We start from the raw sequence: 107,577 nt of genomic DNA on the forward strand, positions 1-107,577 counted from the left end.
GCACGAACGCCGAGTGCAGAGCTTTGCAGCAGTCGTTTTGTTCCAGAGAGAAGCAACAGGAGGGCGTGCTTAGAGGCTCCAAAAAGCTTTGGAAGAATCAGCTCCTGTCAAGCTACAGAGTGGTCATATCACACTCCTCCGGCGGCCTCAGAGTTGGCCGGGCATGTTTCTGGAAGATACTGCACCGAGAAACATTGGCTGCTGTCCAGAATATTAAAAACGTCCATAATAAAATGTAAATATGCTCTCCTTCCCTGCTGTTTTTGATTTGTGTCTATCAAGGGAAATCAGCGCCCCTGTTGTTTCAGTTCAGATGTACTCCTAAGGTCGGCACACCCCAAACCCTGACGGGGACACTAAATCATTAATGACCTAGGTTTTCATCACCCGACTTTGTGCCGACCGGTCATAGCTCTTCATTACATCTGTGCTGTCATCAGGAGGGCTGGTGACAACAAGGGCAGCGAGGTCACGCAATACATGTCCAAGGGAAGGGCCTTCCGGCCCTAACACCCTGATATTTGCTAGCTGAGTCTCACAAAACTGGGAATTTCAGGGCAAAAGAGGGGAACCAGCAGCTCACAAAAGGAGCTGGCTGTTACCTATTTTGCCAGGGGACCCCACATGTTTGGGGTCAACTGCATCTCCCCCAGCATCCTTCCGAGCTCATCAGGGTCCAGGAGCCAGGACCCGCAGTCCTTCAGAGGCCACAAACAGAATTTGCCCAGATAATGGGGAAAGTTAAACCCAAAAATGCCAGCCTCGTTTGGCTTTCTCTAAACCCAAAACAAAAGGCGTGTAAATATCATCAGCTGGAAAAAAGATGGTGTGCTAACATTGCTGATGACTGAATGTTGTTTGTCATTAAAAGCAGAAAACAAATGGAGTGCAATCAAAAGAACCTAGACTTAGAGAGACTGAGTCACTTTTATGCTAATACATCTTCATCAGGCCTCCCCGGTGGATCTGTAAAATGGTCTATTTATTGTAACTGAAGCTTATGATAAAAGTGCTATCATGTTCTCCAGCTCTCATAAAGGTACGTACGCAGCTATTTAGAAAAACTTATTTTTCTCTCTTTTTCAGTCCTCCATAAATTCTCCCTGCCTTTTTTCTTTGGAAAGTGCTGCTTTCAAGCAAGGTGAACACAAATCATCTGCTCAGCTGTACAAGGGCAGGGATCAACTCACCTGGGTACCACCTTCATCTTCCTTGTCCCTGCTCGAGCCCAGCCCTGAGAAACAATATCATTAGTGTTATTATCTCGTTAACAATGGGCTGCACTTCTGCAATGCTTTGAGCTGGCTCCAGACCTGTGGGCCACTCCTGACTCACAAATATTGCTCCTTCCATCAGCTGTCTCATTTCTGCGGGCTCCAGCATCACAGCCACCTTGGCTATTCCCTCCTCACCTGGGATTTGGGATGCCAGAGTTTAGTTTCCCATTATTTGCCTCTCCCTGAAGTGACAATCTGACACAAGCGGTGCTCAGCTTCATTCCCCCTGTTCCTCTCCATCTCTTTATCCTCCTCCTTAATGACGCTGAGCTAAGAAGAAGAAAATCGTTGCAATTACTGAAAGGCTGTTGCTCTGATCTCAAATAGTTGTACTTCAATAAAGGCCCCAAATGTGGCTTTTAACCACAAAATGCCCTGATCTAGGGTGGTAAAATCAATTCTAAAGGAAATAAATATAAATCTTTGAGTTACCCTGATCTGCTGGGAGGGTTGCCAACAAGCAGTCCCCTATTAAAGCCCGCTGATCCTGCAGCTGATCCCTCCTTACGCAGTGCACCTCACGGTCCTTCTGAACAAGGAGTGCTACAAATCACATCAGCATCTCTCTTTCTCTACCCCCTTTAAAAATCTTGATTGTGGTCAGAATACCATAAAATAAATAAATAAATAAATAAAAATCGAAAACCTCCTCCCTCCCAAACCCCCTTGACCTGCAAGCAATTTAACTCTCACCTCCACCACAAGGACACCTGCTCCAGCTACCATATGCCCAACAAACCCACACTAATTACCCGCAAAGCATCATTACCTACAAGAATAACACTCAGAGCCCTCTTTTCACTGTATCCCATACAACCCATGTTGTCCTACGGGGCAGATGTGGCACTGAAGGCCCTGCTGGATACCTGACCTGGCACGGGCAACACAAAAACCCACCAGATTGAGCCAAACTCACCCAGTGGGTTGAGTTCCCTCCCAATTACATTACAGAACACACTTGATTACATCATAATTAACATTTTGGTCACACACGAGGCCAAATTCATGGGTGAGGAAAGGTAAATAATCATAAATGGACAAAACTGAGACAGGAGCAGACCTACCAGTAAGTGCCTGCGTAAAAAAAGAGCCTGCAAAGTGTCTGTTTGCCCCTCTCCAAATGGCTCAAAATGTGCAGGGAAGCTGTCAAATTTGTCATATGGTTGCTGCTACCGGGGCTTTGACTTTCTGGAAAAGGGCCAGCGTTTATGACGAAGCATCTAAAAAAAGCTCATTTGGTCAAAGCAAACCCGGAGAGCCGGGGAGGTGCCGCCACCGACGTGCACCCGGTGTTTTGGGGTGGCAGGCACAGAATTTGTATTTTCAACCTGCAGAAGAGCAAGTCCCAACACATCCGTGGTCTTCTGACTCACGTGGCATGAAACAGCCTGTATTATTTCACATGTTTTTCCAAAATTGCCCCTAATTTGTGCTGTAAATGATACAAATGCTGTTCAGTCTCTCCCTGTGACTCAAGTTTCTCTAGGTCCTGGATCCCAGTCACGACCGCCTGCATGACTTTGGCATTAATTTTTTGAAGACTACACATTGATTTTTATATGAAGGCGCTATCAGTATTAGTCAGCATCCCACTATTTATAAATCTCGGTGTTTTGTTTGCTTTCCTGACTGCAATTATAGAGTGAAAAGAGGTTTGTATTGAACCGTCTGTCCTGGTACAGAGGTGTCACTCTCAGGCGGGCACAGATTATCTGAGAATCCTGTCCAGAGCAGGATTTGCTCAATTTTTTCTCTTCTCTTCTGCATTATCTTGCATTTTATCAGTGCTTAATTTCCTCTGCTATGTTGTTGCTAATTCCCTTGGCTTGTTTCAGCATCTCTGAAGCTCTTCCTTGCTTTTGATTGCCTAAATTAGTTCTGTGCCATCAGCGGATTCATCTGCCTCTATTTCCAAGCCATGTAGCAGCCCATTAACCAGCACAGCACTAAGCACCAGACTGTGACCTCTGGCCATAACTGACAATGTAATCCCTTTGCTTTCTCCTAGGACAGCTGTAGGACCACAACAAGAGTTCCCCACTCATCCTGTAGCCCCATAGCTCCTTCAGGAGGTTTTTTTTTCTCCATGAGCTGTTGGGTCCTTGCTCTCCCGTTGTAAGCTATCTCCTTGACATGTCATTATCCTGCTTATAAACATCATTTCAAACTAATTTCCCCAGGACAATTGTAAAGAAGGGTGACCTGTAATTCCCCTAGTCATATCTTAAGGCTTTTTGGATATAAATGAAGCCTTCCCTATATACCAATCCTTCTGTCTTTTCCTTAGTGAGTCTTTCACCTCATATCTAAATTGCTTCCAAATGGCCAGATGCTCTGGACTCCCAGGGAAGGCCTCCTGAGACAAGGCAAGGGACATTCAAGGTTCATGGCAAGGTTTTTTTCCAGCAATCTACAGGCAAGCCTATAGGGACAGGGGGCTGTCATGCCTACCCCATCTACATTTTACCCCAAAATCAAAATTGCAAGGTCTACGAGGGAGGGAGACCCTAGTGGAAGGCAGCTTGTGTCTGAAAACCATGTTGAAATATTAGCATGGGGCAGCACTTCGGCTGATATTGCCTCCGGGGGAGGTTAGAAAAGGACTGCAGGCACCATTTTGAGAGTTGTTTTCCTTCTCATCCCACTCACACACCAACACATAAACATTTTTAAGGCATCCATGCTCTCCAATTCCTTTTCTCAGTTGCCTCAGAGGGACCCCCAGCATGGGAGGAACCTCTCAGTTTATATATGTGTTTGATGTGCTTATATTCATATTTTATATGTTCCACCTTCCATACCGAAACAGGATCAAGAGCTTTATTGTGAGCTTCTGTAATGAAACCATTCCTGTATCTGGGGCTCAGCTTTAAATACTCCCTATAAATAATTCATCTTCTACGTCCTTGTGTCAATAGGGTCTTTGCCCAGCAAATATGAAGGGCTAGATAAAGCAGTAGGAACATTTTATATGAAGCTGTATGGAACGTATGTAAAAAATCAGAATCTTCTGGACTGAGATGGAAATAGTGCCTTATTACAGGAGGCAGATAATCACTAAATTAGCTCCTACGTGTCTACATGATGCAGAGCAATTGGCAACCAGCTACCTCCAATAACTTGACGTCATCATGAGTCTTCTTTTCTCATTAATGGGCTTTGGATGAAGTCCCAGACTCTTTGCTTTGTGTCCCAGTGCAAAACATCAACATTTTCCTGCTCGTTTGTTTGTTTGTTTGTTTGTTTTTCTTAAAGCTATTAAAACCTCAGTGTTTTACCCATTTCCAGGCACGTTGTGGTGTCAGTGAATGCATCCCTACGAGTGTGTCCACAACACTCAAACAGTCCCTCTGGGCAACACCCGGGGAAAGCCGATGGAGTTCGGTGTAATTTGATGGTTCCACGCTGATTTACACAAATCTGACAAACTGCGTAGCTGGCAGTGAGTTTATCTTTAATTCTTCTTTTCTTGGTTTTGCTTCCAAAGAGATTTTAAACAACAGCAACCTATGAACTGTGATCATGCAAATCTTTCCCCAGCACACCAAGGAGAAGCCAAAGCCAAGACGGATGTCTGAAACCATTTGCGAGGGCAGAAAAAGCAATGTGTCACCGCTTGCTTTGACCCAAGCAAAGCAATGTCCAAGCCTCTCAGCCAGCCAGGCTCGTCTGGACACTGCAGAAATTGAGGGCGTTCGTATCTCATCCAGCTGACACGAATTCTCCAGCCCAGGAGACAAAACATCCCATTTGCACGTACTTTTGAGGGCACTGCAGGAGCAAAGCTGTAGCTTGTGCCATAGCCATGAAACACGGTGCCACTGCGCTACCATTTAACCTTCCTTCTGCCTCCCACCTTCTCTACCCAGATTTAACAACCGGGGTTAACCTAAAATTACTGGCAGGGCTCTCTTAGACATTCAAAATCTGGCTGCTCATGACGTTGAAAAACCTGGAGAGCTTCAGCAGCCACCTGGACATGGGGCTGGGCACCCTGCTCGGGGTGCTACCAGTCCCGACCAACTCTGCTCAATGGTACCAGTTTGCCGGTCGACTTCCCAAATCCCATAATATTTCACTACTGTTTCTAAGCAGTCCCTGCCCTGTTCCTGTCCCCAATTTCATGTCCTGCCATTCCTCACCTGCCTACAGATGTGCTCCTGGCCCATCATGGGGCCACTTTGACTCTGGGCAGAGCTGGGGAGGGAGAAGGCTCCAGGGGAAGGAGCTGCTGGGAACCTCTTAAAACCCGTCCACCCTCCACCAAAAATAAATAAATAAATAAATAAATAAATAAATAAATAAATAAATAAATTTAATTTCAGCAGATCTTGTCGCTGAGGTTTTTCACCTAATACTGGGCTCTTGTTCTCACCTCTGTCTCTTCTCCTCCTGCAGCCCCACTTGGACTTTCCCTCTCTCCAGATAGGCCAAAGCAACCCACCTCCAACTGAGGGGTTGGGGGCAAGATCGCAGTGGTGGTGGGCATGGGGAGGGGGCAGAAGGGAGCAGGGAAAGCAGGGTTTTGTGCCCTGGTGTTGTGCAGCCACCTGCCGTGCCACAAGGTGCTGGTCCCAAAGGGAACTGTATCAAGTCCTGAAAAATAGTGGAGAAATTTCAGCCAAGGAGAAAAGAAGAGAGCCCTGCTGAACCCATGTTTACCTTGCTTACATTGTACTGGGGCCTGATTAAATACTATTTTATTTTTATTTTTAACCAAAATAACAAAGTAGCTTTAGGTATCTCCCCCCACCCCACTTTTTGACAAAATACTTCCTCCGCACACCGATCTTCCCAAGCAAAAAGGCTCCATACGTCCAACAGTGGGTCAGGAACATGTTGCAGAAGAAAACTCTTCAGAGCAGAAGACACAGCCAGCTACCTTCAGGTGAAGAGAAAAGGCTGAGCATTTCTCACGGAAGTGCAGTGACCCATCAAGCATTTCCAGGGGCACAAAAATTTGCATTAATTCCTGGTGTCATTTACATCCCACAACCAGCATGCTCAGCCTTATCTTCAGAGCATCTCTCTCTTGGAGATCCCTCTCCCAGCATCACGTCCTTGCCCCAGCTCTACCTTATTACTCTCTCTTTCTCCTTACCCAGAGAAAAACTCTTCTTGGTGCCCCCAGGACTGGCTGCATCCACCCTGACCCACGTCTTCCAGCACCCTGCCCCATCCCAAGGAGGGACGGAGATGGGTCACTTTGGGTCCCGAAGAACACATCCCAGCTGTCCTCAGAGCAGGGGTAAGCAGCAAGGAGCCTGGCTTGGCTCTGTAAGGCTCCTTCCCTCACTCTCCTGCATTTCCCAGTGGAAATCTTTGTCCTGGAGCTGCAGGCGTGGCTGCGGTGACGCCAGCGCATAGCAAGGACATGACACTGCGAAGGGCCGAGGGGACGGGAAGGAGGGTGGAGAGTGCACGGCCGGAGAGCTTCGGGAAGGGATCTGGGTGGGAAAGGAGCTCAGAGCCAGGCTGATTAGCTCGGGGTCGTGTGGCTGCTCTGCAGAGCCAACTGCATCGGCAGCATCTGCCTAGGAGATCCCTAGGAGGAAGAGTCATGTAATTCTCTCCCTAAATGTATATATAAAGAGCGTGCTCACCAGAAGTGTGTGTGCATATATATTTGTGTGTATATACACCAAGAGTTTTCAATTCAAGCAAACAAAACTCAGCTGCAGTGAGTTTATCCCGCTCCAAATAATTTAAGGGCTGTTTTATCCAAACCCACCCCGTGCACCCATCGTTACCCATCCCGGCTCTCTCCCTACCCCACTGCTTCCCATTTCTGCACAGATTAGCCAAGAGCTGTGACGGTGGGCATGCCTCGGCACTTCTTTCCATGAAGTTTGGGAAGGATACACATTATTTCAAACCCAGCTTTTCCATCTGCAAATGCGAGGTGCAGGGCAGAAGATGGATTTAGGAGGGGACCATACACAATACGCCAACCGTGTTGTCTGGAGGGGTGATCCAGGCAGCCTAAAATTAATCCTCGACTGAAAAGGCATTAAAGGAAAAAGCTCCATCCTGATTGTGCTGAAAGCCTGGCCCATTTAGAGCCGATTGTGTCAGCAGGCAGCTTGATATTCCCATTCTTCGGGGATGGCAAAGTTGTGCTCTTTAAAAGTCAGAGCAGGAAGGTTTCCTTGGGCTTGGCATCATGAAACAGCCAAGAAAAATCACCCAGCAGTCCCATCAGAAGTTGGTATTTTAATTGAACATTAATTGAAAGGGTGGCAGGAATTAAGAGGGCTGGACCAAACCTCAGTTTGTTGCCAGGGGGCATTTTTAGGATACAGAGGGGATGCTGTGCTTGGGGTGCAGGTGACAGTGCACCCCCTGTGCCACTTGCATATGGATGATGATGTCCAGAGCTGTGCTGCAAGATACGAGGAAATATTTTAGTGAAATGAGACCAAAAGGGCTTGCTGGTAAGAAGGAAACCGGTGTGTTTTATTCTGGGAAACCCAGGAAACTGCAGGGTGGAATAAGCAATGATTTCTGGGCATATTTATGAGCACGAGCAAATGCAGGTATTATCCAGAGGGGCTGAACATCCCCAGGTCAGGGAGAATGCAGTGGTTTGGACTTTGAAGCTCACTTGCCTTTACACAAGCACATCCACACAAGAATAAGCAAGGACTGTGAAAGAGATTTTTGCACCGATTCCCCCAAACCGAAGTTTTCCTGGAGATTTATGGCCCTCAGCTGGTGGCTTTTAGCAGAGCACCGCCGATGCCTGGCACGTCCCCGTTGCGTGCCCACTCCCCTGTCCCTATCATCACCCCCTGCACCCCCGGTGCCACCCTCGAGGGCCACAAACCCTTCCCCACCCTCGCCCTCCTGGCAGCCCACCAGCTCGGCTCCCCGGCCGCCCAGTCAAGCGATGCGCAGCCGGCTCTGCTAATTTATTTATTCCGCGATCTCTGCCCCTGTAAATCAATTCCTCCAGCCCCTGAATCGCTCCCTGCGATGCTGCTTTTCCATTAGGCCCAGCTCGTTTGCCAAATGCTTCGCAAATTGCCCCTTGGAAGCCGCCCTGGCTGGGGCCACGCTGCCCGCGAGAAAGGCAACACAAAATCATTCGTTTTATTGCTGCTCTGGCACTCACATCACTTTTTGATTAGTTCTACAAGGGGCACCTGAAGCTCCCCCATGGGTGGAGGTCTGTGTGCCAGCTGCCACAGCGATGCCTTGATGCTGAGCAGGGTCTGTGCCAGGCAGATCCCGGCTGCCCTCACCCAAAACACCCCGAAACCGGCACCTGGTCCCCAGGGGACCCACAGCACGGCCCAAAATCTCACACAGATGGGATTTGAGAGCCTAAAAATGAGCCAGCTTATTCCACCCACCTCCACAGCTCCTGCCTGGTACAGGGAATCTCAGTACCCCTGGATATCTCGGGCTGGGGAGCCCTTCAGCTGCACGGACCAGGAGCAGAGCTCACCGAGAAGCGACCTCCTCCTTCACCCAGACCTGCGTTTCCTCCCATTTAACATCACTCACACCTATGTGCACGTATATATATAAAATCTTTACACCAAGTAATTTTTAATACGGCTCGAGAAGTCTTTCTGGGCCACAAGATGGCAGCATAAAACCACATTTCACCAGTTTGCCCTCCTGTTGCAGGAGGCATCCCTTACTGGTGCCAAGAACCCAGAGGTCTGACCCCAGGGATGGCCACAGGAGGAAAAAAATCCAGCCCCAGGGTGCAGAGCCTGGGGAGCCTTGGTCACCTCCAAGACATTTGCAATTCACCATCCACCCCTTACACATGCTTCTGGTTTGCTGAATTTGTCCAGTTTTCGGGTAATAACTCCAAGGTGACCTCCAAGCCTGGCTTGGACACCCGGCTTCTCCCCCACTTCACTATTTCTTCTTGTCCACTCCCCTAATTCCTGCTTCTTATCCTTCATATCTCCCCTGGGGTTCATCGTCCCCTTTCCCTGAGAGGTTTTGGGTCTGTGTTTGCTGGTGCAAACCAGCACCAGGGTGGTTTCCTGGTCCCCAAACTCCGCTGTTTGCATTATTGCACCACTAACCCCCCAGGGACACTACACAGGTTGCGCACTCACTCGCCGCACATCGGGACTTGCAAGGGGGATGATGCTAAGCCCCAAAGCAGGAGCTGGCCCATAACACCACCCTTCTGGTGTGAGGGAAGCTTTTAGGACTCATTTCATCTTTTCCAGCCATTCTCAAGCTAAAACATTTCTTGCTACCGAGGGCAAGGCTCAGCCAGGACGTGGGCACCCAGGGACGGGCGTGCACATCCCCGTGGCACCATCAGCCAGGGTGGGGTGCTGAGACACCTCTCCAAGCACCCTGCCTTCCCCACCCACTTCCCCAACCAAAACGAGCATTTTTTTAATTATTTCTAGGAAATCAGGAGGCTCTCACCATTGTGGCACCCATATCCTCTTTCCACCAACCTTCTTCCTACTGATGGGCGTTTTGGGGATGCCGCAGGAGCCAGGATGCTGCAGGGGCTGGAGAAGGGAGAGCAGAGCACGGGGTCCTACCCGCGGTCCCAGGGCCCCGTGGTGATACCAGGGTCACTTCTCCTCGCCACGTCCACAGGGCAGCCTTTGCTGCTGCAGAGGCTGCTAATTTTAAGCAGCTCTTGATAAACAGTTGCTAAATTTAGGGTCTCGGGGAGAAACACGAGCCGAAGTGGGCTCGCCCTGCTAGGTTTTCCTGAAGACGTGGATTAGAAGCTCTAATTTTCATTAGAGCATGAAAAGCACCTCGCTGGGAGGTGCAAAGCTTCATCCCTCATCCTTCATCCCTCATCCTTCATCCCTCATCTTTCATCGACCTGCCCACACACGTTTCCAGTGAACCCCGAGCACCAGACCCCAGAGCTAAGTGGCACACGGTCCTGGGAGAAACAAAGTATGGAGAGAAAAATCTTCATTAAAATCCAGGGTCCTGGGACACTTCTTCTGAACATGGCTTGCAACCCATCACTGTTTCCTATTTATGTGCCTATTTAGCAAGATCAGACACCGTCATCGTGGTGCCTGCACACGGAAGGGAGCTTTGAAACCCCGATTACCAGCATCGCAGCTTTTCTTGGATATCCCAGGATGAAGAAGCCACGGGAGAAAGCGACAGTCCTGAGGGTTTTCTGGTGTCTTAGCCCAAAGGACTCCGTTTTCTGCTCTGCTGCCACTGTGCTGGGGCTGCTGGAACCCAGCTCTGGGTCCTCGAGGATAACCCTTAGCAAAAGCCGAGTGACTGAAGCAGGACAGACTTTCCATCTTTCCAATCCAAAAGCACTGCTCACCCTTCCTACAGCACAACTCCTGCAACTCAGAAACATCACAGAAAGAGTTTTGCTCCTGTGATAAAAAGGGACAAGCATCCCAAAGCCTGCTGTGACCCTCCCCAACTTTGGCACAGCCAGGAAAGCATCCCTGAGGCTGGAGGGGACAGGCAGGGGTTGCGCCTCCTCTCCAGACAACTGTCTCTTGGGATGAGCTGGCTTACCCTCTTAACGAGTTGTGGTTTTCTTTTCTTTCCCTCTTTTTCCCTCTTTTTGCTGACTGTAGAAGGAGCCCCCGTAACTCATTTATCAACTGGACGTCCCACTCCTAAATAGCTGCAGTTGAGCAACGTGACTCCCACCCCAGATGCTTGGTAGGAAACCACAAGGAGACTCCGCGTGCTTCTCCTGGGGCAACAGATGCCAAAACAGACGCATTCATCACTTCGCTCCTCGCTCGAGCCCTTGGCCAGTGGCCAGACAGATGGATAATGCGAGGAGATAAGGCAACAGCTAAACACGTGTCCTCTTCATCCTGCAAACTTTTTTTATTTTGGAGGAAAAAAACACACTGTTTAGACATTGTAAAACTATGCTGGTGTCTACATTTTGCTCAGCTGACTTTAAGAAGAAAAGGATTTATATCCTTGAGAATATATATATATATTCCAGAAGGCATTTTTTTATAAAGTCAGGACAAAACCTTGCTGGTTTCGATGCACATTTCCGCAGTTCAGGGGCTGCTTGGACTGGGGATGAGTGCTCACGCTAAGCCTGAGGACATGCAATTAAAACAAAGGGGCTCATTAACAAAGGGACTCGTTGTATACAAGGCCTTGAACCTGTTACCCCTGGGGGAGAGCAGAGCCAAACGTCACTGGGGTGAAACACCGACCCGTGCAGCCCTTTGCCTGGCACGAGGCTCCGAAAGCAGAAACCTGAGCCTCCAGCCCTCCTGCCACGAAGCCTCCCAGCGTGAAAACGCCCCCGAGGATTTAGGTGTCACTGGGACACCGAAGGACAAAATGGGACTCTCAGAGCAAGCTGCTGCCCTACCGTAAATCCTAACATCCCCTCAGAGCCAGCACGAGCTGTCCAAAGCCTCCCCTCCAAACCCACGCATTTCGGGGGATCCCAAGAGCCGCAGCCCCCGACGAGCTGCAAGTTCCCTGCCTCTGCACCCACCTCCTCTGCAGGACACGCCGCAATTCAGCTCCGCTGCCCCATGGCTTAGGGGGTTAACAAAAAAACACATCCCAGCTATTCCTTGCCCACGCGGTCAGAGATCCCTTCGAGGGAAACAAAACACGAACACACACACCCACGTATGCCTCGGTGACTAAAGCGAGAACCTGTTTGAGAAATAAACAGCAAGTTTCTTTTCAGGAAGCCTATTTAGGTCAAAGGCGAATCCTCCTGCTAAGCTGGCTGAGGGGTGGCTTGGACGCAGCACGCAGATGGTTTCTCGTTTATCACCGGCCCGTTAACTCTGCACTAAGCTCTCCTCTTTGGTCCAGATTGTGTCGTTGCAGTAGGAAAACCCCAGCTCGGAGCGATTCTTCCATGCTGGGTGCATTACACCGCCTGTGTAAAGCACTTCTGACACCCTCAGGATTGTTTGTCTCCGTTAGGATCGCTACAGGTGATTATTTTAAGGCTCCAGGGGGGAGCAGTTTTATTACCCAGAAGGTAATTTCACCCTGGTTGTCTCCCCAGAGTGGTGCACATCAGGACAAGCTTGTCGTAAGTCGCTCACGCCAAGTAAATTTTCAGAGCGTTTTCTCCTTCAATTCCCCTTTTTGCTCAGCTTTATTTCCAGCCGTTGTCCTCAAGCACATCTGAGTGTATTTCCAAGCAGTTTGACTTGCTCGGTGCAAGTGCGGCCGCTGCCTGAGGTGCTCTTCAGATAAGATGTGCTCTCCAGATCACCCAAAGGAAAGCTGGCAGGCTCAAAACCAGCCCTTGCCAGGCATTCCTTATCCTTGGCACTGGTGTTTAAGTCTTCTCATGGTTCAGCAGGATCTCTGCTCGAAACAGGGAGCACATTTACACAGAGCTGGGCGCAGTCTGAACAAAAAGGGAGGCCCGCAGGGATACTCAGGGTGTATCAGAGGTGCTGGGGTGCCACCTACTCTTGGACAGAGTAAAAACCATCGACGTGAGAGATGCGGCATCCCTGCAGGGAAAGTTAAGCTTCCCCATCTTGAAGAGAGGCTGTGTCCTAAGGTCTTAACTCTGCAGGCATATTTATCCAGATATAACATGTCTGAGCCATGCTTTCACATCCCTTCACAATTCCCTGCTAGTGGGCATGGCTTTGACCTCCCTGAGGGAGCTCTTCGTATCAGTGGTGTCATTCAGACTTTGGGACCCTCTTTTCTGGAGGCAGGGGGTGGAAACCTCACCTGTTTGGGGCACTGCTGTCCAACAAAACATGGAGTTTAAATGCATAGATAGTTCAAGAATGCATCTTCTCATCCTCCTCCTTGTTCCCCACACTCCCACACCAGTTTGTGTGGTGTCTCCCACCTGGACAAGTTACCATTACAGCTGTAGGTTATACTCCAGCTGTATCTGCATTACCGAGGTCGTTTGGGGCTTTCACTTGGCTCTTCTGAATGTGGTTCAAGAATTTGTGAAGGACAAGTAACAGGTTAGACCCCCCTCAGGTTCCCCCACAAAATTATAGGAAGGTTTGCTGAAGCACAAGGGCCTGCAGCAGCTGATGGGCAGGTGGCACACAATTAAATACACAGTGATGAGGCGGGATTTCAGCACTAATCTGGACAAGGCAAATGATTATGTCCCTCAGGCACAATTCCTCGAACACACCGTGAGTAAGATGAATGAGTACAGACAGCATCCAGATCTACCTGAAGATCCTCCTACTCCAAATTTCATAGAAAGGAAGAAAACCCCTATTTTTTATAACATATAAAACAGATGAGCATATCAAAAAAGAGTAATAACTTACTGAGCGGAGTCTCCAGGAATTACCAAAGCACCCAGTCTTTTTATTACAACATTTATTTTAGTATAGAAGGCACTTACAATACAGAAAGGAAAAAAAAAAAATGATAGGCACCGAAAGTGCAGTTAGAATTAAAATGACAAAGAAACAGTTTACCAGACGAAAAGAGCACCCTTCCCTGTTAACAATACAGCACATGGAAATGAAGCTATTGATGACTAGGTTTTTAAACAGTTAGGGCTTTTTTTTTTTTTTTAATAGAAAAGATAAAGGCTGTTCTACTGTGAACTGAAATAATAAAAATAAAAAAAAAAAGAACCCCCTCCACACACCTGTAAAAGGAATCGGGAGTTGGTGGTGTTTGCAAACACGGGGCCTTTTAGCTCCGGCACTGGAGGAGGTCCTGGTACATCTCAATGAGGTGAGCAGCCTCTCTCTGCCCAGAAAGCACAGCACCGTGGGTAGTGGAATAATACTTCCTGTGAGTGGCCTCCCCTGAAAACATCACCTGCATGGGCTGGAGAGGATAAGAAAAGTGGGAAAGCTCAGCAGCGCTTACTGGAAAGCACACGTGAGGCAAAAAGGAGACAAAACTTTCTGTGCCCTCCCACATCCCCGCGAGATGACACCGGTGGTCACAGGAGTGCTGGTTCTCGAAATCCCGGTGTGGTGAACCTCAGGGAAGGCACGGCACGTCTGCCAATGTCAAGCTCACCCTTGGTACGCCTGCACAGAGCTCTTGGCAGGGCTGCGGCACCATCCGAGCTCCAATAACCTCAAACTCATCTGCATGAGGCACTGAGCACCTAACTCTCTGCTTTTCTTTCTCTTTGCTCCTCCAAATCATACATTATTAGCCTTAATTAGCATTAAGGATTTATTTTTCAGGACTGGAACCTCAGGAGCCAAGACAGAACCCCAGGGGGTGAGACGGTGTCTTAGCTCTTACATCAGTAGTTAGGTGCTTGATGAAATTGTTCCCGACTCACTTCTGAGGCAGGGATTTCAGATCTTCCCTGAGAACTTGAGAGAGATTCCTAAAGCTCCTGCTATCCTTTTTAACAGATTTCCATGCTGAACAAAATTGCACGGTGGCTCTGGGTGGAGGAAACGGACTGAACAGCTGCTTGAAGGCTGTATATTCGTCCACCACATCCTATGCCAAGGACTGGATCTCCCTCAGCCTCTACTGCCAACACAGCAGGATTTCCTGATATGCATCTCCAAAATGTTCAGACCTAGCCATAACCAGGGGTCATGTATTTAATGCTGAATATTCAGTGTATGCTTTAAATCAGAATAAACTGTGCTTTCCTAAGGAATTTTGACTGGCCAGTAAGTCAACATACATTAAACACAGGGATCATGATTCCAAAAGCCACGTGGATGCCCAGCTCCTGATACTTTCGGAGAGAGAGGTGGGAATCCCTGAGGTGTTGGGATTCCTTAGTGACCTCCAGTCACTAAGGAGGTAAAATTCTCTATACATCATTTGTCCAAAGGGGTACGGATAAAAAAAAAAATGGGAAAACAAGCTATGGGAGGCCCCTCAAGAGATCGTCTCTTTCAACCTGCCTCACAGAAAACCCAGTGCCCAGTGTCATGTTAGTCTTCTTGCCACAGAGCTGATTTGGGCCATACTTACAGTAGTTTTGGAGCTCTCAGCATAAGGCAGTGGCTTAGCGAGTTTCTCTACATCGGCCCCGCTAGACCCAACTTGGGTATAGGAGTAGGATCCACGGAAGTTGGGATTGCTGCCCCAGGAGGACCGCAGGATCCGGCGAGGTTTCGGAATGTTTGGATTCCCTGGGTGGAAAGCAAAAGGAGATTAAAAGTGAGACCATGTCCAAAGAAACATCAATGCAAGTTGTGGAGTGGCACGTTGGAAATTATTGGAAATAAATCCTGGCAGAGCCTGCAGGCTACAGGGAAGAGGCCCTAAACCAGATCTCCTTTCTGTCGTTGAGCTCCAGGTATCTAAATATCAGAAGGAGAATCCCTTTCAGTTCCAGTCATCTCACCTGCAGCCTTCCATTTTGGGAAAGACCCTTAAAACACAGATGTCCCTGCAAGACTGGAGAGCTTCAGGAAAGCTTGGACACATTCTGGGTGAAAATACAAAGCGTTTCCTCATCTCATTTACCTTGGCAAGCCTGATGGTGACTGCGTGATTCACCTCACCCAATTTTAGGTAGCTAACTGGGTGCCCAGTCTAACCAGGATGTTAAGATAGTCCGGTAAGAGGTGCACCTCCAAAGAGGTGCAGAAATAAGGTAGAAGGCAAATCCTCAATATGCAGGGCCATAGGAAAACCTGTCAGGAGGTGAGGGGCACTTGAGAAAACCAATGATAGTGGCATCATAAGCAACTGTCCCCATCCCAAATGTACAGGAGAACGTGAGATCCAAGAGTTACAGCAGAAGTGCAATGAAGAGAAATTCTGTACGTAGGAGAGCTGAGACTCTTATAATGATTTATAATGAAATCAGTTATAGTTATTAGTTTATAATGAATTAGTTGTGCCTGTCATTCCTTCAAATCAGGAGCAGGTTATTTCCCTGGTCCAGCTACTGCTTTTAGGAGCACGGTGAGTCTAGGAGGGCTAAGAAATATAACACTGGAAACAGCAGAGGCACCTGGATGGCTTGCTGGAGCACACTGGGAACACTTTCCAACCACTAAGCCACAGATCAAAATATGGCAGGGACTAGCAAATAAATACACCCTACAAACAAAACACATCTTACAAAACACATCTTACAAATGGATGTTGTTTCAGGAGTAAGACCTTAGCATAACAAAGCCTCTAAAAAGAAGCTCCTCCAAGAGCGATCAAAGCAGGAATGCCTGGGATGGAAGTGAAAAGCCCAGGGGAGTCAGAGAACAGGGAGCTCTCAGACACGTCAAGGAAATAAGTAACTGCGTTTGATTTTGAAGGGCTGTGGGAAAGCCCAGGAGAACACACCATGAATGCACAGGGCCAAAAGCAGTCATCCATCACGTTGCGCTACAAAAAAACAAACCACACGCTGTATTTTCAAATAAAAGGAGTCTCTGCAGTGGGCTGTTGATGCCTCTTCTGCAGCTAGCACGTGTTCTCATGTTCCCCTGCCAAGATACCTGGGAGATTTTTGCTACAGGAGTCAACGTGTAAGGTGCTGATATAAAGATCATTAGTGGTAGGAACACGCAGTGTTACAAGCAGTGAGACAACGGCTTGACAAATAAGGAGATCTAAAAGACTGAAATTTGTTAACAGAAGCATTTGTGGGGTCGGCAGCCCAACCAACAACTGTACAAATCCATCAATATTTAATATAGGAGTCGTTCAGACTGGTAAAACCAACAGCTTTGCACCTCTCTAGCATTTCCTATGGATGTCCACGTACCGTGTATACACGGAGACCAACAGCAGCATCCCACCAGGGAGTTATTCCTAACACAGCCACTTCATGCCAGCAGAAGCAGAGCAACACAGAGCATGGTCAGAGGAGCCTGGGTGCATTATAACCCAGCCGTACAGCTCCCAGAGGTGAAGTCAGCCTCCTTCCCTGGCACCACGCTGCGTGGGGCACACGTACCAGCTCTTCTGGGCACCCTAAAGGCTCTCCCGTGAGGTTTTCCAGCACATCAGAGCACACGAGCATGATGCAAGTGTCTCCTGGGCAACTGCCACGCTCGTGCCCTTCTGAATTTATGCACTTTTTTCGGTGAGGAACACATTACTTTTGGGGTGGAAAGCTCGAGGAACACCAGTTAAATGATCTGGTCGTGTTTGACCATGGCCATAACACTGGCCACGTTCTCATCCGGCTGCTTCTAAGACGAAAAAAATTAAGAGACTTTCCATTTCAGGTGCACCCAGCTAGGAAGACCTTGGTCAAAGGTCCCACAGGAGCACACAACATAAGCTCTGGTTGTGAATGTGTTTGCAAGACACGAACCACAAAGACCGGCAGGGCCAGACTCTTTCAAGGAACATCATTAATTGGACTTTCTCAATCTGCTGTTAAATGGATGGGTAAACATGTGCCTATCGTTAGAAGCAACAATCGATATAGATGTGGAAACCTGTAAGAACTGAGCACACGTTCACTGTCCAAATGGAGATAAAAAGCCTAAAAAAGGACCTCAGCCTTCACTAAAATAGGAGGACAGGTATTATCATGCTGCTGACTCCCTCTTGTGAAGCTACGGCAGATAAATCCAGGAGCCTCAACTAAGCCCCTCTTCATTCAGCTCTGGGAGATGTGGCTATATAAATTATGATTATGATAAACTGGATTATCATAAAATCAGCTTATATTGATCGTTTAAGACTCCCAGATTTAGATGTCTACCTGAGAGCAGGGTGTTTAAACTCCCACCGAGGCCAACAGAGATCTAGGCTGCTACCCACATCTTAGTGTCTACAGGCACAGAGAGACATGAGGATACCCCAGGCATCCACGCGGGGCTGGAGGTATGACCCAGACCTTAAAAGACCTCCTCAGGGCGTCTCCAGCCTCAGCTTGACAGATCAGGGAGTCCTTCAGAGGGAGCAGGGCTGCAATTACTGCCTTCTGGCTTCTCACGCTCGGAGCTCAGCCAACGAAGAAACCAGAGCAAGACTTCTAATTGTCTGAAGGCATCCCGTTTAATCAGATTTACAGGGATGCTGGGCTTTTCAGCCACCCAGTTGTGAAGAGCTGTAATTGTCGATGGTTCTTAGGCTAGAACAATCCCGAGAGCTTTTCACAGCAGAGCCAGATAAGCCCCAGCACTAACCTGCGAGTGAAATTTGAGGTCACAGAGGTATATCACCTCCTCTTACAGAGAAATCCTCACAATAAAGTAAAAACCAGTCTAAAAGAATGGATAGGTTCATACAACCTGCTTTCATTGCTGAGCAGAAGGCTCTCTCTGTAGTCAGTCTTCTCCAGAAGATGTCCCAGAGCTCCAGGTTAGGAGTGGGAGCCCTGAATGACCTCATGGAAGAGGCTCTCCTTCCATCAAGCTTGGGATCCTCAGGAGACAAGTCTCCCAACTGAGCTAGCTGACTAAATGTGGCTTTGGGTGATGGGAAGCACTTTAAAAGCTGGGTTTGGTGGGGCTATGTGGACCAGAGGGGCCCGGTCATTTTCAGGAATGACCACAGTTGGATCACAGATAAAAGGTTGCTTTATTCCCCTCTCCAAACAAAACTGCTGGAAAAAAAGCTGCTGCCGATGGCAGTTCTGAGGACTTCAAAACATGATCATTTGCTAAGAAGAGGAGCTCCCTGCTGTACAGACACCTGTGTTATTTCAGGCTGCCTGGCACCTGGCCCACATCAGCCTCGAGGTACTGCTTCTTCTGCAAAGCCCCTAAGAAAAACAGGGGAGCAAGGGTAAGGGGTAAACCCTGCTACCTTAGCAAGGCCATCCTGGAAGTCAGGTGAAAAGGTTTTCCACAAAGCAACAAGTTTATTTTCCAGCAGAAAGTGGAACAGGTCACACTGTGCAACGGGTGCTCCAAGGACAGGCTTTCTTCCTGCGGTTTCGAGCAGCTGAGGGGATCTCCCAGCTCGTGAACGAAATGTTCATTGCACTTTTCAGCCTGAATTTCTCCAGGGTTAGATAACCCGGGATCAGCAGAAGGTTGAGAGAGAGCTCACACCGCTGAAGAGCCTGATGGACAGTGACCAGGTGCAGCATCAGCTGGAACAGCAAGTGCAGCACGTATTGGTGAGCCAGTGCCAGCATATTTCCATCCCAGGAGGAAGAAATCCCAGGACATCCAACGCATGCAAACAATAACAACAGCAAAGGAGCACGAGAAGGAAGAGGGAGAGTATACTCCCATCTGCCAAGCTGAGACAGACCCCAAAAAACAAAGTTTCTTGAGTAAACTGAAGTGTTGTTCTGTTTTGTTTTTAAAAAAAGGGGGTTAAGCAATAAAAGCTGCCACAGAATGAGGTTGTTTGTACTCTGTGGGAGATGTCAGCACTAGAAATACTTGGCCCTAAAGAGAAGGGCCTCCTGCCATGCCTCTGTGGGGCAGCAGCTGACCTGCTGGGGCCAGGAGGAACGAATTTGTGTATGTTGTGCTACCGCAGCGTAACGTAGGGATAACTCACGCTGCTGAAAACACAGAGCTCAGGAAGCAGGAGCTGCCCAGAGCCCAGCACACACCGATTCATCGTGCTTCACCGCAGGCTGCGGGGGAGCCACAAGGTTCAGCATCCTCCACAAATGCACCACTGAGCAGACGAGACAAGGATTCCCTTTTGGTCCCTGCAAGAGGGTTTTGGAACATGCAGGCCAGCCTATGATTTCTAAAAAGAGTAATAAAAGGCAAAACCTCTCCTGGCAGTAGTCAATTAGGTGAGTAGTCCTCAGCTTCCAGGTCCCTTGCTCTAGATCCCTACATTGTCAGCAGCAAATGGTCTGTAAGCACAGGGGAAAGCTACACTTGTGGAGGAAAATTTCTTTGATGAAACGGAGGTCACTGGACAAGAGGCAAGGCTGGAAACTCACTGGGTGTTGAGATTTGGCTTACACGAGTAACAGGCAGATATAAATAGGTTCATCACGGGACCCGTCCCTAGAATAGCATAAAATGCATCTAATCTGGAGGACACTCCTCTTACAATTGCGTATAATTTGTGATTAAATAAAGCAGAGGATGTGGGATCCTCAAGCACTTCAGCCCACCACTTCCTGAGCTGGTTATCAGCTCCTCTGTATAAATAGCCTCCAGGCACACCCAAGCAGGAGGGATGCTGGAAGCACTTGCCCGGCCCATTCACAGGGACATAACATGCCAAAGAACTACAAATTCCTCCAGCAAACTTCCTTCCTAATGGTTATTCAACACCCAAGCCCCATGCTCCCTCTCTTCCTCCACTCACCAAGTGAACCAGAGCATGGCTGACCTGTAAATTTCCGTAGCATTTCGGTGCAGGTTTCCGCCACAGTTTCATCGTCACACTTCTCCATGATCAAAGCCTCTTCTCCACAGATCCAGCCGCTCAGCACGTGGCCGTACCGCTCCGGCGGGTAGAGTACATCGAAGCTGCAGATCTTCTTGTACCACATGTCCTCGGGATAAGTCAAGCTCTCGCTCTCCGCCTCGTCTTCCCAGACAAACTGGATGCTGTTGCATTCAGAACTCCAGAAAGGCTCTTCAAACTCCAGGAAAATCTTGTCGGTCGTGTTGATTCCTAGCTTCTCGATGGCCATCACTTTCTCCTCGGGCAAGCGGGGGTGAAAGAGGCTCTCGTGGCGTTTCTTCAAGACTCCCAGGGACACAGTCACAATGACATGGTCGGCTGGGATGAACTCACAGTCCTCGCACTCTACGAAGACATCGGAGCCCTTGTCCTCCTCGGGGAGGTCACTGTTGTGGTCGGCCACCCTCTCGATCTCCTTGCTGACCGACTGGTTCCAGTGGATGCACTTGACCGGCTTGCGGAGCTGAATGACGGACTCGGGAATGGAGCGGGCCAAAATCTCCACAATTTTTATGAAACCGCAAGGAATGATGTGGTGAGCCCCGGGGATTTCGGTCCATTCCCCAAATTCGCTGAGCGAGACTTCATCCATGCTGTGGGAGCTGCTCTCGCAGCTCTCTACCTAAGGAAAAGCAAGACAGAAGCGACATTGCCACACAGCAACCCACGGGGTCATTCTGCCACAGCTCAACACTGCAAGGGCAAAAAGAGAGGACACACAAGCTGGGAATCCTGAATCCCCCTTTTAAACCACATTATTGTTGTTAGCAAAGAAGTGTTTCGCAAGACCTGATGAAATCTATCCCTCAGCCTTGCTTCTAATCAGAGAAACCACTTTGTTATGGTCACATGCTGCATCAGCCTTGGCTGTACTGGTCATGGTTCCTTCAGCCACTTTTTGGAGATGATGTGTCTGCTCCTGAGGGTAGGGGGTTAGTTCTGACTGATTCCTAGCATCTAAAAAGCCAGAGCCCTGGCCAGGGACTTGCTGCTTGGTGCTCCTACAACAGCAGCTGGAGCTGTGATAATCGGATGCTCTTCCCAATGTCAATAAATGTTCCCGTGAGGAGCCATGAAAAACTTTTGGCAGCAATTTTTATGCTGCCTGCAGCTTTCAACATGCTGTCAGACAGCAATCAGCAAGCTAACGATCTGCAGGAGGTGGCAGCACCCAACACAGAAGGAACCGAAGGAGACAGGAAAGGGAAATGCCAAGATGTGAGACACCTGCATTTGATTCACTTGGTGTGATTATCCAAACTTTAGATCCAGGCCCTGTAGGTTAATGTTAACGAGAGCATTAGGCATAGAAGCAGCTGGCACCAATCCCTGGAACAAAGGCAGAAAGTTTGGTCTGTCTCATGGCAAGTTTTTTAATGACAATACTGATACATGAGACATAATGATGTTAAAATCTTCAGGTCACAATGATTCTCGCACTGTAATTCTTTAAACATTTTAGGCAAAGGGAACATTATAGTCCCATGCCTTACTCTTTGGCCAATTTTCCAGGCCTTTTCATGTTTTCATGGTAGTATTTGGAAGCATGGCAAGCCCAGACCCTCAGTGTGTGAAAAAAATCTCCGTGCAGGGCTAAGACATCATGCAAAGAAGTCAGGCTGCTTTTTAGGAACAGGTCAAAGTTGTACAAAGTAGTTCAAAGGCTGCTCCTGACAGCTAGAGGGTTATTTCAACCATGAAGAAAAACTGCAAACCAGTTAAGAGGGAGAAAAACACGCAACTACCAAACCTGTAATTCAACAAAAGGTACCAATTAATCCCCTCTCTCTCAGCTGCTACTCTGATCTGATAGCCTTAAGTATCAGCAGCTTTGTTGCTCTCAGGTATTTACACATGAGAAGGGATTTGCAGGAGTTGCAGAAAGTCTCTGGCTGTAGCAACCTGTAGCCACCACAGAAATAACCACCAGAAAAAAAACAGAGGCATATCAAATGGCTAACATCATCTGCATGGGGATAACACAAGAAATAATCAGCCCCTGTGTAGCAGCTCTGGAGATGCCCTGGCAGACAAGCTCTTGGGTTAGGATTCTGGGAGATCAGAACAGTCTCAGGATGCCTGGGCTCAAATCCCAGTTTTATCACAGACCTCCTGCAAGAGACTCTTTAGGTCTTTATCTGTGTTTCAGCTTCCCTCGTACCACACACCATGTCACAGAGTGCCACTCAGCTCCCCTGCCTCATTTCATAAGCCTTTAAGTCATTATAATTGAAATAGGAAGGACTGTTACACTTTACTTGTGGAGTGCTTGATGCAGCATTAAGTCCTCATCCCACAGAGATCTCATTTAGGCCAAGGCATCAAGGAGATAAAAAGAACTAGGGAAGCCATGAGGAAAGATGATTAGGACAGGGGTTTATACAAGCTACCTTTGGCTTTATTGCTTTACCTTCAAAATGCTTTCCAGGGATTTCTTCAACAAATTACTAGTGTTGAAGCTATGTTTTTTTTTCTGGTGTCTAAGATATGGACAGAGGCAGAAGAGGGTAAAAGATACTCAGGCAGGATCAAGTCCCAGGTGTAAGGCACAAGACTCTGCATTGCTAGAACAAGCTGACAGTAGAGTAGCTTCAGTTGATAAGAAAACCTTAAATCACACTAGAAAATTTAACAGGGCCTAGGAAATCCCCTTCTAATTAGAAAACTGGAAGTTTAAGATAAGAAAAAAACAGCAAATGCATGATTCCTACAGCCCCCAGTCTTAGCACATGCCTCAAGAGGAGAAGTTGTCGACACAAACAGGAACTGCCCCAGCAGCAAGAGCCCCCAGAAAGCAATTCCTGAGTGACAGGCAAGGCTTTGCCAGGTGTCTGAGGTTGAAGATTTGTCTGCCCTTAGTAAAACCAAATAAGCCACGACGTGCACACACACCTTAAGGTACTGCTGGATCATGGCTAGTTTCAGCCTCTTGACGGCCTCTGTGTCATCCGGATCGGCCTTGACACGCTTGCGGACCACGTCCCGTGTAAAGACGCCCACGCTATTCTGGCTCTCAGCATTGACTGGTTTACCTCGTTGGAAGAACTCCTGAGTCAGGTTATAGACCTGCAAGAGACAGGACAGGAGGTGGACAACGTGAATCACAGCAGAAGGCAAGCCCCAAGCAGGATGTTTTTTCCTCCATCCCAAACCAGCAAGTTCAGGTCACTTTCCTTTGCCAGCCTCAGAGATCAGCTTTGGCAGCTTCTTGTGCCCTCTGCTCCAACACCATGTCCTGCTGCATCCACAGCTATGCTGGTCAGAAGGAAGAAAACAAAACTTCCCTCCAGGCAAAGATAATCACCCTCACTCACCTCTGCAACAGTCTAGTCACCATTAAGTCATTATATAAGCTGCTATTAAGTTTGTATTAATTTAAGGGTGTCCGTTCTATCACTTGCAGAAGACCAGCTGAGGCAGTCCTGCTATTTTCCGTAGCAAAAGCCTGTTATTCAGCCAGCTGTTTAGATGTTACAACTGGAACAGCAAGCCAGGCAAGGGTAGGCTGCTGAGCAGCTCTACAAAGACAGCTTGGATTTGCTAGGTGTTATTTCTAACCTTTATAACCTATCTGCTTCATGATGATGCTCAAGAATCCACCAGGTTGGGGGAAACCAGTTTCATATTTAGCTTTCTGCTGTCCCCCCAAAACTAGGAAATAGGTAACACACACTCAAAAAATGAATTTTGTATGCTAAATCATTTTACTTGATGAGCACAAGATAAGCACAGATCCATGGGAAACAAAAACTTCCTCGGTAGCCCCCACCCAGAGTCAGCCTGAGCAGGACCTGCAAAAAGATCCCTTCCTGACAATGTTCTTTGAAGGAGATCCTGACTTTTTTAAGCCCCTGTTTTCCACCACATCGGCTATTTAAAAGCAAGCAAGCAGCTATCCACCTTGGCCATCTGCTTGTGGCTGTCTGGAGTAATCAGTGCTTGAGCCTGCAGGATTCCCAGCAGAGCCTGCAGTTGAATCATGGCCCTTCATTTCCATGTAAAAACTCCAAGGAATCTTTTAACAGAGCAAAGCTTTTAAAAGGTGGCTCCCAGAAGTACAACTCATCCCATTAATAACTTGTTTGCCCAAAATGAGTCACCTTCTCCTCGGTATCATGGCACAGGGGTGCACAGTTCTCTTACAAGTACAAAGGCAAGATCCCTGCTGAATGAGTTTTTCCTGTCAAAGATGGTTTGACTAAAATTTATGATCTTTTTTTTTGTTGGAGACAGATAATTTGGGCATGCTGAGGACTTCAGCTTGAATATAAATGTCTGGTAGGAAGCTAGCTCTCCTTCAAAGTCTCCCAGAGCGTCTCATTTTCTTTCGACATGGCTTATGAACCGTGTTCTCATTTACTCCCATCACAATGCTCCCCATAAGCTTGATTTTCTCTGGGGTTTTATAAGTAAAGTGAATTTGAGGAGGTAGACTGGAAGGATGATGAGGAAGGGAAGGTACTGAAAGAAAACACACAGGAGCTGTGGGAGCAGGAGAGAGCAGGTCTGTGAGTGAATGGAGGAAAGAGAGTAGATGAGGGGAAGCAAGGGACACAAAGAAAAAGGAAGAAGAAAATAAGTGAAAAGGGGACAAAAGGGAAAAATAAACTGAAAGAGCAGAGGAGAAAAAATCACAAGAAGAATGAGTGGAACTGCTGAAGACATACGAGACTTGCAGACTTGGACATGAAGCCTTTCCAAGGAGGTTTCCAGGTAAGAAAGGTGGAGACCAGTTCCCTTTATGAAATTAAGGCTTCCAGCAAAGGAAAGGAAATGATGTCTTCTCTACTTCACAATGCCAAAAGCAATTTGGCAGTTTCAGCATCCCATGGCTCTCAAGTCTTCTGATTTCCAAGGCCCAGACCACTTCCAGCAAGCACGAGCTGCACAGACCTTGCATCAGCACAACACAGCTCAGCTTCCCTAAGCCGATTGCACACTCTAAGCAGATAAGGCATTCACAAGACAAGCAAAGCTGTGTTAAAGCCCAGCTTCCACTTGGCCAGAAGGATAAGCGAGCCATGGGTATGTTTTTATTTACCACTGGATTCTCCATTGCCCTACAGAGAAAAGAGCAGAGCGACCCCGATCCCTGTGCTGTGAACACCAAGCCTTTGCTATCATCCCATCAGTCAGAAGCTAGGTAATCATGATTTAAAGCCAATTAAAAGGTTATAATCCTAAAATGGATCCCCTTTGGCTTTTCTGTCTTCCTTCTGACCAGCTTTGGGTCGTCCACAACACGGGTCTGTGAAGAGAAGGTGGGCTCCCCCAAGATGTCCTCCCCATTACCTACAGGCTTCCACCTCCACGTGTTTACCACCTACGTGCTCCTCTACCACAGGAAGAGGCAGTCCCTTAGGAAGCACAAATCTAAATAAAGAAGCTTCTCCGAACCGAAGGAGGTCAGGAAAGCACATCCCAGGCCACGCTCCTTCCTGGCAGCGCCGGTGACGAGCCGCAGCATTGTCTTTTTCTCGTTTGGCTTAAAAACTCGAGTGATTTAATCCCCGGTCAGTAAAAAAAAACCTTGATGGAGATAGGTCTGTGCTGTTACCAAGCCAGACATCTGTCGGTGCAATAGAAGGGCAGGGAGGGACCGGTGACCTCCTTTGGGCCTGCTTCCCCCGTACGGCAAGGCCAGGCTTTAATCGGGGATGGCACGAAGCCCAGCATGGGGTGGGGAGAGCAGAAGGGGGGAAATCTTTGTGGTTCCTCGGCTGCAGCCCTCCCCCAGAAACCCTGCAGCACACAGGAGAAAGCTGACAGATAACGAGGACATTAATTAGCCAATTGTTAAAGGGAGGGTTCCTGTAAAGCAGGCCTTTAGGGACCATGGCCTTACTGAAAAGCCTTAAAGAGGCACAGTTCCTAAACCAGGCTGGTTGGTACACTGTGAAACCCTTGGGAGCAGCGATTTTTCACCTGTATTTAACAGCCAAACTCACCACCCCTCAGAAGTATCTGGGAGTTGGCCAGAAATACCTGTTTGCAGAGGAAAATGAGGACTTAGCAGTGACAGAAGGGCAACTCTGAGATGGGCTGGCCCCATTTACATTTCCCAGCTGTGGACACGGCCCTCAGCGGCCACGTTCCTGTCCCTTTTCTTTGTGGGTCATACAGACATGATAGTTAGCAGAGTCCTAAATCCCTCCCAGCCCCAGGATCCACAAATTATCCTAGCAGGAGTGGAGAGAAAAGTGGGGAGATTATAAACACGTGGCATGGACATCACCCCCACCCCGGGGAACCACCTTCCACAGCTTTTGCCCCTTTGAGGTGTGACCAAATGGACTGAGGATGACCTTAAGCAGTGCCAGCCCTGCACAACACAAGGTCTCTGAAGGATAATCTCAAAACAACAGTGTCTGGAGAACTGTTCTGCCAACAGCAGGCTTGATGCCTTTTCTCCCAGTGGTTGGAAATCCAGGGAGCTGCTTTGTGGGATTGGAGGCCTTCCCCCAGCTCGTTTTTGCTCTCATGTTGGAGGATTCAGGTCAGCGCGGTCACAAGCTGATGATAGATCTTGACTGCCCTCAATTCAGTGCAACGGCTTCTCACTCAAGGCAGCCTCTCGTAGGGAGCTTTCTGCTACAGAAATGAAGCCTGCTCAGCTTCCTCGTAACCAAATAAAGGCTTCTGTGAGGCATCCCCACGGCTATTAGAAATCCAGGCTACTGCAAACAAAAAGAAGCAAAACTCGGAGAGAAGCAGAAGCCAGCCAAAAAAAAAAAAAAAAAAAAAAAGATTGGATAAGTGCCAGGAAAAGAGTAAGGACTCTCCAAATGAACTGGTGAGGCGTAGCTGAGTGGTAACGGGGTGCTCGGCCTTTCACAGCAGGGGAATTCAGCATACAGAGGGCCAGACTTCACCTTGGCAGGCTCCAGCCTCAGTGACTCCACATACGCAAGTGAAACGCTCAAGGGAGATGATCTGCACTTCGAATGCCCTGAATCGGGTGTCCAAATGACAAGATAACTGGGACTAGGGAAATGCAGGTGCAGAAGCAGAGCTGGAGGCATGCACTAGGGTCCAAGCACACGGCAGCAGCTGCAGCGAGAGGAGAGCAGTGAGTGCCTGGGAAGCGAGCCGGCTGTGCAGGGGAAGGCAGGCACTTGAACCTGTGACAAATTTAGCCCCTGTTCATTCAGGACTACATTTTCCACTGGTAATGCCAGTCCCTGATTAGGCTTCACATACATCATGTGTTTGGTGCTTTTTTTTTTTTTCCTCTCTTTTCAAGTCAGGGCTGTTTGTGTCACAGCCTGTGCTATCTAAGCCTCTTGCACAGGAGACACAGGCTGAGAGATGACACAAGATGACGTTGGGACTGCTAGCAGCAGGCTGCCCAAAGCTCTGAGAAGGGGCTGGGAGCTCCTAACGCAGCAGAGCAGGAGCCTGACCTCAGGGCCCGGTGATCTGTAAAATGGCTGTTTATGCTGGACAGCTTTGTGATGTCGTAACACCAAAAATCCCACCTCAAAAATGCAGAGAGACAGAACTGAAGACCAGATTTCTACCAATAATAACAAGAATGGAATGGAAATGGACTCTAAAGAAAAAAAGGAAAAAAAAAAAAAAAAGATGGGGGGGATGAAAAAAATAGAAATGCACCAGGCTGACTCAGCACATGTAAACAGAAACATTCTTTGCAATTTATGCCAGAGGGAAAGGTTCCCAAAGCTGCATGCCTGCTGCACATGTTTCTGTCTTCCAGCCCACTGCGGCACTTGCACTTCATACGGTCTTTTTAATTGGTGTTTTTCAGGAGATCGCATAGACCACCTTAATTCCCACTTTTCCTAAACAGAGGAGGGAAGAACAAACAGTCTACTGTCTTAAATCACTAAAGATTGGCCAATCTGACACCCCAAAGAGGCTGGGACAAGAAGCTAAACAAAACTGTAAGCTGCCCCACAAGAAATTCCAGCACACTTTGACGGATTACAGAGAAAGCACCTCCCCAGCAACAGCAATTAGAGGCTGGCTGATGTCCTCTTCTTGGCTTAAGCTGTCCCCTACATATTATTATTTTTTATTTTTTTTTTATTGCAGAGTAGCTGTAGACATTTTTACAATCCATAAATGTGAAATCCTTTTCTGTCTCCTAGCGATAAAGATATCCTGCGGCAACGATAAGCTAATTACGTGTTGCGTAAAGAAGATTAACTTTTAATGTGTTGTTCTCTCATGTCACTGGCTGTCCCCTTTCTCTTGCTTTAAAAGGAAGGGTAGATTTACCAAATTAATCATTTTTAAAACACTGGCACCTTATTACAGCCTTTATCTTATCGGCTGCATCTCAAAGCTAAGTAGCTCTCATCTTTGTATTCTCTTCTATCAGAGCCTGCCTGCCTCTGACACCCGCCCTTTGCTGGAGGTTTTCTTATCATCTTTAAGTCAGGATGATCACTGAGCACTGCATTAAGTTGGTGGTGTTCCATTTACATAAGTAATGCTGCTCGCTGCAGTATTTTCACTTATTTCTTTTCTCTTCTATTCTTATTTTCTGTTAATCTTGCTTCACATGTCTTAGCTGTCATTTTTTCCAGCTCGTTGTGGTTCTGGTTTTGATTCAGTAATGTGAAAGCACTGTTCAGATGAATAATCTCTACCTGCATTCATCCAGAAAGAATTACCTTCCACGTTGAATTCCTAATTAATTCCATGCTGAATTCCAATACTTGTTAAATTCCTACTGTAATGGGTTTCTTCAAAATTCCTACTCCTCCTCTCTTAAAACTGAAATAATTCTACGCCATCTCATCATGGATTCCTGTTCAGAGCCCCAGGACACAGTATTAAAAGTCTTTCCAAGCAAAAAATCCACATTCCTGCTCCACATTCAGTTCTTGATAATTCTTTTCAGGCTACAGTGATTTTTCTTTTGGTGACTTCCTAAATGCTCTCAGACATATTTTTAAACATAAAATATCCAAGAGTAACCTCAATCTAGTGTGTGTTCAGCCATGTGTCAAATACGAGTGAAGTTCGCTGTCAGATGACAATCTGAAGGGTTCAAGGCGTGACTACAGACTGATGAAAATAATAATGTTTTGCTGTGTTTTAAATAACTAAGAGGTCATATTACCTGGGTAAAAAGGAGAACTAGACATTCTGCATCGACCTCCCTAAACATACTTCATAAATGACATACAAAGAATGTTGGCAATAATTATACTTAACTTTAGCCAGCCTCTTTCTTTCTCTTTACTCTGCCTGAAGCTAAACATTGCTACTGAAAGCAGATGGAAGTAATACCAACCTGTCTATCTCATATGTTCATCACACAAATCAGTATAAGAAACCTCATTTTTCCTCTTGAAGAAACACTAGGATCACTAGCAGCATTGCCTACCTACATCAAAGTAAACTTGGCCCTTTTTGTCCAAGAGCCTAACACTGACTTACAGCTTCTTCAGCAGAGCTTAATCTTTCCACTAAATGTGCATTTCCATTCCCATCTTGAAGTCTTCTATTTAGAATTTCTAGGTTCTACTTCTGTATTTTTTGTGTGTTTGATTTTTTTTCATGTTTTGCTCTTCTGTCACAGACTGAGGCCTTCATCTACACTGAATGGAAGAGGACATCAGTAAACAGCGAGCAAAAGAAGTCAGAATAACTTTAAACTGAAGCCAACGCTGGTCTGAATCTACCAGAAAAGATGTTCTTTTCCTCCTGATGCAACAAAGCTCGCAATTCCTATGTTACTGCACTGACTTTGGCATACTACCCTGCACACTAAGGTATTTATAACGTCAATAAAATGTCACAGGCTACAATATTTAGCTGGTTGTTGCTACGGTTTTGCGTTCTACTTTGTTTAGTAATTTGATCCTTCCTTTACCCTTTCAATTAAGTAGCAACTTTCTAGAGCAAATGACTGGATCTCACCAGCAATAGCTGCTGGAAGTGATTAAACCGATGACAAATGTGGAAAGATTGTTCATCCTAACAACAGTGAGTTAAGCAGACATCAGAGACAAATCGGTTATAATTAAGTAGATGAGAACAATCTAAATGTTGAGTTTTTGAAAAGAAATTCAAGACATGACTGGTTTTCTACCCTTGTCCAGTACCTGGAATACCAAGGGCTGCTAGTGTTTCAGGCAAACCTGGCAGAGCAGCTGAATACCAACCTCGTTGTATAAATCACTGAATTCTTCAACCACATCTTTCGGGATCCTTTGCCCGTTGTTGGTAAGATGATAAGCCACCCCATTCTTTGAGTAAAGGCTGATCCGGCCAACACTTCTCTCACCATCAGTAGTCTCTTCGAGTAAACCATTGTCTTCTGCTAGATGATAGACTGGGTTTCCATGCGAACCATGGATCCACGTAGCTCCCAGTTCAAAAGTGGCGTGCCCTGAAGGAGAGTAAACGAAGCAGACAGGTTATGGAAGCCCATTTCTCCGAAAGCACATCACGCTCAGCCCTAAATAAACTGTATACATTCAAAAGCAGAATGATTGCCCAGGGACACCATGTCTGAACATCAGTTAAACAAGCTTTCTCTCTTATACAAGAGCAATACCAGTGTTCTTTGAGCCAATCCTTTGGGATGCAAGGTGAGATAGTGCTAGAAGGATGGGATGTTTCCAGTAAAGACACACCATAGTTACACACCTCTGATACTGAAGGTGAAATGCAGAGTTTTTTAGGTTCACAGTCCTTACCATCACTGTTGCCAGCTGCTCTGTCTTTGCTACTTGGCCTTTCTAAATCATCTCCCCTAACCCTGCACCTAAAACACAACTGGACAGCAGAGGATGCACAACACGTGGTGCAGCTCAAGCTATGTATTAGTGAGGAGCTGGGGAGGGAGAAAAGGAAAAGAGCTGTAAGAAGCTACACTGTACTACTGCAAGGACATAAGAGGATCATTAAATAAATATTAAAGTAGGAGGAAAAGAACATAAGAATTATCTAAAGACTTCAAATATCTGTTGTTATGGAGAGGAGGAGACAGATACAGAGACACAAGAAGAAAAGGATCTATGTCAGGGAGCTGCAGGAAAAATTGGGACTGCCCTGGGATAGCAACGTTGGCCTGCATACTGACCCCTGTCCTCTGATTAAAAATGCATGTTATTTACAAAGATGGTTTGTGTTACCATAGTTAGACCAACTGCAATACAAAAATGCATTTCCATTCCCCAAAATGAGGGAACAAGTCATATTTTATTATTTCTGCCCATGGAAGTTTAAATCAAGTTCTTAAAAAAAAGCTGCACTGTCAGGTTAAACACCAAACACACTTTGTCTTCATCACCTGTAGCCTCTGTTTGCAAACAAAGAGCTTGGCCAGCCCCACTCTCCTCCTTCCTTATACAAGGTTTGCAGTAGGGCTCTGCCACAGTTGGCTGAGTGCACAGGAAAACGTTCAGCAGCTGAAAGGAAGCGCTAAAAATAAGCTTGGGTCAAGTCTTGCACTCACATTTTTACAGGTTCTCCTAAATCCAAAGCTAAGTGCTGTAGCAAAATCTGCCAAAGCAGTGCTCTCCCAGCATCGCAGCCAGCACCACGCTGCGCAGCTCACTCTGCAGAGGTGTCTGAGTGCCTGATTAAGTGGGATCGTTAATAGGATCCAGCTTGATGAAGTAAGCATCCTGCACTTACCAGCCATCACAGGCTGCTTAACATGCAAATAGATGCTCAGCTAGAAAGACATCACAACACCGTACCAAAGTAGTCAAGTAATAGGTGAAAGCTCCAAATGTTTGGCTGAGACACTGCCTCAAAGAGAAACCCCACACGGCTGAGTTTTCAAGCAGACAACAGCCTCGTTGGTAAGAAGCAGGCTGACTGCCCTTCAAAATATGCATTACAGCACTCAAGGGTGCAAAGATTTTTAGGTCTTCCTAATACCAAGCGTGTGGTTCAGAGCATGCAGCATCAAGTCGCAAGGAGCTGCAAACTCAAACACCCTTCGAGAGCACCCAGCCTGGCGGAAATGACTGCTGTACCTTGGCAGCCAAAGGTACAAAGCTCATAAATATTGCATGTGGCAGTCACCTTGTTAATGCAATCCTCCTGCGAGTCCTCACATGCCAGATCAGCAGCAGGAACGCTGCCTGCTGCTTTCTGTCAGGAGCTTGCTCTCCGCAACACTAACAATCCTCCTGCGTGTAGGTCTTATTTACGGGGCACCTGATCTGCGAAAGAAAATACCTGCCAGCAGGTCCCTCTGCACTGGTGCTCTGTAGCATTAATGATGCATTCCGATTCTCCTGTTTTCAGGAGCTGTGGGGAATGCAATTAAATACCAACAAATTAAAAAGAGCCATTCTTGCCTGTAGTACTTAGAAGCTCATTATCATTACTCCCAAGCAGATAAGCCAGTTGTTACCTAGTGTAAGCTGCATGATGAATCATTTAAAAGTGTAAATTTAAACGACATCTTCTTAAACAGAGAAAGTTAATATACTTCCAGGGCCTTTAAAGATTTTAGTTTCAGTATTAATCTGCTTCAAATGAATCAGTCGATACAACAAAGATAGAAAAAATCTGCCTCCTAAGCTGTGAATGTGATTACCAAGGTACAAGCAGCAGTCAAAACAGGACTATATACAATGATAAAGCATACTGGCAATGCTCCAAAGGAATGCACAGATTGCATAGTGAGGGAAATTTCACACTTCCCTTCAAAGCCCTGACTATTCCTTGGGCATCCTGTCATGAAATACCTGCAGTGGATATAGATGTTATAGAACACTTACAAGAAACACACAGTCCACAAGCACAAACCCCCTGCCTCACCTGTGCTAGAGATGATGAACCAAATCTCTGAAAATCCCCAGAGCTTATAGCAACATGCTCTATGCAGCTGAGGGAAAATACTGCCCCCTGCAAAATGCAGCATTGCTCGGTGAAGCAGAAGTATTAGGATATAACCCTGAGGGGCTGTCATTGCTCTGCTGAAGATGTCAATTAGATCTTCAGCCCAGGGTACAGACAGGGGAGTAGGCAGAGAACTCTAACATTTACATTCCAGTTAGACAAGCAGGTCAAAGTGGCTGTATGTTGAAGACCCAGAATAATGACTTTTGAAACATTTTTTGGAAGTTTTAGCCAGTTGAGAGAAATGAGCAGGTCTTGCATGCCACAGGTGCAATCTTGCTGCTCTAAGCAGTATGGAAGTGGGAAAAAAAAAACAACCCAGTATCATGCAGCTCTTTTGCCTTTGTACCAGGGAATAGGGAGGCTCTGGGCACGTGCTGCTTCTGAAGATTTCACCACCTAGAAGCACTCCAAAATTGTCTGGCTGAAAGCCATGTACCTCTGAGAAGCACACAGGGGGCCAGGACATGTACCCACCTTGGGAAAGGACTGCAGTCGGTACCTATGCAATGTAATTTTGGTACCTTGCAAAAGTTAAGACAGTTTATAGCTATAAAACAAAGAGTAAGAGGTCAAGACTAAAACTTCAGTTTCCAGTCCTCTGATCTGCAAGGAGCCTGCTCCTGCCTCATGTTAGTTAACAAGCGGTAATAAACAGGAGGTAGATTCCCAGCAAAGGTAAAGACAGGAGTAACATGAAGGGGGTCCAAAGGTGAGAGAACTGGTCTCTGTGCTAGGACCACAGAGTTATTTCACAGGTGCACTGACAAAATTATTTACTGCTCCCTGAAGATTTCAAGCCTTTAACACTTCCCTCCTCTCGCAGACATGATGCAGGATATTTTTAATACAGTGTATTGTGCACAGAGGACACACTTCCCATTCAAGCCTCTATGCCAAGTCTCAGCAGAATGTGAAGTGCCCTATTCAAACCCTGGAGATTAGATTTGTCTGACTACTTTTTCATTCATTTCCCTTCTGAAAGTTCATAGGACGCTGCTGTTTATTTACTGCGGTGAGCTTATCGAGTAAAACGTAGTAAGTGATGTAAGCACCTGACGTTAAAAAAAAAAAAAAAAAAAAAAAAAAAAGAGGCCAGCAAGAGGCCAAAGTTAATAAAAACACAGAGTTGGATTAGAAACAGAACGAGTTAATTGAAGTCAGGAAGGAAATTCAATAAAAGAAGAGCTTTTTACCTCCTGTGGAAAAGAGATAGGTAACACCCTTCTAGATACCCAGGAAAGTTTCATTGACTACTGTGCTGCAAAGGGCGACATTTATTCCAGTAATTTTACATTTAGATATTTTACAAGCCCTTCCAGTTTACAAAGAATTAAAATATCCAGTTTCTGCACCTCTGTTATGCACAGAAAAGAATCCGCAGAGGTAGGAAAGCTGCAAATCAGGATGAAAGGATACATTGAAGAGGTTTTTCCAGCGGCCTGATTCACAGTGGGTAGTGTCCTACACAGTAAATTCGTTCTAGGGAAATGAATGGGGCTGTTTGTGAAACAAAATAGCTCTGAGCTTGTCCCTTTGCAAGTGATGTAAGTCACAGAGAAACAGACATTTGCTGGCCAGGAGATATTCTGACTGCTCCTAGTCAGGAGTCAAGCTGAAGACGTTGGTGGAAACCGTCTTCAGACAGTTATTTTATCACAGAGTGCTTCCTGTAAGAGTGAGCACGATCAGTAAGATCTTCATTTCATAGAAATATGATCTGTTTTGGAGCAGCCCTCCCTCAGAAGACCATCCAACCACCCTGCAAGGAGCCCAAGGACCTGCGGCCCTGACAGTGCCATACCTCACGTAACCTTTCAGGCATGCACACTGACTGAAAAAGCAAGTTTCCGGGGTCAAATTAACTTAATAACAACACAAAGGCCTGCTAGGAGGGAAAAAAAAGAAGCCCAGCGGATTGCTAATTGCTCTGAAAACGCTGCTCTTACCAAGTTTCACGCTTTGCACGCGGCCTCCAATTCGGTCAGTCGCCTCAAGGATAGTTACATCCGTGAAACCGCTTTCCAAAAGCGCTTTTGCTGCTGACAGGCCTGCAAGCCCAGCACCAATAACTACTATTCGAGGCTGTCGTTTTCTCCGTAGGCCACTACTAAGAGGATCATCCGTGCTGTCTCCAGATATTTCACAACTTTGCATGCCGTCCAAGCTCTCTTTCTAAGGAACCTATGGAAAAAAAGCAGACAAGTGCGTTGAGGGAACTCGGCTCAAGCGTATCCTCAGCAGTTCAAAATCCTAAAGAACTCTGGAAAATAGATGTCCAGCAGGAAAGAAAGTGAGCTCGTGTACAAGAACCAGCCTTCCAAACGGGATGCATAAGGATAACTGAGGTCAAATTGGGATGCAACAGCTTTTTGGCCTGGAGCACCACCACTGGAAACTCCAGAAATCCCCACCCTCTTGCACCATGGAGACTATTTCCAGAGGAGCCAAAGGATTTTCAGACTCCCATCTCTTTATATAACCTCCACAAGCGGCAATTTTGTGGTAAAGGCTTTGAAAGAACAAAAAAGAAAACCACATACCCAGTGCCGACAAGCTCCACAACACAGTAATGAAGCTCCGCTTTGCCTCTGTGGCAACCACAAAGCACAACCTTCAGATCGCCTAACTACGGGACTAGGTAAAGAGGATTTAGCTCAAAGCACGGAGATCAGATATCAAAACCAACCCTTACAGACGTGGTACAGACAGAGAAAATGTTTCAACTGATGAGAGCCAACGGGGGACGGTTCAAAAATTCACGTCCGTGTGATGCAGCCCCTAGAGCCTGCATTGTCCTGCCACATCAGGAGCTTCAAACCCATACCAGTCCCGACTAGAACGAGTTTACCTCCACCTACCCGACATACCCAGCTCCTTCTCCAAGCAGCATCCTATTTTCTTCCTGGCAAAATCCCTGAGGGCATTTTTTAAACGTGCATGGTGTTAGTTCTCGGGTCCCGTTGCCTTATTTTAGTGGATGGTCTAAGCTTATCGTTAAGGTGATACTTTAATCAAGGATCACCTCTGTAGGATGTCTTTATACACAAATGTCACCGTCTAGGGATCAGGTTCTGGGTCAGTTCACACCTGTCCTCAAGAGCACCAAGACACAGCATACGAAGACCCATACTCCACCAGGCACTGATCCTGGTCTGTAAAGGAGAAACGCAACCCAGAAATCACCAGCCCTGGAAGGAGCTGGTGCCTAACAATTTGGACAACGTGTGCATAAGATTCCCAACACTTACTGAAAGCAGAGAAGTCCAAGAAGCCAGTAAGCTGCTGCTACCTGTTGCCGAGCTGCTGGGTGCTCCTTCTGAACTCTTCCCCAGCTCTCCCAGCACCTGGCCAGTGTCAAAGGCTCCTGCTTCTCTCTTGCATCCCCAGGAGAAGAACCAAACCTTTGCGCTTGAGAAATTGCCCAACTATTGCAATATATAACCCAGCGTGCTAATGAAGTACAAAGCAATAGTGATTTCATTTGGAGAGTCCATTTTACTCCGGGATCTTAAAGCATTTATATAACAGAGGCGACACCAGACTACAGTCAGGAGTGATTTAAGCAGCGGTATAAAATGTGAAGTGGTCCTACAGGTGCTCTTGACAACCATTTTGAAAATGCTTAGTTTCAGCTGGAACAACTTCAGCTCGATCTGGGCTCACCTGCAGGAGATATTAGCACAGAGCAAGCTGCTCCTGCCAACACAGCATGTCCCAACCACTGCTGAACAACGCAAAAGGGTCAGGGAGCCAGCCCTGCCTGCAGCCACGCTAAAAACTCCTACCTGCCATGACATCAATCATCTCACCGTTTCCATCTCCTGGCCAACAGACCTTTGCTAGCAGATATTTGTCACAGGGAGCCAGCCATCGGTTTGTGGAGAGTTATTTCCAAGCTGGAGTCTAACATGTCAAGCATTCAATGCTTTCTAGTCCACGGCAAGAGTCACGAATCACAGCCACTAGACAAGCAGAAAGCTGTGAGCAGCCCAAACCAGACACAGGACTTACTTCCAAGTGAGCATGATTTAAAAGCAGTAAAATACTTTGAAAAAGGAGCAGTGAGAACTTTTTCCCTAAGGTTCAGCAATCAACAGATAAGAGAGGAAGAGGATGCAAAGCCCCTTTCCTACAGCAACTGGTGAGATGGGTCAAGTTCCCAGTTCCCTTAGGACTTGTCCCTGCTTGGCTTTGAGGCTGATTCATTCCTCGTGTGGACAATCCTCACCTGGGACAGGAGTGAGGTTCTTGTTTAGCTTAATCCACTCTGAAAGGGGATTTTCAGAACGGTTGCCATAACCAGGAACACAGCAATCCAGGTAACGAGGGCCTCCCTCAGCAATTATTCCAGATCTGCTCCATGATATATGGATTAAATCCTCACCAGTCAGAGGTTGATATGAAAGAGAAAGCCACCCCTCAAGGGATGTACACAAACGCAGAGATAAGGGGTCATTCCCTCTAGCCCTATCCCGAGTTATCTGCGAGAAGAGGTGTTGGAAGGTGGAGTGAACGTCCCTGGGGACTTCACCAGCCAACTCCACACTCCTGGCCTTCACACCAGTTCCGTGGTGAGGAGCTCCACAGCCTATAAACCTTCAGCAAACATCAATGTCCTCTTGATGGTTTCAAAACCACAACCCAACGCAATTGAGGGCGTCCTCTAGAACTGTGTCATAGGAAATACTGAACAGTAATCCACTGTTCACATCCTCTCCAGCGTTAAGTACCTTAATACATGATCCTAGTCATCTTCATGAAGAAATAAATCTTAACCCGGCCAGACCTGCCCACCTGTGAGCTAGTATAAACTCACAGCTGAACTAACCCTTACTAAAAAAGTCTCCAGGATTTATTTCAACCCATACCCATTCGACAATACTCTCCACTTCTCAGCCAGTCTCCAGACAACCCTTTGGTGCAAGTGTTTTAATTGCTACTATAAAGAAACGTCTTTTCTGCCATCTACACTCCTTACGAACTGAACAGTTGTAGCTCATTTTTTTTAAGCACAGCTTTCCTAATCCCGGCTCCGGCAAGCTCATGTGAATTCTTCAACATGAAAGCTTCAAGAAAATGTTTTCCCCTCCTGCTTCAGCATCTTAATACCGGATTAGGTGAGCTGTCTAGACAGATGAGAAAATAACAGGGTATTTTGTGTGTACAGAATCCTGATTTAGAAACCGCCCTTAATTAGCCTTTACCGTATGATGAGCAGGGGCAGGCAATTAAGATTTAGCAAGAGCTTGGGCTTCCCAACCAGACACATGCTCCATTGTGAAACGAACAGACAATAAAAATATATGAATCCCCACTGCACTTTATTTCAGTATCATTTATACACGCTGTTATAAGTCAGATAAGCACATAAAACACTTGTTCTTTTTGTGTTTATTGCCCTGATTTCAGTACTTGCCAAGCCACCAAAGCCCGTGAGTATTACTAGGTCCTCTTACACAAAGATGGTCCGGCTTTCTGACTCTTTCTTGATTGCCAAAAAGGATTGTTTCTTCTTTTCTTTTCTTTTTTTTTTAATCACAGGGTAAGGAGTGTGTTAGCTGCTCTGCTGTGAATCTCTCCGAGGCTGTAATTTTACTTCGTGTCCATCCAAAAACAAGTGTAATGCTAAATCATAGCTTCACAAGGAGTAAAATCCCCCTTGCTTTGTCTTGCTTACAGCTTTCTATTGAGACAGCTTACAGACGGGTTACACCCCACTAAAAAGAAGCACATATACACCTCTTCTTTCTGTCTTAAAAACGTAGCTTTGATCCTCTTTCCTCTTGCCCTACTCATGGTATTTTCATCACTTCATCTTCCAGACCTGTTCCCTTTTCTCAGCCTCCGTCACCACTCTGCCCTTGCCTCCTTAGGTGCCACCACCCTTCATTCAGCCCTTCTTATTACAGCCCAGTTGCTTCATTCCAAAAAATCCCTTTGAAAAAATCCCTGAAAACATTCCCAAGAAAAAAAAAAAAAAAAAAAAAAACTGAGCTCCATTGCTGTTTCCCAGCAGACAAATCTTTGCAAATAATTTAATTCCCTTTAATACAGAGATATTCTGGATCTATCCCATTTGGCACGGAGTGCCTGCTACCTACTTACATTACAATGGACCCACAGACAACAGCATCCCTCTAATAGCATAGATGCAAACGTCATGCTCCTCTTCTCTACCTCTAATCCAGCTGCAAACAAACGATAAAGTTGCAAGACATATCCACTTCATGGTTTCTTTTCCAATTTTGTCAACAAAACCTTGCCGGCCACAAGGAAGAAGCCAGAGAAACACAGCTGTTCCCAACTGCCCTCCTTATTACAACAATACTCTCTGATCAGGCTATTCTTCTAGGATCCTTAAGCAAAAAGGTCACCAAGGTTCAGACAGTTTAAAAATACAAAACTAAAATAAACACAAACATTTCTCAAGGAAATCTCCTATTCTTGGCTCACCCAGATACCCTCGTCGTAGCCGTGATGAGGGAAGGCAACGTACTGAAAGCAAGGCTTGCGTGCTCCAAGGTTTGTGGTGGTGTTTGCTTTTTCTTTCCTTTTTTTTCTTTCTTTTTTTTTTCTCACTGGGATTGGCTAGTCTAAAAAAAGACCTTCCTCTTCCTTGAGGCTTTGCCTCATATTGCAGAGCAGGTTGTGTTATGCCCACGAGCTGTAAGCTGGGAGCCTGCAGCCTCCCGTGGGTGATGATAATGGCCATCCAAGGTGGGCCTGGTCTCGTTTCATTACCTGGGTGCCAATGTGCATCAGCTGTCTGCGGCCTGTCAGCTGGCGGAGAGGAAGAGAAACCACCAAGGGGTAATTCAGCAGATTTTAGGCGGATCTGTCTGACAATGGGGAAGCTGAAAAAGAAGCTTACAGACCTTTCGGAGGCCTCCTCCATTAGCAGCTTAGCTAGGATCAGGTGCTGGCCTTGGAGTGAAACCTCCAGGGGCACACACAGGGTAGACACGGGGTGCTCAGCACCACTTAGTTCACTCAACACATCACCTCTGATTGCCACGAGCACGCTTACTGCCCTAGACAAAGCTTCAGACAGCTAAATTAAGGTTAAGAGGAACTGCAGGTCCCAAACAGGCACCCAGTGACTACTCACACATCCTATCCTGAGGCTGAGGACCTGGTTTTCCTTCTTCACCACAACAGCTGAACTTGCCATCCCTCTGCAGAGTGCTGAACTGACAGTCCTCACAGCAGCAGCTCCAGCCAGTCTGGAGAGCGAGAAATGCCCCATCAACACAAAATCCCCGCTGACCACACAGCCCAGGCAGCTCCAGCATACACAGGAGGAGCACTCTGCTCCCACTGGGTTTGTATTTGCTGGGAATTAAGCACCGTCCTTAATCAGACACCTAAACAACAGCACTGTGCTCGTTTGAAAGGAGCTCGGGTAGAAAAAGACAGGACCTAATTTCATTTGAAAGACTAAATGGAAACACAAGAAAAAAAAAATAAAACCACTATTATTTTATTATTCTTTGAATTGCAGCTATTCAGGATACCATCAGCACATGAAGGGGCACGGCACACACACGTGGTTGTAACGCAGGTTCTCTGATCACAGGCTGAAAGTGTTTACAAACAGAGAATACTTGACACCAAACGACTAATTTAATCCAGAGACAAAGCAAGATTGAGCAACGAAGAAGCAGAAGCCAGACAAATTCAGAACAGAAATAAGATGTCTATTTTTAATAGTGACAGTAATCAGCTGTTGAAACACTTTCCACTGAAGACAGAGAGGAGACTGCTTGAAGCTTTTATATCAGGATCAAATCCCTCAGAGACGTTCATGCCCCAGTGCCACCAGAATATAGGGTTGTGGTGTTGGGGGTGCTCCTGCCCCATGATGCAGAAGGCCAGGAGCGATGCTCAAGACAAAACTTTCTGGCTTTTGCACCTCGGGAACCTGCAGTTGTGCACAGCTGTATGTCTGTGAGCACACGCAGCATGGTGTTGGAGAGACAGAGCAACACGGGTGGCTTCCAGTGACCCCTGTTCAATTTAGGAATGAGCATCCGCCACACGGAGCACCCAGTGCAGCGCATCTCCGACAACGTGGGAAACAGAAAATGATTTCCAAAAAAAAAAAAAAAAGAGCAAATATTTTGAGAGTTTGATTATTTTTTTCCCCAGTAGCTGTAATAATCCCTACTATTTCATCAAGGGCACACACCAGAATGGCTACCTGAAAGCACTGCGAGAAGAGCCCGCATGCGAAAGCTTCCTGAATGGCATTTTATTTCACAAATATGAAGCCACGCCAGCATTTAAACCCTTAACTCATTGCACAGCGCAGCTCCACTTGTATCAAGCAAGTGCATAACCTTCACCTCATTAACTGCAATAACAAAAAAATTAATTATTATCTCCGAGATGCTTTTTAAGCTGGGGGAGAAGTGCTTGGAGGGATCGTTCTAGCTGGAGCGCTTTTATCTCCTGCAGCACCTTTGCAGGCTTCAGACCCCGGCTGCCCACTGGGCATCTGTGAGGCCAGAGCAGACCGAGGGGCTAAGAAAAGAAGAGGGAGGAGGTTTTTGTGCTTGTCTCAGCGCTGCCTGTCGCCTCTAGCTGTGCTCTCCCCGGCTCCCAGCACAGCAAACAGGCGTTTTGTAACTTCTCCCTCTTTTCTCCTTTCATCAGCCTTCTCAGAAGCAAACACATTAATCCTCGCTGCCTGTTACTTCGGCATGCTCTTTCCCAGCTCTCCGGGCTGTAAATATGTCAAACTGGGAGATCCTTCTCTTTCTTCTTTCCCCCTCCCTGCTCTTTCTTAATCCGGCAGGTTGCCTGCCAAACTCGCTCCCGATCCCTTTCAGCATTTACACCAGCACGGGTTAAGCACGAGCAGCCTTTCAACAGCAGGCAGGAGAATTAGCAATTGAACCGAAGCACTCCACGTCACTCGGATGCGTGCGTGCACGAAGCGGGCTGCTGTTAAAAACCCTTTTTGCCACGGTTGTGCAAACACCAGCCCGGCAAGCTCGCGTCTGCGGCGCAACAGGAGGCTTGCTGCAGCGGATGCGGGCACACCCCGTTTACTCAGCTACCCGGAGAGCTGCAGGAGCAGGAGAATGGTCCTCGGCCATCCACGTACGTACCGGGGCGCTTCCCAAGCTCGTAAACTTGTGACAGCACCGGTGAGATCAAGGTTAATTCATGGTGACATGCTGGGAAGCCACCTCCTGCTGCTGGGCTGAAGGAGCCCGCGGAGCGGCGTTTCCTTGGCATCCCCATGCTCAGGTTTTGTCCATCTTGGGGTTTTAGGCTGAAGAAGTTTGCCGGCTGGATGTGGGTAGCTGGAACGAGTCGCTCAGCCCCAGACCAGTCCTGCTGTTTGGTCTCTTTCGCAGGCAGCTGCCAAGCGTGGGCAGGCAGAGGAGGCTGTAGAGGCAGCTCACCGAAACTCACCGAAACTCCCCCAAAAGCAGCCTCCGACGGGCTCCTGCTCCAAGCAGGACTGCCACCAACACGGGCTCCTTGCACCTCCACCGCCTCTGCAGCTCCCTGTCCTTCCATCACCATTCCCAGAAACATCACCTCCCCACAGGACAGGCAGAAATGGGGCCGTACTCCCGTATTTCCTCTTCGTGAGCTGAGAAGAAGCCGTGCTTCTTCAGTGCACACCCCACAAATAATGGGCTCCTACCCGTGGTGTGACCACCGATGGTCTGTGGGACCTTCAGCCAGCCATTTCACCCATCCATGTCATATCAGGATGATAACCCTGACCCAATTCTGTAAAAAAACCTCGCCAGCAATGAATGAGAAACAGCCCGAAGCTGCTGGATGTCCGAGCTGAGAGCTTCTGCAGGCTCCAACAGCAGCACCGCTTCGTGGTCCTACACTGCTGGCCTTGGAAATGGAGCAGAAATGTTGAAGTTCTTCACCCCCAGCAGAAAAAATGTTCTGCAAAACAATATTTCCCGTGTGATTCAAGACAGCTGTCCCCTTAGCCTCTCACCGTAACGTCATTAACCAGGAAAAACATAGGGGAGAAAGAATGAACCATCAAATCAGACATTTTAAAATGAGCTCTGAATCAGCAAAGATGGTGAAAGAGGCTCTGTGGTAAGACCTTTTGCTAGCTTACAGGCACTGGGCACCTGATTTTCTGAGCAGACAAAGCTAATTTGAAGCTGTGTTGCAAGGAAAGACGCAAATAGCTAGTGTCCAAATCTCAGCATGACCGGAGCAGCAGCCCAGGGACAGCAGGAGATGAGAAAAGAACAGAATCTGTAATAATTCAAGACAAAGAGAAGCGCTGCGAGGAGCCACCAGCTCCCGTTCCCATCGCTCCCAGGCCAGAGGTGACTTGCAGAGCTGGCAGGGGAGCGGGCTGGGAGGACAATTTGAGACAAGAAGCCAGCAAGGATGGAGCAGGCAGGGAGCAGAGCTCTCAGTGCCGCTGGGAACCCCGGTGCTGGCTTTAGAAACGAACCTGTTGAGGAGCACACGGCACCGCACGTGATTAATGAGCCCAGGGGGAATCCTGCTGCAGCCAGCGAACCCCGCTGAGAAATGCTGACTTCAGGCAAAGGAGGATGGCAGGATGCTTGCTCTTGTTGCACCCATACCCCTGTACATCAATATTCAGCTTGCATCAGCTGCAACAAGTGTCCCGGTAACACACCAAGTGGCTTCCAGAAGCACCTGCCCCAGCAAACCTCCTCCACTCCTCGCAAACCTGCTAACTGGGAAAATCTCTCTGCGCTCCTGAAAGGTTAAAGGTGTTTTGTAAAGGGTCACCGATTGTGGTTTTGATCAGGGAAGCACCACGTGTTTGTACGCCCGTGATCCAACTTGTTTCAGTGCTTGCAAATACCCCCCCGAGTCAAATGAACTCGCTCAGAAGCGATTCGCACCCAGGCTGCTTTTTCAGTCGGGTAGTTGTTGACAAGCGAAAGATAATTTAACAAGCCCAAAGCATCTTGGCATGTGGTATAAAGGCTTCCCATTATGAGGTGCTTTTTTTTTTTTTAAAGCCAGCATATGGGCAGAGCAGGTTGTCTGCCACGGGGCACTTCCATACAGCGCTTGGCACTAAGAGAACCGCGAGGATATCCAAAAAAAAAGCGTCATGCCAAGAACACGGGGAATGAATCACCCCATTTAAAGCTCTCTGATAAAACGCACCATTATGTCTTCTTCAAACCCTTCTCATGCAAGGGAAAAGAAAAGAAAAGAAATCAAAATAACTGGCTGGCCTGTGGCTGATTCTCAGGCTTGTTCCTCTGGCTCAAGGGCACCGTGGGACTAGAGGAGGCTCAGCCAGCTCCGAGATGCTGAGAAGGGAGCAGGCTCTCTTGACCTTCTCCTCAAAGGCTCCTGGTTGAAGGCAGCCTGGCCAGTGGGTCGGCATCTTCACCTACAGCGTGGGGAGAAAACTAAGAAGTGGATGATTTCCTCCACCTTCAGCCTTCCCTCCTCCCTTTACTGCAGCTCCTCTGGTCGCACGGAGCTGGGCAGAGCGTCTGCTGCTGAGACAATGAGTGCCCTGTGCCGTGCGGTCTGGGCCGTGGAGCTTCTCCTGCCCACACAGCTGCCGAGATCACAGCACTGCAGCGCTGTGGTTCGCGTGCCAGAGGCGACAGTATTGCACAGGACAGTTAAATGGAGTGTGGGAGCAGTGACAGAGAGCACAGCTTTGGCATGCTCCTTGCACAACAGCAAATCCAGTAAATCCTCTGCTCCAGAAATCCCCCAAAGACAGAAACTTGTGCCGCAGCTGGCACGCCAGCAAGCCCTTTATTTTGGGAGGGCACAGAGATGAGTACAATGGTCCACCAACCTCGAAGACATCCCATAACATCTGCTCCATCACCAGGGAGAGCTTACACTGCCAGAACACTCTTCTACCACGTCAGGAGAAGCTGGAGAAAATAGGGACACCTGAGAGGTATTTAACCTGCTGCATGGGATGGGATAATCCTGCCTTAACCCTGGCGATAGAAATCATGACCCAGCCACAAATTCTTGCATCTGGGGTGGAAAACGTTGTGTTTCTGCATAGTATAGGCAATCAGGGACTCAGCAACACCGTGAGCTGGCTGGAACCTAAACCAGCACAGCAAGAAGCAGTTTGGCTACGTTGGCCTCGGCCGACACAGAGGGTTAACAGCTCAGGAACAGAGCTCTTGAGCTAACCGGGCCCAGTAACAACCAGTCCCAAACTGGTCAGCCCTGCGCCATGTGCCAGCGCTTTGCTCTCTTGTATTCCTGGTGCAAAGTTAACTCGGGGCGTCAATACCGACCCACAAGCCTGCCAAGCTCTGGCTGCCCCAGTGCTGGGAATCTGCCCCGTGTTTCCAGCTCCTCACTCACACTCGGTATTGGCAGGCATCCGCACTGCTACGCTTCCCGGCAAAGCAAGGCTTGGTGCTCAGACTGTAAAAGGAAGACAAGAGAGGCAGTAAACTGTATGAAAAAAAAAGAGGTAACAAGCTAAAACCGTTGGCATACTGGATCAGAACAATGCTGCAAACAAGTTTCCTGCAGAACTTGCGCTCTGGCTGCCAAAAAGAGCTGTACCCCATCCCATCGGCATAACCGTGCGATCTTATCTCTGCTACCCTCCTTCTCTCTGCAATTGTTTGGGAAACGTAATTGATAAAACCGGCCTTAATTAAATAGGAAACATGCCCGTGTTTGCACAACTCAGAACACAATGGGGTCTCAGTCAAATAAACACTGCTGTCCCTATTCCATTTGGGAATTCTTTGTGGTTTGGTGTTTTAAGCTCATTGCAGCAAGCTTGGGAGCAAAGTTTCAACAGGCATCTTCTCCTTCTCCTCCCATCCTGCGTAATAGGAGGGTGAGACTGGGAAGGAGTCGGCATGCAGAGAGGCTCAGTACTCAGTTCCAACTCGATGTGTACATGAGGATCATTTCAGGACACACCATACGAGACACGCTAGCCCAAAAGCAATTATATTTTCTCACCACTTCTCAGAATCCAGACCTAACAAACTGCCCTGAAATAGCAGCACGGCTCTCTAAATAGCACCATTTATTCTCTATTTGAAAGCAACACCCACGCTGAATCTTTGATTTCAAGCCATCCCCGAGCAGTTACCACATCTTTACCATTCAAGCCACAGGGAAAATCATCAAATAATGCAGGAGAGACGCTAGGGGATGAGAACCAGAAATTAGAAAAGCCGAGCACCGCGCTGATTTACTCCCACAGCAACTGGATTGAATTCAGCCTGGAAGACACTTGACACGAGTCCAGGAGACGTGTGCCTCTCCAGGTGGAGCTGTATCGAGGGGACTTCTTCTCCCGGGCTGTAATTTGCTGGAAAATCAAATGCAAACGACAGTGCTCCAGCCCTGAGACAGCAGGCACGAGCAGGGCTGGCTCCAGCCCGCTGCGATACGCGCGGCTTTCCCCATCCTGCTCTCTGCACAGACACGCTCACACATCAGACGGGAGCCCCAAGGCAGGGGAAATCAGGCTGGGAAACTTGTTCTTAGATCTTGATGACGTCTGGGTCGTGGCCGGCTCAGCGGCTTTCTGAGATCTGCGCCCACCAGAGAATCGCCTTGAAGATGAAGGTGTTTCCCCTGTGCTCCTTGAACTGGGGGGTTTTGCATATGACAGCTTAAATGTTCTGATGTTATTCATGTTTCAGCTCAAAAGCACAGATGTTCTCCTCCCTAAACACTGTCTGCATTCAGGTCACCCACAGGTACCCACTGAAGGCAGTGACTGCTACGTCTCACATCCCTGCTGTAGAAACAGCTGGTGAAAGACGGGGAAAAGAGAAATAGGAGAGGGACGAGACAAAAATACAACATTGACCCCTTGGGCTTTGTTTCCACCTTACTGCAAACAAACCCCAAGGATGCAATTTTGTCTGGAGACTCTGACAGAACATCTCTTCCAGATGGGTTCCTGTGCTTTGAGGTTACCAAATGCCCTGCAGGCAGCTGCAGCCTGAATTGCTACGGGATGCACACAGCGGATGGATCATCCCTTCTGCAAGGCGCCTGTCGTTCCTCCTGACACACCTGAATCCGAAAACATTTCTTCCTCGACCAAGACATTTTACTGAAAGAAAAAGAAATGTGGGTTGCATGGCTCTTCTTCAGCAAACCGCATCCCAAACCACTACAAAATAAAGATAAAGTGTTGCTCAAAATGAAAAAAACTACACAGCACAGGCAGAGAAAAAAAAAAAAGACAGATATTTTAGATCTAGAGGAGTTTTCACAGAGCAGGAAGACTTGTCATGTGGTAAACAGTTAAGACCAGAAACGGGTACACTGGTGTTTGATCTGTTCTTCCACAGCCTTCCTGTGTAACTGGGGTAACAGAATAACAAGCCTATCCATAAGCTGCTAAGAATACAGTAAAATTTCAGTGTTTTCAGATGGGGGCTCATTCCTTTTAGCATGTCACGCTTCATCCTCTCCATACTTCAACTTCAGCGTATGTAGAGCAGCATTTGCACCTAGCTGTGCCAAAAAAAGCTCTTCGATTAACGCCCTCAAATGAAAAGGGATTAGTGTAAGGTATTAGATACCTAACAGGACTATTGAGCAACGTGGAAGTCGGAAGAGATAACAAGCCAATGAATTTCCAATCACTTTTCGCATCCATCCCGTAGCTGCATGCTGAAACACATACAGCCTCCAGATCGGCGGGCAGGTTGGCAAGAAAAAATTGTCATTGCTAAATTTAGCCGACACTTCAGCTATTGTGCTGTGCTTCAGAAGCAACCGAGATATAAAGTCGAGTTTGTAGGAAGACCATTTAAACTCACTGAGCAAAGTCTTTTCTTAATTGCCTTCCTGTTTGGACAATTTGATCCACTTCATTTTTTCCACCGCAACCACGAGGGTCTGTCTTGCAGTGAATGGATGGTGGTTTTTCTTGTTTTTTTTTTCTGGGATAACTTCCAGGTTAAAGAGAAAGGATTTACACTTGAATGAAACATAGGCTCTGTATTTGGAAAATTTGTTTTGAAAACTTGGGAAGGAAGCAAAGGCTCCTTCTTTTAAAAAGGGCCTCAATTAACATTCTCCAACAAGTCTTCCTAGCGAAAGAAAAGTACTTGCTGGGTACATGTGATCTGAAAGTTGTTCTCCTTGCTCACAATGTCCCTTTCTGAAATCGAGGCCGCTGTTTTTGAGAGACAGGAGGATCTTTGCACAGCTTTCCAGGGACCTGTCCGTCACAGCCCAGGCCTTGACTCTAGACACAAGATGTTCGATGACCTGGGCTCAGGAAATTTAAAATAGTGCTGAAGGACCTAACGAGGACCTCATGGAGCCCTCTGCAACAGGAGGACAGCCACAGCTGTGAGATGAAGCCCCCTAAGACCTAAGAAGCATCACAAACCTCACCACCTCGTCTCCTTGAAAGCACACACCGTCGCGTGTCAGGTTTGGGGTCTGAAACATTTTGTACAGAAGACACTAATGACCATCCGAGCAGGAGTTCGGCTTTTGATGGACAAGTTACTGCACGTGGGCTTGAACTGCAGCAGGCAGGACCGCCAAAAGGCTTGTTTTGGTCTTGAGAAACAGCTCTGAAAGTGCAGGGCATGTCTAGAGACTGCCCACACAGGAGGAGGAAAATGCCTATGCCATTAATTTTTTTCCACCTAAAGCTGAAGGGAAAAGAAGGTCATTGACAGCTTAATATCCAGGTTCGTTTCGGAATTCCCTTATCAACTGCACACGATGGCACACTCTTCACCCTTTAATAAGTGAAGGTTGACGTCAAGCCCAACTCAAGGCTGGTGATGGATTGGGAATGGGAGTTTACTGCAGTGCACAGCAGGGATGATCAGTGGATGTTGTTATCCCAAGTGTGCAGCCTTCACCTCATTTGACACTTTGGGGAGGCCATCTCCAACAGACAACTCACCTCTTCTGGATGCCTCAGCCTGAAACTCGTCCCAGGCATGCAGCAAGGGAACAGTTACCTGGAGCTACCTACCACCACTGCCTCGCTAGGATGGGTTTCTATGGGGTCAAAGCAAGGACCTGGACAGTCTCTGGAGCCTCTCCAAATAATTTAGGTGCTAGGATGTGAATTACTCTGGAAAAAAAAAGAAAAAAAAAAATAATAATAATAATAATAAAACATTTTCCCTGCTGTCCATGCTCCTAATTCAGGCACTAAATCGGGTGTGGATAACTATCAAACATTTCTGCATTCAACAGCAATTCCCTCGTTCATCCAAAAAACTGGTGGCTTGGGAGCCTGGCTGCACAGAAATGGAGCAGAGCAACTCCTGTACAATCTCTCCCCTTCATCCAAAATAAAGGCAATTTACAGTTTTTGTTATGTAATAACATTTTCCACAGGATAGCCAGCATGCTCGCAATTCACATCCTACTTGACAGGGGAGCAGTTTCCTCACGCGGATAAGTGCTGAACTCTTAACTCTTGCTGGCCAAAAACAACACGGACGTCAAGACAGAAAGCATCACAGAGTCCTCCAGACCTCTCAGATAAATGAACCACCAGCTACTCGGCCCAGCTGGTGACTGAGCTGCTGGGTGATAAACACACTTCAGAGGGTTTAATTTGCTCAAGACAAAAAGAAAGAGGTTTAGTTCCATCTTCTCTGCCTACTACCGATGGATGTCAGACAGCATGAAAAGCTGAAGATGCTTCTTCGATGAGGCAAGCAGCCTATAAATGAAAAGCCCCAGCCACCTCGCTCAAGATACAGGGACAGAAGCTGGGCTTAACTGGAGCCTTGTGTCAAAACTCTCAATCCATCCCAAGGGAAGCCAGAAAACATTTGCACAGTGCATGTTTCACACAGCCGTTTTCCCAGTCCCATGAGATAAAGATCCCCTTGGTGGCTGCGTCTTCTGTCCCCTGACATGTCCCCTGCAAATACCTTCTCCTGGGAATATGGACTAGGTGGTGACAACTGATGAAATGTGCTCATATCCGCCCGTCCCTCAACAAATAAGCTAGCTGCTGGGAAAATATAAACACGCATCTTTTACAAGAGTCTGGCTGCTTTAGTTCTGCCTTTGAAAAGAGTCGATCCACTTCAGAAGTTTTACAGCAGGTGAAGGCAGTAACTGCGCCTTCTCAGGAAGGAAAGGGAAAAGTATTTCCATAATAGCAGAGTTTTCTCTTCCATTTATAGAACCGGGCATGAAAGCTTTCTGTCCGTTCTGCATCTCCTTCAAATGCTGGAATCATCTTTAGGACGAGGAACCTGCTGCAAAGCCCAGGTGTGCCACGCACGCATAGGATGTGTCTCTGTTACGGCATGTTGGATTTAAAACCAGAGATGAAATCATCCTTCACGCGTTATTAAGACACCTCTGAAAGGGATTTAACAGCTAGAGCAACCCTGCTTTTCAACATGAAGCTGCCCAGCTAACATGGGCAAAGTTTGAAAGTGTTGCAGCTCTGCTCTGGGACTCAAATATTAATGTAAAGGCTAAAACCAGAGAGCCTCTGCCCCACAAAGTTCCCGAAAACGAAGTGATGGGCACAGAGAGCCACATTTCCACCCCTGTCCAGCCTCTTGTGTCCATTTGTCACCAAGCATATCTTCTCCTCCCAGCTCCAAAGCAGATTAAGTTTAATATACTTATGTAGTTGTGAAGTGTACTGCCTATTATCCAATTAGACGGCTAACGAGATCTGAGTAACAGCACGTAGGCACAGATAACAGTTGGCTGATAGCTGGTACAGATTAGACACGTTCTTTATTTTTCCAGCCCTTGCAGAAAGAGGGTTGGGGTTCGTTCAAAGGCTGCTTTGAAGGCTGGATTCAGGTAATTGTTTTATTTTGTTTGGGACCCATAAACACATCACGATTGTTTCCTCTTGATCTCCTGGAGCTGTCATATGGCAACTGTCCCGTTATGAAAGTCCTGATAAATCTGGCACGGCTCACACATTTCAGCTTTTAGTGGGGACGAGGGCAAATCTCACCACCTGTAAGGCCCCTTTTATCTTCCGAAATCTATGGAATAATAAAGGATACATACATCAGCAGGAAAAAATTGTGTGCCTGTGCAGAAGCGATAAGGATATTCGGATACGCAATCTTTATTAACTCTGACACCGTTCCACATGACATTCCCGAAAGATCCAGCTAAGAAAACATGAACTAGATGCAATCATGATAAAATGGCTGCTTGACAACATAGTTCTCAGAGCGTAATTATCAAGGGTTTCATATCTAACTGGGAGGGCACTGGAAAGCGGGTCCAGCCAGGCAGAAGAGCTGTGCAATGTTTTCATTACCAATCTGGTTGATAGACTGGAATGCACGGACATAAAACCAAGAGATGATTCAGAGCTGGGAGGATCTGCAAGCATGATGGGGTCCAGGTTCAGATTTCCAAATGCTTTTGCCACACTGGTCCAACATCAACAAGAGGAAATGCTTAAGAGAAACCACAGGTACAGATGCAACAAGGGGGAGCAACTTCTTGGGTAGCAAAACTCCAGAAAAGGCTCTGCAGTTTTGAGGGTCACGGTATAATTGTGAGGTTCCACAAGGTTTCAGAGCTGCATTAAGGCAACCTTCAGCCTGCAGTGATGATCTGTGAAAAGCAGTCAGCTCTACCTGCATGGTTTTGCCCTTACTTGCTCACTGCTGTGAGACTAAAATGTTTGCTGTTTTTTTAAAGGGGTTTGGAGAGAATCTTGGGGAGGACAACGAGAAGTCACAGAAATTAAAAAACACCAGGTATGAGATAAAGCTGGATCCGTTTAAGCCAGGTATGTTCAAAAAAACAGACCAGCCCAGGCAAGCAGGCAGGTCACAGTCTGAAGGAAGCCTCCTTCTTCCGACATCCAGCAGGAAAAATTCAGTTTGGCTCTTCCAGGTTGGACACTCGTTTTAATCACTACTTAAAAATAAGCTATCGGGATGAACTAACAAGAGACCATTGGCTTATCAACGAAGAAAAAGAGATCAAGAAGTATTTCTAAGATTCCCATACGCTTTCACTTCAGGCCCCATTTCTTCCAGCACCCTTTTCACATAGAAAAGTCCCACATAGGTTAATTTGAACACAACTTTTCCACTTTTTTGAAGCATCTCTCTCTTTAGCAGATCTTGAAAAGAACGGCTGTCCTAGAGACACTTAACCTGTCCCCACAAATTGGGAAGATACAGGCGGTGTGGGTGGAATACAAGGTGGTTAAAATTTGGGTGGAGAACTGAGCTCAAAGGGACAACACCACACTGGAGTAAGGTGAACAGGAATCGGTGTGTCCCTGCAGTGATGAAAGCCAGCCCAATATTGCTCCGTACCAGGAACAGGAGTAGGCAGGAGCTCAGGGAAGTGGCACCAAGGAGCCTGCGTCTGGGGCACCATCCCATTTAGCTGCACTCCCCAAGAACTTTATTCTAAAACTCTAAAAAATTATTATGAAAAAACACTGAGCATGGGATTCTGCACAACAGCCTACAGCACCGTACACCTGCTCAGTGTTAACAAGTGCTTTAGACTCAAAAGCTGTTAATAAAACACTTTCCACATGATTGAAGTTCTCTTTATCTGTAATTAAGGGAGAAAAAGAGCAGGAAAGAAAACACTAGAGCTATCACTGCTCTTTGAAACAGAACGAGAGACACTGGAGAATCACATTACAGGAGTTATTCTACAAAAGCTCTGCAAGAAAACAGGGGGGAGTTCAAAAAAGGAATGTAGTGATGGTTTAAACAAACAAAATCAAGACTACTCCTCCCTACCTGCTCTTTCTACTGCAATAAGTGTGAGTTGATGCCAAGAGGGATTTCAGACCTGTCCAAACCAGCCTTCATGTTGGTGTTAGCATCCTCATGTGTTTCAGGACGAAGGTCCCTGTATGTAGACATCCCTTTTTTACATGCCTCCTACTCTCTCCCACTGAAAAGTGTAAGAGGTGTTAAAGGATCTAGAGAAGATGCCTGCAACAACACACACAGGCAAGTTACTTGCTCCCCCAAAAAAGTAAAGCACTCCACAAAGTGAAGCAGTTAAGACACAGTTCAGATGAAACCGCTGCTTTCCTCTGAGTATCCTGAAAAACAAACCCTATAAAACCTGACAAAAGAAATACAGCTCTGGTGTACTGCAAGGCCAACGAATGCAAACTGCAGTGCTTTGTGTAGTCTCAACATCTGCCCACCTGCGAGCAGCAAGACCCAAATTCACTTCACCCAGAACGACCAAGCTATCTGGCTCTGTCACACAACAGCCATTCGGAATCATTTCCCTAGAATTATAATTATCAAGCAACTTTCAGGCAGATGCCTGATGGCTCCTTTAATTGTGGCTGACAGTACCCAGCTTACCTTTGTAAGGAATGCTTCTAACGCTTATCCCCTGTATTTTCTGTTTTCCATCTGAGTATTACCTCTCCTCTCAGAACAATCTGCAGAGCCACCCGTAAACAGCTCTGCAAATGCAAGAAAAACCTTCACAGAAACAAAGAGACAGTACCTACAGATGAGATGTACTGTGTGTAACCACGGCAGGCTGCAAGCACAGAAGGTCACTCGTGAACTAGAGCGGGGAGGTCAGGATCAGGAGAGCCCCGCTGCCCAAACTGCAAACTCCTCATCGTGGGGAAAGCCTTGGTGATAGCAGCTGGCAAGGACCTTCACCCTCCGATGGAGAGGCGCTGTGCTGGGCCAGCTGGTGAACATCCCAGGGATCTTTTCCTTGGGGAATAGAAGTGCTAGAAAAGCATGCGCCCTGTTTTTACAGTGAGTGGAGAGATATAAACCCATTAAGGAAAGCTTTCGGGACAAAACGCGTTATCTGCGCAGCTGCCAGAACGAAAACGAAGGAATCCATCGTGTCCTGAAGTCTGCATGTGAGAGCCACGTGTGCCTGGCAGGTGCCAGATGCAGCACTGCAGGCGAGAGGCAGCCCCGGCCCGGCCACAGATCTGCAAGGAGGCGACTGAGCAACGCTCGCTGTACAAAAACAAAAAGGGCAACAACAAAAGGTCAGCGAAAAGCAGCAGAAACTAGGAAAATCTCGGTAACGGCAAGAACAATGAAGGACTTCACAGGATCGCCCAGGGAGGATGGGGAAAGCCCATCACGGGAGGCTTTTAAGAAGTGCGTTGGACAAACATCTGCTGGGAAAGTTTAGCTAGATGTGACCCAGCCCTGGGGCAGAAGGTCAGATTAGACAATTTATTAAGGGCCCTTCCGGCCCTGCGGCTCTTCGCTCGTACCAGAAATACGACAGCAGCACACAGCAGCAGCCCCAGAGCACGAGAGCTCTCCGAATTATTTCCTAACATCCCCGTCGGGTATGCCAGAGAAATGAGAGGTGCTGCGAGCAGCAGCTGCCCGTTCCCACGTGCCAACCTCTCGCTCCGTTCCTGGAGGAACGGCACGGAGAGAGCACACGCCACCGGCTCCTCCAGGACACGTGTGTGCAGAGGAGCTGCCCAGCACAGCCCTCCCAGCGAGACAGCTCGCAGCTGAGTGCCTCTCCTGCATCTCACAGCACGGGGACGCTTGTTACCATGACCCCATCTGCATTTTTTCCTCCTGTTTTGCCTCCTTCACACTTCTCCCTGCAGTCAGAGGAGCGCTCTTTTTTTTGTTTTTGTTTTCCCCTGAGGTCATTCTGCTGTTCCTCCTCTTCCTCTGGAATATTTTCACAGTTATCTTCAGGACCGGATCCCTTTCATGTTTCAGGAAGCTGGGAGCAAAACGTCTGTGCTTCTACCAACAAAAAACCCTCACAGATCACCTGCGTGGCGTTACAGACTCCTCTCCCCTCCAGCACTGCCAGGCTGGGAGCCTGGCATGAGAAACCCCACCTGCCTCACCTTTCCATGCAGAAACACCTCCTTAGCACTTTCCTTTCTGTCCTCCCCAAGATCTACGACCTCCAGTGCTTCCTTCCAGCTTAGCCCAGCAGCCAGCTGCTGAGAGCAAAGCTGGTTTTAGGCAGTGCTCTCACCAAAACTCCAGATCCCCTCCCAGCATCCTGCCACGCCGCACGTGGATCCCACCCCAGGGGACAAAAAAGAGCAACGACCCCGTGCTCCGAAGCCCCTTGTCACACACAGGTTCTCTTCCAAGCCCAGGCAGAGGCACCAGATGCTGTTGTATAACCGGAGCAATGGTGCGAGCTCCCCGCCACTATAAAAGAGAGGTTTTAATTTAGTCTGCTGCATTACTGGAAGCGCTGTGTTTCTGCAAGCGTTAATTAATGGCACATAGTGTTCTGGGAGATCAGACAATCCGGGCAGCAGACTGTAAACGGCAAGCCCCAAAGCACTGACCTTTATCTCAGGGTTAGAGCTGGAGCTATCAGCTTCAGCAGCGAGGCAGGGGGGCGTACAAGGCTTTGTCAGTAGGGTGGGATCCCTGCTCGGGATCTCTCGTCCACGGTCACAGCAGCAGACAAGCGAGAAGAGGACCAAGCCCTTCACCAGCCTTCAATTTCTGGAAGCCAGCCGTGAGACCGTGCCCCGCCGGGGGTGGAGAGCACTTGTGCAAGAGAGGAAATAAGCAGGCAGAGATAGGACAGCGCAGTGAAAATATCTCGATGCAGTTTCACTGCTCAAGTGCCAGCGTCTTGCAAAATCGGGCTCCTTCCAGCAACTTGTCGAAAGGGTCTGCGCTTGTCGGGAGTTCAAGCAAAGGCTCAGCAGACACTTTAATGATGCACGTCTTCCTGGCAGGGTCCTCTGGGACCACAACTGCGACCGTGGCCAAAAAAAGAAAATCCTGTTCGAAGAAGATAGGAGATCAAAGCAGGAGGTTACACCTACATCCTGGAACACGCACGCCCGTGGGACTGGGGAATTTTGAATTCCGTTTCAGAATCGGCGGCTGGGTGTCCAGCAGAAACACGAGGAAGTTACACCTGGACGAGGTCTGGAGGAAAAGCCCGAACAGAGGTGTTATAAAGGCAAAGCAAACACTCCTTTCTATGCAACAGCCAGCTTAGGGATAGGCCAGGACTCCCTGCCTAGCTTCCAGCAAGGTGTTTTCTGGACACTTGAGTAGGTATTTCACAACGGAAATGATCCACACCAAAGCTTTTTCTTCCTTTTCTCTCCTCAAAGTGTGCAAACATCATCATATCCTGTCCAATATTTGAGTCATTCCAAGCATGCCAGCAACCTACGCTGTTAAATGCCATTCAGCTAAATCTGGAGAGCACGCTTTAAAAAAAAAATTAAAAAACCACCATTATGCTGAATAATGAGCTATGAAGAAAAGAATAAATAACTACCCATTGTTCAGAACCGACCTACCTCTCTATTTCATCAGCCCGGAGAACAAACATTTTCTGATTTCTTAACAGGTAGTTCCTGCCTTTGAGCTCAGTGGGTTTAAAAAACAGATTTGAATGGAAGTTTCAAGCCATTAGAAAGACTTTGCAGTTCTTTCAAGAGTTATTAAATAAATGTTTGGTTTTTTTTTTTTCAACCAAAGACTCCTGAAATCAGCTTTATTTACGTCAGTTCAGCTCTCCGGACTTCCCACAGCGGCGAATCTGCCTGGCTGACTGCAACCTCCAGCCTGCCACCGACCTGCTCCGTGGCCTCCAGCTCCGACCTCCTGCTCCCAAAAGTGAGCTGCAAATCGCCTCCGAGGACGACGTGGGCGAAGGCCCTGAAGACGGAGAGCGCGACAACCGAAGCTCTGTGCGAATCCCTACTCCAGGGCTGCGAGGTCTGTCTCGCTCAGACCCGGCAAGTTCCCAGACGCCACAATTTGGAGGGATCCGAGAGCACTAACAATAGGCGTGTTGTTTCCCCGGGACTTGCAGAAAATCTTAAAGAGCGGCGCAGTCGCAGAGAACCGCTCTGCAACAGCTCGGGGATCAAACTCCAGCGTGAGGAGCAGGGAAAGGTGTTTTGATCCCCTCTTGCTGTTCGTTCCTGCTCATCTCACCACCTTCACGGCCGCCTTCCTCAGTGCCAGAACTCCCCGCTGCTTCCATCCTTACAACCTCCGCGTCTCTGGCCCGAAGAAGTCATAAAAGACAAACTCCAGCGGCACAGAACTGCACTTAAACCAAAAGGCTTAATTGAAATTCACCTAAGAAACACCACTTTTTAAAAATCCACTGAATTTAAAGATCTCCAGAGGAAAAAAAGTCACTGATACATCAGGCATTGGACTCGATGATCCTTGTGGACCCCTTCTGACTCAAGATACTCTGTGTTTCTACACATACCATGCATCTGCATCACGTTAGGGCCAGATTCACCCTGCAAAACCCCTGCCTGCTGTGTTCTCTGCAGCCAGGGTGGGCAGCAAAGCACTGCCCCACCACCAGCACTGTCCCTCCAGCCTGCAGTCCTACCCTAGGGCTCCTCACGAGTGCTGGCTCCGGTACCCGACACCTTTTCTTCCCAAACGATGACCGGAGAGCTCAGCCAAACCCTGGTGGCACAGCCAGGCGTTTTGGCGACGTGATGCGTGTGCTCTGGTCAGGTGAAGGTGAAGAACGTTGCCATGAACTCCTTAAAAAAGCACGCACCCCACACAGCTGAAGAACGAGACTGCTAAAACCACACTGACGATACCCTGCTCCAGGAAAGACAACTGCATGTGTCAGGTTAAACCTCAGAAGGCTTTATTACAGGTTGCAGCGGATCCTCGGGAGGTAACAGGGAGGAGCTGAACCACACGGGCTCAGCCGAGCACTGGTGCTCAGCCGAGTCCCCAGGAAGTTTGATTTTCTAAGTAGCTCACACTCCCACCCACAGCACTTCTGGAATTTATTCGGAAAATAAAAGGAACCACCGAAACATCGGATTTCAAAAAAGCAAAGATTTGTAACCCCAGCTGCCCTCTGCGCAGAGCAAGGAATACCCGGACGCATCCAAGCCAGCTCCTCGACGGGAGCAGAGGATAACTGGGTGCATCATCACGGCGACTCAGAACTTCCACGCGCCCTCAGCAGGAACGTGACGACACGCTGTGGAAATGGCACGCCGTTTGGGGATGCCACAACTCGTTAGGCAGCTGACTTCTCGGGAGCCCACAACACAAGGGCTCGCTTGCGTTTGTTGATTTGTGGCTACGCTCCTGCCCCCTCCTTACGGAGCAGCCAGCACGCTGACTGTGCAACGAGATTCGAAACCCAGCTCCCACCTCGCTCACCAGGAGACTACGTTGTGGGTTGCCGTCACCCTCCCACCCTACAGATTCATTTCTGCACCAACACAGAGCATGACAGACCCTTTATCCAGACAGTTCAGCCACTTTCTTGAGAACAAAGAGTTCGAATTCATCGCCACCCGCTTCATTTCCAAGAGGTAGCCTTTGTACTTCTTCATTATTTACCACTCTGACACAACTTTTTAGCTTACCAACAGAAGCAAACAACTCAGTTATTTAATTTTCATAGGCTTGACTTCATTAACTTCTAGACAGGACTGATGCTTGTAGCCACTGGGAAAGGGTATTTCTACATTTTTCCATTTTCTGGTCGGTTAATTATGGTTACTGAGGGAAGGAGACAGCAGTTAGAGTTGTGAAATACAACGGGCTGTATTTTAATACTTGTCAAAGGCACAGAGAAAATAATTTCTGTTTCTTCTCAGTACAACCCAATCACACAAAGTAAATCTACATACTTCAGAAGTCAGCATTGCCATTCTCCTTAGACCTTCGTTTGGGCCAGCAGGAAATTAAATGAAGAGCCCTAGATTTCATTAGAAGGGATTATTTTTCTCTGGGAAGACAGTCACAAAAACCATGAAGCGCTATAACCCAGTCCCCAGGGTTTAAAGGAAACGCTGCTCCACTTTCACAGTAAGCAGCAGGAACACACGACGTGTAGGAATACCCCTCCAGATTTCGAAGGCAGAAGCCTACTACACGTTGCAAAAACCCCAAATCATGCTACCAGCAGTGGAGGCTGAGGTGGACACGAGTATTAGGAGCAAGATCCATACCTTTTAGACCAAAGTGTCCTGTAGGGAGCCCATAAGCTGCATCCTTCTGCTTATGAGGACGTAGCTTTTCAAACTCTGCCTCAACTTCTCCATGCCCACCAGGTTGCCTGAGATTTCACCACCACAGGAAAAGATGTGTTGCAAAGACTCCACCGTCAACTTGTGACAGCTCTCTGACACATCTTGGTGGGAAAGACACAGCAGAGATTTTTTTGGAAGAGGCACAGCCCTTCAAGTGAAAACCACAGAGGGCTTTCAGCAGCAGAAGAGGCGAGGGCAGGGGCTCCCAGGACACATGCTGTGTGTTTCTGGTGCTCCAGCAACACACCCCACTGTTTCAAGAAAGTGTGGCACAGAACAGTCCAGCTTGGGCTCTGCTGAGCCCAAGGATTCAGAAGGATTACAAAAGACAACAGTGCCCAAGATCAGCTGCCACTTTCAGGACTTAAAGACCCGGATCTCCAGGCAATTTCCACACACAGTTGGGCCAAAATACCAGCTCGTTGCTCCTCTGACCCCGAAGATGCCCATGTAAATACTTGAGCAGCGATGCAACGATTCAGATCCAGGCACTAAGTCAGACCGAAGACTGTCCTTTTTTTTTTTTTGCCAGCTCAGTATTTGTCTGTATCTGTTTCCCACTCCACAAAGGGCAGAACAGGGGGACAAGGAAAAAATCAGGTTTTGTCTTTCTTAGAGGCTAAACCAGCCGAAACTATGAACCTTGCTACTCACTGAAAAGCACCACACATCTGTTCCACAGGAGTGCCACAAAAGATTAGCTCGTGTTCGGCTAACAGTTTGAAAAGGGAAAAGGACCTAGGAGAGCAAAATGTTATCAGTAAGTCAATAAGGCAACATCTGTAAAAGACTGTAAAACACACAGCATTCTTCCACAGGGCAGTAATACTCACAGGCTGGTTCCGTGTCCTCCCCTAAACCTGCCTCGTAACTCCGGGAACCCGACTGTGTCATAGGGGCTGAGGGAAAAGGGATCAGCAGGGTGAGCTGAGGACAGAGCCCTGGACACAACTCTGTTTGTGCAGGATCACGAAGTGAACGTGTATTAGCTGATACATACGGTTTCGCTTTTACATAAAGCTCGTGTTTGCATCTAATACAGCTGGGTAATTACAGCTGGCCTCAGCCCTCTCTTTACGTTGGACTTTAAACTGATTTTGAAGCAGCGTGCCTATAGAATAAGGACGGGATTTTTTGGAGTGCTCAGACAGCAAGGATCAAGCGGAGCAGCTGCATTGCTGGGATGAAGGATGTCAACTGCTCAAAAGCTTTGCTTTGAGGCCAGGTTTGGTGACAACTGCCTTCACACATTTCACTACTGCCTTCACACATTTCACTACTGCGTGTCCGGGGCTAATCCCTGCTCCACCACAGCGACCTGACAGATCCCCAGGCATCGATGGATGTGCCCGAAAACACCGGACCTTAACAGACTGCCCCCGGTAGCGTAACAGCTCCGTGTAAAGACGGCACACGGCACATCGGTGGGCTGTGAGCCTTCGTGGCTCATGATTTTACAGCGAGATGTCAGCTCGCCCTGCCTTCCCCACCGAACCTTCGCTCGCCTGTCATCGCCTCAGCCGCCGAGGCAGGGGAAGCAGAGGCATGGAGCGACACGGATCCCGTGCAGGCTGTCCGCTGACATAAACACACAGGGGAAAGAAAGATGAAAAGAAGAAGAAGAAGAAGAAGAAGACAAGAAAGACACCTCTGAGGGATGCTCTGCCACTTGTCCCAGCCCCGCGCCCCCAACCTGCTTCCCCTCAGCCTCCCCAAAAGGGGGCTAAAGCCGCCCCCCCCTCGCCGCCTCCTGCCCACCTCAGCACATTTTGGGGGCTTTTTGGGGAGCAAAGGGGGGGGTGAAACAGGCCGGGGGCCGTGCTCTGTCCCCCTCCGGGGCCACCTCAACCGCGGGGGGCTACCCCCGGAGGGGAGCAGCGGGGCCGGGCAGCGGCCCCAACCCCAAAGGGGAGCCCCCGAGGCCGGAGGGGAGCCTCCCGCTGAGGGCGGAGGGGCTCGGGTACCTCTCTCAGCGGTGAGCGGAGGGGACGGGGGTCTCGCCGGCCGCCCTCGGTCGCCTCAGCGCCTGGCTCCCCTCCCCGCTTGTCGCTGCTCCCGGCGCGGCTGCGGTGGCGGCGGCGGCTCCTGGCACTGCGAGGCGAGAACCAGCGGCGGCCTGTTTTCCAGCCGCCTCCCCTTCGGCCCGCCCCGGCTCCGCCTCGAGGATCCCCCCCTTCTCCTCCCCGTTCCTCCTCCTCCTCCTCCTCCATCTCCTCCTTCGGCTCCTCCTCCGGCTCCTCCTCTCGCCCCCACACGGGGCGCCGCGCTCCCCGGCTGTGGTGTGAGGTGGAAGGGCCACCACCGCCTCAGGTGGTGCCCCCAAAGTGCTCCTCTCCACGTTTCAAATCACGGAAAGCCGCCCCAAAAAGCCCCAAACTGGCCCTAACAGGTGTCACCCCGGCGTGGCCAAGCCCTCACACAAAACGCAAACGCCCTCCCCGAGTCAGCGTGCTGGCACGACCCCGCTGTCGTCACCCCAAAATGTCACCCCAAACGCCTCCCGTAGCCAAATCCCAACCGAGTGATGGTATCTGGCTCCCGAAATCGCCTCCAGTCCCTCCTGCCAACCTGGAAGTACGGCTTTCCCCAAATCTCCCCAGTTAGCCCCAATTACGGCTCTCCAAAGTGCCACACTTCCACCTGGGCAAGCCTTCCCATCTCATTCCTGCACAGCATAAATATAAATAATAAACAAATAAATAACTTTCTGCAGCTTTCTGACACTCGGATACAAACAGAACTCAGCCTGGAAAGAAACCCACAGGACCTAAAGCACCGTCCCTACCTGCCAAAACACGACTACGTGACGTCCCTTGAAAGCATCCAGCAGCTTGCACAGGCCAAGAAAACTCGCATCGGTCTCAAATTTATTGCAACCTACAGCCCCGTGCTGCAAATTGCTTCGAAAAGTCAAATGGGGTCTAATAAATCTCTCTGTAATGCTTTAGGGCAGGCCTGGTACCTGGGTAAAGGACTGCGCTGGGAATCACAACATTAACCCACAGCGCCCCTCAGAGATACCATGGAGGCTGCTACGAGATAGATATCCTAAAAACTAACCTCAGGGCACAAACCTTCATGATACGGACCTGTCCCAAAGGTAGGGGAAAGTGAAAACCTCGTTAGGGTTTAACAAGCCAGGAGGCAGCACTCAGAGCCCCATAACAGCCCGCCCGGTGACAGGGCTCTCCTGCTTCTGAATTTGATGGCTGTCGTGCAGCTGCAAATAGATGGTAAAAGTCTGTTTCCAGGAGGCAGCCCTGTAAACAGCACATTTTTTATTAAATTAGAGTCCCTCTCTGAAAAAGTTTATAGGAAGGAACGTGTAACACAGAGAATGAGGATCCCCCGGTAGAGCTGAACGGCTCAGGTGTCCCCCGGTGTCCCCATCAAATGCTGGCTGCATGGCAGGGGTGGTCTTAAAAAAAGATTGTTTTAGGGTGGGAACAGTTGTGTCTGCACATCGCATTTTAAGGTTTGTACACCATTCATCTGCCTGCCTGAGGTTCACACCTGCAGACAGCCAAAACATCTGGAGGAAAAAAAAAAAGAAAAAAAGAAAAAAAAAAAAAAAGCAGCAACAATATGGGACCTGGCTTTCCCAGCTTCAACCAAATATTAAATAGGAACTGTGCAAACTTTGCCATTTCATGTGTACTGTGGTTATGGGTGGGCCTTTTCCTTCCAGACCATGCTTTCTTATCACTGCCCGTACTGATATCTGTAACTGATATCCGCAAAGCATCTTAAAGCACACAGATGGGGAAACTTTGGTGGTATTCGACTGCCGGTGTAGGACAACAGGCATCCCATGGCCACAGGCTGTTTTCCTACATTTGAAATGTGATTTCTGAGCCTGCAAGCCCAAAGGATGGCTGTCCCCAGCCTGCACACCCACACTGGGTGCTGATGGAGGAGAGGCAGCAGCTCTGCTCTCGTTCATACCCCGTGGCATGGGGTCTCCACCAAGCCTACAGATGGAAGCAGAGCTTTGCAAATTAAAGGACTTGAGGGAAGTGAGCCATCTCCCTGTTTAAACCAGCTATATCTGGAAGGGGAAGAATTGGCAACGAGGTGGATTGTGTTGGCTGGAAAGAGCAGCCTCTCCCACAGGACCGGAGAGAGTCTGAGATGACGAGGAAATAGGGTCAGTTTGATGGTCCAGCTTGGAGCTGCCTCTCTGGAAGGGGACGGGGAGGAAGCCAGGATTTCCTCAAAGCAATACCTGCCCTGGGGGGCTGTCTCCTACCAGGGCTGTGCCTCTTCATAGCCAAAGAGAAGCCACGGCGAAGAACAGAGCGGTGCTCCCTGTTCCCACAGAGAAGCTGACCCATGAGAGATGCTAGTCATCCAGCAGCTGGGAAAGCTGGCGAGCCAATTCCTACTGAATGGCACTTCTATTTCCTCCACAGCAAATAAACAACCCTGCTCCAGGACTGCAGTAGCTTTCAGCTCACTTGGCTGCAATTTGAAGGATTTGAACTAAATCTAGAAAGCTCGGAGTAGCTGGGGTCCCCTGGGCTCTACCCTCTTTCTCCGGTTTTAATTTTGGCAACGCAGCCCAGCCAGCTCGAGAGCCCTCGACACGTTTGCAAGACATTTTGAGGATGCGTAGAAATGCAATTACCTGTGGGGAAATAAAGATAAAACGTATTGCAAGCACATATTTAATGCAGTGTTCGGTGCATTAAGAACAAAGAGTTAATAGGTACGGGTGATGCATGGCTGATTCAGACAGCAGTTCCTTTGAAATTTGATGAAATCATAAAACAAGGACGTTTTGTGCCTCTGAAATTTGCTTTTCTTAGCTTGTGGTCTGCGAACAGCTGGCCTTCAAGGTAAATAAGGCATCTTTCCCGGGAAGAACCCACGAGCTGCAGGTTCATGAATGAAATGTGAAGTGAATGATGAATGTCCAGAGAACATAACCCAAAAGCTAGGGAGAAATATCTCCGTGTGCAACACACCTGAGGAGACTGCCAAGAGCTCCAAGCCACAGAACTAATCCACATAAAGCAGGAGAAGGGAACTGCCTGGAAGGTTTCTTTCTGGAAGGTTTTTTCTGCACTACAGCAAGGCTCTGGGGGTGGCCAGAAATAGCTCAGGTCCTCACACACACTTTCAAAGGGGGAAGGAGGATAGCAAACTAATCAGGACAGATCACGGCGGGCCTGGAGGGGTACCTGGACACAGTATTAACCTGTCCTTCTGGGTTTAGGGGTGTTTGAAGTCTTGTCAAGGGGATCTCTTGGCTGGATTGATCCTTTTTGTTCTGCCAAGCAAAATAATGATGCAAAGCCATTAAGCGACTGTCCTCCAGATTCCCCTTGAGCAACATAATGCCACATTCCTAGAACTGTCAGGCGAGATGAGGATCAAGCATGGCACAAAGCTTTTCTAGGAAAAATAAAGATCCAGCTGCCTGTAAAAGAGAGCAGGAGGGGAGATGAAAAGCAGGCAGCACTTGGGACTCCTCGGTGCTCCAAAACACTGCATTCCTGACATTCAACAGACAAAACCTTCTCCTCTTACCGTCTTCACACAGCGTGTTGTGTTTTTTTTTTATCCACAGATTTAAAAGGTTGGCGAAACACAAGCTTGGCACCTGCTCATGCCTTTGAGGGATTCACTCATGCACTGATGTCCCCGTTTAACTCATAAGCAGATATACGTAGCACAGAACAGGGCTCCTCTGATTTCCTAATCAAGGAATCATTGTGGTGTTGAAGCTGGGTGCTGCCTTTGGCTTCAAGGCAGCTCGTGTTCCCCCGAGCAGTCCGTTAAGCACGGGTTGGAAATGCCCGTGTTAAATAATCCCATTACAGCAATCCCAAACAGCCCAGCTGACTTTTCCATCCTCCGCACAGCTTGCTACGGAGGGACGAATCCATTTTACCTGCTCCAGGCAAAGCAGGCGAGGCAAACTCACCGATGGGGCTCAGGTTTAATCCTTTATCATCTTTCCATCCGCACGCAATACGGAATTTCCATGATTCATCCACCCAGCCGAGGGACACTGCAGTCGGCACACAAAAACACCCATTCCCAGGAGAAAAAAGCAAAACCCCATCCGGCACAGGAGAGAGAAACAGGCTAACATAAATAAAAAAAATCCCGCTAGATGTTTTAGCTGAAGAAAGGCCGCTGATCATAAACACGATGGGGAAGGGCAAAGATCAAACAGCATCACTTCTTGTCAATGTTTTTCCCCTTCTCCTCGCAATCCTCTGATAATAATTCAATAAAAGGTTTTGCCAAGACTACAAAGGGGATCCGAAAGCCCCGCAGCCTCCCTTTGAAAGAATATTCTGGCGACAGTCATTTTCCAAAGCTGCTTCAGAGAGCCTGCCCTTTGCTAAAAAGCTTTGTGACCTTCCAGTCGTTCCAGCACAGCTACAGAAATTCAGAGCAGTGAATAATCGTGACGCCTGCTGCTCACTCATCATTTGACAAGCTGATGGGGAGATCCATCATAAATACATCCCCGCAACGACCAACAATCCCAAATAACCATCCAGCTCACCTCTACAGCGAGACACACAACAAGCCCAGGTGAGAAGGACAACTCCTGAAATTCCCTTGACACGAAAGGTTTTTTTTTTCCTTCTGTATTCCCTTCTAAGAAGGTGATTTCCAGGACGATGCAGCTCCAACAATAATTTCTTCTAATAACCCGACAGCTGCTGTCTCTAACACTTATCTACACAGTTTCTTGGAAGAATATAGCTGCTGAGAAACGCATCTGATCTCAACAACGGCAGAAGTAATCTCTGGGCAATCTCCATTGTAATCCTCGATAAATGGTTGCAGGCAGCGTGCACTGAATGCCAGCGATGTGTCGCTCTTTCTAGCTTGCATCTATCAAGCTTCAAGTCCCAAATATTTGTTCGTACCACGACTTCTTTCTGATTAAATTTAAAAACCCTGTGCGATTCCATTTCTGTGAGTTCTCCTGGCTAAAGTAACCCTTTGGTTTCGTTTCTAGGAGGGAAGTTGGAAGTATTTCTGCAGGAACCCAGCCAGAAAGCAGGCGAAAAGACACTACTGCCTCCTCGTACACAACATCTGGGGCATCCAGAAGGAGCCTGCACGACTTCTCTGCCTCATGTGGGCTGCACAAGTCCTGTGAGACATCCCAGGACAGCCAGCGTGTTGTGCATACCAAAGGGGGGATATACAGGAGAAGCATCCTTCCCGTACCTTCAGTCCCCACCATCGTTGGGTGAGCCACGCTTCTGCCTTGCAGGATTTTATTATGGACTCTTTTCCCTCGCATCCTGCCGCAAAACCTGGAGAAAGTTATTTTCAAGAGACGCCGGGAAGGACAGCAGTGCCCCAGCCACAGCACAGGGCAGCTGCTTTGGGGAAAAAAAAAAAAAAAAAAAAAAAAAAATGGGTCTGACAAGGAACAGAACAACTTTCCTGGGTCAAAGGTCGGTCCAGGACAGTATGCTGCCTCCACATGGGGAAGAATAAGACTCGCCCCTCTCTGATCTCAGTTATTTTCTGCTCATGGACTTCATAATACATATTTTTGACATATTTTCTCTGTATTTAGAAACTTCCTTTGGAATTTGCTTTCGTGAGCCTGTCTGTGCTCCTCCTTTACCAACCTGAGGCCCTGCAGCAAGGAGCTCCGCCGAGGAGCCGTATCTTTTATGGTGTTAGCGATACGGTGAACCATAACTTTTATTGGTATTAAGCCACACACCTTTGGTTTGCTCAGAGCTTGCGAGCTTCATTCAATGACCTCATGGTCTTGGATAACACAGCAAATAGTTGACTTGTCTCCAAGCCTTCCGTGATATTGTACTCCTCTGGAAAACCCCTCTTAAGTAATCTCCGGGAGAGTCCTAGCTCTGTGCCTTCTTATGGAAGCAGATACAGACCTCAACTCTGCTTTGCAACCAGTTCAGCCTCACTTGCATGAAACTGTAATAACTCGAGCTGTTCTGAACACCGAGAGTCCAGGAAATGAAAATTTGGCGGGTGTAAAGGAAGAGGGTTGGATGTGGAAACGTGGGAGGAGGCTCTGCTGGTGATAACAACGCGGCGCATCTCGCAGCAGGTAGCGGAGGGAGGCACAAGCAACAGCAACTGCGGTGAGAACAGCGGAAAAAATGCAAACAAGTCCTGCAAGACTCATTTTGGACCAAGCAGCAGCAGCACTGCCAGGCTCTCTGCTTTGGATGCTCCCCCTTAAAGGCCGAGGGCAGATACCTGCACAAGCCAGCGAACCGTCCGCCGAGTCCTCCTGCCCTCGCCACCGTTTCCATCCCGTTTTCAGTCCCCACGTCTCCTCCTGCACCTCGTCCAAGGCAGGAACATCCCAGGAAGGGTCCTGCTGTTTGCTGAGCCTCGCTGTCTGCCCGTGCCTGTCTCGGCTCCTGACCACGCCGGGGTTGCAAGCCTCCCGGGACAGAGGCTGCCTTTGTCTGCCGCACGTGTACGCTGCCAAGTGCAGCGGGCTGTCCTGGTACTGCCTTCCCTAAAAATAGCTTGTCCCCTGGGTAACCTGCAGTCTTTAAAAGACACAGGTCTGGGTGGTAAGGCTTAAAAGTCGGGAGCAAAGTCGGGATTGCAAAGTTAGGAGCAAAGGCTCTGCTGGGGTGAGGAGAAATGCTCCAAAAATTAGGCTAAGGAGTAGAACGGAGAAGGAAATACAGCACCCACGGGCAACAGGAGGAACTAGTGCCGAGGGGCCTGGGGAGCAAGCGTTGTGTATAACCTGCACACAGACATAACGTGACAACTGCTGAGCCATGGGGATTTCGTTACAGACAGCCTCCAAGTTCTGTGCATGAAGATACAGCCCCAGAAGTAATCTGAAAGCACAACGGCGCACCTAAATGATCCAAAAAAAAGCACTCGGATTTATCTCCTTCTTTACGTAAGGGCACATATTTTGGATACGAAACGTATCCAGGTCGCATTTTACCCTTCCACGACTCGCAACGTATCCGTTTACACTTTCACGTTTCATTTTAATAACAGGGGAGTCCAGCGAGCCCGACTGACAGGCTGGTTCCCAGGGAAACATGAGCGACTTATTTCTCTTAAATAGCAGGCGCAAATGTTTCCTGCGTTAGAGCGGGCAGCCTGCTGTGACATTCAGATCGCTAGGGCGTAATTCCTCAAAGGACAGAATGTGTTTGGCTCTGAGGTGGGCAAGGAGGACAGCACACGGCAGGAAGGTGGGCAGAGCTGGTGACCGGCACCGGCAGGAGGCTGGCACCCAAATGCAATTTTTGGAAAGAGCCTCCTGGTCCCAGACCACAAAGGAAGGGCGAAACAAGACATAACAAGACCTGGTAAAATTACCCGGTGCTGCTGGGAGAGAAACAGAAGGGAAGTTGTAATAGCAAGCAGTCAAAAATCTCAGTCAAAATGTTAGGCTGGCTGCCTGGTGCTTAGGGACATACAAAGAGCCTAAAAACAGCCGCATTTTTCTGGCCCAGGGGCTGTCTGGCTTGGAAAATTGCTTTGTTGGGTCCAGGTTTGGTTGGGAAGGGGTTGGAAGAAGAAATGAAAGGCAAAGCTGAGTATCCAGGCTGTTTGCTGGTGGTGCTGGGACACATCTGAGCTTAGGACCTGCTGAGCCCGATGGGATTTGGCTTCTCTCTCCTCCAAACCCTTCCCCATTCTCCTCTTGAAGCTCACAGGGCCCACAAGAGCCTTCAGCAAGAAAGCTCAGCCACCCAGTGCTCGAGGAGTCATCTCCTTTGGTTTTCTCGGAGCCTGTACCCCAGGAACATCACGTGCTGGCACCTTGGCCTCGTGGTGTCTCACCGCCCCATCCCTGGCACTCAGGATTTTCCACAAGTCCCTCCAGTACCTAAAACCACATTCAGCTTTCACTTATCCCCCCTGAGCCCATATCCGAGCGGTTTATCAGCAAGCAGGTGACAACTTGGCCTCCCGGCAATAATTTCTGCCTCCCTCATGCAATTTGTGTTTTGTTAATAAAATAATTAAAAAAAAAAAAGTTCTTCATGCCAAAGTTTCCAGGTGCCCCATGTGCTGTTACCGGGACGCTGAGCAAACAGCCGACAAACATCATCCCCTGGCTTTGTTCTGCCAGCTGGAAACCTCAGGTCATCCTGCACCCGGGCACAACCACGGATAAATCCTCAGGAGGAGGCGACACACAGCTGAGCAAAACGCTCTATGGGCACCGCCGCCGTCTCAAAAAGGCTACCAAGAAGAGGCCTGGATTATTTTTTTTTTGTTGTTTTTACAGACTGGCTGGAGGTTTTTAGCTCACAGAGGAAGAGTTTCTGTGAATAGGTCTCTGTCTCTGTCCGTGCAAGTGACTCAGCTCCGCAAACAGCACCGCTGATTCACTGCTCCTGGGTGCCAGCCGTGGCTGGTGCCCCACGTGGTGCGGAGTCTCTTCCTCACCAGGAAGCCTTGCAAAATGACAAAATCCGTGTGATTCAGGGCTATGGGTGGCAGGTCTCCCATGGGGGTGCCCGCCCCGGATCTCCCTTCCCCAGGCAGCCCTCTCTGTCCCGTTTCATTCAGCTGCCCACGCTGGCCCAGGTGGTGCCCGGCACGGTGGAAAATCTGCGCTGGGCTGGGATGCAAACACCCAACTGAGAGAGGAATTCACTCAAACTGCAGAATTCAAACCAGTTCCCTGAACTTTCCATGAACATTAAAAAAAAAAAGAAAAGAAAAAAGGTTACCGAAAGGAAATGAAAGGGGCCGAACATCAAAGGTGAAGGATGGTCCTTCGTGGGCTTGTGGAATTTCTTGCTCACGGACACACGGCCCGGGCTGTGCCTCCCAGCCCAGCTCCCATCGGAAAGGTCTCCTCTCAGGTCATTTAAAAAGTTGAAACGAGAGGTGATGCAGCCTGAGAAAGGGTAAGAGAGCATTGAAAATGCCTTTCCTCTTTTCTGCATTCAGGCCAAATTCCCAAATCTCCAGCAGCTCGCAGTGTCTCTGTGTTCCACGTTTCTGAACCCTGCAGACACTTTCCACACAAAAGGAGAAAAGTTGTCTCAAAATAACGCTGTTCCTACTCAAACATCAATCTTTGGGAATAAAAGAGACTGTTTGATGTTACGAGGACGTTAAGCCCAGCTGTTTTCCTAAAAGCAAAGGGTCCTTTTCACCTTTTCCTATTGCTGCTGTACCTAAGAGCTACCATGAGATCCCTGCTCCCGAGGTGCTGAGCAAACCCCAGAACTGACCCTACACAGAAAATCCACATCCAATTTTTCCCTCTGACCGCCCAGGTGGTGTAATTAAACTCATCTCAGGGCCAAAGCCCATCCCGAGGAGCAGAGGACCACCCTGAGCCCATGCAAACACCACCAGGTTTCCTTATCTCCCGGCGCCTGCCTTCCCCCGCTGCCGCTCGGCGCTATCAGCGCCCGTCCAGTTTCACCAGGCAGTGCGATACGCAGAAGCAAAACCGTATAAAAAAAAGCACAAACAGGCATAACTTTCAACTTTTTTTCAGCCTCCTACGAGGAGGACGAGCCCCTCCTGTGCGTGGTTCCCCCTGCAGACAGCATCCCTACATCTCCGAGCTACCTCCAGCTGCTGGTGCCCGGGGCTGGGAGCGGCTCCCGGGTCCCTTTAAATCCTTTGTTGTGCTTGCACAAGTGGAAAACAGCGCCTATAAAAAAATCCCCCTCTGTTTGCCAAGCCGTGTGTAGAGATTATGAATCATTAAATGGCAGCCACGTGTCAGCAAAAGTAGCAGGAAGTGTCTTGTGTTTGACCTTTATTTGTAATAGCAAGAGCGCTTCGCAGCGTATAGCTACGATGAGCTAATTGTCCTGGCTCACCAAGAAACATCGGATCAATTGCCTGCACAGGAAGTTTTTTTCCATTAATATATACATATATGGCTAGTAGCTGTTTTTTCCATTTATATACGTATATATGGGTAAGAGTTAGGAGGCTGGGAGGAATCTGAGAAAGCCCTTTTGGTCTGTTCCTTCCGTGTGTTGGGAAGCTGGAGAACTTCTGTGTTTTATTTTTTCCCCTGGGATCCCGATGGGATGGGGCACCTGACATGGAGCCCCCTTGACAAACCTGGTGGTGGATCTGCTGGCACCCCTCCGTGTGTGCCAATAATCCCTTATTTCACAGGATGGAGCTGCGAGTTGGGGATGCGACCAGGTGCCAAACCCTCTCCTTGCCATAGGCAGGTAATTTGAAACACATGCTGAGTTTTTACTCAATCCCACACATCAGAGAGTGCTCCTGAACCACGACAGAGTACCTCCAGGCTCCTCGCCAGGCTTTGTGCCATACAACCAGCAGAACCCTACAGCTGGGTGGTGATACGGGACAAATCGATGTCCCCGATGTCCTCACTATATTGGGATCCTCTCTGTTAGCCCTAAGCAGGAATAAGTCCCCATCCCTCACCCGGTGTCCATCCCATGCCAAGCACTGCCGCAACCCCACTGACCAGCTGGGTAACGTCGACCTGGGCAGCCTTTCACCCTTTTTGTAATTAAGGCTCTTCTAATCAGATAGAGGTCTCCGTTCTGCTTCAGATGTGGGTCAGGGATGCGAGAACACCTTGTTGCCTTCCCTCCACCTCTGGCTCTCCCCGTCCGGTCAAACCAACTGGACGAGGAGCTGAGTTCTCAGTGGTGAGGTGCCACTGGCACCTGGGTTGGTGCCGGTCACTCCCAGAGGCGCCGTTTATCAGCTGGATCAGGCCTTCATCACGCTGTCCTCCACAGACTGCCCTTGCCCCTTGTCCCTTGTCCCTTGTCCCTTGTCCCTTGTCCCTGAAGATTTTGGCAGCTGGGGTGGGGGTTCCCATTCAAAACCAGGAGTGCGAAAATGAATCCAATCCAGAATTCATCTTTTTTACCAGATGCCAGAATGCATCATTTCTGTGCCTTTTATCCCCCTGCGATGTTTTTAGGACGGGGGACATTGCCAGCTCACACCTTGTCATCAGGAGCCTCCTGATCGTCAGCATCCCTCCTGAAGCTCAGCCTTGCACTTACACAGGTAGAGGAGAAACCCAGGTTTCGTGGTGCCACTCCCTTGAATTTTCCAGTCCTCCAGCTCGGTGCTTTATGCTGAGGAGGCAGATAAATGTAAGACTTCAGCCAAATGCCATGTTTGTGCGGAAGAGAAGGGGGAAGGACTCATTTACAGCTTGGAGCGTGTGAGCGATTGCTCCTGGTGCCTCCCTGCCGTCCCTCGAGGAGCGCAGGCAGCATGAATTTTAAACAGGAAAGTTTGCTGGTTGCACAGCAGAGGCGTCTGGCTGGCTTCGTTAACATGAAACATGAACTTCTCCTTTTGTAACGCTCCAGAAACACTGCAGATTTGGGAGGCCAAAGCAGAACCCAGAGGTCAGCTTCCTAGGCAGATGGCACCAGGGCTTTGCTCTGCTGAGCGATGTCCCCAGGGAAAGAGAAGGGACCCTGCTTGACTCAGCTACTAAGGACACATTGGGTGCAAAAAAACTCTGCAGCATCCTTCTTCCAGGCATGGCTGGAGGCTGTGGGCCTCCTCACCCTCCTAAAATTCACCCTGCCAGGACAGAAGCAGGAGGGGAGCAAGAATAAATAGCTCAAAGTGCAGCGGAATCACTAAAAACCCAATGACTTCCCGTGGATTTGTGCCTTGTGCTTGGACCCTGCTACAAGCTGACTGCACATCTGAAAAAAAAACCTTTATCTTCATGACTCTCCTACCATGAAATCCAACGGAAAGTTGGTCAAATGCCTCAAGAAGTGGAAGTAGGGAAGGACAAGATGAAACCACTCGTCTCTTCCGAACGTATGGTGAAGCCCATAGGGTTTTCACGGAGGGTGTGCTTCCTCAGGAGACCGAGGGACAGCTATCCCCGTGGCACAGAGCCTTGGGAACAAGCTCGGGAGAGAATGGGGAGATGAGAACAGGGGCAGAAAGCCAGCGCCTGCAGCCAAGAGCGACAGGTTAGTCAGGTCTGGGGTGAGGTTACACCCAGGAGACGGGACGGCCGGCGTGACGCAGGGTGTTTGCTCAACATCACCCTGCTCCCAGGCCTGCTCCACGCCACGCAGGGCCAGGCAAGCTGCTTGGGAGCTTTCCAGAGCAACATTTTTTTCCCATCAGAACATGAAACGCTGAGCGTTTCACAGAAAAGGCATTGCATTCAGTGAACCTCCGATGGAGCCCAGGCAGGGAGATGTTTCCACTAGGCAAGACGAATTTCCACCACCAGTTCGTGTGATGCCAGAGGACTCGATGAGCTCAGGACTTCTCCAAACTATTTTCTGAGAGCTCCTGGTCATGTAACGGGATAAACTTGGCAGTTCATGGCTCTGGAGCAGCTCATTACAGGTGCAATCCCTGCTCGTGTTATCTCTGGGATGTTGGATTCACTTTTGGGGAGCTTAACCCATCAGCCAGGCGGCCAATGGACCCATCAAGCTGAACAGCCTCAGAAGACCTAAACCCAGTCGGGTTGCCTGAGGTCATTCCTCCTTCTTTTACCCTTAGAAATCCCCGCAGCCACCATCTGAAACCAGCAGAGCTCTCATCGCTTTGGGATAGCAGCCTTAAAATTGGCAACCATCACATCACTGCAGTCAGCACTGCCAGGTCCTGGGGTCCACACACAAGTCTGGAAGCATTTGGACTTGGCGCGGCCTCAGATGAAAATGTTATGAGATTTCCAGTTGGAAGGGAAAATACATATTTCTGTAGCCAGCGAGGACACAGATGAAATGTGGCATTTCCCAGGAATTTCTAGTGCTGACAACGTGAACATGGCAGCCCAGAACCCTTCAAACTCATCTGCTGGCCATGCCTGCCCATGAGATACGGTCCCACCAAGCTACACTGATAACCTGTAGGAGAAATCCACTTTCTTCTGGTCTCAGGGCCAAGAATTAGCAAGTCTGGCCAATAGTTTCGTGGATAGAGATGAAGCACAGGTGAGGGAACCTTGACTCACAGCCATCAGCTGGTTAAAGCTTGGAAATAATACATTTAAGGTGGTCGGTGCACAGGTTCTTGTTCTCCTGCAGAGCTCCTGCACCGTGTGTTGGCCTCGGTAGCTCTGCTGTGCAGAACGAAAGCAATTTTCCTCTGTGTATCCTCACCTCATTTGTTGCAGGTGTTGACAGATGTGGTAATCAAGGCCGAAAAAGAAAAGTTATTCTCACAGAAGTCCTTCGTGACTTTATAGGTAACAGTGAAATTCCTGAGAAGTCTGCAGGCTCAGCTCGCCAGTTTTCTTAGGTTTATCACTTCCCCACATAGGGGAACACGCTCAGCAGCACTGTCCTGCAGCGCTGTGACCACAAACTCCACCAGGAAGCTGAGCCATGCGTATTGACAAAACAAACGGGGCAGTTTCGGACGGACACCTAATTAAGTCTGATAACCCCAGGATGGACCCAGGCTGCTATTGGTGACTCCCCAAAAACCAGCATTTCTGATGGGAGGAAGGGGCCTGTCTCCCCGCACAAAACAATCGGCCATCTCTACCCTGATGTGGAAACTGGTGGAGGATTTCATGGGCTTGCAAGAGCATTTGGTGCCAAATGTGCATCAGGTTTGCAGATTAAAATGCAGAGGATCCTTCTGGGGGTGTTGCACGGTGCCTTGAAGACAGAGCAGGCTCAGGGCTTTCTGGCAGCAAAGGAAGAAAGGAAATTTGATCCCTATAAAACAGAGAGTTGGTGCCTTGCCTCAGGAGATGAAGGGCTTGGAGATGAGACAAAGGAGTGGAGCTGGAGTCCAGGAGAGCCAGGATTGCTGCTGCTGCTTCTGCAGGGGACGGAGGAGCTGAAAGTGACTGCAGTCACCTCCCTCGCACCATCCCGCTCCAAATCCCTGGGCCACGGTGCCAGATACGAACTCATGTTCGAATAGGCTGGTGATCCAATTCAAGGGGCCCAGGAGGGACATGACAGCATTTCAGATTTTAGGTTAGTCAAAACTAGGGAATAATGCAAAACTGTAAAGGAGCATTAAGGGAGCGGCGAGCCAAGAAGATAATTTCTCTCTTCTCTTTGGGATGCTGTCCCAGGAGCCATAACTACTCACTCCCTCACACCCTGAATTAAGGATAACTGCAGGAGGCATCTCAGATCACGCACTAGCCACCCTGAGGTGCCTGCCTACAACACCATCTACATACACGTATATTCACGTGCCTTATAATCACCGAGCATTTCAGGTTGGAAGGTGCCTCTGGGGGTCTCTGGTCCAGCCCCTTGCCCACAGCAGGGTTATTAATTAGCTCAGGGTGCTCAGGGCCTTCTCCAGCTGAGTTCCGAATATCTCCAAGGATGGAGATGCCACCACTTCTCCAGCCCCCTGCCCCTTGTTTGTCCATCCTCATGGGGCAGAACTCCTCACATCTCATCTCCCGTGTTGCAACTTGTGCCCATTGCATGTTGTCCTTCCACTGTCCACCCCCAAGACATATCTCCTCTATCTTCTCTGCACCTTCTCATTACCTATTTGTCAACAGCAAGAAGATAACGAGTCGCCCTACCCCTCCACAGATAACACCCTCTCAGCCTCTCCTTGTACCTCCCGTACTCCTCAACCACCCCCAAGGCCTCCACCAGGCCTAGTCCAGGACGTCCATGCCTCTCCTGTACTGGAGAGGCCAAAACTGGGCCCAGTAACTGCTCACAAGTGCTGAGCAGAAGGAAATCATCACTTCCCTCAGCCTGCTCTCTTGCTGATGTGGCATTATTTGTGGTTTAGCACTGCAAGAGCACGCTGCTGGCCTGTCTGCTGCTTGCTGTCCACCAGCGTCTCCAGGCCTTTTTATCCAGGTTGTTTCTTCATTTTGTTTTGTTTCATCTTGTCTTGTTTTGCCTCATTTTGTTTTGTTTTATCCAGGAGACTCATGGCCAGCTGCACTTTGATATCGACTCATACCATCTATGCCCACTTTTAAACCAAAAGGCGGTGGTAGTTGGGGCTGGTCCCTGGAGAAGGAGTCGGGGACCCTTCCCATTCTCCCACTGGGAAATGTCAGTGTTCCCACTGCTCCCAACACACAGAAACCCCAAACCAAAACCAAGCCAGAGCAGTAAATTACCCTGTTTTACCCTCTCTTTGCAAACGAGGGCCTCACGGGTCAGCTATCCATATGGCCAGTCATGTTTGAGGAGCCAAGGTACTTTCCCAAGGGCTTAGACCTTTGTTTTTGCTCTATGAAACAAGGCTGTGGACTTTTCATTACAAAAGATGAAATAAATCCCTCATGGCCTCTGAGCAAGCTACAAATGATCTAATTAACTCCAACCATCTCCCTGCTGCCAAAGCCACCCTCTCCGGGAAGCGGTCTGTGGTCTCCAGGCCAGATGCTGGGGGCTCTTGTCTACACCCCTCAGAAATACTCACCTGGAACAGCCTGACCATGCCCACTCTGAGGAGTGCTTCCTCTGAGTCTCCTCTGGGTCCCCTGATGCCTTAATGCACAAAATGGGCTTCTTTTAAAAAAAAAAAAAGTTCAAAGATCTTGTAAGGACTGTGTCACGACTCACTGCCCTCACCTCTCCTGAAAGACCCTTCCCTCCTGCAGTCACCTCCCTGGTCCTAAACGTGGCATTTACCTTGCACTTCGAGCTGGTGGGCCCGTGTTACTTGAGGTCAGCCTATTTAAACACCAGCTGCGGTGCTTGTCTAGCTTTTTTTTTATTATTTTTGTCAAGAAGACAGTTTCAGCATGTACAGCACTTCCTCTTTTGAGGCGTTTGAGGACTGAGCCTGTGACCTTTGGCTGCTGCTTGGGCTCGGCAGCTGGAGATGGAGGCACAGGCAGCAGTCCCAGGGATGAGGGGGCTGAAGGAGAAAAGCCCTCTTCCTCCCCCTCTATCTCATCCTGGACAAACCCAGACCAATTTTTGGCCAGCTGTGGCTGAAACACACACTGCAAGGAAGACCTTCTCCATGCAGCCGATGGCTGGAGCAGGGAAATGGTGCTCTCAGTCTGCAGCAGCTTTGGGCAGAGAGGATCTGCTCAAAAGCTCAAGCACAGCAAAGCGTATTCCTGCTGTAATGGTCCTTTCCATCCTCTTTTTGGTTGGGGAACCAGCCTCTGAAGGAGCCTGGGCAACGTTTAGATTCAATACCTGACTTTCATATAGATGAAAGCAAGGGAAATGAATCCCAATAGAAAGTCTTGGCACTGAAGTACAAAGTAGTACCTACCCCCATGACGCGTATCTCCCAAAATTCATGTTCATGGTTATCTGTTGCCGAAGCCTTCCTGCTACCTTCCGTAGTAGGAATGGTTAAGCTTTATATCAGAGCAGCGCGAGCACAAAGGTTCAGGGAAAAGCTGGAAAGGTCAGGAGGGACAGCCCCATGTTTGGAGTGACTTTGGCTAGCCGGACCAGCAGCTGAGGAGGCTGGACGCCCCCAGAGATGGTCAACGAGGAGCAGAAAAGGCAGCTCGACAGACCCATCCCCTCCCTGCAGCAGAGCTGGGGACAAGAGAGCAGTCACGTAGTGTGGGACCGTCCCCAGGAGGCTTCTCCTGGCAGGTGTCATTAAATGAAGCAAGGTTGTGTCCTTTGGCCCTGAGACATTTATCAGGCTTCTGATTAAAATGTAAGTAGCTGCAGAAGGCCAGAGAGCACCGGCTGCCTTGGCGGAGCCCTGCAGGGCAGGGGGAACAGTTCTGCTCTTGGCTTCTAAGACATGGGAACAATCTTTCTCGGCCTTTTGAAAGAAAACCAGAGGCAATGACCATATTACGAGGCACGACTGTGCTTCAGCTCCACCTCAAGCCAGCTGAAGTTGTGCAGAGTCAACATTTTGTCAGCCCTGGCCCAACTCATGCACGCACCCAGCGAGCTCAGATCTCACTCAAGCACCAAAGCTCAGCACAAATTTTCAGTTTAGCAAAGGCAAGAACTGCAAACCACAACCAGCCTTTGGACCATGTTTTCAGAATATGCGAGAGTCCTTCCCACCCTACAAAGACCACTGTTGTCAATCCATCTACTTATCTTAACAACCGATGAGATAACGGGGTCCCAGCAGAGGAAGTAGGAATTTTACAGTCATTTGACCCAAAATGCCCTGCATGGGCATTAAGCATGTGGCGTGGCTTAATCAGAGTGAACTCAAGAGAGGGTTTAACTTGTTATGAGAGAAAGCACTGGCCCAGCTCAGGCCGGCAGGACACCTTCTCCATGACAAAGAGAAGCCAAGCGATGAGCAGCGTTGGATCCTGGACTCCAAGTGGTCTGCTCACGGTGTCCCCCTCTCCTGACAAAGCAGACAAACCTTCAACCTAAGAGTTTTTTATGCTGCTTAGTGAAACTGGTACTTGGGCACTTAAAAACCCACAGCTCTGCACCCGGGGTCAGCCCTCCTCCTTAGCTCCTGGGAGCTCAGCTTTATCGTACATTACCTGCAGGCCTGTGTGCTGCAGCCTGCAGCTATTCCAAATTTCCAGCTGGTTTTAGGTAGCTTGATTTGTGGCCTATAACCTTCACACCTCTGAATCCCAGTGATATCGTTTAGCTTGTAGCAGGCTAATTGATTCCTCGTTTGCAGTGAGCAGCTCCCACACAACCTTGCATCAAAGGTTAATGAGTTGGGGACTTTCAGATCTTTCTGACCTGAGCAGCGAAATAGAATTTGGGGTAGAAATGCTCACTTTTAGCTGTTGGGAAGGTAAAAGTGAAGGTAGGAGATGAACTGAAGTGTTTCCATGTCAGCCCAAGGAGCAGGAGTCCCCATCGATCTGAAGCTGGTGGATCCCAGTGGGATGCTTGGGACTGGCCTCTGGGGACAACCTCCAACGTCATCCAGCTACAGCTTCTGTGATGATGCTCACAGACAACACCGAGGCTCAGTGGGATGATGTTGCCTGGGGTAAGGACACCAAGGACTGTGAAAACTTCTCCTTCCCCTCCAAATCTGTCTGTCTTTTGCACCCTCACCTGCAGGCCTCGGACCCTCCAACTGTAAATCAGCAAGAGCTGTCGCGAGGACAACCAGCCAGCCTCGTGCCTTACCTTGATGGCAAAGTCACCTCTCACTTTGGGCTCTGGGCAGGCCACTTGTCAGCCAGCTGCAGGCTTCTGCTTGTCCTGGGCTCCTTCTGGCAGGAAATATCCACCGTAGCTTGCGGAGAGAAGCCGATGTTAATTTGCAAGGCAGAGAGTTGTGGCCATCAAAATAACGAGTGCCGGCATCGTGACTTCTCCCTTCCCTTGTGATCTGTGGGAACAGAAGAAATAAGGCTCCGCATGGGGAGGCTCAGCAGCCTCGAGGTTCCCAGGCAGGAGGGTTTTTCCTTGCCCCAATAAGTCACCCACTGGTAGCCAAAGGGAACACGCCGATTTAAAGGTCTCCAAGTTGAACTGGGTTAACACAGATCATACATCTAACAGCCCAGCTTGCTTTGGTCATGCCCAGAAATGAGGGTGGCATTTCCATCCCCACAGATTCCCATACAGCTTTCAGCCCCCTGGAGCAGTCACCTTGTAAAAAGGCAAGAGTCTGGTGGGCCGATAATACCACGGAGCTGGGTGCTCATCGTGATGGAGCCATCTAGGTGCTCACTGAAGCTTTGCTTCAGATCGGAAAGAAATAATTTCAGGGCAGAGGACTGCATCTGCTTGGCTCTGGAGGATAGGCTTTTTTTTTGGCTCGTCTGTAGGCCATGGAGTGGGTGTCTAGAGGAGAGCGTCAGAATACAGCCAACGCTTTGCCCCAAACACTGCCCCAAAATACCCACTCAGCCTCCAGCAATGTGTGGCTTCCAGACTTCCTGTGCCACGGAGAGCGTTTTCATACTTCGTTACCCATAGTGAATTTTTCTTCCATGAATTTACCTAATTGCCTTACGAAGCGCCGTAGATTTTCAACATCTGCAACATCCTGTCGCAAGGAGTTCCTCGGCTTAATTATACCTTGGGAGAGCCACCTCCTCGTGTTTGTTTTGAGTTTTGCTGGTTTCAGCCGCTGCCCTGTAATTCTTGTGCAGGCAGAGGTGGACAAACTCTCCCTGCCCACCCTTCCCATGCCACCGAGTGATTTATTCTCCTCGGCCATGGCCCTTCTCAGATGTCTCCCTTGCACCCTGATGAGTCCTCATCTGCTTAGTGATGTGGTGGCCACTAAAGAGCTTTTTGAGCATCCTGGTGTCCTCACCTGACCCTTTTCCAACTTCACTTTCCTTCTGAGGCAAGCAAGCCACTTTTCGGATGCTCCATAAAAGAGACCAGGAGCTTCTGAAGCTCCTTCCCACGAGGACATGCGTGAGTGACAAAGGTCCAGGGTGCTGATAAAGCCGTGCAGGGACCATCAGCATCCTCCATGAACCTCTCCCCTCTCTCCCTTTCCACCTGTGCTACCCCAGGCGCTGGGTGAACTGTTTCCAGCTCCCGAGGTGCCGAGGAAGCGATGGAGAGGGGCAGAGCAGATCTCAGAGGCACACGAGCTTCGCCGGGCAAACATCCGTGCCTGCTGGTGTCTGCAAAGTCAGCAGAGGGAGGAACCTGCCCAGGATCACACGAGGCAACACGAGGAAGCTCTGACAGCCGAGGCAGGAGGGCACGGAAGCGCTGCCAAGCAAATCAGGCTCCTTTTGATCCCAACCCACAGCCCGGGGAGGTGGGGAGTGTTAAGAGGATTTGTTGAGTATTTTCTGCCTCTGATCACAGAAATCACAGCCTTCCCGAGCTGGTGTGAGGGTTTCATGCCTGTCCCTGCTTCTTTGTTCTGGTCAGGGCCCCCAAAGGGCTGCTCAGAGCACGGGACCGCGATGTGCTGGGGGCGTGCGAACACGGCCAGCCCTTCTGATGGGCACAGCCGAGCCTTGAAGAGGCTCAGGCTGAAGCACAAAACCTCCAGCAGGTCCTGGCCGTGGGCAGCTGGCACTGGCCAATATCACAGCTCCAGCAAAAAGAGATGCTTAAATTAGAGAGTCCGTAACCCAGGCTCACTCAAACCCCAACCCAGGGCATGGCAAACCTCTCCGCCGAGCAGCAGGAAGGGCACAGCACAGGGAGCACCAGCAATATTTTCAGGCAGAGCACAACACCCAGGTCTGGGTGAAGCAAGGAGGGACAAATTCACCGTGTCAGCAGACACGGGGCTGTCCTCAGGCTCGGAGAAAAGGCACGAGGACAGCACAGGAGGAAGTGATTAGCTGTGCTGGGCACAACCCAAAAAAAAAACCACGAGGACTTGTCAGACCCCAGCCAAGGTTTTAGCGAAGGCACGATCCGGGGCTTGGCACAGCGAGCGCACAGAAGTGGCAATCGGACCGAGCTGGAGAGGAAACCAGAGCTGAAGGAGAGTTGTTTCAGATGGAAAAGATTAAAATCATGTTTGGGCTGTGAGGAGGAGGAGAACCAGAAGCCGGCGGGAGGTTAAAGCAAAGGGAGAGCCAAAGCAGGAGGGGGCACAGGGTGACGGAGCGGGGACAGGTCTGGCCGTGCACAGTGCTGGGGCAGGAAGGGGGCTGCTGGAGGGGAAGGAAGAAACGAGCTGTGTGCCAAAGTCTCCTTGGAAGAGAACAGCCAGCTCCTGTGCAGAGCCAAAACGGGGGGAGGACGAACGAGGAAACCGGCTTTATCACCAGATATCCGCAGCGGGAGAGCAGGGGAGGACACAGGGATTGGGGTAGGGCACACAGCTGGGGCATTACTCTTGGCCCTGCCTAGACAACTACTTGACCTCCTGGACTCCCACTTTTTTTCCTTTTTACCCCAAGGAGTTCCCCATGGCTCTGTCCCCAAGGCCAGCTAGGGCATGGCCACCCTCTAGTGGCCACCACTCGTCCCACAGAGGCTCCCCTTGTGGATGCAGACGTGGGTAAGAGGTTAACCCAGGCACAACGAAAACCACGGGGGGGGAAATCTAATTCTGCATTTGCAGCAACACTGCGTTGGCTCAGAGTGCAAGAGCTCCCCTGCTGTGCATTAAAAATGTGCCTCCACCCCCCAAGACAACTCACGACTTTCTACACCACCCTCGTGTCTTCCCACAGCCACCTTTTGGAAGCCAACACGTGCTCACCCGCCTGTTCCTTAGGGGAATATCACTCCATGCCTTTGCCGGCCTCGCTGCCCTTCTCTGCACCTTTCTCTGCTCTCCAGAACCTCTGGGCCCAGGGATGCTGTCTCCATGGCAGGGCTGGGCCGGCACACGGAGCATTGTGATTTTCCCTTCTGTTCTTTATTCCAGCGTGAGAGTTCCTGGCCCCTCGGTGGCTCTGGGGACAGCCCCCATGGCTCAGCTGGTGCCCGCTTTGCTCCTTTTGGCTAAAAACCGTCGCAACCACCAGGTTTGGCTTGGCCTCGTCTGCCCCTTTGTGTGATGAGACAGCCCAGGGGTGAAGGCACCTGAGAAGGGAGGGCTTGGAGAAAGGGAGTCAGCAGCAGGGTGGGGATACAGAGGCTCAAAGCACGTTCCCTCCTGCCTAACATCTGCGTGGGAAGGAGTCGATGAGCACGGTGGCATCTCTGCTGCGATGAGCCAGGAATGATGGTGAGGTCTCAAGGACATCAGCCAGGAGCTTGAAGAGATACCAGCAGGGCAGGGCAGGAAACTGCTCGGGCTCGTGGAGGAGCCCAGGGACACGTGTGTGACCCCTTGTGCTCATCCCGCAGCTGCTGTGAGCTTAGGGCAACAAGGAGAGGCGGCTTTCTTATCCGAGAGGAGCGGAAAAAGCAGGAGAGGCCAATTCCTGTGTTATCCCTCCCCGGGAAAACCCCTTTGGATATCAGCTAGCTCTGTGCTGACGTTGGTGCCTCTGTGTTTTAGCACCAGAGATGATAACAGCGGAGCTCCAGCCAGCCAGGAGGGCAAAGCCTGGCAGCACACAGGGCAGGACATCCCTGGGGACCTCAGCACGGCCAGCCCAGGGCTCCCCCTTCTCCCCAGTGAGCATGGGGACAGGGACAGTCTTGTCCCCAAGGTGACCGGGGCTGGTGCTGTCCTCCACCTCCCCACTGCGGGCTAATTTTCCCTGCTTGCATCCCCGCTCACAAGCCTTTTGTCTTTTCCTTCATCAACCCACAGAGTTGGTGGAGCCGATTTGGGATCACGTGTTGCTTAGCAACATTTATTCTCCCTGCTAACAGCCAGGTTTACCCCGGCTGCTGAAGGGAACCCAAATGAAACGAGCCTCCCCCACTGCCAGCAAGGAGAGCGCATCGATCACTGCCCTGCCTGCACACAGCCCACAAGAGGGGCACGTGGCGATGCTGCTCCTTCTACTCCATCACTTCCAAAGATTTTGTGTTGGGAGCGTGTCCTTCCCACGGCAGGTCCCAAATCTCTACTCTGGTAGAAGGACTGGAGATGTAGCTAACACCAAGCCCACTTGGAGAGGGGGTGAATAAAACGTATCTAAAACATCACTGGAAACCTGTATTTAGGAAACTGAACCATTGCCCGAGTGTCTCTGCAAGCCCAGAGGCATGTCCTGCCCATTAGAGAGCCCAAAAAGCTTGGGCTGTGCTTGCCCTGGACATTGGCACCCAAGATGCCAACTCAGCAGGTTTCCGAAAACGCCAGCCCCCTTTCCACAATAACGAGCTTCACCCACAGAGGAGAGGAACGATAACAGCTCTGTTCTGCGGCAGCCGCAACAAACAAAGGCAGTGTCAGAGCCCCTTCCAGCAAGGAGGCACAGTGCAACAAATTGCCCAAGAAAATGCAAGGAATTTCCTGGCATCGCCAGCCCTCCTGGTACGATCCCTGCGCGCCAGCGAGAAATCTGAATCCCTGTGTTGTTGGCTCAGAGGGGACCTAAAATCCCTCGTAAGCAGCACCGGCACCGAATAGCCAAAATAACAAGCAGTGCTGTAAGTGGTGAAGCCTGGAAAAAGCAGCAGATCAAATGGAAACATGTTCAGAGGGCAGGAGTGGTTTTCCGAGGGACTTTCCTCGTGACGAGCCAGGTACTGAAGTGGTGGCTGCGGGCTCCGAGAGGCTTTGTAGTGGAGAACAGAGGGGAAAAGCCACAGAGCTGGGAGAAACGGAGCTGTGGGTGATGGTAATAGCATCTCGACGTGCAAGCATGCCTCTGAGAACATCATCACAGGCTTTGGGGAAGGTGAAATGAGTGTTGTGACCTCTGCTCCGACACATAAGCAGCACGGGGAGGAGCGTGGCTCATAGCCTTGCACTTTCTCCTTGACCTACCCATGAGGACGAGCTGCTTCTGAAGGTGTTCTTCGGGCTGAAAATCAAAGGGTTTGTGGAGGTGCATCCAGGACTTCCTGAAGGTTGTCACAAAATGTGGAGGAGGGCCAAAACCCCCTCTTCAGGAGCAGAAAAAAGAAGGCAGGCAATGCCTTCATCCCTTCCCTTTGCCTGCTGGGCCCTGTTTACTCTAATAGGAACTACATGAGGAAGCTCAGCGTGCTCTGGGCTGTCTTCCCACCCACTTTTACCCATTCACCCCTGGAAAAAAGGGATGGGACGTGCCCTAGAAAACGCTGTGCTCGGCCGCTGTGGTTTCCTCCCACCTACAAGCAGCCCTGGGATGAGAAGGGCCCTGTGTTTGGGCTGAATGGCAGAGAGCTGTGTGGGTTTCCCTTTCAAATAAAAGGGTTTGTTGCGGCTCCCTGTCAGGCCAGAAGCAGCAGGGAGGCCTGGATCCTGATCTCTATGCTCATTTTTGCCAGTTTCATTGCCCTTTTTACTCTTTAGCTGCTACGAGGGCTGAAGCGGCCCAGAGCTCTGCAGAGAGGCCCCATCAGGAGAGGCTGAGGGCTGTGGTTCGTCTGTGAGGCCCAGAGAGCCCAAATTTTCACTCGTACCCTCTGAGAGCCAACATTACTATGGGAATGGTCCCAGGACGTGGGCCCAGCCCCTCAGCTTGGGGTCCTCCTGCACTCAAGGCTTTTCTCCAGCCCAAACACAGTGCGAGGAAGAGGCAGGAGCATGGACAGAGCTGCAGCCGCTGGGGATCTCCCCCTTGTCCAAGACCTCTGCCCTCACAACCACATCATCCCACAGCTCCTGTGTGCTCTCCAATTCCCCCAAGCATCCCGGCAGGCCTGGTGGGAACGATGTGTTCCTCCCAGCTCAGCCCAGCCTTCATCTGCCTCCTCATCAGCTCCTCCTTGGGCCTGGCTGCAGTTTCCCACAGCCCAGAGCTCTCCAGGCTCCGTGGCTGTAACTTTCTCTGCCTTGGAAGGAAACACAACACAGGGAAAATTTCAAATCATCAAAATCCGTCTGGTCGGGAGGCAATGTCTTCTACATCCCTAAGGTATCAGCCATAAGTTGACCCCACAAAGTGGCCATCCTGGCATGGAAACACCCACAGACAGTGAGCATTTGGGGCTGAGCCACCTCCAAGCCCGTTCCCAGTACTTTGCATTCCTCCCACCCAGCCAAACTGATGGGGAGATCACCTTTATTTCTGTTACTGAAGTATATCAGGTTCTTTGACGTACATATAGTGACTTACTCTGTCTGTAAAGCCTGTTCTGGGAGCTCCAGGAAGGCTCTGAGCGATGCTGATGTGATGGCCTTGTCTTGAGGTAACGCAGCACGAAGGAAGGAGGAGAGAGAAAAGGAGGAGAATAAGGATAAATATTATTTAATGAATATTAATAGTAGGCAGAACCTCAGTCCTCGGTTAGTCTGTGAATTCAGATACAAAGCTCTCAGAAGGGCTTGGAGGGATTTTTTCACCTCCTAATCTCATAGGTGCCAATTAATTAGCGGAGCCAGCCTGAGATGCAAGATGCCAGATCCGAAGCAGGATAAGCAAAACAGGTGTGTATGGAAGAACCCTTATTTATGAATAATTCAGAACAAACACAGAGGCCCCCATTAAGGCCAGCCCTCACAGGGGGGAAACATGGATCTAAGATTTGGCTTTTCTGGAGCTAGGAGCACGTGAATTGCAGCAGCTTGGCATCCTCATTGCTGCACGTGTGCTGCATCAACGTGCTTCGTGCGGCCAGGCATTAGGGACACACAGCCAGTCTATCAGATGTCCCTGGGGACACATTCTTCCTGCCCCTGGATATCCGACCTCAGCACGGCTCGGCTCCAGCCTGGGGAACGTCCTGGCCCTCTCTCCACAGTCACCGGGGTTGACACCAGGACAGAGCCTCCTGCTCCGTGCCGGGGATGGAGGTGACCCTGCTGTGCTCCTTGCCCCCAAGTCCCCTCAGAGAGGGCTTGGCGCCGTGCTGCATGGGCTTCTCGCTCCCTGCGGTGCTTCACGTCAGCTGTGTGACCCCAGGAAGGCGTGCAGGGAGATGTTCCTGAAGGCAAGGAGGTCTCTGACTGGGTTCAGGCTCTCCTGACTCTCTCTGGAGCTCACGTACACACTGATGAAGCACAAATGGATCAGAAAATGTGGGTGAAAGGAGGGTGCATCTTTCCTCGGGATGCTGAGACCCATCCTTTCCAGGGGAATGGGGACTTGGCACCGCTGGAGGAGGCTTAGAAACGTGCTGAATGAAGCCCAGAGCACAGCAGCTTTCACAGCACCTCAGAGAGATCTCATTCCTATCTGCCCTAGAGCCATAATTTGCAAGGATAACCAGTGTCAAATCCCATTTGAATGCCAAGTGCTGCGAGAAGAGACATCGTTATAGCAATTGGAGGCTGCTCCTGCCTCCCTCTCCCCTCCTTGCAGCCCCCGCCATGCAAAATCCCCCAATTCCCAGCAGCTTTCTGGCTTCGGAGAGATGGAGAAGGGGGAAGGGAATGAAATCTCAGCCCGAGCCTCGTGCATTTTCACCCATCAGAAAGCAATTTCCCATGATTACACAGCTTTCTATTCTGGTCTGCAATTGCGAGTTTATTAGTTAAGAGCACACCACTAACTCTGAATTGTGACTGCATTAGGAGAAGCACTCGAGTCTCATCATCGTCTGAAGGGGACACTTAAGGCAGCATCCCCAGCAGTTATATCCTGGGATGGATCTCTGCCTGTGGCACGACCTAACGAGCTCACGGAGGGGAATGGGGAGAGGAGAGGGGAAGGGGGTGATGCAGCTTCCGAAAGCCACCCCAGGGCAGCAAATCTCACCTGTCCTTTAGGAGGTATTGATCTGCTTTCCCTGCTAAAACCCCAAAAAGGGAATCAAATTTAAGCAGATGAAAGCCCTCTGTAAGTGCAGGAATTGCAAAGGGAGATGTGCAGGAAGCACAGTGTGGGCTTTTATAAGTTGTCTCCCCAGACCAAAATCCATGCTGGAGGCCTCTTTGCCAAACGACAGGTCCCCTCCCTGGACAAGCAGTTATCCTCTTTTTACAGCTATGGGCAGTGATAATGCAAAGAGAAAGCAAGGTCAGATGTAGACCCACATCCTTAAGTGATCCTGAAGTCGCTTGTCTGCATGGCGATTCATTCAAAAGACATAAACCTCAAGAGACTATCACTGATTAATCCATTAAAATTAACTAAGATCACCCAAATTTATAGCGGAATCAGGGGACTGCATTTTTTTTTTCTTTTCCCTGAGCCACCGACATCTTCCTAAGCTGTGGAACAATCCTGCCACCCTGTAATTTAAAATAAACCATTAAAACCCTAGAATAAAAATAAATTTAAAAAATCAAAGCAAATTTCAGTGACGTGAAATTAAGGCTGTCGCCAAGATCAGCTTTCTGAGAAGGAGAGCAATAATCCTGAAAAGATTTTGCTTGCAAAGGAGAGAAGCACCTTTAGCTGGAACGCTTTTTTGCATGAAGAAACCCCAGCCTGATCCAGAGGAGATGAGGCAGCCCTCTCCTTGAGCAGCCAAAACGCCTCTTTCTGGAAAATCCAGCAGATTTGGGCACGATTTCCTGGAGGATACAACCTCCCAGGAGAGCTGAAACTTCACCCGGACCTGCAGATCTGCACAAGACAGAAATAAGAACACCTCCTGCGTCAGACCTTTCCCCTCCGTGTCTCCAGGCAAGGGCACCACGCAGGACCTGACCCAGCACACTGCAGCAGGGCACAAATCCTGCTCGGCGAAACGAGAACATCTTTTAAGCGCTGCTTTTCAAGCATCCACCGGCCGACCAGCTCCCTCTGCTGCTGCTTCTTCCGACCTGACCCAAAGCACCATTCCCAGAGATGCGAGGCCACCGCGAGCAGCTGAGGAGTTCAGCCCAGCAGTTTGATGGCAGAGCACTGCCTTTAGGACTCAGGGGTCGGCTGCCTGCCTGCAGGATGCCTGCTGATACATAATACACTATAGGATATCTTAAACATCTTAAAAAACTGCATATATCCCATATATCTGCAGGAGAACCACCACAGGTGGGTCCGAGGGCATCACCAACAGCCTTTGACTGCTGAAATGTCCGTGTCCATAAGCTTTCCACTGATGTGGAAGGCTCTTGCTTCACTAGCCTGATTTCTTCTCTGTCCTTTGTTTTCAAAGAACAAAAATTAAGTAAAAAAAAAATGCCAAGACCAAACATTTTATTTTTATTTTTTTTTTAAACCCCAAGTGCAAGAAGAGCATTTGGCAGCCCCCTCACTGGTGCATCCCTGCTCTCCCTAGGCTCAAGCACGGTGAGAAGTCACCCCAGGTGACAAAATAACCTGTGCCCATTGCAGGAGGAGCTATCAGTTCCCACAGCAATGATAATCCTACAGCCACCACTTTTCCCCACAAGACACAAGCCCCACATTCCTGAGGATGAAGCTGCCGTGGCAGGGTGCGAGGTGTGTTTAGAAGTGAGCAGCTCGAGGAAACTTTCTGCCGGGATGTTGCTTTCATCCCCAAGCAGCTGGAAACCAAAATGACTTGCTGAGCTGCTGAAACACCAACAGATGTGGGACTGCACTGAACGAGGAGCACAGCCCCAGGAGGGAAGGAGGGTGCACCCCCTCTGCAGGGCCACCTCCTCCTCGCCAGCCCAGCAAACGGGCTGTGAAGATGGATCCTAAATTCTCCTCCTGGCTCCCAGACAGGTGAACATCTGCTCTGCAGCTCAAAGAGCCCCTGCCCCATCCAGGTCTGCCAGACCTGGCCCCATCCATTTATAACCAGCAGGATTCACGTGGCAAAGGCAGGTGGCTCCAGCAGCCGCGGGCACCGCAGTGACAGAAGACTTGCTTCAGAAGGTGTTCAAGCTCCGGGGGGCGAAGATTTCCGCAGAGGACACAGAATGGGAAAGGAAGAATACCTGCAACAAGGGCAAAACCACCAGGGACCTGCCGACAGGAAGGTTCACGGTCATGGATGGGGCAGAAGACCCAGAGGTGAAGCAAAAGCAACGCCACCTCTTCGGCATTCCACAACCGCAGCCAGGAGGTGCAAGGAGGAGCCAATTTTAAGCTGCTCCCTCATAGCCTGAGGCCTGTCAGCTGCTGGGTGCGACTGATCTCACCTGCAGCATGCAGCTACTGGCTTCTTTATCTTTTTTTTTCTTCCTCTGGAAACCGCTATGGCAGGGATTAATGCTGTGAAGCGCAAGTTCCTGCTCCACTCTAGAGTTTGGAGAGCCACTGCGGGAAGAGGAAGGCATGGGCGAGCACACCCAGCCTCTGCTTGCTCCTGGATCCCATCCTAGCTGTGCTTCACCCCATGGATGTTTCAGCAAAGCCTGCCCAAAATGGCAGCAACAAGCCAGCATCACTTATCTGCTGGCTCTGGAGTGGAACCATCGGGTGATGTCAGCCCAGCAACCCCGGCAGTAGCTCGAGAGGTGCCATAAATCACCAACAATTAGTTAATCACTTGAGCTACTAGCTGAGGAGACAGGGAATACGTTGTTCTAGAAGGAGGCGAGATTTGACAGTGACAAAACACGGTATTCCCCCTCATTGCTTTCTGCTGTTGACAAGAGCAACCCTAAAAGGGGTTTGCTGTGAAATCTCCCCCGTCGCCAGTGGGGAGACCGAAGCAGCTCTTGATGTAACTCCAAAACAAAAAGATCTTGTGTCACCGGGGCATTTGGGAGGAAGAAAAAAACCCACCTCCTCCTCCTCGATAACATCAGCTGGCAGCCTCGCGTCAACTTTCACCCAGGGACGTGGAAATGCTGTAGAGCAGCAGGATGCTGAGCTGCAGCTCCCGTAGGCACGTGGAGCTCTCCCTCTTCCGAGGTAACACAATGGGAGGCTTCTTTTCCAAGTACATACTTGTATAGACACACAACAACAATAATAAAAAAAAAAATCCATTGAATTCGCCGTGCTTTCCTCCTCCTGCCTCGCTGAGCTGACAAAGGGTTTGACACCTGGAAAGGTTTTTGAGAGCATTTTTGGAAACCACCAGATTTCGTGCTGGAGAACTAAAGGAGTGCTTTGCTGTCATGCCAACACTCGTAACCCTCTCCATCCACATAAAGTGAGTGGTATTTAAAAGATGTGTGGCTGTGGTGCTTCGGGACATGGTTTAGGGGTAGATCTGGCACCCCAAAACCTCAGCTATGAACTCCTCCAAGAAACCACTTGTCAATGAGCCGTCCCCTCCCACCTCCCCATATCACACTGGGTTTTAGGGACCTGCTCCATTTCCCCCCAGTCTCTTCTTTCACAAGCTAAGGAGCCCTGATCTCCTAACCACTCCTCTCAGAAGGACACACAGCTCATTCCTGGTGGTGGTGCTCTTGCCAAGAAGGGTTTGGGTGGCATCAAGAGAAACCAGAGGAAGGTGGGGGGGACACTGGGCACCAGATCTTGCAGGCGATGTGATTTTCCTCCACAGGCACACACAGCACTGAATTATTTCCTCAGAGCTGCGTGAGGAAATCTAGATGAATCCCTCATCACAAATCTCATCCTCTCCTGGAGATCATGCTTTGAAAGCGAGCTAACATCAAGGACCCCCTGGCTCGGTGTAGGAGGGCTGCTGCACCTCTCTGCAGGCAGCAAGCTCACAAAAAGGGCAGCAGACAGACAGGAGGACCTTGTCACTCCCACCTCCAAGCACCAGGCTGCAGAAATCCAAAGAAAATCCATCACTGGGGGGACATTTATCCTATCCCCGAGCTGGTTGTGAGGTTCTTTCCCATTTTTTTCATTGTGGAGCCCTGATTAGCAGCAGATGAGCAGAAACGTGCCTGAAGTCAGAGCAGGAGGCGACCGGCGTTCCTTGTTCCCAGCTCTCGGCCGGAATCACGGTCAAGGGGGCAAGTCTGAAATAAAAAGCTTTCGTCCTGTGAACTTTCCAGAGGAAGCCCGTTTTCTCCTGAAAAGAACAGAAAACGTGTGTGGCAGGAGCGAGAGGCTCCTCGGGGGCTGCCTGCGCAGGAAGGAAGATGGTTTGATTTATTCGAGGTGTGAAGCCAGGCCAGGGACGCTTGCCAGGTGTTTGTGCGGGTCGTGCTTCGTCACCGGGCTGCGTTCCTGGTGGGAACTTTGCTTCCCAAACCTGGCCTCCTCACACCCACAGCCAGGAGGAGGAGCGGGGGGACAGCCAGCAGCAAGTGCACAACCAGATGCCCAAAACCAAGCGCCCAAAACCAAGCGCCCAGCTCCTCACGATGAATTTTCCCAAGCGATGGAGACCAAAAGCAGCACCTCCAGCGAGGCTGGGAGAAGCCAGAACCGCATCAGCTCGAGGCACGGGGGCGAGCAGCCTTTGTCACGGCCACAATGCAACAACTTCCCGCAGACGTGGCCGGTTCCCATCGGCTTTTGTGCCTCCGGGCGGCAGGGAATGGGGCCGGGGAGCAGCCGCCCTCCTGCCTTCCCCCTCTGCAGGAACTGCAAGGTGCCGAGAGAGCCTGGCAGCAGGCTTAAAACAAACAAAGGGAAGTGCTTTTTCACACCGCTCACAAATAGACAGGGGAACTCGCTGCCAACAAGCCCGGCCACGTTACGGCCACTGGAAGTGGTGGGAAAGCAGGCGTTTTGTTCCAGCCCCCAGCTGGCTCGAGGCTTGTGCTTCCCTGAATGCAAGGGGCTTTCCTTCCCCTCCCAGGGTGTAAAGGCACAGCTTTTGCTGCTTTTTACTCTTCCCCTTCCCTTCCCAGCATCTTTTCGCACAGGTCTCAGAGGCAGGTGGCCCATTAGCATCACCCCTTCCCTCCACTTGTGTTGCTTTCTCACCTCATCCTCTCCCATGTGCTGGAGAGGAGAGGATGCAGAGTGCCATTCCTCACCTGCTTTCCTCAAATCCTCTAAATCTTCTTTACACCCTATTTCTGTCCTTCCACCTCTCCCTCCCTTTAAGTTTTTCCCCTTCCCAGCACCCACATCTATCCTGCGGAAGGCGATTCACCCAAGACCCAGCGGTGCCGAGCAGCTCACATCTTCCCTGTGAGACCACCTCGTGCACATCCCCACCCCATCACCCAGGGCTGGTTCTCCTCTGCACCTCCTGTGGCTTTCCTGGGGCCAGGAGACAACACCATTTCTTATGTTTCTGCTCCATTTGTGGTGCTGAAATGTTCCTGAAGAGCTTGGGCTGAGCTAAGGTGCTGCAAAACAGCATGTGCTGGTGTGGGGGATGCCACCAAGGGCAGACCAACTGCATCCATACAACCTGAAATCAGGGAGAGGAGTCTCTGGTGCAAGCTATCCCCAGAATCATGCTCAGGTTCCTGTAGAAGACATTCAGATTTATTCCAACAGCAATATAGGTTTCTGCATGCCTCCTGCTGCTTGTTCTGTCACTCCAGCATTGCCTTCACCATCAATTCCCTTCACTGTTAAGAGGGAGGACCAAGGACAACAACCCGACCCTACTCATTGAAGGTGTTCAAGCTCTCCTTTGCCACTTCAGGCTGCCTCCAGCTCTTTGTCACCACATCCTCCCATTTAGCCTCTTACCAGACCTCGTGCTTTATCTGATTTTTCCTCCCAACGTCACCAGAAGGCAACCACTCGCTCCACTCAAACAGCTCACCTTGTACACCAGGATCTCGGCCTCAACAAACAGAACTTTGCTCAAACCAGAGGTAAAATCACCTCAAAGGACATCCCAAGAGGTCAGAAGTGCGGAGCTGAGCTTCGAGAGGTGATGCAGACAGAGCAAGCGGTTCTTGACTTTGTTCCAGACCAAGCACGCCCCTTTCCTTGGGACAGGGCTGACTTGCCAGGCACACACACAACATCCTGCATTTCCCTGACACCTGCACCTAGCAGGGCCCTGGGGGCGATTTGTGGGCAGTCTTCAGCTCTGAGTGTTCCTGGTTTCACAGCCCCAAATCCGACCTTTATTGTCGTGAGAAGGATGTTATGGTGAGCACTGTCACTTCCACTCGCTGCTGGGAATCAGACCTTGAACCAGCACTCACATTCCCTGGAATATGAAGCCATCTATTGCTTTTTAGGACTTTTATCAACAGTCCTTCCTTGGCAGGGCAGGAAGAGACCTGCCTTCACAGAAACATGGGCAACAAAACCCACCTGCTTGGATCCTAATGGCTCTTTCCAAGGACTTTTGTTCCAGAAGGACACGACCCCAAGTGTCACCCCATTGACCAAGCAGGCTGCTTCACCTTTCTGGAGGGCTTTTCCTATCCTTTTATCCTAAACTAGGGAAACCAAGCTCATTGTGCTGCATTTCCTCACAGCACCTCCAAACACAAAGAGATGTGATGTGAAAATATCACCAGGTGAGAAATTTCATCAGGTCCAGCTCCATCACCTCATTCTGCACTACCCACCTCTCCAAAAACATTGTTTACACCTGATGCCAGGTCCTGGAGGCACTGCAGCACCTGGTGGCTTCAGCACACTCAGATGGGACCTCCAGCCCAGGCCCTGGTTGCTTCCTTTTGTCACGGGGCTGCTGGCAGTGCAGGCAAACCGCACAGGAGAAGAGCTGCTGAAGAACCCATCCCAAAGGCCTCATCATCGGGACAGGCAGCAACGAAGCTCCAGCTCCACGGGAAAGCACCTGGCAGCCCTCTCCTGCTCTGGAAGCCTCTCCCCGGAGAAAGGGGGGGAGATGAAAGCAGCCAGGTGCAAAGCAGGCAGCTGCAAAGGGCATCGGAGCCCGTCCTTGCATGCGCAGGGTGCCACGTTCCTGGAGAGGAGTCAGGGAGGTGTGACCTGCTCCAAAAAGCACCCAGGTGATCACATACCTGCTTGGCTCATCAGTTGGGTCATCGTGGGTGACCCTTGGTTGCCTCCAAGGAGTCCTCACCACCCAGCGTGGGCTCTGATCCATAGAAGTGGGCATCTGCATCAAAAAAAAAGGAGAGGCAGGATGAGCTGGCTTCGGAAATCAGTCCACGAGCACCTCCCTTCTAATCCCAAGGCTGTTTTCCCAAGGACATCCCATTGTTATGATGAGAGATGATCTCTGTGAGGCCTCACAGGGGTCCCACATCCCCCCAAACCCGAGCTCCTGACCAAGCGCCGCTTCCGACAGGATCTGCCCGAGCACGCCGCGATACGTGGCTCGGGGTTAACCTCAAACACAGGCACAAAGTCTGAAAGAAAAGAAAATGAAAGATTAAATATCAAAGCTAAACCCACTAGAAACAGAACCCCGAAGGGACAAAATCCCCGGCCTCAAAGCAGCTTACACATCTCAAGTTCCCAGTGTTTTGGGTGTTGTTTTTTTTTTGTTGTTGTTGTTGGTTTTTGACTAGCCTTAGATAAATCCTGCCCAACTTCTCTCCCAGACGCTGCATTTCCAAAGCACATCACTTCCTTACCGCAAAAGCCTTGCCCCTGCACTGCTACCCCTCTTCTTTGCCACATCTATTAAACGTGCTTTCCCCCAGGATCACCTTCCCCTGACTACATCTTCATGCTGCATCTCCACTTTCTTCCCAGCATTGGTCCCAAATGGCTGGAGCCCCCAGCATCTCCCCACCTGGAACTCCCCTCTTCCACTTCCCAACCCCCTAGGATTGCCACCAGCTCACCCGAGGAATGCCATCACCCAAGGCATTTCCAAAAACCACTCTACCCAGCGCAAATCCAGACAGGACTGAGACACCTCTGAGCATTTCTCCAGCTCCCCACTCTTGAGTTTCTTGTGGGTTTAGGGCCGAGCTTCCCCCCAGGTCTCTAGGAGACCTCTGCACAGCTCCTCCATCCTGATGCGGGTAGGGGTGAGCCTTGCTCTCCCCTCAACCCTGTACCTCTGTATTTGCCATTCTGCAACCCCTTATCAGAGGCAGGATTCAGATGGCACAAAAAATGTGTGCATCTCAATGCTGTAGCAGGAGAGGGGTCTCAAATGCCACCAGATGCCCATTTTCAGGCCACCAAAGACAATCTGGGTGTCAGCTCTCCCACGGCAGCCAGCAGGTTCTCCCTCTGATTTTTCTGCTCTGGCACAGATCTTGTGCCAGCGCTGGGAACGAGCCACATCTCGTTTACCCAGACTGCTTGGATGTTGCTCATCCAACATCAACACTCCCCGTGCCAGCTGCGGGAGCATCTCCCATCACACCCAGGGGACTTCCCGTGCTCGTTCTGCAGGGAAAGCAAACACCCCAGCTTTAAGATGGGTTTTGCAGATTGGTGGGGGAAAGTAATGAATCCCCTATGCCATACACAGATGCCTCAGACACTCCAAGGACAGGCTCCCACACAGAAACCCTTCAGATCCCTAATCCCTTTAGGATTTGCTGTGCCACGGCAGACCAAAGGCTCAGCAACAGGTCTCCAAGAGCTCAGGGAGCACTTGAATTGGGATTTCTGAGGATCTTCCTTCTCATGGGAAGTTTCCAGTGTGCTTTTTCAGTGCCTGAAAGGAACCACAGACAGGAGCAAGGAGTCCAAGTCTGTCTACTGCCTTGGATCTCTGATTCAGGGCTTATAAAACAGATTCAGACCGGAAGCTAAGCACCAAGACCTACCATGAGCTTTCTAATGATTTTATAGCTCCTCTCTATCACAGATAAGAAACCCACAGGCAGGAGAGAAAAATGAAAACCACCAGGCAAATGCCTAAAAATGCTCCACCTGCATAAAAAGGCAGCATTAAGGTGACAATTAAAGAAGAAACACTTTGGAGTAGCATCCTGTTGTTTTCTCCCTCACTTCCAGAGCAGGCAGGGAGCCAGCCAGGAGGGCAGCAGCAAAATCCCAGCCTGCATCCCTGAGAAAGGAGGGATTGTGACAGCTGCTCAGGCCAGGAGGATGCTGCAGATGAGGATGTTGTGGATGTGCTCCAGAATTAACGCCCCACGTGCAGGTGTGGGCATCATTCAGCACTGCCTTGCTCCGTACCCAACGCAAAATCCACGTGCCCTGCCAGCACAGCTCATCCAAAGGAAATCATTTGGGGATTAAGTGGGCGTGCGTGCAGCAGAGAGACATGAGCAAGCAAGCAGGGGATAAAGGCACTGCCAGCGAGGAGAGTCCTGCAGCCTCCTCCTGCCTGGCGGGGAGATGCAGAGCTCACCCAAAAGGAATTGATAAGGAAAAAGAGACCGATTGCACTTTAGGAGCCCTAAAAGGAAATAAAATAAATCCAACAAAACAGTTTTGAGTTTGGAACTCGTGTCCCAACACCAAACGGTGCTTGTAGCAGTGAGCCAGCTTCATGCAAGGGGAAGCAGCACGGCTCTGCAGGCTGCAGGAGACACTGCAGCCCCTGACTTCCACCTCGTACCTTTTCACAGCACAGGGAATTTCCAGAGATGAAGAGATCTCTGTATTTTGTTAGGTAATTATCCCCTGCTAGCTGCTTCCCTTCATCTCTGGTTTTATTTTGACATACTCACTGTGCTCTTTTGATCTCCTGCTTCGCGGTGACACCCTGGGTAACGACTTCCAGCGAAGGATTAAATATTTTGACATCTCCACAAGCAGCATCTGCTGTCACTCTTTCAGCCTCATATGATCCAGAACAATTCCCATGCTGGAGCACCTGCATCAGGTTTGTGTTTCACTTTCATTACGTTATTCATAGCCAGAAACATCTGCATTAAGAGAAAATGAAGGTTCTGATGTCAAACTTTAACGTGATGGAGGATGCTGCAATCGGGAGAGCTCCCCATCCTCACCCTGGGTCCCGGTGCATGTAAGAGCTCACGCTCATCCCCACCAGACCTCATTTTGCTCAGGGTGAGGACAAAGCAGCTCTGGGACCAAATCTGAACCCTATAATAGGAAATCAGGGTCTGCAGCTCTCCTTGGGGGTCAGGAGATGGTGCCCTGCACGAGGCAGGGAAGAGAAGGGCTGCTGCTAAAAAAAGTCACTGCGTGTCGTCAGCAAATACTGACACCACCTCTGCTGCCACACTAAATCACCTCAAGTAGGGGGAGGAGGAAGGGATTGCTCGCTCGCACCTTCTTTATTTCCTAGATGCCCACGGTGGCAGGGAAACCTGCGTCATCAGCTCACGCAGCGCCTCCAGCAGCAGCGGGGCTCCACGCTCCGCCTGAGGAGGACAGCCAGCAGTCACCCAGGGCAGCAGGGAGGAAACAAAAATAAACCTAAATAACCTCTTTGGTGCACACATAATACAAAAAAAAAAAAAAAAAAAAGGTGGAGAGAGGTGGAGAGAAAACTCCTGTGGATGAGATATCTCAAAGCTTTCAGCAAGTGGGACAGCGTGATCAGGTGAAGTATCCTTACACATAACTTCAAAAAGCATTTCACAACGTAGAAAAAAAGTAGAGACCCACCACATCCATCCTAAGAGTCACTTACCATATTGCCCTCAAGCCCCAGGGTTTGCTGTCAGCCCCATTACAGAAGTTTAATCTCTCAGTGCTCACAACCACCAGCCACAGCGCGAACAGCGTGCCGCTTTCAGGAGCTCAACCCCCAAATTCATTACAGGGCAGGCTTACATTACAAGCCCTGAGCTGAAACCAGCATCCTGGAAAACCCCAGGGCACCTGCAAGCTGTGCCAAGGCCGGCTGATGACAGGAACGTGGCCACGGTTCAGTTTCGGGTGGCAACCTGCCAGGGTGCCGTGCTTCTGATCGCACCCCACAGGGCGAGGAGCTCGTCCTCTGGCCAGGATCCCTCATCTGCTCTCCTGTTTCAAGACCCCATGGGCCACACAGATGTCAGATGGTCATAGAGCAGGGCAAGCAGATGGATGTTACTGTTTGGGACACCAGAAAAAAAAAAAAAAAAAGAAAAAAAAAAGAGTCTTAATAGGGCCTTGGGAAGGTGGAAGATGTCACCCCATAGTGACAGGGAGCAAGGTAATGCAACACAGCCAAGGGCAGTGGTTGTGAGGTGAGACTGGAAGAGAAAAGATGCTGGGAATGGGCAGGTCTGGAGGCCACCCTTTGGGACCAGCTTGGAGTTCCAGCTGGAGACAGTCACAGCAGGCTGGAATATCCCCATCCAGGTGCTCAGGCTTTTAGGGCTTTTGGAGATGCCTTAGGTCTGCCTTCCCCAGCAAAGGTCCACCTTGTCCTAACAAGCACCCTGTGGAAATCTGGGATGCTCTCAGACATCTCAAACAGCAGCATGCCTACCTTGGGACATCCAGGCTTGGCCTGTTGGTACTTCCAACCATTAGCATCTCAGTCCAGGAGCTGAATCCCATACTTTTTTCCTGCATGCACGCTCAGAGATGCTGCAGGAAGCACTTTTTTGCTCACGCTGGTTTGGCAAACATTCAGGAGACACAAACCAAACCTCAAAGCAGAAAACAAGGAGCTGATGGACTAGCTGAATACAACCACTCTTCCAGAAAAAAAAAGCTCAAATATGGTCTGAAGGCCCCAGGCTGAGTTTAAATAGTGCTCCTGGGTCCATGGGTGGGGTGGAGGCCCCAGGTGGAGGTGCTCAGGGCTGTTAAGGCTTATTAGTGCCCTCGGAGCCCTGATACCAAGGATGTTTCAGGTGACACAGGTGCCTGTGTGTGGACAGTTGAATGGAGCAGGATCAAAACCCTTCCTGCAGCCACACCAGCTGAAAGTTTCAGCGAAGATAATCCAGCTGTGAAGGTGACGCAGATCCCAAAAGGACCTGCAGAGTCCTTTCACATCAGAAATGCCCAAATATCTTGTCTTCAGATGTTGAAAACACCCTCCTGCCTTTCTCCTGCTGTCCTCCCTTACTCTAGGGGTGGCTTTGTTTCAGGGTTGCCCTCTTCTAGCCCCAGGGCTGGCACAGTGTCCGCTCGGTGAAGCATTTCGGACCCTTGGGCAAGCGGTGCCGTGGTGCTCCAGGAGATGCACGCAGACCGCAAGCCTGCGTCATCTTTCTGTCACCCTTTGAAGTGTGGAAGTCATCTGACCAGTGGGTAATGCAACTGGAAGTTAAGGAGCTTAGCAATCCTGACATTTATGTTCAAAAGGGCCTGGTTTTGCTGCAGCCCAGCAGGGAAACTATTCCGCTGTGACGCCAACCGATCGCTTTGGGGACATTATCTCTCCCGAACATTAATACCCACGAGCAAACAAAAGCATGTGTCCGAAGGGGAAAGAGTCCCACCCCAGGAAGGAAGGCAGTCTTCTTTTTATGCCTTTACACTAAAAGCTGATTCTAAATTCAGCGTTAGGAAAGGTCAGTTCCCATGCCAGCATCAGCGTGTCCACAGGAGGGTTCACAGGTTGTGACCTTACCACCGAGGGACCAGTCAGTCCTTCAGAAGACCTTGGCCATACAAGAGAGCAATGAAGACCTTATAATGAGCAGAAATCTCTTTGTGAGCTGCCCCAGAAGTCTGAGTTGTGCTTCCGAGGACACAAGCACTGGGAAGAGACAGAACCAAGCCCCAGCTCCTCCTCACCTAACCCCGTTTGGACCTGTAAGCTGGCAAACAATTATCTTAGGGACCTGGAAAAGCAATGAAAGGCTGTGCGAGGAGTGAAGCAGCATGTTACCTCTGTTCCCAGCTCACCTTCTGCCACCACCCACTGCTAAGAAGAGGTTATTCGAGGAGCAACATGACACAAGCTCTAGGTTTCTCCCATGGCAGCCCCCCATGGGGTCATTGCTAGATGTCCAGACCTGACCTGAAGACATCTGGGGCACGTGGGGTCTCTGGTTCCCATGGTCAGTGGATGGGATGTAGAGGGAAGGAGGCACCAGCTCCCTTTGGATGCTGGAGATGCTCCTCCAGGTCTTCTCTGCCGAAACACGGAAAAGGTGGGAGCAGGACCCACCCCGCAGAGACACAACCAGCCCGGCTGAGCCACACCGTAGGCATTTCCCACCGTTCTGCTGCCTGGCAGCGATACACACGACCCCCGGCTGCAGCTAACGGTAATGTGAGCGGGGAATCCCTCTGCTTTCAGATCTCCTGCCCGCCGTTGCAAGCCCTGGGCAAAGCTGGCTCACTGCAGGCTGTGGAGCGCCTGCCAGCAGCCCAAGCAAAACAGAAACAGCATCAGCCAGGGTTGCCCTTGGCAAACCCAGGCCTGAAATTCAGGCTGTTTCTGTAAGCCCTGGCTCATGCGGGACCTCTGAAGGAGAAGCCACAGAAGGACCTGCACTGCTTCTGCTAGAAGGGCTTTATTTATGGAGGGGACTTCGGACCGACCTGGCTGGCAGCCCACCAGGACCCTAGGTTGCTCCCTTGCCCCAGGTAGTAATCAGAAAGGTAGCAAGAAGGTGGTCACTTCAGAGGGTGGGAGGGAGAGGAAGCCTTAACACAGAGAAGACAACCAAGAAGATGGCAAAACCCTTCCTGTGAAGCCTCACCACCCCACCTCTCTGATAACATCTACAACCTGGACCTGGAAATTGAGGGAAGGAAGGCTGCTCACCTCAAATTATCACAGTGCACGGGCCCAGCCCTGCCCACGTGGTGGGGGAAAAACAAATTCAGCTCTCAAGTGCTAGAGGATCTAGCTGAGCAAGAGCTTTACGTGAAAGAAGACAAGCAAAGAACAAGTAAATCAGGTGGTGCTGAGTACTTTGCAGCATGAGCTGATCCTAGCATCTCTCTCCAGCATATGGGGACACTTCAGGATGCTTGGCCAGCCAATATGGAATGACTTTGGCCATCAGGAGATGACTACCTACCCAACCCCGGCTGCAGCCAGTGATACCCTTCTTGTTTTCAGACGGCGATGCCGATGACCATGAGTAACCAAACTCTACCTGAAGCAGCTCAGGGCATGGCTGTAGCTGGTGTTTCACTGGGTGGAATAGAAAATCCACTGGGACAGTAACTTCTGCTGGCAGTTAAGGTCATGTCTGCCCACAGCTTCATGCAGCTGTTTTTTTTGGTGCAATCTTTCAAAGCCTCTCTACATCCCCTCCTTCAGAGCCCTCCTGGTCAACCCAGCCTAAATCTTCACGGATTTGGCTGCTGCTTCTCCTCACAGCTCCTGAGCTCAGTTTGAGTGTCTTTGGCTGGATGGATAGGAGCCGTGGGTGGCTCTGGGGTCCTGGATGCTTTTTTAGTGCCAGTGGCTCCAGCTGGTCTGCCTCTGCTCCAGAGAGCCGGTCGGGGTGGGAGTAGGAAAATAGCATAGGAAAAAGATGTGACTGCGGCTCTGTTTTGTAATCTGTGGGTGCTCTGTTTTTAATCTAGCTTGGGAAAGCCCCGAGGGATGTCTGTGCGAGGAAAATAAAGAGCGAGAGCACTGAGTTGTCAAGGTCAACCAGCTCCGCGTGTTTGGAGGAAGGGCAGGACTCACGGAGGGCCGGGCCACAGGCAAGGCTCTGCCCAGGCTGCAAGGCAAAAAGCAAGCCCAGGGCAGGCTCCCATGGGCTGAAAGCACAAACCACGGCATTTCCATCGTGCCGTGGGTGAACCAAGGCCAGGCCAGCCCCTGCGAGCAGTCTGTGTCAGTCACAGCCACTAAAAATCAGGCCAGCAGGACCTCAGAGCCCACCGAGGTGTGGAGCACCCCGAGGCACGTTTAAACATCAGCAAGGGGAAGATGGCAGAGCACGGCCTTGAGCAAGACCCTGTTAATTATCAGCACAAACAGGCTGAGAGTTGTATTGGTTTAGGGTTATGGTTCTCCTCGTGAAGAAACCTGCTCACACGGCCCTACCAGGCCAGGCGTCAGCGTGCTCGTAGCAAGGTGGTGCTCCCGGTGGAGAAGTTGTGTGAGGAGCCTGAGGGCAACACGCCCTTTGAAATACAAGCTCTGTACAGACACTAGGAGGCTTTATTGATGTCTGGGGGATCTTATCGTGGTGTATAAATACATGAAAATAGGCTGTGGAGGGGTTGGAGCCAGGCTCTGCTCAGGGCCAGGCCCAGAGGCCTCAGCCTGGAGCCCCGGAGGCTGCCCCTGCCCCTCAGGGGGCACCACCAGCACCCAGGGGCCCTGCCTGCCCTCATATTTTGGGATCCTGTGTCCTCAGAGCCCACCCAAGGCTTCATCCTCCCCACTCTACATCCCAGCGATACCCTGGCTTGCATCAACCCCTTCCCCACCATGCTATGGAAGTAAAGCCCCAAATAACCCCAAACTGCCCCCACTCGGTCTCACATCAAGGGCTGGGACATTTCCCTGTGGCCCAGGAGCTCTCTCAACCAAAACCCATTTGGTTTTACCCCAGCCCCAAGCCAAGGACACGGCTGGGAAGCTGTGCACACACACAAACACCTCTGCAACCCTCCCCAACCCACAGCCTCCAGGCCTCAGCACATCAGCAAGGCAGGGATACTCTAATCAAAAATCACAGAACATATGGATGTGTGTCTCCATGGGACAGACTCGTTCACATTGCTTTTCCCAGCTCAGGGCAGTTGGGGAAGGTTTGGTGTTGTGCAAATCTCTTGCTTTGCATCCTCCTAGAATGCGAGGTTATGAGGGGGTTGATGGGTTTTGGTTTGGTTTTGCTGCTGCATTCCAGATTGAAATGAGTCTCGTTGTGCTTGCAATAGTCACCATACCAATAGTTAGGGGAGTTTTCACAGAATTTCCTAGGTTGGAAGAGACCTCAAGGTCATCGAGTCCATTTTGCATTCCTGGGAGAAGGACTCAAAGCTCAGTCCTTCCTTTAGGACATGCAAACTGTTTCTTTGTCATTTACTGCCCTGTATTTACAGGGCTCCTTGTCCCCAGAATCCCTAAATCCCCATATAAATCCTTGGCAATGAGTAGGCCAGTCTCCTCCCCTGTCCCACAGGCATTTTTTTAACTTGTGCCAAGCTCCAAACACCTTTTCTCCTGGATTCAAATGGAGATGGTGAGAAAAGTGAAGTGTTAAGAGAAGCAGGAGATCTCTGGGACCTCCCCCCTACAGCTTGGAAGAAGAAGGAATGAGGGGGCTGAAATCAGACACTGGATCTTTCCATAACGAAATGCCCCAACACTGCCAAGAGGGTTTTTTCCACTCTACAGCTACTATAGGGTTGATGACAGGAAAGCTAATTATATCAACATCCTGTTTACCCGGCAGCATGGAACCAGAGCCCAGATATAGTTGGGCTGTGAGGGCATGCTCTGATGCAGTTGCATAAAAGAAAAATTCCAGACGTGCATCTGGGTCTTCTTCTTTTGCAGGTGACTGCTTCCACCGTCCCAAACTGTTGTTGGTTTGCCCAACAAGAGACACTGGAAAGCAAATCCTGCAAAGTCTACCATATTCTGCTCACCTGCTGCCATCCTACCATTTGTCATCATTTCTCATCTCCTCATTTCTTCCGCTAAGCCTGAAACATCACGGGATAGCCCGAGGACAGCAGGGCTGGGGAAAAGAGAGGGCCAACAGCAAGAAGCCTTCTCCTCCTCCCTCCACTCCCCAGCACATTGCCACCACAATCTGCACCCAACCACCTTGAGCTCATGGGTTATGGATTTTTATGGTTAGGGATTATTTGTTATGGGTTAAGGGATATAAGTTGTAAGTTAATGGTGGGCATTCACCAGCATCAGGGCGAGTGGTATTCTGTTGGCTTTTCCTTCCAGTATTCAGATATCAGAGTACTTTTAAATGTAAGCAACTCAAATAATTTGTATAGCCCTGGAGAAACCATCCAGGATCAGAAAGCGTCACCTTATTCAGCCTCTTATGCTGACTTAGGAAACAGGAGGAGAAAGCAACTTCGCCTACCCTCTCCTGGCCAACAAGTCGGCGATGTGACAGTGGTGGAGAGAAGGAGCTGAAAGGCACAGCTTCCTGAGCTAGGGCTGCCAGCGGGCCGGGGATTTGTCACCTGGATGCAGGCCAAGGAAAGTGCTCAGATCTGCCTCCAGATGTCATGAGTTGACAGCACATTTCTACCTGAGCGTTGTGCTGACGGATCCCAGAGCGAGACAGACAGACAGAGAGACAGACTCCAGCTTCTGGATCTGAATTTCCTCGGAGCTCCAGAAGGCCCACCAGAGTCTGGGGTTGGGTCCATCCTGGTGAAATTCAGTGGAAAAGAGGAGAGACTCTGGCTGAGCCGTGGTTTTTGTAGCTATCCTTCAAAACCTTCAACCTCTCCTTACAGGAGATGCGGTCTAGACCCCCAACCTTTTTGGGGTAGCAAACCAAAGTTCCCGGACTGCTGGAGGTCCTGCCTTCCAGGGCAAAACAAGCCCAGGTCCTGTCACTTCTTCATTATCAGCAACCCTCCAGCATTTTTAATGAGGGCTATGTCATTAACACCGGGCCCCTAGTACAGTTATCTCCTGCCTCCTTCGGATCCTGCTGGAATTCCCAAGGGCTGTGCAGCAGCCAAAATGTGGCACGTGGGTGCGGGGCACAGCTACACGGTCAGGTGTCACCCATCAGGTGGGCTGCCTCTCAGCAGCTAGGGTGCAATAATCACCTTCTCATTAACGTGGAGATATTATGAAGCTTAATGACTTGGCTTGCACAAGGTGCTCTGAAAAGAGCCGCTGAAGGAACACAGTTGGGCAAAGAACAAGGGAATTTGGTGAACCCTCATGGCCGTTCATTCCCCAAAACGCAAGACCCAAAATCCACATCTCAGCCAAGTCTGAGTCAAGTAAGCCTGTTTTAGAGATTTTGTTTCTCTTGTCAAACGAAAAGCCAATCCTAATTAACGCTAGGCCCAGTGCCATGGCCAAGACTTCAGAAGACCACTCCTGTTGCCAAACGTTCTTCCTTCATTCCCATCAGCGGCAGAACTGAAATGATGACGGGTTTTTCCAGGCCTCGTTATGAATTAACAAGCCTACCCAGGTGTATTTATTGTTCAGCAACACGGATATATCTTTGCAGAAGAGCACGGCACGCTGTTTCAGCCTTCTCCCAAGCCCTTTTTCACCATGTGAGGAGGAGAGGTCCCTGCTCAGGCCCTGAGGTATTTGCCACCTCATGGGGTACCGAGGTAGGACGAAGCAAGAAGATGGATCACAAACCCTGGCAGCTGCCCCACCAGGGACCTGTGGACCACGGAGAAGCTCCAGGCACCATCTGCAAGGGGCTGGGTGATCTGAGCGAGGGCCAAAGAACAGTATCTGGAGACCCCAAGCTGAGGCAGAGCTGTGGGTCAGCGCTTGCACAAGTGTCCTACATGAGTCACGGCTCAGATGGCCCTTTCCGCTGAAAAAATGTGCATGTAAGTGGTCAGAAGAAATCCTGAATTTGGCAAATCATTCTGGCCAGACGAAAAAAAAATAAAATAAATACACAAAAGCGCAGGGTTTGTTTCAGAACAGCCAACATCTGCCACGGCTTTTTCACACCAGCAGTACTAAATCAAAACAGAGTTAAGGTTAGAAACAAACCCAAAATAACTCTTTTGTTTTGAGTCAGATTTCCTTTTTTCTTTTTTTTTTCAGACTCTGTTTTCAATGGGGGGGGTTCTGTTTATTTACCTCATTTAACTCAGCCCCGAATTCCCTTTGATTTTTCAGGGCAAGCTGCTGAAAGCGACACTCACTTATTTACACAGCCGCCTGCGTGCCCCGTGGCTGTCCCTCTTGTGGGAGGACATCGGGGCAGCCGTTTAGGGTCAGGCCAGAAATGCTACGAGACACATCCTGTGACAGGGGAGCAGGAGGTCCTCCAGTGTCCCCATCCAACCCTCAAGCACCATACAAATAAAGGGGCACGGTGACCTCTCAGCACGCTCTCCTGCAGGTCCCTACATGCCACCAAAGCCACCAGAAACAAGGGCTATTCAACCAAAAGGAGAAACAAGGCTCACAGCTGCGGAAGAAATAATTGGAGCAAATTAATGAAGAGAGCACCAGTGTACCAGAGCTACAAGCACATAGCTGAGCAGTCCCAGGAGGAGATGCAATTTATTTTTTGTGGATAAAGAGGAGATAAAATGAAGAACCAGATGCTCTAGATCGGGTGGCAGGCTCTGTACTCATCACAGAATATCCCAAGTTGGAAGGAACCCACAAGGTTCATCGAGTCCAACTCCTGGGTCCTCACAGGACCAGTCAAAAATCCGAGGGCTGAAGACAAAAAGTATTTTACAGGCTTCTCTGGAACTGAAAGGGATTTTCGGGAAGACGTAAAGAGTTTCAGGGCAGCTGCATACGGCCCTTAATCCCTTTTTCCTGATCAAGCACTGCGGGAAGGAGCAGCCCTGCCGTGCTATCATCTGAGGACGAGATCTGCCCAGGGATAGAGCCCCATCCTTGGCAAACCCTGCTGTATGGTGAAAGCAAGGACCATTCCTCCAGTCCCCTGGCTTTCAGGGCCCTCTCCAGTGCGCAAGACACGAAACAGCTGCAGAAAACAGCTGGAGCCTTCCCTCTCCACCCAACGGGGGCAAAACTTTTTTTCTCCTAATCTCGTTCTTGCAAAACGCTCCAATATTTTAGCCGAAACTTTCCAAAAACATTTCAGCCTGGAGGCAGCCAGCCGGCCTGGAGAAAAATGAGTCTGGCTGAGTTATCAGTAATTAATGGCAAAGTCTTTTAATTGGAAACAAGGAGCACGCTGACAGTAGAGACTCGCTGTCCTTTAAAGATGATCATCCATAAAGATGCCCTGGGGCAGTGAAAAGGAGAGAGTTATGGGTGGGTGGAGGGATGGATGGATGGATGGAGGATGGAGCATAGTGGTAAGAAGCTGGGAAACCCATTCCCTGCTCAGGATAAAGAGCAGGATGTTCTTCACGACGTCCAGGTGAAGCCCTATGAGCACAACCACAGTCAGAGGAGGTCCTCCCAGCCCTATCTCCACGGGCATCAGCCACCTCACAGCCCATGATATGGATGCCACCAGTTGTCGTCTCACTGGGAGAAGGGGTGGGGGTGCAAACTCATTTTTTCCCTGATGTCTGCAGAAGCTCTTGGTCTTTTCCAGACCTGCAGCAGCCCCTCAGGCAGCACTGCTGGGCCGGGTGGGTGCCGGAGCCCTGGCACAGGCTGCCCAGAGCTTGGGGAGCTCCTCCTTGGGGGGTTTCAGCAGCTGCCAGGACGTGGGATTTGTGTTGAGACCACCAAAAGCATCGTGGGGATGCAATCCTAAAATGCACAGACTGATTTGGGGTTTCCAGGCAGCTCGGGCATTGGACATGCATGGAAACCTCACTGCAGAGCGAGAAATGCAGCCAGAGCCTGTAATCCAGTGACAGACAGCTGGAGGGTAGCAAATTTCCATTGTAACCACAAAGCGTCAGGATTGCAGCTACAGCAAAAGCTGCGAACAATC

The 107,577-nt window shown here is 49.5% G+C and overlaps 1 protein-coding gene across 1 annotated transcript; it reads right to left on the minus strand.

Moving 5' to 3' along the window:
- Positions 1-13,593: 13,593 nt before the first annotated feature.
- Positions 13,594-61,430, minus strand: SMOX (spermine oxidase). Its single transcript, XM_032187093.1, has 7 exons — positions 61,275-61,430; positions 35,285-35,519; positions 30,635-30,861; positions 23,388-23,561; positions 20,418-21,117; positions 15,168-15,328; positions 13,594-14,039 (listed from the first exon to the last, which is right to left on the minus strand). The coding sequence occupies exons 2-7, from the start codon at positions 35,490-35,492 to the stop codon at positions 13,902-13,904; spliced, it is 1,608 nt and encodes a 535-aa protein (XP_032042984.1). The 5' UTR covers positions 35,493-35,519; positions 61,275-61,430; the 3' UTR covers positions 13,594-13,901.
- Positions 61,431-107,577: the final 46,147 nt, after the last annotated feature.

Source organism: Aythya fuligula, chromosome 4, assembly GCF_009819795.1.
Source record: "Aythya fuligula isolate bAytFul2 chromosome 4, bAytFul2.pri, whole genome shotgun sequence".
Classification (NCBI taxonomy): domain Eukaryota; kingdom Metazoa; phylum Chordata; class Aves; order Anseriformes; family Anatidae; genus Aythya; species Aythya fuligula.

Coding starts and splice junctions, on each gene's coding strand:
- SMOX (XM_032187093.1), bottom strand. CDS start 35,492: ATGCAAAGTTGTGAAATATCTGGAGACAGCACGGATGATCCTCTTAGT. Junction 21,118..23,387: donor TGATCCAGCAGTACCTTAAG/GTGTGTGTGCAC, acceptor GCTTTTCCTTAG/GTAGAGAGCTGCGAGAGCAG. Junction 15,329..20,417: donor AATGCTACGGAAATTTACAG/GTCAGCCATGCT, acceptor CTTTCCACCCAG/GGAATCCAAACATTCCGAAA.